Genomic DNA, 143,052 nt, shown 5'->3' with positions numbered 1-143,052 from the left:
TGGGTGGATGGGTGCAGGCCCTGGTCAAAGGTACCACCAACTATCTGCGTCGTGCTCCCTCGCCGCCTGAATCACCCGCTCAGGGCCAGGTGGATTCACCTGTTCAGACCTGAGCAAAACGCACCCTCTCTCCGCCCACCCCCCCTTCATCGGCCAATCCTGCCTCTGTTGCCGAGGCTTGTCCGGCGAACTGACGTTGCTCAAAAGACGACGGAACGTTGAGCACTCCCAAACCCATTGACGTCAGTGCGTGGTATCCACGGAAACGAACTCTGCGACGTCATCTCCTTCTCGCCCTTCCCCTTTAGAAAGCTGTAACAACGCAGACTGCGGCGTCACCCGCCGGGAGGAGGAGGAGGAGGCCCTAGTTGTCATAGCAGCACTAGGAGGTGGGGCTCGGTCGCCAAAGCAGCGAAGAAGGTAGGGCTGGTTGCCATGGTAGCGGGAAAACTGTTTTGTTTTGGGGTGGAGCTGTAATTAAAAAGCGCTCGCTTAGGGCAACGGGGGCATTCGAGGTAGCGAGGGCCCGCGCAGCGGGTTTGTTTTGTCTTCGAAGCTCCCGGGCTGGGCGTTTCGAGTAGACGCCCCAGGAACAACTGGAGGAAAGGTGGAGGGTGTGGGAGTCCGAATGCTCTCTTCATTCTGGGGAAGGTGCGCGAATAATAGTATGTGGCTACACGCATATTCGAAGATCTGGACCTTGGGTTGCATCCAGTGTTACTCCTACTTAGAGTAGACCCATTGAAAAGAATGGGACTTAAGTCAGACTACCAGCGGCTACAACCCACTGTAGCCTCAGCCAAAGAGAGCCCGATGCTATCTGCAATGCGCCCGCCTCTCCCACAGCAAAAAGTCGGGGGAAGGAGGCGGGCCTGTTGTATTTTCCTCCTTCCCTCAAGTGGAGGAACGTGAGGAAACACACACGCGCACAAAAGGGAAACCCAAGTCTGACGCGCCGAGCAACCCTTGAATGAACTCTTTTCTATGGTCTCGTAAACAACCAAGCAATGAAATCTACGTTCTAAAAGTTTCAGAGCTTTCTTTTTCTTCGTGATCGAAGGATAAAGCACCATGATTCAAAATGAGAAAGAGATGTATATAATTTAGTTTGTGATCAAGTGACTGCACGAGCACGGGCTATAACTGACAAACACATTTATAATATAGTTGTTGTTTTTAATTGTTACTTAATAGATTTTTTCCCATGGAAGTGGCCTCCAAACAGTGAGGCTTGTGATTCTTTGTGCATCAACGCTTCCTTTCTGAGACATACATGCGTTCTCACAGTGTTGTTTTGAAATTTGTGGACAGGAAAGGTACATGAGGCAAGATTGTTGGTTGTTTTTATCAATGGCCAAACCCATGAATTGCTTTAAAGATCACGTTTACTCACTACATGGCTTTGGGGCAGACCTAAACTTGTTTGAACTTGGAAATTCCTAGTTAAATTGATGTCTCAGAGCCAAGGTATTATTCTGTAAATTATATTCCCATTCCAAAATAAATTTCAGCAGTTGATCACTGTTTCATAGAAAGGGTTAAAAGTAGCCTTCCCAAAGCTGATGCTCTCCCGATGTGTTTGACTACAATTGCCCTAATCCCCAGCTGACATGACCTGACTGTCCATGTTGGATGTTGTTGTCTAACAAATCTGAAACTCCTGGAAGGCTGTGGTGAAATAATCAGTTTCTGAGCATGCTTCAACTGATAGTCTGCTTAATGCTGATGCAAAACCGGCACATAAACACAATCTTGATTTCCATTCTGAGCAAGAAGAGTTTTGAGCAAAGGAGATCTTGTTGAAATTCCAGGCATAATATGCTTGGAAAATTCATATCCTGAGCCTGTTAATTTTTAATTTCAGTGTCATAAATACTTATTCAATTAAACATTCAATAGAATCAAAACATCACAAAAACAATGTTAAAGTGATCATTTGAAAATGTATTCTACAAAATATTATTTGTTCACTGTATTGCATAGCTGTGATATATACATGGGTATTCTGCCACCTGCCTGTGTGAGTAAAAAACATATGCTCTTTTACCAAAGAGTGAAAGTTGGTCTAGTAAAAAATTATTATCTCACCTCATTTGTATGTTGAATGCTTTGGTTTTCTAATATCCAGTGTTTAATCAAATACTGAAGATAATATTAAAAGTCCTAGTGAGCTTTTCCCTCTGTAACACCACAGTCATTTTGTTAGCCTTAAAGCTCCAACCCTTGGAATCATGATAATCTTGGAACCAGTGATTTATTTTAAATAAATTTCCAGCCCTGGTGTGTGACAAAAGGTTTCAAATAAGATTTTGAAAAAAGCTAATTAAAAACCATTGGCAAATGACATGAATAATATTTCTAAAGTACCCTTTCTTTTTATTTCAGACTTACGATTTTTGAACAGCTGAATCATGTTATTTGAATTGGAGTTGGCAACACTATCCATGTCTGCTAAACATACAGGGAAGTTTCTCTAGTCAGATTAGGGAAGACTCACCTACAGGTAGTTCCCAGGATGACTCCTACAAATTGCTATTGAAAAGATATGAGATCTGTGGCAGTTTTCAATGCTTTGTTGACATGACAAACCTAGGAGTAATCATTGTCTGGTAGGAAAGAAGGGAATGTGTGGGTTTAAAGGTACAGGCGTCCTGGCACTGGCCCAGTTTGGTAATTCTCTGCATCTTAATCCCTTCTTCAACCCTCAGGTGCCAACACAATTACCCAGGTTATGATTGTTGCTGTAAATTTTACTTCACCTCTGCTTGATTTGGCTGGTGAATGATTACAAGGTTCCTACACCACACCTACCTTGCTAATAAGCAGAATTTATAGATGGGGATTCCCTCATCACAAACTGCTAGGCGGGGTGGCAATCCCTTTGGTTTTATCATAGAAAATGAATACGTAACAGAAGAAAATGTTGGTAATCTGTAAAGTGCATGTCCTCAGCATAATGACATGGGCAAATGGGCAGCCATTCTGGAATAGTGATAACTTTCTGTAAAAAGGAGGAAGTGGTTTCTGTCATGTCTAAGAGTGTAATCAGACAAGCATTTTATTGCATGCTCTTTACTGGGCACTCATGGATTTTTGCAGGTCCTACTCATGATGTCGTCTACCTCTCGTGTGTCTCCTGCCCCTTCTAGCCTTCTTCCCTTGACAAAAAAAGACACCGATAAGTCTGATTCATTTTTAGAATTGGAAGCTGCCCCTATCTCCTGTGTGCAGAGAAGCAGCACAATAAAAATGGCCCACTGAATGGGTCACATGGACGTTGTTTACTTTGTTTTTATTCTCCATCATCAGATGGGGAGAAAATCACAGTTCCCTGCCGCTTCTCTGCCCCTGTTCCTGTCCCACATTACTTCCTCTTTCTTCCCAGGGAACAAAGAGGAAGTAAACAAAGACCACGTGACTCATTCAGGAGCCATTTTTATTGCGCTGCTTTTTGTGCACACAGCAAGAAACAGCAGCACATTCCTTTTCCAAAAAAAAAAAAAAAAGTCAGATTAAAAGGGATACATTTTGTGACGGAACAAAGACAAACAGGAGCAGGAGGCAAATGTCGTTGTCTAAAGGACATGTGAAAAACTCTGAGTTGTTTGTAGTGGGCATGGGATAAAATGCTCGTCTGTTGAACCCCTCCTTGAGAAGGAGGAAGTATTGTGCAACAGAAGCGAGGGCGGAGAAGCAACAGTAAGGAACCATGACTCCCCCTCTGTCTGATGGAGCTCTAAGGTGGCAATCCTGAACATACTTACTTGTGAGTAAGCTTGATTTAATTTAATTCTGAGTAAACATTCATAGGATCAGGATGCTCATCATCTGATTAAATACAGCTCTGAACATTTGATGTTGAAATGTCTCTCTCATCCAAAGTCCATTTATTTATTTATTTATTTATTTATTTATTTATTATGACTTTAGTCCACCTGATAACAAGAAATTCTCTGGGCAGATTACTTATTGATCAGCCTGATCTACCAAAATGTCAGATGAATTCAGCCTTTGCATCAGTGAAACTCTTCTGTAACCAAGGATAAATTGTACCCAATTTACAGAGAGCGCCTTCTCCCTTACCAACCTGCCCGGTCACTGAGGTCATCCGAGGGCCTGATCCTGGTGGTTCCACCCAGATCCATCCTCCGATTGGAATCCACCAGGGGAAGAGCCTTCAGCGTGGTGGCACCCCTCCTGTGGAATTCCCTGCCTCTGGAGGTCAGGCAGGCTCTGACCTTGTACTCTTTTCGGCGCCTCCTGAAAACATCTTTATTCCAAGAAGCCTTTCTTTAACATGCAGCCTTGGATTTCTGATTTTTGCTTCTTTTTAAATTTTGTTTTAACTTTTATTCTGTTTTTATTTTCATTTTACCTTGTACACCGCTCCGAAATTTTTCAATGGGGAGCAGTATATAAATATTCTAAATAAATTCTAAATAATAATAAATAAATTGCCTTACTCTGCCCTTCTCCTTCCTCCGCACCCATTCCCAGTGCAAAAGCATCATAAATTGTAAAAAAAAAAAAGGGGGGGGAGGAAAGAAAAAATGTGAATTATATTTCTGTCATCATTGTTGTCCTTATTTCCATGGTATTAAAAGCTTTGCCTGCTGATTTCTGCAAGTTGCTGTTGAAAGTATAGAAGCAGGCCAGACTGATATTATTCCTAGCCATTTGGCTACTCTATGTATTTATGTCCTTTTCTAGACTACAGTTTATTATTAGCTAATACTAATTAGCTGTAGTTTATTATTAGTAATAACAGCCAGATATGAGACTCCAAATTCCGTAAGGAAATCTAGTTTTTATGTTTTCAACTTTTCCCCACTCACCACTGAGGAAAAGCTTCCCATAAAGTGATGATGTGATAATCATTTATCTATGCAACCATCTAGCATGTTGATCTTGTTCATTAGTAGGTCTCAGAATGTGCTGAAAGAGGCAGGGAAAAATGATCTGAATGACGCACATGACATCATTGTATTTCCTTGCATAATACTTAGCCTGTTTCTAGACTTGCTCAATATCTGGCAAAATCCAGACTATACTGGATGTTTTGTTCGTTCATTTGGGGGAACAGCCAATGATGATACGGATATTTTCTTTTTTAGTTGGTTTTTAAGTGATCTTACAATAAGTATGTACCCAATTTGAAATGAGGGAAAGATGGATGAGGTATATCAATAGTGCTGATTAAAATAACAATTACATACTGTCCTCAGATAATCCTTTTTTCTTTTCTTTTTTGAGGGCAGCAGGGAGGGAAAAGGACTACTCTTGATTCCATAGTCCCATATGATTATTTGGTAAATCTCGTCACTGATTTCTGAATGCTAGAACTGAGATTTAACTATAGATTTGAATAGCATGTTAAGATTATTTTTGCGTCATATGTATTTTAGATATGACATCAGGTTTAAGGGCAATTTCCTATCTTTCATACTTACAGGTAGATTTTTTTAGTTGTGTGAATTTGTTCATTTTTGTAAATGATTTCTTTGCTCTCTTGGGTAATTGGTTTTCTAGGTGATGATTATAATGTTACACTCCTGCACCCCAGTCCTGAGAGGTGAACTTACAGGGGCTTCTGCACTTATTCAGACTTCAGCTTCCTTGAAGGGCAATAGAGACTTCTAGTGTTTCTTTTTAAAAAAATTAGTTTATTTACGCTGCTCAGGATGAAGACCTACAACAACACAACTCCAAGGAAACTGTGCTTCCTCTCCCCTGCCCTGCGAGCTTCTTCTGCCAGACAAAAGTCACTCTCCTTTTTGTCTTAGATTCACCCTTCCTTCAGATTCATTTCCTCTTATCCCCTCAGGCATTGTAGAACAAAGGTTACCAATTCAAAATAACCTTTGGGTAAATTGCCCAAAAGACTGCTTTGAGGGAAATCTTCAGTCTCTTTGTACTCAGCAGCAAGGAATGGTAAGGTATCCCTGGCGGTAATATAGACTGATCCCAAACACAGAACAATAATATGGGTCTAGTATGCCATGCAATAGACCACAGACTCTGCACTGCTTTGTGAATTAAAAATACACCTATCCATTCCTTCTTATTTATGCATCTGCACAGATCCTGAAATCAACTGTTCCTGAGAATTTATTTTTTATTTATTTTATTTATTGCATTTGTATACCACCCCATAGCCGAAGCTCTCTGGGCGGTTCACATAAGAAGCATCACAAACTTTGACAGAAATCAATCAGTAATTCTAAGGCCATCTTCAGACAGATCTTTTCTCCCACAATTTACCGCTTCTTCCTGTTCTGGATTCTTCGGCTATTGGGCGGTATAAAAATGTAATAAATAAAATAAATAAACAAATAAATAAATAAATTTTGGGATTTAAACGGCCTTTATAGGGCGTTTTTTCTTTTTCTGCATAACCCTATATGCTGTTTTCACGAGTGGGTGCAGCCTGGGAGGATGTTATTGAACATCCACCCCTCTGGCGTAGTCCCTCCCTCTCTCAGTGTGAAATGGAACACGTCTTCTCTCCTGCGGAGAAGCCTCAAAGGGCTCAAAGTTTTCCAGGCAGTATGTGCAGAGCAGAGCAACCCTCTTCCCATAGTTAAATGCTGACTCTTCGCAAGTTCAGAAGTCTGTGTCTTCAGAAGCCCACCTCCCCACCCTCACGTGCAAACCAGTATTGTCCCTGTAAAAGCAATCAGTAACTTCTCTTGTTTGAATGTGCACTGGGAGAGGGGATTAAATGGAAATGGGTTGCATGTGCTCACATCCTCCTCCCTGTTGCCCAAGTGCTTAGGTATTTCTGAAATATGGAGCAGAGCAGGAGTGGAGGGGTGGGAGGAGACACTCCCAACTGATCTTTGTCAGAACTGGTGTCAACACTGCACTGCTTCACACCCGCCCACTCAAGCAGGGCATAGGGCGATGGGAAGATAACACGGGGAGATGATGGCAGTTTCATCGCATGACTGCCCCAAACTACTGCATTTTCCTCATAGCAAAATAACACATGAAAGGGAGGTGGGACAACAACTGCATGTCAATAGCGTTGTGTAAAGTGCAGGGTGGGGGGGGAACAGTGACCAAACCATGATGAAGGACCATCTGAAGGACCCCTGAGTTTACTCAGTAGTACCATACTATGGTTCTTGCGAGCAATCCCATTCTTGTGAAATAGTTAAAAATTCTGTTTGTTTATTTGTTGTTTCAACCGTCATGGTCATATCAACTTTACATATGCATAGGTAAACACACAAAAACTTTACAATAAAGGAGTAAAATACAAAAAGATACTAAAAGGTTTTCATTAAAAGGTGCCCACAAATAAAAAAGTTAGTTTTAATTCAAAGAATTAAAATAAGACATTAGGAATTTACATTAAAAGGGCCATAGATGTATAAAAGTTAATACTACTTCACCATATTGACCTCTATGAATCTTCTCGATTTTTGGGCAGCTAGTTAAAATTTGTATTCAGGTATTGGACACTTTCCATATATACACATTAATGTCAACTACTGCTGGTTCTTTGCACATTACATTTTTGTGCATGTGGATATATATAGGGTTGCATTTCCCCTGAAAGAGCTGGGGGCTCTTCTTGATCAACTTTGTCACTTGAGACTCAAGTGGCCTCCGTAGCAAACTGTATGTTTTACCAGCATCAGCAGGTTCACCAGCTATGGCTGCTCCTGGACAGGAATACTGCAGTAGTTCATGCTCTGGTCATTGATTGGATTATTGTAATACATTGTACATAGGACTGCCCTTGTAGATGACCTGGAATCCTCTGCTAGCATAGCAGCCAGAATTGTAATCAGTTCAGGCAAGTGGAATCACATTACACCATTTCTCAAGATGCTGAACTGGTTGCCTATTCATTTTTGAACGCAGTTCAAAGGTTACCTTTAAAGCCCTAAATGACTTTGACCAAAATATCTGTAGGAGTGCCTGTCCCTATATAAGCATGGACATGCCTTACGATCATCAGCGGAAGCCCTACTCCAAGTACCATTGGTGTATTATGGGACAACAAGGGGAGAGTCTTCTCTGACATGATGCCCCGATATGTGGAACACTCTCCCGATCATGGTATGGTTGACACCAACATTGTACTCTTTTTGGCACCAGGACAAAATCGATTGGTTGCCCAGGCATTTTAAGTTAACTGATGTGAGTTGTCTATTTTATGTATTTACTGTCTTTGATTGTTGTATGTTTAAATGTTGTTATTGTATTGGTTTTTAATTATATTTTTGTATTCTACCCTGGCATGTATAGATTATTAATTTATTACATTTATATACCACCTTTTTTTCTCCAAGTAACCCAAGGCAGTGTACATAATCCTCCTCCTCTCCTGTGAGGTAGGTTGGGCTGAGAGTCTGTGACTGGCCCAGTCACCTAGTGAGCTTCCATGGCCGAGTGGGGACTAGAACCTGGATCTCCCGGCTCCCAGTCCAACACTCTAGCCACTACACCACACTGGTGTACACCACAGCTGAAGGGAAGCATAAAATATGCTTAATAAATAGCAAATGTTGGACTCAGTCTGATTCTGATTAGTGCATGGCTACACATGTGTAATTTCTCCCATACACTTCCCAACGTGGGAGTGCAGGAAATTAATGGCTTGTGGTGTGGCATGAAGAGTTAGACCAGGAGCGCAGAACAATTTCAGAGGGCGGGGGAAGGATTACCACTCTCCCTGGTGTGGCTAAGTCAGGGCCAGGTTGCCCTGCATCCCTGCTGCTATCTCTGATCTTAGATTGGAGATAGCAGCGGGACATCTGATGACATCATTGAAACAGCCCTGTAGCAACGACGACAGCCCTGTGGGGATGACTTCCAAGGAGATTCCTCTAGGATCTGGGGCTTGGGGCCCCCTGGAGGAATTCCAAGAGCCTGCATGGGCTGGAGGTTCTGCACCCCGAGTTAGACTATGAGCTCCATCCCACGTACCTGCTTCCCTCAAATTATCCCCATAGCGCTAAGCTTTCGTCGTCATTGCTACCGGGCGGCAGCGATCCTTTGCATACCAGGAAGTGAGTTTAAGGGGGGAAATGTAAAAAAATCATTAAAAAAATCAACAGATGACCCAATCCAATTCAAATTTGGTATGCTTAAAGCTCTCCCTAATATCTATTACTGTGCCAATTTTGGTGTCTTTATCTTTAAAGCTTACACAGATGTACGCATTTCTTTAAAATCCTGCTCCTGCGCTCCAGCAGAGACTCAGAAGATACGCTCAAAAAGTAGTGGCTAAATATGGCAAATCTTTTGGGTTTATAGCACAATTAAGGCAGGATGCATGGGAGTACTTCACAATCAAAGCAGATTATAAGGCGGAAAACTTCTGAGTCCTTTGCACGCAATTCGCAATGATTGCACAGTATAATGCTGGTGTGATAAAGCTCTATGCTATGCCAAAAAAATTAACAAAAACCTTGGCTGCACATGTTCAATCTCTTGCTTGATTTATCATGATAACTAGCAGAAGGGCCCCAATCTCTTTGGGATGATGGGCACATTTGGAATTTTGAGAGCATGTAATGGGCACTCCCACAAAATGGTTGCCATGAAATGGCCTTGTCCATTTAGAATGGCTGTCTTGGTAGGTGTGGCCAGTCACAAAACACCTGTTCCCTAGAAGGCAAACTAGTGAGGCTGAAAGAAAAGTAAATTGCCCAAGAATTTAAGTACAAGGTAGAGGTAAGGTCTGAGTTCCAAAACACAAATTCATTTCACAGAAGGCAAACTGATGAGGTTCAGAGACAATGGCTCTTTTTTCTTTTTTGGGGGCCAAATTACAAGGCGAGGTCTGAGCCCCAAATGTCAAATCACATATTTGCCCCCATAAAGCAAAACAAAAGACCCCTTTCACAGAATACAAACTGGCAATGCTCAGAGGAACATACACAGGCAAAAGATCCCCTCGCCCTCAAAAAAACCCAAGCAAAACACACCCAACCCTAGGCAAAACACGTACCGTACAGGCAAAGCACACATCACTAGGGAAAAATTCCATTGCTCCCCACCACCGCACCTAGCTTCCCAGAATGCTCTATACCACCTCTACCTTACCTTTTTCTTTTTCTCTGGGGGGATGGGCACACAAAGCTTTTTTTATTATTTTCTAAGAATGCCCAGAGTCATTCTTGGAGATAAAAATGGCGGGTTGAGCTTTGCAGCCTGCAAATAATTTAAAAAAAATCCCTTAAAAAAACAACCAATAATCAGGAGGGGTAGGAAGCTGGCAGGTACCAAGAGAGGTTTCTGTAGGCACCCCTAGTACTACAGATTAGCATCAAAGTGGGAAATAAATAAATGGGGATTCAAAGAGCTGTTCCTGGATCTGGTGTTGTTCAACATGCAATGAAGAAGATCCACCACAAATATCTGATTAGCAGACAATACAAAACCAGGAAGAATTACAAATGTTTTAGTCATCAGGAGAAGTAAAAATATAAGTGATTTCACTAAACTGGAGAACTGAGCAGATAAGAAAATGAAACCCAGCACTGGCAATTGGAAAAGGTTGAATTTATGAAGGAATCACTCAGGGTACAAATATAAGATAGGGGGTAACTGGCCAGACAGTAGCATTGCTAATGATTTCAGACTGTGTTATTCAACAGGTGGCTTCTGGGACAGAGTCTTCTCTCTCTTCACATCTGTTCCCATCGGTTATTTCTCTCTGTTCCCATCAGTTATTTTTCAAATTGCTTCCAACTCTTCAATCCCTGTCCTAATATTTCTTGCTTATTCGTGTCCCCATGTTTCTTACTTAGTCATCTCTGATTATAATTTTTTAATGGCTACTACATATAATGGAATGTAGCAACAAAGGCTGTATTTGTATGTGAAAGCCACTTTTAAAAAGTATGCTTGCAGCACAGAGCAGTGTTATGTCTGGAACCATTTTTATTTTTCCAGCAGGGCTCACTATGCTGCTACTTAAAAGTAGCGGTCTGGCTTTTTTAACTAGAGAGAAGGTAGGGCTAATTGCCTCTTAAATTATTCTTTGGTCATTCTCTAACTACCAGTTTTTGGAAGAGTATTATCTTAGGAGATACATAAGCAGTTATGAGGGTTTCTTGAGGTGTTTCCAGATGAGCCTTTTTTTGCCCTGCCCCATTCATGAAATTTTACGATGAGGGGTCCACTTGTAACCCTCCCATGTTTTCACAATATTTCTTCCATCTTTTTCCATTCCACAATGTCTTTTCATTAGCAATGCTAGGAGCCATCTGTCTGCATCTCTAGCTCTTCTAAGAACTGGATGTCCTTGTAAAGGCGGGATAAGTTAATAAATTGAAGTCTTACTCCCAAGTAGGAGCTTTCACAAGAACAATTGTCTTTTACTATAGATTGGACCAAGGGAGTGCTATTCCAGTAGCTTCTTAAAAACACACACCATTTAGACAGTATTGAATCATATATACCCTTAAATATCTCATGAGGGAATATAAGTTCTGCCAGGAAAATTACTGGAATTGTAGTTGGGACAACGCTGATGTTTACCAGAGATGAAATCCAAGAAGCCCCTATACTCAGCGAATGATGTGACAGGACCAGAGCTCATAAACACATAGAACATTTTATAGCATATGGTTCATTCATTCCTAATATTAAAGTAACAACATATTATTGCTATTGGTTAATGAAATTACTCTTTCAGCGTGATGTGTCATAGCTATTCTGATGTCATAGGAATCATTTTGGACTTTGTGTGTTTAATGAGGGCTTATAAATGGTGGTCTCAGTTGATGCCACTCAACTATGGAAATCCCTTCCCCCAAAGGCAAAAATGAAAACTTGAGCTTCTTTAGAGTATTTCTATTTGTGCCGCTGTGAAAAATGTATGTGCTGTTTCTATATTTAAAATGTTACTTGGGATTTTACTTTATTTATTTATTGCATTTGTATACTGCCCCATAGCCGAAGCTCTCTGGGTGGTTCATATAAAATAACACTTAAAAACAATATAAAAAAATTAAGAACCACAAAAACATGCAAGATACACATACATTTAAAACCACTATAACTTTAAAAACGATGAGCCCAAAAACAGACCCAGGCTCATTACATATTGCTAAATGCCTGGGAGAAAAGTCTTGACCTGGCGCCGAAAAGATGACAATGTCGGCGCCAGGCAGGCCTCGTCAGAATTGCTGTTTTACAATGCCTGATATTAAATTTGTTGTCGTGCTTTCAGGGCTCAAGCATGGAGAGTAGAGGGAGAGTACACTTTACCAGGGCCCAGATATGGAATGGGATTGTGGTATGTATGTGGGAGAGGGATTGTGTTGCAAGTTCAAACAAAAAATGCTTGGACCCTGCTTGCTTGCTTGTAAAGGGTTAGAGATTGTGCATGTATTCATATGGTCTGATTCAGTAAGGCAGTTCCTATAACACTCTCTGTAGCAGCTCAATACCATGGAGAGGGTTCGGCCTTTCCAGACTGAAAGCTCCATCACACCAGGGGAAACACTATGTCACTTCTCCGCTCATGTTTTCATTCCTCAGTTACTTCCTCTTTCAAAAGAAGTACACAATGAGCACGAGGCCCATTGAGTCCGCTGTTCTACTGGTGCTGCTTCTCCTGCACACAGCAGGAGAGAGCAGCAATTCCGTGTTTAAAAATATATCAGACTTCACGAGGGTTTTTTTTGTTGCGAAAGGAAGGCCAGAAGGGGCGGAAGGCACACGGGAAGCAGATGACATCATGTGAGGGGTCTGAGAAAACTCTGTGAGTGCCCAGTAACGAACATGCAATAAAACGCTCATAGGATGGAGCTCTGAATCCCAAAGCGTCTTCAGACGGGGGAAATCACGTTTCCTTAAAGTTGCTTTCCTCCTGCTTTTCTCCCATGATACTTCCACTTTCTTCACATGGGGGAAAAAAGAGGAAGTAGACAATGACCACGTGGCCCATTCAGTGGGCATTTTTATCACTTTGATTTTTCTGCATACAGCAGGAAATGGCGGCACATTTCACTTCCCACCCAAAAATTGGATTTACCGGGGTCATATTTGTGGCGAAAAGAAGCCCAGAAGGAGCAGGAGGCGGATGGCAGCATCAAAAGGCCCCGTGAAAAACCATGAGTGGGCAGTAACAAGTGTGTGATAAAACACTTGTCTGATGAAACACAGCAAAGGCTCGATCTGAGCAAGAATCAGATGTGTCTTGAATCTCCTGATGGTTAAGCTCTCTTAAGCCTCATTCATGAGCAGAGAAGCCATCAGGGCAGGACTTTGGCACAGAAGCACACAGCAAGGCTGGTTTGCCACATATTGAGGCAAGTGAAGAATATCATCTATCTCATTAGAAGGTAAATACAGAAGAGCCCCTGTAAGACTATTACGTTCAAAATCTAAAATTACTTTACTGTGTCAGAGAGTCATCAAACGAGCATTTTATAGCATGCTTGTTACTGGGCACTCATGGATTTTCGCGGGTCCTTTTCACGATGCCATCTGCCTTCTGCACGCCTCCCATTCCTTCTGGTAATTTTCTTGTTAAAAAAAAAAGACCCTGGAAAATCCATTTTTTTCCCTCCTACAGTGAAATGTGTCGCCATTTCCTACTGTGTGCAGGGAAAACAGTGTGATAAAATCACCCACTGAATGGGCCACGTGGTCTTTGTTTACTTCCTCTTTCTTCAGCATGTGAAGGAAGAGGGAACTGATCGTGCCTACTGTGGGGCAGTAGCACAAGGCAAAGTGAGGGGACGGAAACATGATCCCCTCCCCCGAAGAAGCTTAGAGGCAGTATTTATTTTATTTTATTACATTTATATCCCACCATTTTTCCTCCAAGGAACCCAAGGTGGCGTACATATTCTTCCTCCTCTCCATGTTATCCTCACAACAACAACCCTGTGAGGTAGGTTGGGCTGAGAGTATGTGTCTAGCCCAAAGTCATCCAGTGGGTTTCCATGGCCCAGTGGGGACTAGAACCCGGATCTCCTGACTCCCAGTCCAACACCTTAGCCACTACACCACACCACACCCAGTCTATATATACCAGTTGCTGGGGAACATGGGGGGGGATGTTGCTGTTCCACTGTGTCCTGCTTGTGGGTTTCTGGTCAACAGCTGGTTGGCCACTGTGTGAACATAGTGCTGGATTAGATGGGCCCTTGGTCTGATCCAGCATGGTACTTCTTATGTTTTTATGTCACTGTTCTTAAGATATCTCCCTAGTTTCTATGCTCATATTTTTGAAAAGAAAGGATTTGGTAGTGGTAGTGTACCCCTTAGCCTAACTAGTCGATTGAGACTTTGTGCATTTTTTTGACTCTTAGGGAGTTTTGTCACCAAAAACCAGCTATTATTATTATTTATTACATTTATACGCCGCCCCATAGCTGAAGCTCTCTGGACAGTTTACAAAAGTTAAAAACAAGGTATCGCAAGACCTGGGGATTAAATGATAAATCATGCTCTGTTTAGCTTGGTTTTAGCTTTGGTTTTATTATGTGTGTGTGTGTGTGCTTAGCTTACCTACTCCAAAATGTAGGGATGGATAGTCAGTAAGAAGTAACTATACAAATTGTACCCTTACGTATGGCTGGGACAAAGGATCTATCTGGGTTTTTTTTATTGTTGTAGCTGTTTTTAAAAGAAAGCTTCCCTGCTTTCTATAAAAGAGAGTGGCATCATCCAAGCCATACGCATATAGCACTCCGGTGGCACACACGCACAGCATACTGTTCAGCATCTGTGTGAAAAACTGTGTGGAAATATATGGTCTGATTAGCTGCATTTGAGCCAGAGAGAATACAAGGCTGCTCTAGAGCAATGTGGGTCATGACTATATTCTTTATATAACCCAGAGCCACAGAGAAAAACCAAAATAGCTGCCTCCCTGCTGCTCAGCTAGTCTCCTCCATCAAACGTGGATAAAATTAGAGCAGGCAGTGACGTTCACCTACGTCTACATCGGGACTCCAGGGAGACAGAGAAAGCCACGCTCAGGGCTCTGCCATCAGTAGCAGAAGCTGCCAGAGAATTCAAACAGAATCTGTCACTAGGGCAAGTGTGCATGAACCCAGAAAGTGGGGAAGGGTAAAAGGACAAGTAAATGCTGTGTAGCCATTTATACTGGAGAAACACAGATATCCCGGAGTTGTATAAATTACATATTAAAATAATAGCCGACTATATATTCAGCAGATGAATATTTCCAAACTATCAGTTCAATTAATCTATACTGTATTTTATTATGTTTACTGTTTCATTAAATCTGTCCATTTAAAATATAGTTTTCAAAGCTTTTGTGATCTGATCTAACAACAGCAGTGGCTAGTTTAAATCAGTGTAGTCCCCTGATCATCTGTGCTCCAGAGAGGTGATCTCTAGAACGCACAAAGTCTTGAGGGAAGGGGTAAACCTGCAAATTACTCATGTTGAAAAGAAAATTTTGAATATACTACAAAAGAAAAGGAAAATAAGATAGAAAACGTCCCAGGCTAGATATTCAGATCCTTATTTAGGCACATAAATAGGCTTAAGGCTGATTTTCAGAGATGCTGGCTACAATTCCCATTGCCTTCAGAAGGGCAATGCTCAGTGCTTTAGAAAATCAGGTCAAAGCTTATTTAAGTGCCTATATATGGCTATGTGTCTAACGTCAGACTTGTACTCTGAACATTTCAACATTAGCTTCTTTTCAGTAGCCTAGGAGTCTTAGAATGGACTACAAAACCTATGGCCCAGATCCTAATTAGAGGTGTTATTTCAGAAAAAGATCAGAAGGACTTAGTGCAAAATTGTAGACGTTCAGTGCATTATCTAGAATCCAAATACTGAGAGAGATCAGACAAAGACAACCAACCAACCAATCTTCACACAACCAGTCAGCACATGTTCCTACCACATTCTTAACACTTTGTCCCATATTGGGTGTCTCTTATTTGTTAGTTGTTTTTTCTGCCCATTGAATTCAGTGCTCTTGGCACATTATGTAAGCTGTTTTATGGATGGCTAAGGTTAGTGCAACCAGTTTCTTGCATGGACTGGGCCAGCTGAGGCCTGTGCTGTGTTTAGAACTCAATATTGAATCTGGAAGGGATGGGCCTTCTCAGAGGCATGGGAAAAACTTCCTGACAGTTAGAGCAGTACGACAATGGAACCAGTTACCTAGGGAAGTTGTGGTCTCTCCCACACTAGAGGCCTTCAAGAGGCAGCTGGACAACCAAGGTGGATTCCTGCATTGAGCAGGGGGTTGGACTTGATGGCCTTACAGGCCCCTTCCAACTCTACTATTCTATGATTCTATGGCTGCTACCAAGATGGCATATTTTACTGACAGCTGTGTCACAGCAGTTATGTTGCAGCACTTCCCACTTTGTGTAACCTGTGTGCCAGTTAATAGCTAGTGATAGATCTAATCCTTTTGGTAAAACTATCAAAGCTACTGGCCATTGGCACATGCAGTTAGGCAGAGCAGAGAAATTCATGGGTTTGTACAGGAGCAGGTTGTATGTAAAACAGCTTTATGTGCCTATGACGTTGTTATTTATCAGTAGGTTATATAGTCTTCTATACCAAAATTAATAAATTAAGTGTACCAAACTTAATTTGGTGCATTTACAGGCTATACTATTAATTGGTGTCTAAAGATATTTCTCAAATGGTTAAACTGAATTTAAGTGGATTGCTGGCAGAAATATTTCTGGATTTGGAAAGATGGGTATCACTTAATTTAAGGATTTGGGGCAAGGTTAACATACTTAAAACCACCTCTCATGAAATCCAGAGAACATGCAGGTAGGGGGAGGGTGGTCTGCTGCAGACTCCACAGGTTGGATTCTTGGGAATCTTATCTCATTGAAGTCCACAGTGAATTTCTCTAGCATCCCAGTGGCCGTCACCACATTTTATTGCAATGAGTTGGATGACTCCAGTTTCCAAAATGAAGTATGTCTTTTCTGTTGACTTTCTACATGCTGTTCATAATTTTATAAACCTCTACTTAAGCCAACTTTTTTCTAAATTAAAAACACCAAACTCTTTAGTGGTTTGAGCGACTGGATAATAGGGGAGGACTAAAGTGGGAGAGACATCAGGGGATGAGTGAGTCAACTCAGCATGGACTAATAGTCAACTCAGCACTGATCCAAATCCACATCATTGTTGATTGGATAAACAACAATCGAGTTGATTATTACCCCACCATTGCCTATCATGTTGTCTGAAAGCAGCCAGAGAGGCATCACAAACAGTTCTTTTGGCCAACTGTCTGATCCCTTTGGTCAAATAGATTGTGCAGGTTTTTGAAACAATTTTTTAAACCCTGCAAAATCTGTTTACTCAAAGTAAATTCTATATACCACAAACAGTGACTACTTCTAGGGGTGGGGGGGAACTAACACTGTCTTCAGGCTACGTCAGCCAGCATGTTCAAGAAAATATTATTTCCAACTACTTCCTTTGATTCAAACATTTAGCATCATTTGCTGGTGGGAAAAGTGGCAAGAGCATTATTCATACAGTAGCGCCTAATTTATCAAAGGGTCTTTCCAGGCACTGTAGCTTTCCCGGAGAAAGGGGAGGAAAGAAACCATGCAGCCATCACTAATCCATCCAGACAATGTCACCCGACAAGTTCTTCCGTTGTGGAGGAATTGCCACTTCCCACAATGGACTCAGTGCTTGCCTGAGAAAGTATGACTATCATTTTGCGGTGAGAATGGTAGTCATGTTTGCTTATTTTTTTTAGAAAACATATATCGCACCATGTAGACCCCTCTATACTCAAGGCAATTTATAATATAGAATAAAATACAATTAAAAACACTTTCAAAAACAAGAAAGAAACAAAGAGACTAAAATATTAAAACAGCATAAAAACAGCATACCACTGGTAGATAAAACCCTCAAAGCTTGCCCCTGCTTCATGCTCAAAGTTTGCTGGAATAAAAGCATCTTCATTTATTTCGAGAAGATGAAAGCAGCTATGACCATTATGGCAAGTACATCTGGCCTTTTCCAGCCGTTTTGAATACCCCCACCATTTAAAACCAAAAACAGTGTGAGAGAACTTCCATTTTCTCTCTTCTAGGCATCAGAACTTGGGTGCTTTTCGCATCTGTTGTTTGTCACAAGTCCACTGATGTATCCTACAGCAAAATATTAAGTGCAAATGACAGAAAAATGTTCTTAAACACTTATGTATGCTTCTCAGGGAGCCATAACTCAATGAGGGTTTCAATTCCAGACATATGCATATTGGTGTCTAAGGATGTATGGCTGCTGTATGGGTATTTTGTGTTTGCTATGGGAAAAAACTGGTGTACCTGTAGCAATGGAAAGACCATAGTTCATTTTCATTTCAATAATCGTGCACCATCAAGAAGAACCAAAGCATTCATTAATCCCTAGCATTGTCAGTGAATGATGGGCAGATAGGACATGAACCGTGTACTTCTATAATGTCTACTCAGAAGTAAGTCCCATTGATTTTAATGCACACTTTCCTGGGAGTAAACACCATTGAACTTAATGGGATTTACTTCTCAGTAGTAGAAGAAATTGTCGTGGGGTTTATGTGTATGGGAAGAATGATACATTCTTAGTTGCTAAGGGTTTTGTATAACTGAAGTTTGTTCCGTGTTGGGCATAATTAGGAAAGGAATTATTATTGTAGTTATATCCCACCTTTTTTCCTCCAAGGAATCCAAGCCAGCATACATAATCCTCCTCCCCTCCATTTTTTTTTATCCTCACAACAACCCTGTGAGGTGGGTTGGGCTGAGAGTCTGTGACTGGCCCAAAGTCACCCAGTGGATTTCCATTGCCAAATGGGGACTAGAACCTGAATCTCTTGCACCTTCCCTCCCTAAATGAAAAGAAATAAAACCATTTTATAGTCCCAGAAAGCTCTGCATTTATGGAAGGAGCTTTTTATCCTTTACTCCTTTGCTGCAGCTCTACGATTTCGCTCATTATCTTCCTCTTATGATCTTAAGCTTTGGTCTGATGCACCCACACATTCCCTTGGACACTGTCTGGATCTTGTTCTCACTCGGAATTGCTCTGTGTTGGACTTTTCTACTGCTCACTTTCCGCTGTCAGATCATCACCTAGTTTCTTTCAATATTACTCATAATCCTCCTCCTTCACGTCCCGCTTCTCGCTCTTGTCGTGACTTGCAATCTATCAATTACGAGGCTTTTTCCCAGTCCCTAGCCTCCTCCCTTCCTTCTGTCTGTTCGGCTGTCTCCTTGGACTCAGCTGTCTCCTTCTTTAATTCCTCCTTATCTTCAACTCTTGATAATCTTGCTCCATCTACAACTCGGATAGTTCGCCCTTCTCAATCCCAACCGTGGCTCACCTCTTCCCTCCGCTACCTTCGCTCTTGTTCCCGGGCAGCTGAACGCCTTTGGCGTAAGACCAGGGACCGGGCAGACTTTGTCCATTACAAATTTGTACTTTCCTCTTTCTCTTCTGCCATCTCACTGGCCAAACAGCAGTACTACTCAACGCTGATCCAGTCAAATGCTAGGCATCCTCAGCGGCTCTTTGCGTCCTTCAATTCTCTTCTGAAGCCTAATCCGCCATCTCTCCCCGCCTCTCTGTCTGCTAACAACTTTGCCTCTTTTTTCAATGCTAAAATCCAAACTATCCGCTCTGATCTGGCCAGCTCTGCTCCTCTTCCAGTTCCTGTTCCTCATCTGTCAGCTCCTCCTGCAAATTTCTCTGCGTTTCCTTCGGTCTCTGCGGATGAACTGTCTACAATACTGCGCTCTTCGAAGCCTTCCACTTGTTCTCGTGATCCGATTCCTTCTCGCGTCTTTATTAATCTTATTCCTGCTATCCTCCCTTCCTTGCTACATATTATTAATCTTTCTCTGTCCTCTGGTTCATTTCCTTCTGCTTTTAAACATGCTACAGTCTCTCCCATTCTCAAGAAACCTACTCTTGATAGGCTATCTCTGTCTAACTACCGACCTGTCTCTTTGTTGCCGTTTGTTTCAAAGATCCTGGAGCGTGCGGTCTACTCTCGCTGTCTTGACTTTCTTTCTAGTAACTCTGCTTTGGATCCATTTCAATCTGGATTCCGTCCTCTGCATTCCACCGAAACAGCCCTTACTAAGATCACCAATGATCTCCTTACTGCCAAGTCTAAAGGCCATTATTCCGTTCTTATTCTCCTTGATCTAACTGCAGCCTTTGACACGGTTGATCATGATCTTCTCTTAGATTCCCTTCATGACCTTGGATTTTGTGGCTCTGTCTATAACTGGTTTGCCTCCTATCTAGCGGGTCGCTCTTTCAGCGTGTTGACTAATGGCAGCTCGTCTTCCTCCTTTCCCCTTTCAGTAGGGGTTCCGCAAGGCTCGGTGCTTGGCCCGTTGTTGTTTTCCTTATACATGTTGCCCTTGGGCAAGCTTATTCAATCTCATGGTCTCCAATATCATCTGTACGCCGATGATACACAACTATATCTGTCATCTCCGGAACTTTCTCCTGATGTTCACGATCGTATCTCGGCATGTCTTTCAGATATCTCAGCTTGGCTGCTTCATCGTCGCTTGAAGCTTAACATGGCAAAGACTGAATTGCTTGTTTTTCCTCCTAAACCTTCTCCTCATCTCTCATTCTCTCTTACTGTCAATGATGTTACGCTTACTCCGGTCAAGGAAGCTCGTAGCCTTGGCTTTATCTTCGACTCCTCGCTCTCCTTTATTCCTCATATTGAGGCAGTAGCTAAATCTTGTCGATTTTTCCTGTATAATATTGCCAGGATTCGATCATTTTTGTCTGTCTCTTCTGCCAAGACGCTTGTTCATGCACTGGTTATTTCACGGTTGGACTACTGCAACCTTCTTCTCTCTGGCCTTCCTTCTTCTCACATCAGCCCGTTGGTTTCTGTTCACCACTCTGCCGCAAAGATCATCTTCTTAGCACGCCGCTCCGACCATGTTACTCCGCTTCTGAAATCTCTTCATTGGCTTCCAATTCACTTCAGAATCCAATATAAACTTCTCCTGTTAACCTTCAAAGCTTTTCACGGTCTAGCTCCTTCCTATCTCTCCTCTCTCATCTCACACTATTGCCCCGCTCGTGCTCTTCGCTCCTCTGATGCCATGTTTCTCGCCTGCCCAAGGGCCTCTACTTCCCTTGCTCGGCTTCGTCCATTTTCGTCTGCTGCCCCTTACGCCTGGAACGCTCTTCCAGAACATTTGAGAACTACAAGTTCAACCACAGCTTTTAAAGCTCAACTAAAAACTTTTCTTTTTCCTAAAGCTTTTAAAACTTGATGTTGTGCAGACTTCTACTGTTACTTTCTACTGTTAGTTTTTCCCTACCCTGTGCCTGCTTACCCTTCCCTGTACCTGTTGGCATTCTCTTCCCCTCCTTATTGTTTTACTATGATTTTATTAGATTGTAAGCCTATGCGGCAGAGTCTTGCTATTTACTGTTTTACTCTGTACAGCACCATGTACATTGATGGTGCTATATAAATAAATAAATAAATAATAATAATAATAATAATAATAATAATAATACTTTGCTGATGCAGAGCTGTGTGGGACTATAAAATGGTTTTATTTCTTTTCTTTTTGAGGGGAGGAGTGAAGGTGCAGAAATATGCAACATGAACACTTGCCAAATTGGTTGTTTTATGATGGTTTTAATTTTTGTGAACCGCCCAGAGAGCTTCGGCTATTGGGCGGTATAAAAATGTAATAAATAAATAAATAAATAAATAAATTGGCTTTAAGGAGAGCCTTTTCTTTTTCTTTTCCCTCTGTACCTGAGAATTGTTCCGATTCTTTGAGTTCTGGATCCAGCAATCCAAAATAAAGAGTTCATTAAAGGGATATGCCCATCAGCAAAGTAATGGATAAAACCTCCCTCCATAAATGCACAAAGGTGGATTAATGGAGAATCAGAGAGCTCTGTGTGTGTGTGTCCAGATCTACACGTCGTTGCGAAGGCGCTTCCGTGCGCCGTTTTTAAATACGTACCTAAATGAAGCGCCTCTTTCTTCACTGCCTCATGTGCCTTTTCTTTCATTTCGTTTTGTTGGAGCGGTTCACACTCTCTGTCCCTTCTGTCCCTTCCGTCCCAAGTGGGCGTTTCTTAGAGGCTGGCTTTGGTGGATGCTTGTGACGTTCTCCCTTGCTCCCCCCCCTTTTTTTAAATTCCTCAAATCCCAGAATTCCCTGTTTGAGTTGTTGTGCTCATTGTGGAGAAGATGGAGTCCATGGATAGTGCTAGGTTATGAATGGTTTTTTCTCCCTTTGTCCCGAAGTTGCCGGTACACGTGTGCATGTGAGACGAACGAACGGGGGTTTTGTATAGCAAGGTTTTTTCTCCCTTTGGCCCCAAGTTGCCTGTCCACGTGCGCATGTGAGACGATCGAAGGAGGGTTTTGTATAGCAAGGTTTTTCTCCCTTTGGCCCCAAGTTGCCTGTCCACGTGCGCATGTGAGACGATCGAAGGAGGGTTTTGTATAGCAAGGTTTTTCTCCCTTTGGCCCCAAGTTGCCTGTCCACGTGCGCATGTGAGACGAACGCGGGGGTTTTGTATAGCAAGGTTTTTTCTCCCTTTGGCCCCAAGTTGCCTGTCCACGTGCGCATGTGAGACGAACGCGGGGGTTTTGTATAGCAAGGTTTTTTCTCCCTTTGGCCCCAAGTTGCCTGTCCACGTGCGCATGTGAGACGAACGCGGGGGTTTTGTATAGCAAGGTTTTTTCTCCCTTTGGCCCCAAGTTGCCTGTCCACGTGCGCATGTGAGACGAACGCGGGGGTTTTGTATAGCAAGGTTTTTCTCCCTTTGGCCCGAAGTTGCCTGTCCACGTGCGCATGTGAGACGAACGCGGGGGTTTTCTATAGCAAGGTTTTTTCTCCCTTTGGCCCCAAGTTGCCGGTACACGTGCGCATGTGAGACGAACTGCTATGTGTTTCAATGTAAACATTCCTGTTGGTTTAAACATTGTCTTTCAGTTGCGGAAATGGCTTATGAAGCCCTATGGGGGTAACCTTGCGACCCTAGGACAACCCTATGTTAATAATGAAAACGAGCGTGTAGCTGTGGGAACCGAAGTTAGGGATGCTATTTGCACATACTTGTGGCGCAATAGAGAGTTGTGTCGGTAAAATTAAAGTGTACTATAATTGCAACATTGTTGCTGTATATTCCTTCACTCTCTTCGCGACGTTATGTTTTGTGTTACGTTGTTTCATATTGAATAAAAACCTTTTGTATTGGTATCTGTACTTCCCTTTTCAACCAGTAGCCTCCAAAAAATGAAGTTTTTTTTAAAAAAATAACTTTATTTAAATTAATAATGTACATAAATAAAAAATAGCACTTCATTAAAAAGAGAACATGCATTCATCAGCAGACATAAAAACATCAAAATTAAAGGGTAATCTAAGGAGGGGTGGGGTGGGTTTGTGGGTAGAGGGGAGAAACTTAACATTATTTACATTCCAACATCCAGAAATGAAGTGAGCTTGACCAGACAGCAAAAGCAGTTCTGCTAAGAAAAATTATGTGCAAAAGTGCAGTTTTTGAAAAGGGGGGGGGGATGACGAAATTATCTGTTCTTACTTTAATAAATTATGCCATGAGGCAGGGGGAAGAATACATTAAAAAGCGAACATGCATTCATCAGCAGACATAAAAACATCGGCATTTTCTTCTAAAGAAAAATGTGAATGAGAACGCAGCGCCCCTCTCCTTGAGCGCGGGAAAGGTGAAGAGTAAACCGATCAAGCACATATGCACATCCCTATTAACAACTGAAAAACAATAAAAATGGGAAAGGCAACCGAGGAAAGGACTGAGGAAAATGGAACCCACCCACCTCTCCTCTCCTCGCTCGTGGGAAAGGTGACGAGTAAAGATGGAGGCTGCTTTTCGCGCAGGATTGGTGGGTTGGCTATAGGCTTTAAAGCACAATAGCCGCCGCTCTGTAAACAGCAGATTGACCGAACATGCACATATGCGCTTCCCTCTTAACTACTAAAAAAAAAAAAAAAAAAAAATGGAAAAGGCAACAGAGGAAAGGACTGAGGAAAATGGAACCCTCCCCCCTCCCCGCTCGCGGGAAAGGTGACGAGTAAAGATGGAGGCTGCTTTTCGCGCCAGATTTGTGGGTTGGCTATAGACTTTAAAGCACAATAGACGCCGCTATGTAAAGAGCAGATTAACCCTAACCGAATAAGCACATATGCTCATCCCTATTAAGAGCTAAAAAAAAAATTAAAAATGGAAAAGGCAACAGAGGAAAGGACTGAGGAAAATGGAACCGACCTCACCTGTCCTCACACGCGGGAAAGGTGATGATTAAAGATGGATGCTGCTGTTCGCACCGGAAATGGTATCGGAATTCGAAAGGCAACAAAATAAGTCTGGGCGGAGCGGGGCAGGGAGGAAAGAGCGAATAATTGTTACACGCGTTGGAAGAAGGAATGCCTTAAATTGACTTAAGACGGACTAAATAACAGCGCTCAAAAGCTGGGAAAGTGCAATTTTAAAGTACGCCTGTGTGTCTCGATGAGCTTCGGGGCGCACTCCAGTCGCACGCAAGCGCCTTCACAACAACGTGTAGATCTGGCCTGTGTCTTTATGGGGAGAAGGAATGGTTTGAAAGAGAAAAAAATTAAACATTCCTAAAAAAATCAACCAATGAAGGGATTAGCTTCAAACTTGGCATGCCTAAAGCCCTACTTAAGAGCTTCATCTCTTTATCTTTAAAAACCAGGGAGCTGTAAGCATTTTGGTTAATTCCAATCGGCTACAATGAAGCAGTTATCCGAAAAGGGAATGGAGGCAGCCACACCACGTCCATCACAACATCCATCAAGTACAAGAACCAATGAACTGGAGGGGGAAGGGGAAGGGGTGGGGCGGGGCGCAATGGAATGGGAGAGTGAATAAGCCACAAGATGAAATAGTGCAACAACGCATGCACATGAAAGTGACCGGCGCTTGCTTTACTAATGAAATGGAGGTCAAAATCGTGGGTCCATATCAGGAAAAAAAGTCAGTGTGATGGAGCTCAGAGAAGGCCCTCTCCCATATCCCACCATAATGTATGTCTTCATTGGTAGGACACAGTCTTATACAAGTCTATGGTGTGATCACACTTGGAATATTGGGTACAGTTCTGGTCAAAATACCTAAAAAATTATATTGTAGAGTTGCAGAAATGGGCAACCAAAATTATCAAGAGGAGCAACTCTCCTATGAGGAAAGGTTATGTCTGGGATTGTTTAGCCTAGAAAAATGGTGAGTAAGGAGAGGCATGATAAATTTACAAAACTATGCATGGTGTGGAGAATGTGGATAGGGAGACATTTTTCTCCATCTTTCATAAGATTAGAATCTGGTTTCATCCCATGAAACTGATTTGTGGGAGATTCAGAGTAGATAAAAGGAACTACCTCTTCAGTGCATAGTTAAACTATGGAATTGGCTATTGCATGATGTAGTGATGGCTACCAATTTGGATGGCTTTAAAAGAGGATTAGACACATTCATGGAGGAAAAGGATATGAATGGCCACTGATGGTTTGATTCACCATAGCTCTACGTATGATCTTATATTTCACTAATTCATAGAGATTCTTATTTTTTCCCCACTGGACAGTGGCATGTGGTTTGTTCCTTCAGTAAGATAAAGAGGAACTGGATAATGTGAATTCCTAATTCCTAAAGCTTTCTGCACATAGCTTGTTCACAAATGTGGTCCTACACCCCAAAATAACTCCATATGGCATCTGGTGCTTCCTGTACAAAGAGGAAGCATATGCTTGTACATTCAGAGTGAATAGCACTCTGTCTATGCTAGCATCCAAGGGGATTTCAGTGTTGATAATTCTTCTGGAAATCCCCACAGCCTCAGTGGTCTGACTGGCTTACTCAGAGCAACTTGCAGAAAAATTAGCATCAAAATGTCTGCATAGTACCTGCATCACAGCACAAACTCCAAGAACTTCCCCTGTCTTCTGTAGCACTGATAACTTACTAGGTTTCAAGCCCACCCCCACCCCACCCCCGCCACACTATAGGGTAATGCCCTCTTGCATCTCACCCCCATATATCTGCCACAATCATTAAGGGTGCTCTCAGGGGGCTGTCTTCATAGTTTTTTCCCTGCAGCTTGGTTGTGTTGGGAGGTCCTTTACGGCACATGATGTGATCAGTGTGCTTCCAACCACCCTTCTACTCTGTTCTTTTTAGTTAAAACGGCTCCCAGAATGCTTGATCTGCAGTGTGCCCCCTGTGCCTCCACATTATATCTTGGGTGTGACTGTGACAAAGCTGTGACGTGGGCTGGCCCTTCCTCCATTCACTCCTGTAATGTTCCCATTGAGAGACGTCTATGTGCTTCCTGCATTAATTAACTTTGGAACTTTTATTAATTCACTTCTCTAATATGTTCTTAGTTCTGGAGCTGCACAGCTCCAGAGTTGCAAAGGAACTGTGTTAATTCACTTATGTGATGTGGTGTTAGCTCCGGAGCTGTGCAGCTTCAGAGTTGCAAGGGGACTGTGTTATTTCGCTTCTGTGATGTGGTGTTAGCTCGGTGTTAACACTGTATTTAATCAGAAATCAATTATAATTAAGTATTATAAAGTTATTTATAACACTCTTTCATTTAGGTGCTGTTGTACAATTTTTAAAAAATGCAGGAAAATGGTTTGGGGCCTAATTAAAAGATCAATTTAAAATCAATAAATGGAGTGATAAAATGGTTCCCATTGAAAAGGCTGTAGTGAAAGTTCAGCCATCTGTTCCTTCCCATAACTTGGATTTTCTACAGTATGAGAAAAGATGGAAGAACCAAAAGGAAAACAAAACTGATTCAATGATGACATCATCTGAATGTCCCATAAAAATAAATGAACATATTGTGGTAATTCCACACTAAATTCTTAGTGTGGAAGTACCCACTAAAGTTCAAAAGATTTCCACTGTGATGTCTCTCTCTTCAGCTTTGGACTCATTTGGTAGCCCTCTACTCCCTGTTGATTCCAGCACCACTTTAGAACCTTGTGAAGTGGCACTTTTAGTCTTGTCAGGTACATTTTCAGGATTGAGGTCTCACATCAAATGGTTCCCAAGCATACAGTGTTGATAGAAAGGCAGGATACAAATTTAACTGATGACACAGACAAATAAAAATACAGCTAAAATGACAGGAGATAATCTAGTCTAGGTGATCTACTGTGGTTCCCATGGGTGCTCCAATGGCACCCATAAAGCTCTTCACTCCCTGCACCCTTCAAAAATGTATTTTTAATTTAAAAGAAAATATTGAAAAACGTTAGGATGTCAGCAGACAGGAAGAGAATGAAAAAGTTGTTTTCTGGCTCCATCCAATTTTCTGTCCACACAGACCTCTAGGGAACTGTGGCTTTTACCATCACAGAGCTGCAGTGTAAGGGATTCAGTAGCCAGAGGAATGTTCCTTTCCATACAGTTCTTAAATCTATAGGGTCTCTTTCAGGGACACACTGCCTAAGCCTAGCACTGCTGCACCCACTTTTGTTCACTTGGCACCTAAGTAATGGTCCTTTAAGCTCTGGTTGTTGTGTTCTTGTTCCAGCATGGATAGCCAGATCCTCTCCTGAAGCATGGATGAAGCCGCTTATGTCCAAAATCAGTGTGAATCTTTACAAAGGCATGCATGCTCACTGAAGTTTTCCATCCTCCAATTCTGGCTCCAAGAAGAAATGTCTAGTAAGGATATATTAGGAAAGACTAGACCAGCAGGAACTCCTTAAATTCCTTGCTGGTCTTAACTTCTGCAAATACTTATTGATGGTAAGATACAGGCACCCCATCGGCGAATAAAAAGACAATATATACATGTAAATGTTTCCTAGTCACCTGAGGCCCTTCTTTAGGAAAGCTCCTTGCAGCAAAAGACTGACTAGGCTAGGATCAATTATAGGACAGCATTACCAATAATGCTGGCCATTTTCTTGCATCTTAGGACAAACCATCTTATTGCCTTACGGGTCCCCTTCACAAAATATTGTTGACGATTTTAATCCAGGATGCCAGCTAACAATTTTGTTGTTTATTCGTTCAGTCGTTTCCGACTCTTCGTGACTTCATGGACCAGCCCACGCCAGAGCTTTCTGTCAGCTGCCGCCACCCCTAGCTCCCCCAAGGTCAAGTCTGTCCCCTCCAGAATATCATCCATCCATCTTGCCCTTGGTCGGCCCCTCTTCCTTTTGCCTTCCACTTTCCCTAGCATCAGCCTCTTCTCCAGGGTATCCTGTCTTCTCATTATGTGGCCAAATAACAATAGGCGACAGTTAATTTCTCAGTTCTTTTTCTCCTCTGTGTCCTTAAGGGCATTTTGTAGGTCAAACCAACCCAGCTGGTGAGTCTAGCCCTTCTTAGGGAACTTAAGAATGCAGAAGTACCCCCATCTGCTATAAGTCACACTTATTGTGGTCTGGATGAGGCACCAACCCTGGAGAAGTCTTACTTTAGAAAATATATTAATACTGCTTCACCCCATGTGCCACCGTGTGTGTTTTTTGGTCAGGGACAAGTGCCTTCCTCTTGTGCCAGCAGGAAAGGGAACTTCCTGTGCTCATTCAGTGCTTCCCATTCCTACCTTTTTGCACACTTGTCTCAGCCGAGTATGAATACACTGCTGACTCAGTTTTTTATCAAGCCAACTTCCCCCTTCCCTAAATTCACAGTCTCCTGTAGCACTAGGAAATCTTCTAGAAGCTCTGATTATTATTTTCATCCCATTGTCTAGACAAATTACAAGCTGTGAGTAGGGCCTATTTATAATGCGTCTTTGGATACATTATACAGCTTGAGCATACAGTATGCACAGGGCCCTTCAACACTATCTGTAATTTTAGCATTCTTCAAATACTTAAAAAGTTGTCACACAGAGGAGGGCCAGGATCTCTTCTTGATCATCTCAGAGTGCAGGACACGGAACAACGGGCTCAATTTACAGGAAGCCAGATTCCGACTGGACATCAGGAAAAACTTCCTGACTGTTAGAGCAGTATGACAATGGAACCAGTTACCTAGGGAGGTTGTGGGCTCTACCACACTAGAGGCATTCAAGAGGCAGCTGGACAACCATCTGTCAGGGATGCTTTCGGGTGGATTCCTGCATTGAGCAGTTGGTTGGACTCGATAGCTTTGTAGGCCCCTTCCAACTCTACTATTCTATGATTCTCAGGAGCCCTGATTTGGCTACTTTGTCATAATTCTTCATCTGAGTTCTCTATTAGTATATGATTTATATATAATAAAGTGTTTAGATCTCTCACTAAAATTCTAACCCTGTACACATTTACTTGTAAGTTCCACTGAATTCACCAGGACTTATTTCCAACTAAGCATCGATAAGATTGGGCTGCATATAATGGCCAAGTAATATGTCTAAGGGTGCAATTCTAAATCCATGCTGGCTGGGGAATGCTGATAATTATAGGACTTTTTTCGGTCTAAACATGCATAGGATTGTGCCCTAAATCTCCTTCTCCTTCATACTGGGCAGAATGACCTAGTAAACCCAGGTTGATGAAGCTAGTTCATATAATTGAACTGATAATTGAACTGATTGCTAAGCAATCTAAAATCCATGGAGTTATTCTACAAGTAATTTTATACAGTTTTTCAAAATGTCATACAAGAATTACAAGCAAAGAACAAAATGTTTGATTAAATCAGAACAAGTTAAAAATATAAATACAAATAACATCTCAGAAATAACCGGAGATAGACAAACATCAGAGGTTGAAACAATTCAATTGTCATAAAAACCCTGGCGGAAGAGCATGGTTCTCCTCATCTGCTAAAAAAAAAAGCCCAAGATGCCTCTTGGGGGAAGGGTGGTGCCACTGTCAAGAAGGCCTAATGCCATCAGCCTAACCTAATAGTGGCAGCAGACAGAGCAGGGCCCCTCCAAAGATCTCAAGTGATGGGCAGTTATCATATGGGAGAAATCAGTCCTTTAAATGATGATGATTAAAAACATTTTAACCCCTCTCTTCAGCCAAAAAAGGCTCCCAGAACATTTACAAAGACTATGGAATGATCTCCCCGACGAGGCTTGCCTGGCGCCAACATTGATCTCTTTTCGGCACTAGGTCAAGACTTTTCTCCCAGGCATTTAACAGCATATGCTGAGTTTTTTTTAACTGAGCCCAGAATAATTGTTTTAAATAGATATTGTCTGTTTTTATGCTTTTTATGGTTTTAAATTTTGTATATTTGTTTTTAATGTTTTAATTTCTGTAAACCGCCTAGAGAGCTTCAGCTATGAGGCGGTATATAAATGTAATTAATAATAATGGAATTCCTGAATCCTGCCCTCACGTTTACTCTAAACATAGAAGGGAAAGGTATTGGGAAAAGCAAACTTAGGCACTAGATCTTAGTTACAGAGTTCTTACAGGTTTTCTTCCTGACAAGAAAGAGCAAAGCAAGCTCCCTGCAGCTCTTCCTTCACTGACTAATGTACAGGGCTAGATTGGTCTCTCCCTTGCCATGGTTCTTCCAGGGAGGTGCCTCCCAGGGGCTATTAGTCTCTGCCTGTTGGATGACACCATAATGTGCCATCCTGGAAGCAATAGGCCAAATGAGATTGATAAACTGGTGAAGATCAACAAACTTGATATGCTCTACGAATTGTTAAATTTGGGTTCATAAATCTCCAGTGATCTCTCCCTCCACAGGAAACTGATCCTGCCAATGTTACCTTGAGAGAGGTCATTTCCTATTTCTTCCGGGCAACTCTACATGAGTCAAATCATTTAAATTCTCAAATCAAAATCCTGTCTACTGTAAGCTCCATGTTAACACAAGAATGTATGACAATCATGTTCAGTGAAGACTATGCTACAAAACTTATAGCATTAAACTCACTGTCTGTCAAATGAATGATTAGACCCTCATTGTGCTGAACTGTACACTTCCCATTTAGACCTGATGAGTATCTTACAGATTTCACCACATTGGTTTTGCCAAGAAAGTCAATCTAACCTTGCAGTTGCAGGAAACAGATTAATGGTAGTTTACCACTCTGAACAGAAATTCTTTTTGAAGTTAGCCTTTGGTTGATTTTGGCCAGCATCCTACAAAGCAATGTGCTTATGCAGCTGGAGATGTCTTTGAAGTTCACATGGCTGAACAAGCAAGCTGATTTTAAATTTAACAGCAACTTGCCTGTTTGGCCATGAGGGTAGCCACAATAGAAACTTCAAAGATCTGGCTAAACATACAGCTCTCATCTCTGCATGCACACACAGTTTTGTTGGATTGCCAGATTTCGTGGTTTTTTAAATCATTAGCGCCAAGAGATCACAATGTGCAACAAATAGCCTCTAAAACTAAGATACATGCTAACTGAAAGCATGCATGTACATATACACACACTTTTAAAATAGTGTGGGGACTAGTTCATGTGTAACGTTGCTGTTTGGCTATACAGACAGTAGGGTATAGCAATGATGTTCGGGCTTCATGCCTTGAAAAGGAGTGGATAGACTGTCTGAGTGGGACCTACACTTTAGTTAAAGGTTCTGAGCATGGCAACAGAGTATGCGTAAGCATATGCCATATATATAATCCACACACCCTGGGAGTACATGTATTAGCCCTGGGTCAATACAGGAATTCAATTACATAGATACAAGCTATACATATTAGCATGGTTAGTTTTATTCTTCTGAATTATGGTGTGCCAACTTTAAATATATACTTGCATGCAATGGAGGGCTTCTTGCACAAAATGAGAAAACAGCTACAAAACAAGAATATTGCTACAGTGTGACACATTTCAAATGCAGACAACCAGAATAAGAACCAAGTATTTTATTGAACAGACTCCTCACGGAAAGCCCACCAAGCAAAATATTAATCAACAGCATTGCCTCCTGCCCTGATGCTGTAGAGTTTCCTTTTTATACAATCGACTTCATAGCTGCTGGGGAGGATGGTAAGAGTGTGGCTTGCCTTAATATTAGTTAGGAATTGTAAAATCAATAGATGCTGCTTTCTCTGGGTCACAGGCTGGCAGCACTTCATCACCTCTCCACAGATGTTATTTCAGTGTTAATAGTAGTACAAACGTGTGTGTGTTGGGGAGTTTCTCATGGTACTTGGTATTTTTAGTAAGGTTATGTTTAACAGAAGCACTAAATATCACAAACCTACTGCTAATTTCCAGAGAGGTAGCTGTGAAGTGGCCAGTGTCCTTGAATGCTTGTGCCAGAATAAACTTGTTAGTCTTTAAGGTGCCACAAAACCACTTATGTTGGTAAAGAAACCACTACCATTAGTACTCAAAATGTGCAGAAATACCACTTGAGCCACATGAGTCAGCCAACCATATAATTTTGACTGTAGACTCAAAAAACACTTCAGAATAGTTCCTATAGTCTTCAACAAGACTTTGCTGACATTAGCCCAAAGAAAGACTCCAATATCAGACACACCAATACTTGCATAAAACTTTTATGGTGGCACAGTAAGTATAGTTAGGCTGCAATCATCATGCTACTTGGTATTTTTAGTAAGGTTATGTTTAACAGAAGCACTAAATATCACAAAACTGCTACTAATTTCCAGATGCCCCATTAAACTCAATGGGGTTACTTCTGAGTAGACATGTGTAGAATTGCAGTCATACACCTTCCTAAGTTCAAGGGAACTCATTAGCAGTAAGTATGGCTAGGGTGGCAATCAGAAGTCAGTCTCACTGATATTATAAATGATTTATTGGTAATTGCAGCTTTACTTACATGATTTATTTAGGATTGAGGCCTTGCCATTTGTAAACTGTAAGCATTGTTCCAATCTGGCAAACTGACTCTAAATACATTGGGTTGGATCCAAACAGTCTGAAACCAGTGGGACTGAATCACAACTAACTTATGTCCCATCGATTTCATTAAGTCTGCTCTAAGAATTACTAAACCTGGATCCGACCCATTTCCTTAGAAGGCCCACTGCTTTCAAAACGATTTGCTTTCAAGTGAGTAAGGAGTGCTACTTTAAGAGTACGACTAGAGAATGATCTCTCACCCACCCCACTTTTAGAAAAGTTATCTGGTTATACCTCATTCTACAAATGAAGTAACACGGTCAGACAAGAAGAAAGGGCACATTATCTATACTCAAATGGGCTCTTTTCCTCATTATATGACCTCTTCATATCCCAGAGCCCTGGCTCCAATCTTTGTCTACATCCGTCTTTTCTTTGGGTCTACTCTAAGTAGGACTAACACTGGATAACGTTATTTAAAGCCGACCATTTTGAAACGAGCCACTCGCATGAACGAGGTTGTCGATGATTGACGACGTCTCCCGCTCCGTCGGCATCTAGTGCCGCCAATACGCCTTCCAGCTGAGCGCAATCGGCCGCCGCCGCGCAGAGGCCTCCTCCCGCCTTCCTTCCTTCCTTCCCATCACGCAAACAGCGCCGGCGGGTCACGTGCCTCAAGCCGGGGGGCGGAGGCAGAGAGCCCGGCCTTGTGTCGGTCGGACCTGCCGCCATGCTGCTGCTTTCGCTGCCCGGTGGCCGCTGCCGCCTCAGGCCGGCCTTCCTCCCGCCCCTCCTCCCGCTCCTTCTCCTCGTCCTGCTGCCGGGCCCTGTACGGCCCATCTCTTTCCAGCTGCCAGGCAAGGCCCGCAAATGCCTGCGGGAGGAGATCCACCGCGACACGCTGGTCAGCGGCGAGTACGAGGTCGCCCCGCCGCCGGGCTCGTCCAGCGGCCCGTCCGCCAACCTCAAGGTGCAGACAGACAGGCAACCCTGGGAAAGGGGCTGCGAGCTTGAGTTTCGCGCGGGGGTGTGTGGGGGCGGGGGCACCCTTCTTCTTCCTCTCAGCGACACCGAGCGATTCGCCCTACATATAACGGCTGGGTGGCGGCGGAGTAATAAACCTGATGCTGTTAGCACGCTCCCCGCGTTTCCCCGCCGACGCGGGGCGGGGAGCCGTGGCCGGAGGTGGTGCGTGAGCCTCCTTACCCCATCCGTGTGTTACCGGCCACGCTCTGGCCTTCCCGGCCCTTTCACTTCTTGGGACACGTCAGCCTATCCCGTCTCGCCTGGAAGGCCGAAATACGGAAGGAGGAAATAGGCCCAGCTCTGTGGAGCGAAATGTGGCCCCACAATAGCGCCAGGCCCTCACCAGGGTTGCTTTTCTCTTTGTATGCAACAGGCTGTTCCCTGCTACAGCTCTCTCGCTGAACTTCTCAGCCGCCTATCCACGACTCCTCTTTCAACTCCAGCCAAGTTTTGCCTTCCAGCCCAACAGCCTTTGCTCCTGAGTTCTGTGCAAAACCTAGTACACTGTCCCTTTCCAGCACATATTGTAGGAAGACTATAGGCCTGGAGTGGGCAACTTGTGACCCTCCAGAATTTATTTATTTTTGGCCTACAACTCCCATCATCCCTCACCATTCATTATGTTGGCTAGGTTTGATGGGCGTTCTAGACCAAAAGATCTGGAGGGCCACAGGTTGCTCATCCCTACTTTAGGACAATGCTTAGAATAATAAGTAGCCTATGGGATTGCATCCCAAGCTGCGAGAAGATGAGAGCTCTATTGGCATTGAAGGGAAAATAGGAGAGTGGTTATTGGGATATTAGGTGAAGGAAGAATGGTAGTGATGAGGTGGTGCAGCTGTTTGTAATCTTCAGGTTGCCTGGCAGTGGTGATGCATCCAAGGCAGGACTACGCCCATGCCATGAAAATCAGGGCACTGGGTTTAGCTTTGGCAAGTGCCATTGTATATAAAAGCGGAATACTTGTTACAAAGATCATGCAGCTGCCACTACAAATGGCAGCTCCATTTTGAGTGTTTTCCCAGGTAATATCTAGTTTAGTGTGTCCTGTGCTATATAATCGGCATATTGTGTGTTCTTACACGACCCTGTTTCCCCCAAAATAAGACAGTGTCTTATATTAATTTTTGCTCCCAAAGATGCGCTAGGTCTTATTTTCAGGGGATGTCTTATTTTTCCATGAAGAAGAATACGGTACACATTTATTGTTGAACAAAAAAAAAGTCTTATTTTCGGGGGGATGCCTTATATTACAGCGAGAGGCAAAACTGGAAGTAGGTCTTATTTTGGGGGGATGTCTTACTTTCGGGGAAACAGTACCAGTAGCCAATAATGTGGGACAGAAAACACACAGTGGAATAAGCTGTAATTAGTCATTATGGAGAAGATCCTTCAAGTGGAGCTGTTTTCAGCAGCATCACCATGTTCTTTCTAATGTGTAGATCTGCCCTAAGTGTTTGAAGAAAGGATTGTGCATTCATAAAGTATTGCTTAGAGGTCTTTGGTTACCAGATAGTATGGTAGCAATGTGAAGAAAGAGAAGGCCAATAGTTAGAGTGACGTGTCAGTACTAGGGTATATAACCTGTATGTGCAACAAAGGCAGTATTCCTAACCACCTGTCCTTGGGAGCGAATCACATTGAACCTGTGCCCAAATGCCCCCCCTGCTTTCTATTATGAGACTTATTTTTTAACTTTAAAAGAAAATATTTAAACTGCCCACTTCCAAAGATGTACTTTGGAACTACAGCTGTATGGATTTCAAATATGAACTTTGTAGGGAAATATGTGTGGGGATGTGGGTTGTGACATAGAATGTTCTGTTATAATTATAATCCTGAGTTCAATAGTGTAACTTTTGCAATATAAGTTCAATAATATCCTAAATTGTTGCCATGGCAGTATTTCACCCCCATCCAAATGCTCATTATCCAGGAGTGCTGTAGCATGTTGGTTAATGAAGTCTTAGTTTTGTGTATTAGCCCTTCACTTTCTCTAGAAGGCCAGAGTAGGGCAAAGAAATGTCATACACTAGGAATCAGTGTTTGGGTCTTGACTTCAGCAGTTGACTGAGTAGCCCCAAGCAAATACACTGGCTGCTTATCCGGAATAAAAATGTCAACAGCAACTACTCATATAAGTGCCTTAACTGTTAGGGCTAGGTGTTCCAGTTATTAGTGATCACATACTAGTTTTCTTTCCAGAAGGACATAATGCTTTGTGAGTGCTCTTGCTCAGAAGAGCATTGTCTCAGAGAGGCAACCCATCAGGACTGAAGTGATTCTTTGTCACTGTGCCATTTTTGTTGCGTTCATGATACTTCATCGTTGTGTTGTGTATCCTCTAATTGTGACATCTCAGCACTAACAGTTATGCTTTCTGTTCTTGAGGAATGTATCCAATATGCCAGTTGGCTGCAAGGAGGAGGTTCTTTCCTGGCTGTCATCCCACTAGATCCTTGTCGTGTGGGTGCTTATTGTTCAGGCAGGCAATGTGGAGAAGAAAGCTGTGCTTGTGAAGGACGATGATGTTACTGTGCGTAATGCCAGAGCATTGTGGAACATCTTTCAGGCTGGTTGCTCCCCCATAATTGTGTAGGCTGACTTTTAAGCAGTTTGCTCTACGTGTACCTAGTTTGATGGGCATTGTGCCTGCCTCTATGTAGGCAACTGTCATCTGATGCCAGAGGAAAAGAAAAGTAGAGCTAGCCCAATATGCACCAGCTAATGCTGGAAAGGAACTAGTTTGTATGTAACTGGGTTTGAATGACATGATAACCGACAGTGGGGTAAATAGTCAAAGGTGGGGACTTTTTTACACCATGGTTGGTTATTCAGCTGAAATAACCAATGCAAATAACAAATGCTGTGCAGAGTTGATTATTTGAACAACATTGGTTGTCGGGTCGTGTACTGTTGACTATTTCGTCACACGTAGTTGGTTATTTTTGGCGACTACAGAGTGCCCTGGCAAGAGTGACCAAAGCAGTGGCTGCTGCTCTAGTCCAGCCAGCAGAACTCGCAATGGCTGATGGGATACGAGCAGGAGGACTGAGGTGGGTAGAGATGGCAGGGGATGTGTTAATCAAACACACCGTTGACTTATAGTCAACTCGACGCTGGCCTTAATCCACACCATAGTTTATTATAATCATGTCATGTGGGGAGTACCCCCCCCCAATAATCAACCATGGAGTTGATTATTAACCCACCATTGACTATTGTGTTGTCTGAATGCAGCCTGTGTGTGTATTAGCTCCTTTTCCATGGAAGAGCCATATTTGACGATCCCCTAACATCTTGTTCCCCTAACATCCCCTAACATTTCTAAGTGAAACTTTAGGTGACTTCTAACATGCTTTCAGAGTTCTTTAAAGCTTATTTTGTGTTTTTTATTTTAGCAATGGGGAAAACGTGCAAATGATGTGCTTCATTTAGTAATTAAGTTCAATTGTACAATTATTGTCTGGTCAGTGTCACCCGTAGCTTGCTCTGCTCAGAATTACTGATAATGTATGTTCAGTGAATAAATGAGATCTCCCATCACTGTCTACCCCTGTGCTCTCCTTTGAGCAACTGTGTTCTGTTGCAGTGAATGCTTTTATGGGAATGTTATTAGTTTTAACATGTCAGAAGAGGCTAATGAGGCAGATTTTTTTTGACAACTCTAATTTATCAGAATTTTTTTCACTAGAATTTTAATCTCTTCAACTGTGATGGGACTGAAGAAAAAGTATTCTAGGAAGATGTTAATCCTCTGACTCCTCCTACCCCCCCCCCCATATTGTAGCATAGGATTTGGTTGTTAACCTGTTTGCCTTTTGTATTCTTCATTTTTCTTACAGATACTTGACTCTGCTGGGCATATTCTCTACTCCAAGGAAGATGCTACAAAGGGCAAATTTGCTTTCACCACAGAGGACTATGACATGTTTGAGGCCTGCTTTGAGAGCAAGCTCCCCGTGGGTGAGTATGAAAGACCCTCTTCTTCTCTCTCCCTTCTCTCTTTGTCGAGTGCATTGAAAAGGTTAACATTTGGATGAGAGACAGGATGAATCTGCTTTGCCAAGTGTTTTGAGATCTTTTAGACGGAAAGAAAACATTTAATCACTGATGAAGGCCATTTGCTGCAATCCTTCCCAGAACTACTTGCATTTGAGGAATGGTGAAATCAGAATTGTCTACACTGAGAAGTTATAATCCAGGATGGGGCTCAAGAAGAACAGGATAAGAAAAATAGACTTTGGCTGTGACAGTAATCTCATGAGTCTCTACAAGAAAGAAGCCCCTTTCTGTCTTCCACATCAGATGGAGATGTGGATTCTTCCTGGAATTTTATTTTGAGGTGGCCCAAAGTTCCTAAAACCTTGCTTGCACACAGCAAAATTGACAGGATGTGGGCACAACAAACTGTTTCCTCCTATTTCCAGCCAACAAACACAGGGAGAAGACAGGGACACTAATTTTGCAAATTATTTCAATTTCTTCCTGAAGTAGAAATGACGTTTCTGTGCCCTTTTCATATGCCACATGCAGATGGGATCCCACCATCTTCACATTGATCATTTTGTACAAGAGGCGTGGAAAGATTCTGTTCATTTTGTTTGCTTTATTTTTAAAAAAATCTTTCTATAACTGTTTATATTAACAAATATCCAAAGCAGCTTATAAAATGAAATAATACAAAATCAGCAGCAATAAAACAAGATTAAAAAACCCAACCAATTCAAAATAAATATGCTGCCCAATCAGCCGGTATCATGATCACAAAATGCTTATTGAAATAATTTTTCAGCGTGTGAAGAAAGAGAACGGCAATAGTTAAAGGGACGTGTCAGTACTAGGGTATGTAACCTGCTACATGCAAGACACACAGTAATCCTAACCACCCGTCCTTGGGAGTAATTCACATTGAACCTGTGCCCAAATGCCCCCTTGATTTCTCTTATGAGATTTATTTTTAACTTTAAAAGAAAACATTTAAACTGCCCACTTCCAAAGATATACTTTGGAACTACAGCCAAACATATAGACGTGACACGTGGTTGCAGTGGCCAAGATTCTGTCATGAGAGGAAGAAGGGGAAATGTGCAAGATGTTGGTTGTGTACCCAGGCTGTGGGGACAGTTGCCTAACAAGTTTTAGAGTTGAATTTCCTTTGGGAGTGACGCACTTGCCCTTCTTTTTGGCGAACATCTGGGGTTGACATTCAGGGCAAATAGTCCATAGTCCTCCAGGCTTATCCTTTGCTACTGCTTCCGGTCACAACTGGGCAGCATTCAACTTGCAGAAGTCTTGCTAAGGCTTGAGGAAACCACCTGCTTCTCACTGTCGCAGCTGGATCTACTACGTTGTATGTCTCCTGTACTTATATAGGACAGTCACAGTAAGTGCTCCACCAAATGGTCCTCAAGGCAGCTAACAGCAAATGCAATAAATTATAATAAATACAATAAAACAGCGTTGAAATACAAAATAACAAACATAAAATCAAAGCAGGTAAAATATCAATAAAACCCATCAAAACAACCAGTTAAAACTAATTACAATATATTTCAAGTTAGCTTATGTGCCAAAGACTTGTTTCAATAAAAAATGTAATTGCCTGCTGGCAAGAAGATTATCAAAGACGGGGCTATGCTACAACTAATATGCTGGGAGTGAAATCTACTGCTGCTTTTATAAGGAAAGTAACTTTCTTGGCTGAAATCATACGTTTTGTGAGGACAGAAGGAAATAGGACTGGGATTTTGTCAGAATGCTTGTTTAACTCTGTTTGGCTTTTGAAGGGTGCCACTGAATTACCTATGCCCCCAAGATAAGTAATTAAAAGCTTCACATTTGTCTCAAACACCTGCAGTTCCTATATCAGCACAATGCCTTGTGGTTAAGCCTTTATAAATTCGAGTCTCCTTAAACAAATCTTAATAATCCTTTGTACCATCTATATGATTGGTAGTTTTTTTACATACTGCCAGTGCCATTGTTGAGCATGCTGTGTCAGTGAAAGCTGCAGGGTTATATCTGCCTTGGGATGGCAGAGCCAGGACAATAGACACTCTGGGCCGTTGGACCAGGTTGAGTCTGAGCATCTGGGATTTCTCAAGCACTTAGCCACAAAAATGAGGAAGAGGAAGTGAAAGGCACAACTTTTTGCGCAGAGACCCTAGCAGAGGGAAGAACTGGCTTGCAAAACGTAGGGAGGTCCCCTCAGTGAGCTCTATATTGGTTTTGCAGGGCTCTTTTCCTTGCGTCACTCACTTTGCTCCTGGGGTTGCAAAGTCGTGTCTATGCAATTCTTGATTGCAGTGTTCGTGCTGCTTGTACTACGTGCTGAAGATTGGGAGGAATGGATAGTATGTGCCAGACGTTTGTGTGGGATCAAATTTTGCTTACTTGTCTAAAGTGCAATATTGTGTCCTTCTGACCAGAATATCTTTTAAAGTTCCATTGTGTGGAAATTAATTTCCTAATATTATGTTTAATAATGGGCATATGTTCAAAGCCAAATCTGGAGCATTCCTATTCTTTTTCTTGCTTTTATCTGACTATAACTTGCCTTAAGTTGCAAAGATCCCATTTTGTTGAAAAGATCCTTCCTACTGAACATACTATATAAGGAGTGGTTGTTTTAAAGCCAAGTAACACTGAGCAGTGAGTTTTTATGAGTGGGAGTCAGGCAAACCTCACAATCTGACGGTTGGAGCTCTAACTGCCTGGCAGGCATAGAGAAAACTCCTTCAGGAGTTGGTTCCCCTCACTCAGCCTTTCCTGAGGGAAAGCCCAAATGAGGGGAGAAGCTATGATACAGCTCTTTGAAAGCTACGAGTGTGCCTTTCAGAAGGGGTGTCTTTCCTAATGGAAAGGCCAAGGGTAGGGGAGTGCATGTTGTTGGGTGCTGCTTTGCAAATGAGCACATAGCATCTTTGGTCAGCAGCACCCAATGCTCCCACCTCATTCAGTCTTTCTGGGGGTTGGGGGAGGCCAGATAGGGTGGGAGCATGTGCTGTTGGGCAATGCTTCTTAAAGACACCCCTTACGCCTTCAGACTTCCCCTCACTTGGCCTTTCCCGAGGCTCATCTGGATGAAGCACACACTCTTCCTAAAGTTGCAAGGAGAACCTTCAGGCACCTAATGCTTCTGCCCCACCTCATCTCTCCCGAAGGGGAGGGAAGATGGGTTGCTGGGTGCAACTGCCTGAAGGCATTCAGTGCACCTTTGGGAAGCAGCACCCAACACTTCTCTCCCCTCATAAGAACACAAGAAGAGCCATGCTGGATCAGTCCAAGGGTCCATCTAGTCCAGCACTCTCTGAAACCAGCTGTCGACCAGGGACCCACAAGCAGGACATGGTGCAACCGCACCCTCCCACCCATGTTCCCCAGCATCTGGTGCACACAGGCTTACTGCCTCTAATACTGGAGGTAGTACATAGCCATCAGGACTAGTATCCATTGATAGGCTTCTCCTCCAGGAATTTATCCAACCCCCCCTTTTAAAGCCATCTAAATTGGTGCCCCCCCACCTTTTCTGCTCTAAAGCAGGAAGCCCAACAGGGGGAAGGAGAGCTGCTCACAGAGGGCAGTGTGTGCTCACCATGGCAAGTGAATTTGTTGATTCTACTGGATTCTTGGTCCTGCTGGGATGAAGGAGGAATAATTTAGGAGTTCATGCTGCATGATATGCAGGTAGCCCCATTGCAGTGTATGCAGTGATCCCATTTTGAGTTTTATATGGTTCAGCAATTTCTGACTGGTTATGGGCAGGTTTTGTGGCAAAAATATTGTGCAAGCTATTTTCATATAAACCCCACATTTGATTTTTAAGGTAGATTTTTTTGCAATGATAGTAAAGAACTTGTTGAGGCAAGAATCAGGATATATTAGTGCATAAAGTGCTTTATCTTTTTAAAGGAGAAAGAAACATTTGTGTGTTTATAATGTGATCTTGCCTGTCAAACATATTTTGTTTGTTTATGCATACTTTTTATTGCAAACACCATAGGCATACCACATAGAAACGTAGCTTTTAGTGTTGAAAGGGACACTTTGAAATGTTTCTAATCAATACTGTGTAGACTTCCATGGCCTCTCTACGTTTTGAAATCCATTGGAGTACTTCTGTTATTTCCTTTATTTTTATTGGTATGGTGCTTATCCATCATGTGTTCAAAGCAGTTCTTTATTTATTCTGAAAGTTCTGTTTTGCTTGCAGTGAACTTGGCCTAGTATTACCCAGATGCTATTCTTCCTATCTGTTTCCAGGGGCTAGTCCTTAAGGACCCAATGTTTCTGCAGTTTACTCATCTGCAATGCATTCCTAGGCTTATAAGTTGTAATAACTTCATTGGGTTTACTCCCAAATGAATATTCATGAGAACATTATTAAAAATATGAAATTAATATTTGTTTATATATATTATATGTATACTGGTTATAATCTTCCTAAGCAGGTTACATGCTAACATGTTTAATATTTAAAACATTTAAAATGGTGGTGTTTAATATAACTATTAAAGTATTCAGTGAACAAAAATAAATTCACCATTAAAAACCTCCAATGTAAAACACTAAAATGCAGCAGCAGCATTGTATGAGTTATAAGCCAGGGAAAACTTGTGTAAACAGGTACATTTTCAGGAGGCATTTAAAACTCACCACATTTTCTGCCCATTGAACTTCACAGGGGAGGGAGTTCCAGAGGGTGGCTGCCACTGCTGAGAAGGCTTGCTTCCTAGATGTCACACAGTGACATCCCATTGATAGTGAAATTACTAGCAAAGCTTCCTCTGAGGATCTTAAAGGTCAGCAGGTTTCATATTGGGGAAGGCTGTCTGCTAGGTACCCTGATCCCCAGTTTTTTAGGATATGTCTAAATTAATTATGTAACTGTAATGTCCATTCCTATACTGGGAATTAATTTCCATAGAAATAGGCAGCAATGACAGTCTGGGGGTGGGGGCTGCTTTGCCCCTCTACTGTCATGAAAACTACATAAGGCATCTTGGAAGTTGTTAGTAGCAGCACCAATGGACAATGCTGTCATTTCCATCCAGTGAAGAAAGGCCTTTCTCTGCCCTACCCCCACATTGCATTTCATATACTGTGCTGTGCTGCCACCTACCTGTGAAATGCACACTGTAATAAAGCTTTTCTGGTTTGAAGAGGAAGAATGAAACATAAGCGTATGAAGGACTGCACATTCCCTTGCCAGGAAGCAATTGGCTTCCTGGCAAGGGAATGTGCAGCTGCCTGCATGGAGTTGGCTGATAGAATCATAGAACAGCAGAGTTCGAAGGGGCCTACAAGGCCATCGAGTCCAACCCCCTGCTCAATGCAGGAATCCACCCTAAAGCATCCCTGACAGATGGTTGTCCAGCTGCCTCTTGAATGCCTCTAGTGTGGGAGAGCCCACAACCTCCCTAGGTAACTGATTCCATTGTCTAACAGTCAGGAAGTTTTTCCTGATGTCCAGCTGGAATCTGGCTTCCTTTAACTGGAGCCCGTTATTCCGTATCCTGCACTCTGGGAGGATCGAGAAGAGATCCTGGCCCTCCTTTGTGTGACAACCTTTTAAGTATTTGAAGAGTGCTATCTTCTCTTCTCCAGGCTAAACATGCCCAATTCTTTCAGTCTCTCTTCATAGGGATTTGTTTCCAGACCCCTGATCATCCTGGTTGCCCTCCTCTGAACATGCTCCAGCTTGTCTGCGTCCTTCTTGAATTGTGGAGCCCAGAACTGGACGCAATACTCTAGATGAGGCCTAACCAGGGCTGAATAGAGAGGAACTAGTACCTCACGTGATTTGGAAGCTATACTTCTATTAATGCAGCCCAAAATAGCATTTGTCTTTCTTGCAGCCATATCGCACTATTGGCTCATATTCAGCATGCGATCTACAACAATTCCAAGATCCTTCTCATTTGTAGTATTGCTGAGCCAAATATCCCCCATCTTGTAACTGTGCATTTGGTTTCTATTTCCTAAATGTAGAACTTGGCATTTATCCCTATTAAATTTCATCCTGTTGTTTTCAGCCCAGCACTCCAGCCTATCAAGATCACTTTGAAGTTTGTTTCTGTCTTCCAGGGTATTGGCTATCCCACCCAATTTGGTGACCTCTGCAAATTTGATCAGCGTTCCCTGCACCTCCTCATCCAAATCATTAATAAAAATGTTGAAGAGCACTGGGCCCAGGACTGAGCCCTGCGGTACCCCACTCGTTGCCTCTCCCCAGTTTGAGAAGATTCCATTGATAAGTACTCTTTGAGTCCGATTCTGTAGCCAACTGTGAATCCACCTAATAGTTGTTCCATCTAGCCCACTTTTAGCTAGTTTGTTAATCAGAATGTCATGTGGTACTTTGTCCAAAGCTTTGCTGAAGTCAAGATATATGACGTCCACAGCATTCCCACAGTCCACAAGGGAGGTTACCATATCAAAAAATGAGATCAAATTAGTCTGACAGGACTTGTTCTTGACAAATCCATGTTGGCTTCTAGTGATCACCGCATTGATTTCAAGGTGTTTACAGATTGACTTCTTTATAATGTGCTCCAGAATTTTCCCAGGGATGGATGTCAGACTGACTGGTCTGTGGTTCCCAGGTTCCTCCTTTTTGCCCTTTTTGAAGACAGGGACAACGTTAGCCCTCCTCCAGTCATAGCACCTCACCCGTCTTCCATGATTTTGCAAAGATAATAGACAAAGGTTCTGAGAGTTCTTCCGCTAGCTCCTTCATTACTCTAGGATGCAGTTCATTGGGCCCTGGAGATTTGAACTCATTCAAGGAAATTCTTTGACCATTTGTTTATCAATCTCAAACTGTAATTCTGCCCCCTCAACTTCTGCTTCACTTTTTCCAGGGGGGTCATAGATCCGTTTTTGGGAAAAGACTGAGGCAAAGTAGGAATTGAGCACTTCAGCCTTTTCTTTATCATCTGTTATCAATTTGCCATCCTCATTAAGCAATTGAACCACCATTTCTTTCCTCTGTCTTTTACTACTCACGTATCTGAAGAAAGCCTTTTTATTGCTTTTAGCATCCCTCGCTAATCTCAGCTCATTCTGAGCTTTAGCCTTCCTGACACCATTTCGGCATTTCTGCGCCACCTGTCTGTACTCTTCTTTTGTAGCCTGGCCTTCCTTCCACTTCCTATGTATCCTTTTTTGTTTTCAGGTCATCTCTAAGCTTTTTGTGGAGCCACATTGGTTTCCTCTGTTGTCTTCTATCTTTTCTCCTTGTTGGAATTGTTTGTAACTGTGCCTTTAAAATTTCCTTTTTTAAATACTCCCACCCATCCTGCACTCCTTTTCTCATTAGGCTCATTTGCCATGGGACCTTACTTATCATAGTTCTGAGTTTATTAAAATCAGCTTTTCTAAAATTCAGAGTACGTGTATGGCTACACTCAACTTTTGTCTCCTTCATAATCAAGAATTCAAGTATGACATGGTCACTTTCCCCCAGAGTTCCCGTAACTGCCACTTTATCCACTAAGCCATCCCTATTGGTCAATATCAAGTCAAGGATTGCCAATCCTCTAGGATCCAGAAATTGTTGCTGCTGCATGTCCACTCCCTAAGGCAGAGCAGCAATGCCATCTCCTTTCTTTGGCAAAGATGATATATCTCATGAGATAGATGTGCATGCAGTAGGTAGGAGTTGGTTTGGGGTATGTGTGGAGAGGTTGATTGGTTAGCTAACTAGTCACACACACACACACACACACACACACACACACACACAATTTTTTGTTTTAAGGTTGGGGAAATCTCCTCATCCTACCATGCAAAGCAAGTTTTATACATGTATTCCAAAATTGAGTAATTTTTTTATCTTTTAAAGCAGAAAAGCAGTCTTGCATATTTTTGCTATTCATTTCTATAGTGGGCAGCATTACCTTTGGTGCTAAACTTGGACACTAGAACAACTGAGGCTCTGATAGGCTGGATCCCCTATCATAGACTTTATTGTGTCCTGATTTTGTTTTAAGGTATTTTTTTAATTAAACAATGCTGTGTCTGACATAGCATGGCCTAGTTGTTACTGTGCCATAATACTTCCATTCTGCATACCTACCACTCTCATGCCCTTAACAGTAACAAGTGTAAAAACAGCTGATCTGGGATTGGAGGATTAAGAAAGAAAGAAAGAAAATTTCTTTGAAGTTACTTCAAAGTAGAAATACTAAGAAGCAGTTATCCCTTTCCACCCCTAAAAAGTCAGACCAAAAAAACTCTACCCCAAACTGAAACATCTATGGTTCTTGGGGTTTTTTTTCTGCCTAAGCTGACATATTTATGCACACATATTTGGAAAAGGTAGTAAGTCCAAATGTTTTCAGTAGGTTTTACTCCCAGTTAAATAGGGATGGGAGTAAGCCCCATTAACCTCACGGAGACTTACTTCTGAGTGAACATGTAGACCAGGAGTGGGCAACTTGTGTCCCTCCAGATATTTTGGCCTACAAATCCATCACCCCTCATCATCATAGCCATTGGTGTGGATGATGGGAATTCTAGGCCAAAAAATCCAAAGGACCAAAAGTTGCCCACCCCTGCAGTAGAGGCTCTGATTATCATTTCTATTTTGAAGGGCTGTTTACACCAGAACTTCCAGCTGGAGGTGGATCGTCCCATTTTTCTACATCCTCTTTAATTCGGTCCACCTTGCCAGGCCCAAAACCTACTGATACCAATATGTCTAGGAACAGGGAGCCTGAGAATAAATTGCATATTTCCATCTGTTTCCTTTTAAGAGAATAGTTGCAATTCCTTGAAATACCAGAAAGAAAGGAATGACCAGAAGGTCATACCAAATGACACAGCATCAGGGCAGGTAAAAGAAGCTGCATTAATGAATCTAAATAGAATTTATCTATTTAGTAGGCAACCTTGTGCCCTCCAGATGGTTTGGTTTTCAACTCCCATCTGCCCCAGCCATCATGGCCAGTGGTCAAGGATTATGGGAACTGTAGTCCAGAACATCTGGAGGACACTAGGTTGATTACTTCTGGATTAGAGATAGGCCTGTAGTACTAAACCTGAACAGACAAGTCACTGTCACTTGCAGGATGAGATGTGAAACAATACAAACATGAACAATGGCATTTGTACTGTTTGTACCACAAAGCAGAATTCTTCAAGTTAAAACTGAATGACTGAGCTGGTGTGTTCACACTTCGGTTGCAAAATGTTCACTTGAAACTGAACTGAGCTTATGCTATGGGCTTATATATAGTTTTACAAGCAAAACTCACACTGAAGGTGAGTTTCAAAGGGGAGACTCTTGATCAGCAGAAATAAAGGAGAAGGAAGGGAAGAAGAAAGAGCATCACAGTGATTCAAGTGTCATTCTTAATTCTCCAGTCCCCAAATATTTCTGTAGTTGGCTAAGTGTTCTTTAACCTTGGAACAGTCTATTCTTTTATGGTTCATTCTTTTCTCTATTCAATCCAATGCACCACTTTGGGTTTCTACTTGCTTTTTGTTTGGATATAATTTGCCTTTTAGCTCCCTCCAGTTTGACACTAAATGATTTGTATGTTTCCTTATTGCTATGGGGTGGACTGAAGACCAGGAAATCCGAGTGCCGTGTGTTCTGCACGCTCCACATGCTTAGTTGCAGCTTGTTCTCATTACTTCTGGGAGTTCTTCTAGCCAATCCGATCTGCAGATTTTCCTGTGATTTTAGGCATAGTTGCACTGCTTCTTTAGCTGTTCAAAGGTTTGCATGGCAGGAGAGCTGCAAATCCCTCCCTAGTTGGAGGAGGGGGGTGGCTGGGAATTTCCTGGCAGCCCGAGCACTGCACACAATGAATCCTTTCATTGCACTTCCAGGAACAGGGCGGATGCCAGACCAGCTCGTGACCTTGAATATGAAGCACGGAGTGGAAGCAAAGAACTACGAGGAGGTACATCCCTGCTTTTGCTGCCTGTGCCTCTGATTCTCTTCCTACCAATCATGTGATATTCTATATGGCATAGACTAGAGCTCTCATTTAGTGGAGTTTTTAAAAGTTACTAATCCCAGTGGGGAGTGGGGAATCTGATGCTTGGCAATGTCATTTTTAACCATGAATTTAGATTTATTTAGAACACAGTTGTTCATTTCATCACTACCCATATGTCTAGGAAACTATGGATAAATGTGTTCAATGACACTGCTGAAAAATATGTAATCTTTAAAACAAAGACTTAAAACTTACAAGCAGATTCCATGAAGCATCTGTTTCACTAGCTTAAAGCTATGTAAAATGATAACATTAAAGGCACAATCCTATACACATTTAGACAGAAAATAGTCCTACAACTCCCAGCATTCCCAATATGGGGTTCCGCAGAGAGACATGCCTAGAATTGCACTGTAAATTAACATGGGACTAAATTACCTGCTTTATATGGTTATCAGTTGGGTTATAAGAAGTGCTCTTTTAGTCACTGCATAGACATGTTGAAATGTGTTCATGAGGTATATTATTATTATTATTATTATTATTATTATTATTATTATTATTATTATTTACATTATCATTTACATTATTTACACCCCATAGCCGAAGCTCTCTGGGCAGTTTATATAGGATAAAAACACTTAAAAACAATATACAAAAATTTAAAACCACAAAAACATACAAAAACAAACCCAGGCTAATTACATATTGCTAAATGCCTGGGAGAAGAGAAAAGTCTTGACCTGATGCTGAAAAGATAACAGTGTTGGCACTAGGTGAGCCTCGTCAGGGAGACTGTTTCACAATTAGGGGCCCCACCACAGAAAAGGCCCTCTCTCTTGTTGCCGTCCTCCGAGCTTCCCTCGAAGTGGGCACCCGGAGGAGGACCTTGGATGTTGAGCGCAGTGTATGGGTAGGTTCATGTCGGGAGAGACGTTCCATCAGGTATTGTGGTCCCAAGCTGTGTAAGGCTTTATAAGTTAAAACCAGCACCTTGAATCGGTCTCAGAAACATACAGGCAGCCAATGCAAGCAGGCCAGAGTGGGTCTTATATGATCGAACCTTCTGGTTCCTGTTATCGCTCTGGCCATTGCATTTTGCACGAGCTGCAGCTTCCGAACCATCTTCAAAGGCAGCCCCACTTAGAGTGCATTGCAGTAATCTAACTTGGAGGTTACCAGGACATAGATAACTAAAGCCAGGTTATCCCACACTTCGTGCCACCGAGGCCCCCTGAGCCTCAAGTGATAGATATGGTTTTAGGAGAACCCCCAAACTTCAGGGGTGTTAAACCCCATCCAGAACAGGTTTAACACCCTCCATCCAGTCAGCAGAACCACCCACTAACAGCATCTCAGTCTTGTCTGGATTGAGCTTCAGTTTATTAGCCCTCATCCAGTCCATTGTCGCGGCCAGGCACCAGTTCAGCACATCCACAGCCTCACCTGATGAAGATGAAAAGGAGAAATAGAGCTGCCTGTCATCAGCACACTCCAAAACTACGGATGATCACACTCAGCGGTGTCATGTAGATGTGGAGGACAAGATTGACCCCTGTGGAACCCCATACTGGAGAATCCACGGAGCCAAGCAATGTCTCCCAAGCACCACCTTCTGGAGTACCAAGTAGGAGCAGAACCACTGCAGTGCAGTACCTCCCACTCCCAACTCGGACAGTCGTCCCAGAAGGATACCATGGTTGATGGTATTGAAAGCCGCTGAGAGATCAAGGAGAATCAACAGAGTCACACTCCCCCTGTCTTTCTCCCAACATAGGTCATCATACAGGGCGACCAAGGCTGTTTCCGTACCAAAACCAGGCCTGAAACCCGACTGAAGTGGATCCAGATAATCAGTCTCATCCAAGAGTGCCTGGAGCTGGCTCGCAACCACCTGCTCAAGGACCTTGCCCAGGAATGGAACATTTGCTACTGGCCTATAGTTACTAAGATTGTCAGGGTCCAGAGAAGATTTCTTCAGGAGTGGTCTCGCTGCCGCCTCTTTCAGGTGGCCCGGGACCACTCCCTCTCGCAAAGAGGCATTAATCACTTCCCTGGCCCAGCCAGTTGTTCCAACCCTGCTAGCTTTTATTAGCCAAGAGGGGCTAGGATCCAATGCGAAGGAGGTTGCACAAACCTGTCCAAGCACCTTGTCAACATCCTCAAGCTCCACCAACTGAAACTCATCTAGGAAAACTCAACCAGTAAAAAGATGTGGGAGTGTTGAACATATTAGAGTGTCACCTTATGAAGAATCAGGTCAATCTAAAATGAGAATTCAGCCCTGAATAAGCTGCAGTCTATTTCTCACCCTTTCTTCTTCTGCCTCTTGGTATTTTCAGCATCTAACTTCTCAGTGACCCAGAAACATTTCTTTATATTCTGCCCATTTTGTTCTAGTGGATATATTTTTTGTTTATGGAGCTTTCTTATTTTTCCTTATAATTATTTTAAGAAACATCTCAATTTTATGTTTAGGGGAAAATAATTTTATGTTTAATGGTATCCAATATACAAAAAATGACTGCATTTGGACAGTCATACGTGGATTTAATAAGCGGGTATATGCATAAGACTTTTGCCCATGCACACAGCATCTTCCTTTATTTCTTTATGGTGTGCCTGAATGTGGAATGCCAGTTAATCAGAGTTTCCAAACCAGTAAATGTTGGTTACCAGCTGCACAACAAATCAGGATTTTAAGCCAGCTTCAAACCATGATTTAAGATTCTGGCTTATTACAAAGGCTGCAACCAAGATTTCCTGTTTCAGTTGAGATGGGAAACAATGGTTAATTGGAGACTTCCACATTCCATACAAGCATGCCATGAAGGGAGGGTAAAGGGGGCTGCATGCAAGGGGAAAAGGCTTTTTCCTATCTAAGTCAATTAAGCCTGGATATGTTTGTCCAAACCCTGCCAGTGTAAGATATGCTTTGGATATAGAAGTGACAAACACTTTGCATGAAGTTCACTGTATTGACGTTATAACTATGTCTTTGCAAGTTTGATCTTTTCCAGCAGATCAAGTCAGCCTCTTCCTGTTGGCATGCACATGAAGCTGCCTTATACTTTGCCCGAGCTCTTGGAGAGTCATGAATGCCAGGCAAAATGGATCTGTGGTCTGACAAACGTCTTTCCCAGCCCTGATGAAATTCTTTAACTAGCGATACCAGGCCTTGAACCTCAGACCTTGTGCACACAAGTGGTGATGCACAGCTCATTTGAAGAGCTTTGCATTTAGAGGGTCTTGGGAACAATCCCTGGCATCTCCAGTTAAAAGGCTCTCTTGTGAAACACCTTGGCCTGAGTTCCTGGAGAGGGCGAGCTGGTTTAGTGTTCTGGCTTTGGTATAAGACAGCTTCATGTTGTTGATAAGGTATGGATGAAAGTAACACATGTGTTCTAACACCCCCCTTTCATTCTACATTTTGACAATCATAAGTTCTCTTCCTTGATTTCAGGCTCCTTCCCTGGAACAGCTATAGAAGGATCATGGAAAGTGGCTTTCAAAGTTGCTTCATTTATGACATTTTTCCTACACAGACATTATTATCTCAGTGTAGGAAGAATTTCATTATCTGGTATAAAACAAACTGCAAGTTCATTTTGCTGTGACTACTTGGATTGGGCAGCCACAGTGGCTTCAGAAACAGTGTGGTCATAGAAAATAAACTTGCTACATTTCATATATGGAGGTGTACTTGTGTTTTCTTACACAGTAGATGTCTCTTATACAGTAGATGTCTCTTGTACAGAAAAGGCATGTACGAAGTAGATCTAGATATTGATCACACACTGGAGAGTGGTCACGCCCTCATGGAATGCGAAGATCTGTTACTGCAAGTTCTTGCCTTATTCAGTATCACCTATTGTTAGCACTGGAATGGCTTTTCTCTTTTTGTAGTAGGATTGCTCATTTAGGATAGTTATCTTCATCAGTGTCATCTGTATTTTGTCCCAGCTTAAAGCTCCAGGCTGGCCTACTGCCAGTTATTACTGATTGCTTTCTCATACTTGGTGCTAAAACCTCCATTGTACAAAATCATATGCTGTACAAATAGTTAAATATTGCTGATGCAAATCAGCTCCATGATGTATTTGCAAGGTGTTAGAGTACACTATAGAATCAGTTGGAAGTGATCTTTGAGGTCATCTAGTCCAGCCCTCTGCAGGTTGGTGCCATGTGAAGGCTTTAAAAGAATTCTTCCTATTTGCCCAATGTTGGTAATAGCTTAAGGGACAGTTATGAGCTCGGAGTCTGTAAAGGAGAGAGAGAGAGAGAGAGATCCATGCTCAGTCTCCAGTAGCTTAAGTTTAAAAGAGAGAATCAAGCTCCCATCAGCATAGCCAGCATAGGCTATGGTGAAGGATTCTGGGAGTTGCAGTCCAACAACATCTGGAGGTCTGCATGATCCCCAACCACGGCGTAGAGGTTTTCTTCCATCTCATTTGTCATCTGTGATGATTCTTATAGACCATTTGGGCTACTAGAAATCAGTATGGAAATCCATGCAATCCCTATGTGTAGATTGCACATTTCAGGAATGCTGATTTGAATAAATGGTCACTCACAAGAACTTTCACCTCGAAGTTCCCTAAGAAAGAAGGGGTGGTGGCAAGAGACCATTGGAGTCTGGTAGACACGTGTCACAAGGTATAAAAGCAAGACAGAACTAGTAGCTGACCTCATGAATGGATGTAATCAAATATTTCCAGGCTACTCAGGCTTTGTGCAAACTGTCCCCAAATTCTCAAAAAGTTTCTCCTGCTAAATATCACATTGGCCCTTTCTTTTCTGCATCTCATTTTAAAAATCTGGGCTACAAATTATATGGTTCTCTTGAAAGTTGTTGCTACAGTTTCTGGTCATGTGGCTTTCTAGGCAGGCCTGCCCAGAGGTGGGGCAAAGGGAGCAATTTGCCCTGGACCCTGGCAAAGGGGGTGGGGGGAGCAACAAGCATTTTGTATGTCTGTGTGACCACCACCCTCCCCAAAATTGCATTCCTCTGGGCGGCCCTGTTTCTAAGCCTAGTTTGTATCCTTTTAGAACTCAAATGTAAGGGCTTTAACTGAAAGGACAGATTAATCTTGTGCTGTTGCTACATCACAAAAAGCTGCTGTAATGTTTGTGATCACCGTGGTTTGGTTCCCCCTTGTGGCCTTGCAATGAACAGTCATTGTAGTAGATCTGTGTATTTCTTTGATCTATTACGTTAAGGCTGCAATCTTACACACACTTACTTGTGAGTAAGTCCGACGGAACTGAGTAGGGGTTTCTTCTGAAGAGAGATAGGTAGGATTAGGCAGTCAGAGTACAATCCTATTCATGTTTATCTGGAAGTAAGTCCTATGGTGTTCAATGGGGCTTACTCCCTAGTAAGTGTTTAAGATTGCAGTTTAAGTCACTTTGCAGTTTGAACTTGGAGATCTCAAACCCATGACTGAATTATTATACTGCTTTTTTGACCATGCAGTTCCTCCCATATGGCTTTTCTGGCTCACAGTTATTTCTATGTGACAGTCTAGTAAGCTTAAAGTTAATTTGCTTTTTATTATATTAAACATTATTTAAGTGTTAATTAAAAAGTGACTAGTGCCCACTCTTCTGTCCTCAAACCTGTGAAATAAACATAGTGTGCCCACTGCTATGGTTCAGAAGTTGGGAAAATCAGTGTTCACCCCACCAGGCAGGAAAATAATGCAGTCATGGCAACCTGGAGTAAAATTATTTTGTTATAATTAACAAAGGAGGGAAGTACCTATACCTTGCTTTCTCCTTAAATGGTATTAGCACATGCAATACATGGAAATGAAGCAGGAAATCATAGCTTCCCCTGTCTATGAATCATCCCATTGCCTTTATTCCCATTGGCTAGACACCGGAGGGGTGTGGTCAGGTTTATTGAACAATTGGGTAGAGTACTTCCTGTACTGGGACTAGGGTGTAATGTGGGAAATATAAACAATAGAGTTACAGTGCAGTCCTATACATATTTGCACTCCGATCGCTGCTTCTCTCTCCACATCCTTCAGAAATTGCTTGCTCCCTGCTCCTTCCTTAGCCAATCCATAACCTCTAGGAACTTCTACGATAGCTGTTGCTACTCCTACCATGCTGGCTGCCTCTTTGAAGTCAAAAATAGTTTGCCAGTGGGTGGGCAGAGCAGGGGACTGGGGAAGCTATAACATAGCCCAAGGCCTCCCCATCCTCCTTCCCTCCCGTTCCTACACATCTTGGCTAGATGGGTGAAAAAGCCCATCTAGCCTAAATGCAGAGCAGGAAGAGCGCAGAGGTGAAAATCATCTTCACTGTTCTTCTTACTCTGCATAGGATGCCCATAAGCTTCCAAGTTTAGAGGCTCAACAGGCATCACCATAGAATTGCTAGCATGCTTTTATCCAGATTGCAAACATATACAAGATTGCTCTCTTTGTTAATTGTATAAGTTTTAGTTGATTGATTACGGGCATTCACATGAGAAAAATATAGTTCTAACAAAAACAATAACTTTTACATGTTTTTGATGATGCACACATCACATATGTGTAATAGCAGGCATCATCTTATAAGAGACATGGTTCATTCTCTCCCTCACTGGATAGAACACCTCTTTTTAAGATGGTGCTTGCCACCTGCAATTTTGATAAATACTTGTGTTAAAAATCACTTGCATTCTAAAAAAAAAATCTGCCTGATTAATCAAGGGTACCTTTTAAATCAACTTAATCTAATTGATTGAACAATTAATACTGAGATCCTAGTTTTAAATGAAACCATCCTTGGCTTGAATCAAACAAGTGTCTATAGGCTTGCCAGGGTATTGAGCAATTTTCAGCACCAATTGGTCCCACTGTATCCTTACCACAGTGAGGTCCAGTCCATAGGCTGCTGCCCTCTTGTGTTCAGCCAGAGCTGCATGCTACACTATGTGGGGAAAGGGAGGTATTCTTAGGGCAACTTGTTGCTTGGCATTGGAAGTACTTCAGAGCATTAGAACTACTGTCTGTGTAGGATATCAGGGATGCAGAAATATTACTGAAACAACACATGTGTACTCTTTGGAACAGAGTTATGATAGAATACAGCCTTTATATTCTCCCTATTTCTGGCGCTTGGTCCCATTTCTTCTTTTTTTACAGTGAGATCCCAGCCAAATGGGGATCATGTCAAAGTAGCCAATCAAGACTGCTGAGTGGGGGGTCGGGGAGGAAATGTTGTCCCAGTAGCCTTGGCATTGGACTGACACATTCAGATTGAGTGGAAATGATTGGCTCCATTTACAATCAATTGATATCATGCAGCTACTGCTATATCTGAGTGTGTGGTCAACAACTTCAATGTCAATAATTTTTAAGAATATGTAGTCAAGAGGAGGGGCCATAATTCAGCAGTGAAGCACAAGCTTTGCAAACAGACAATCTCAGCTTCAGTCTCTGACGTTTTCAGTTAAAAGGAACTAAAGAAGCAGAACATCTCAAGACCAGTCAGAGTGGGCAGCACTGATTCAGATAGACAAAGTCTGACATCATATGAAGCAGCTTCATATGTTCAAAGATTAACTAAGCTAGCTGTATTTTTTGATCAGCACTCTCAAGTAATGCTAGCATAGCTTTGTTTTAAAACCCCACTAGCCCTAAACATTAACCTGAAATGAATTTGGAACTCAGGTAGAGGTACAAAGGTTTGTAATATGTCTACGCAAACAAAGATGTGCAGTAATTCTATATATTGTGGGGCTTAACATGCTCATTACCTAGAACCAGGGGTAGGCAAACTTCAGTCCTGTGGAATCTACTTTTATTTTTTATTAGAAACTTGAGATGCAACAACTGGAGCATGGGACAAAAGACATACACTTAAAATTAAATAATTCTGAGCCCAAGAATTTGTTTTCAAGGGCCAGAACTGAGTGGAGGTCAGTCCTTCCACATAAAAAAATACTCCTGACTAGTTCCCCACCCAGCTTTCTTCATTTCTATATAATTTAGTGTGTGTCAGAGAATCACTTCGTTATTAAACAATTGTGAGTCAGAAATCTTTGCTGATCTATTGCATATCATCCAGAGATCTACCAGTAGATCCCAATCTACCTTCTAATCAACTCTAGAACTGTTTTCAAGCTGTGTAATTAAAAGAAACATCTTAATGGAAATAAGGATTTGGGTTAGATACAACACTGGTTATTTTCTAGTAGAATAGATTTCCTTTTCCTCCTCCAGCTCCCTGTGTGCCTCTTTGGAAAGTTGAGGGACCCTCTGGAGCAGATTTGGGGCACACAGGGGGACTTTATGGAGGAAGGGAGGATGGGGAAGTCCCATTGTATAAGCAGAAGTTCTGTTGTGTGAGCAGACTTTCCTTTGCCCAGTGTTGGAATGAACCCTTGAATTGCCTCCTTAAGGCAGGAATGCTGTATGTTGAATGGGAACTCAAACTTAAATGGGAGTGATTGGTGTTGTCTAGCTCAGTAATTTGCATTCTCTTCCTTTGTCAGCTTGCTAAGGTGGAGAAGCTGAAGCCACTGGAGCTGGAACTGCGACGCCTGGAGGATCTTTCAGAATCTATTGTCAATGACTTTGCCTACATGAAGAAACGGGAGGAGGAGATGCGGGATACCAATGGTAAGTATTTGTGTGCCCGAGTCAGGGAGTAATATCATTGACCTCTCTCACACTAAGTCATATGGTATGGGAGTATGCTGTCACAATGCTTACTTGAAGTCTAGTCTGTAGTCTAGATAAGGATCTCTGAGACCTTGCAAGTGGGACAATCCACCTGTTTATAGTTGTATCAACTTCTGAACTTACTGTCATGATAATTGAACATTTTGCCACCATAACTATTTTGTTATAACATGGTCTAATGCTGCTGCCAATAAGCCCTCTTTCCACCAGCTTACTACAGATGAGTCCATTCCTTCTCTCTCTGCTCCCAGTTCGATTCTATCGTTTTTTTCTTTTTCACCCCTAATGAGGGCTGTTTGTATCCAGCCTTAAGAATTGTTCTTTGTTTCAGATAAAATGGGTACAATAATTGGGTACAATAATTAATAGCTTTCATTCAAGGCAGAGGTGTTCCATCTCTAAACACTGAAGCCTTTTACAGACACTGCTTGCATTTTCAAACACACTTCAGTAGCCATGAGGACTAGGATCATTAATTGTGCTTTTTGTTGAGTGAAAGCTAAGTATTTGGGGTTTCAGATGAAAGAATTATGTTACTTTTGCACGCATCTCTATTTTCTATGTGCATCTCCCATCTTTTTTGGTGCTCATTTTTATGTCAGCATTTCAAGTGAAGAGATACTAAACCAGAGGTTCCAAAATTTGAGGTGGTGGCCAGATTGCCTCCCCCTCACCAGGCCCTTCACTGGACAAATGATGTCAGTGGGTGTGGCCACACCCACTGACTTCACCAACCCATCCATTTTGTCTTTCCCCATGTTGAGAGGAATGCTGTGCCTTTCAGCACTCCTCCAAGCATCAGCCAAATCCTCAGCCTTTGCACAGTGTGTGTCGCCCTCATGAGGGTGCTGTGTGAAAGGACTCCAGCAGCCCTGGGAAGAGGGGCTGCTACTCCCAGTACCAGTCACTCATCACCCTTATCCCTCACTGTTAGATTGGAGATAACAGTGGGGATTCTTCCTGGGTGGCAGGCTGGTTTGGGCCTGATGGAGGGAGGTTTCTCATTCCTGTAGTAGATTGTGGGATTGCAGTAATCAAGGGCTAGGGACTTCTTAGCATTCCTTCTGAGTAACAAGCTTTTGTATTTTTGTTTCAGAGTCTACCAACATTCGGGTACTATACTTCAGCATTTTCTCAATGTTTTGCCTCATTGGACTGGCTACCTGGCAGGTCTTCTATCTGCGTCGTTTCTTCAAGGCCAAGAAGTTGATTGAGTAGCAGGAGGGACAGTTTCCCTTTCTTTAAAACCCCAGCGGAACAACACCATGACCCAGCTATGGCCGTTTAGAGGCACCTCGGAGTTGACCTGCCAAATGGAGCATCTTCTGGAATTGGCCCCAAAGGGGAAGGAGGGAAATGCTGGCACAGAAAACAATGAGGAAGCTTCTGAACTATTATTGGATAGATTTGGGAGGGGCGGAAGTTGTGATATTTGGGGACTCTTGAACAGGGATGAAATAAAACTGTCTCAGACAGCTGCTGTTGGCTTTTGCGCTGTCTCTTTCTCTCCTTCACAGCTGCAATTTGGTGACCTTTTCCTGATGTCACCAATGATCCTCTAAACCACTTGTGAATACACAGAGATTGTTTATACTTAAAGCGCTCCATTTTGTTACCACACAGAGTTTTGAGAGAGAATGGCTCAGATGTTCTTGGAGCCAAATCTCCCAGAAGCAGAACTCTCCCCACAATTATCAATAGCTACATTTCAAGAGTGGGGAAGAAACTACCAGTGGTAATGGTTTGTTAAAATATTTGATACTTTTGTTAGGAGCAGGAAGAACATAAGGGAAATGGGCTGTATTGCTTAGATTACAGAAGAAAAAGGTTGGTATATAGACTTCTCAGGAGGCTTTTGTTCTCATTCTTTTGCATTCTCTGACGTAACATCTTCTCTTGTTCTAAAATCCTATAGTTCTGGAAAGCCACTTGAATACTGTGAAAGGACATTTGTTTAATTGTAAGAAATACCTGTCACATGCATACTTGAAATGCACGCTCAGGTTAATTCCATTGGGGTGGGTGGGAATCTGCCTCTGTTATCTGCCAAAGCTATAATAAAATTGCTATTTGGACAGTATCAGACCTGTACTGTAACAAACTTTCAATCAAGTTACAGCCATATGCTTGTAGTCCTGCATCCATACACATTAGTATTTGGATACGTAATGGCAGGGAAATGAGCACGTGTGGGGGAAAGTAGGTGAGCTGTAGTTTGTTTCTAACTTTAAAAACATTTATATCTTTCCTGGGCTCTATAAGTTTCAGGACTTATATCAATGGTAAAAAAATAAATTCGACATGGTGGTTCTGAATCACAACAGCTGCTCAGTTCCATTTTCATAAAACAGGAACCTGCTCCTAAAATGTTCTGCAGTTTCTCGCTCCCATACATTTGCATTAAAAAAGGTGGTGTATAGGAAAGACTTCATCTGTTATTCTTTAATTGTCAGCACCATGACACTGCTGAAGAGGCCGCTGTTGGGCTTATTGGCCGGGTTAGGGGGGTATTACTAGGTCAACTAATTAACTGATAAATATTTGCCATTTTGTTTCCAGTTTGGCCTCAGGAATCCAAAGATGCTGATTTTATTCCCAAGCTCTGGTACAATTGAAAGAGCATAAAAAAGAACATTTACCTAATGACAAAACCAGAAATATTTATTTGTTGTTTGACTTCAGTCTTATACAAAAACATGTTGCAAAAATAGAGAGAGGGATACTCACAAGAAAAACTTCAAATGTGGAGGGCTACACTGGAACATCAGAACATTTTTTGTCCTCTTCTAGTTCTTTTCTTCTCCCAAAAACTGTACTGCGAGTTTTGCCTGCAAGTGTTCAACATTGCTTTTAAATTGAGATTCCTGGACTTTCCACAGTTACAAACTAAAATAGAAATGATGATGGAAGGTTGTGCTTCAGGGAATGTAGTGGCTATTTTAGATTACTCTTATTTATATTCCAGTAACAAATTTGCTAAATTTAAAGGAAAATAAGCAAATTTGGGGAAGTGTGTTCTCTTGTTTGCTCTTTTGAGTTCATCACTTATTTGCCAATCAGAAATTACCTTTTTAGGTAGTTGAAGTGATGACTTGATACCCATGAGAATTATGCCTTAGTGGCATTTGCTGTAGTATGTCCTGACTTTGCTCCTAACTCTTGTGGTATAATTGACGCTAAGTAGCACAGGTGGAAACCTGTACAGATGTATCTGTAAAAACTGGTTGGGGATTTGTCACTTTTCAATAAAACCTATTTTGGAAGGGGGGATTTTCTTTAAATCAGTGTCTCTGTAAATCTCTTGAATTCTTATACCTTAATTTACTTCAACCAATCAATATGTTTATTGCTCAATCCACAGATCATTGCAACACATATAAACTTGACATTTTGCTATACTATACGATAAAAATTACATGTGGTTAAAAATTACAGAGCTATCAAAAGCGTAACATGCATTACTAAAAGGATAGTAAGATAGGAGCACAGCGGACACACAGAAACCTTTAATTGCTTCTCAATGACATTTCATTTATATCTCTGAATCTTTATAACAACACACACCGATAGTATCTAAAAACTTTGCTCTACATCTATTAGCTTTCACTGCAAATAGTGCAACCCTTTGTAGCTTAATTTACTTAATTACTGTATTTCTTCGATTGTGAGACGCCATCGATTGTAAGACGCACATTAATTTCAGTACCACCAACAGGGAAAAAACCCTAAGACACACCCACAATTCTAAGATGGACCCCATTTTTAGAGATGTTTATATGAGGGGAAAAAGTGCGTCTTCGAATTGAAGAAATACAGTAGCTGTTTCCTTACAGTTTCTGTGACTTGAGTAGACTATCGTTTCTACACTGTTTTTCACTGTACAAAATGTGCCACAAGCCTTACCTCACTTATCCTTCCTACCAAGAGAGGTTTATGATTAAATAGGAACTTGAACCTGGGAAACCTGCAACTAAACCCCGAATACCACACTGGCCCCAAATAATAGACAGACAGAAGCCTGGTTCTTCAGTTGAGTAGTCTCCAAGTTATAGAACCAAGCTTGGCAACTGCTTTGACAACATATCGGTTAAATAAAATTCAGGGTGCTGGAAGATACTCTCCTAGAGGATTGTGTAAAAGTGAAGAAACTTTCGCTGTTAAAGCTAATCTTGAATTGTTCAATGCTGGAGAGGGATTGCCTGGAAGAGTTCTATATAAGTCACTGAGTTTCCTCAAGGAAAAGTGAGCAATTGTGAACAATTACTTTTCCTAATTCATCAGTTAATAAAATTAGAGGTTGGTTTTAAAGTGGAATCTAAGAATTCAACTTTTTAAATAAAAAGTTATTAAAGGTTTCTATTTAAAAAGTTGCTAAATCCACTGCAATTTCTCAAAGAGTAACATAAAAGTAGATAAGACTATTATCAATCAGTTTATACTTGCTGCTTCCCTCATCCTTGCATACAATGCTTTTCTTGCTGTGTTCAACCAATAATGAACCTCCCTGTTTGTAAAGGAACTATCCCATTTGTCGACATGCATGCCCACATTTCAAAGTAATGCCTCAGTTGAAGGATGGAGTAAAGCACTTTGGCCTCTCCCCACATTTTTACAGCCAACACTAAACATCCGCTACACAGTGTTCAGCCCTTGCTTCATGGCTGTGAGCGTATTTGTATGGTTCTTGGCCTAAGGAAAAGCGGTGGAAATGCTTTGTCCAGTGCAGTGGTAAACACACCGTACCAAGGCATGCATTGAATTCTGAGATGGGACAGTTGGCACAGAATGCCAAGATCATTTCACATGGCAAAGTGCAGAATGCTTGGGTGTGGATTTGGAGAAAAAGTAGGAGGCAGATTTGACACAGAGGCGGCAATTCAGTCATTTGTGAAATAATAGTAAATTAGCAGGCCTTGCCAAACTAGTTTGTAGATGTAGATGCACTTGGCTGCTGTCTGGCAAAAAATAAATGGATAACGTTAATAGGGAGAAGTGCATCATTCATGAAATGGTTCCATTTTTTCAATTAACTATTCATGCATTGTGTGAGTAAGAATGGAGGTGGAGCTACTCTACTTGCATCAACATAGCTACCACAGTGACATCCTAGCCTCCAAGCTTACGGGGGTTTTGGTTGGGCATACTCATCCCTCTAAAAGCAAACCATCTTCCACAGCAAATCTAACAAATTATGCACACACTTTCTCATATGGAGACTTGTTACTGTTGTGAACAAGTTATATTTGAAGGAACTCAACCCTTTTGCTGAGATTTGAATGGGTAAGCACATACTTTGCTACATTCCAAGATGCACATGTGTTGACACATAGACCTGGAATGGCTATGGTTAATTCTCTCCCCTTAAGAGCACTCATTCCCAATCAAAATTGATGCATCTGAAATGAAATATTTAAATACTTGAGAGTTTATAAACTGGTAATAAAGTGCGGCCAATAAAGAATATCCTTTTGTTTGTATCTGATTAGTCTCATTGCACAAAGAACTTGTAGTGAGGCTACAACTAGCCTGCTTTAGATATACCTTTTTTAGATCATGGGTGAGCAGAACCCCTGATCTAGAAACTACCTACTAGTAGATAGAGAGTAATTTGTAGTACATAAACAAGGCTTTCTGATTCAACTGTTTTAACTGCAGCAAATATGACTGCAAGTAAACAAAAATTCTCTGTAGCCTCTAGCCTTGAACTAATATCTCTCTCAGCCTTAGTGTTCATCATCTATAAAATAGTATTTATTGGTTGCCTACAGCAAGGTATTTTTGCACCTTTGCTGGTCAGTTTTAGAGTCTTCCGCTAGTAGTAACTTAGATATATTATTTATTTAATTTATTACATTTATATACCACCCCATAGCCGAAGCTCTCTGGGCAGTTTACAAAAGTTAAAAACATTAAAAACATATACAAAAAATTTAAACCATCAAAAGCATAAAAACAATATTGATTTAAAACAACTATTCTGGGGTCAATTAAAAATTCAGCATATGTTAACTGCCTGAGAGAAAAGGTTTTTTTACTTCTGTATTCAGGATCGTGGGGGAGATCCAGTAAGTAATTGACCCACCACCAAACCATTTTGCAACAATCTCTATCCCTAAGCACTATTTTGCACTTGAATCCAGTTAATAGTCCTTGGGGTTCTAGCAAGACAAAAAATTCAAAGTAGGTAGCTCTGAGAAGACCTGGGTCAAAAATTGAGAACTAAACAAGGTGAGAGTATATTCTGCAAAATTTGTTATAATGGTCTTCATTACTACAGTTAGCACTAATTTTTTCAAAGGCACAGGTTTGTTGGATAGGCATGTCCTTTTTGTAGTAAATGGATTTAGTACATTGGAAAATATTCCAGACAAAGCACAATGTAACTGGTCAATTATAAATTGAATATATTGTATTCTTGCTATAGTATATTTACTTTTTAAAATTATAATCATGGGAATTGCCAAACGAGGCTGACCCAAGAGTTTGCTGCGTGTGGCAGAGGACAAGATGACACCCACCGCATTCAGGTACAGAAGCTGACCAGATTGGTAGCTAAGCTTTCAACACTGGTGATGGGATAGCATCCTCCACTACACTTGAGGGTAGCAGGCTAGCTTAGGGGGCACAGAGCAGGCCTTTCGACACACACGTTTCCCCATCACTCACATCTGCTGCCTGAGGCAGCTGCCTCACTCTGCCTAATGCTAGGGCTGGCCCTGATGCCAAAACTAGTTTAAATGTTGCTGCTAAAACTGTTACTGCTCATTTATCCTTGGCCTGGAAGCAAGGATACAGTGTATGGTTGGCCACTTAGAAGTAAGTACAGGGGTTACACCTGTCTGGGTCACTGATCTGAAGAGGCCTGATCTGGTCCTTAGTGGATCCTCTGCTGTTGCCAGTGCCTGATAATCTGCTTTGTCCTCCAATCAAGAGAAAGTCTAGGCAAGAGTTGTGATGAGCTGCCACAGGGCCCTAGTCTGCCTCCCTCCCTCCCTCCACTGGTTGTGCTGTAGGATACAGAACGGTGCATGTGTTTACTTTATGCAACAGCCACTGCAGTGCTGCTCAGCTCAATCAGTGCTCACTTGGAAAGCAAAGAAATCCTTACTGCTTCCTTGATGGATGTTCAGCTTAGGGGCTCTAGGAGAACTGGAGGAGGTGGAGGGAGGGAGCATCCATAATACTCCAAATTCACTCTCTCAAACAATCCCTGCACAATCACTACAGACCACCCCCTCAATCCTAAAATCCAATCTCATTCCCATCCTATCTCAACTCATCTTGTGCCTGTTTGCCTCCCACAGGCACAGCACCCAGTTTATATACTTCCAAAATGTCGGATAATAGTGACTTGCCTTGGGGGCAGAATGAGTGTTGCAGCCAATGCAACAAGTCAGATTGGGAAAGACATTGCAAATGTGAAGGGTTTTTAAAGATGAAAATCTATCAGCATGATATATGTTTCACTGAAAGTTAGTCCCATTGGGCACAGTAGGGCTTATTTCCAGGCAAATACATATTGGATTACAACCAGAGCATATGGCGTAACTTGTTTCATACATTACGTGTCAGCAGGGGTTTATAGAGGTAGAAATGAAATGGTTTAATAGTAATAATAATAAATCTATTTGTTACCCACCTCTCCCTCTGGATCAAGGCGGGGTACAACACAAATGCAAAACACCATAAAATACACATAATTAACTAAAACATATATAACTAATACATTATTAAAAAGCAGCACATTATTAAAAGGCATCTTAAAATTCAACTGGGTAGGTCTGCTGGAAGATATCTGTCTTTATGCTTTCTTAAATTCCAGAAGACTCTAAAGTTGACGAATCTCTCCCAGCAGGCCATTCCACCAACTGTTTATATTGATCTTTTTTGTTTTATTATTTTAGGATACAATCGTATGCATGTTTAGACAGAAAAAAGTCCTATAACTCCCAGCACAGGATTGCACATTTAAATGCTTTTTTATCATAGAATCATAGAGCTGGAATGAGTTTTTTTTATATCTTTTACCTTACTTGGTAACAAATATTGATATTTTTTAAATCTCTTAAATAAGCAAACCGGAAATAATGATGGGGACTAGCAAGGGCAAACCTTGAGAAAATAGAATGGCATTCTCTGGGACTGGAATGACAACCCTTGGAAGTAGAATGACATTCTCTGGGCCAGAAATGCTGGTCCATGGGAATGAAAGAGCAGACCCAGAGAGGTTAGAAGGCTGGCCTAAGGGTCCGTTATTCAAGCCCCAGGCCTGTCATCCATTCCCAACCTCTGAAGGACTAATTTTGCTACTCACCACCATTTCGCCTTGTCATTGTAGTCAATACGATTTGTTTATTTAAGAGAATTCTAAGCTGCCTTTGAAAATACCAATACTTTCCCAAAGCAATTTCAACAAAATAAGAAAATCCTTTCAGGATTTCCTGTTCTGGCTGGAAAAGGAACACACAAATCCACATTACAACAATGGTCCCTCAGGGTTTGGTCAATCGCTCTTATGGAAGAGCTGACCCAAGTGAAAACAACAACTAAGAACGCCAGTATAAACAAAACTTCTATACAACTTGACATCAATTATAACTTAAATAATTAGGCACCAGGAAACATTAAAACCACCTCAGACTCATGGTCAATTATGGAAAAATTTGTCAGGAAAATAGGATTTGAAGAGAGTTGGATAAATGAATCAAGGTGAGGCAATCCCTGTATTGTAATATATATATATATACTCTGTATTGTAATATATATATATATATATATATATATATATATATATATATATATACTATATTGATGACAGATAGTGGTCAATGTATTTCCAAGTTGTCTTATTGTTTTATTATTATTATTATTTATTTATATAGCACCATCAATGTACATGGTGCTGTACAGAGTAAAACAATAAAATAGCAAAACCCTGCATTGATTTCAAGGGGGCCCAGATGTCCATTGGCATCCGCAGCTGTGCCTGTTTACCCTACCCAGTGCCTGTTTGCATTCTCTTCCCCTCCTTATCGCTTTACTATGATTTTAATAGAATGTAAGCCTATGCGGTAAGGTCTTGCTATTTACTGTTTTACTCTGTACAGCACCATGTACATAGATGGTGCTATATAAATAAATAATAATAAAATAGATCCCATTGCTATCAATGAGCATTCTTGTCATTCGTTTTAGTACGTCCTGGCAATGTTGGGTTCTTGCCAATAGTTTGCGGACGGACCGTTCGCGTTTCGCAGCAAGAAAGCCTCCTTATATCGCATAGAGTTTCGTCTCCACAGACCCACCACTTTCCCTATAAACATCCCCCGCCCCAGACGTACACACACACAATAACCCCTCCGAGCACCCTGTTTTCTTCTTTGCACGGCTCTGTGGCGAGCCGCTGCCACTCCACCCCCGTCTGTGCGAGTGCCCGCGCGGCAGCGAGAACGCGGCGGGGCTGAAGTGGTTCCGGGTCAGTGGAAGAACTAGCCAACATGGAGTGTTTGGGGGCTGAGGGGCCTCGGCGAGGCCGGTGAAGGGGGCAGTCCGGGGGACCCTGTCTGGGTTGAGGCACGGAGAGGGGCGCGCGCGTGCGCACAGCCCCGCTGAATCTGTGGCGGCGTCGGCGGCGTCTGAGACAACAGCAGGAAGTTTGCCCACCATCACCGTTGAGGGGGGCCTGAACTCCCCCTTATCCCTGCAAGGCTCCCCCTCAGCGTCCCCTTCCTCAGCCTTAGGCAGGCGGCGGCGGCCGAGCAGCAGCCATGTCGTTGGACCAGTATGAGAGGCACTGCGACTCCATCAACTCCGACTTCGGCAATGAGTCCTCCAGCAGGAGCGGTCCCCGGCCTGGCCCTGCCGCGGTCTTGGGCGGCGAGCAAGAGGAGTTGCATTATGCCCCCATCCGTATTCTGGGCCGGGGAGCCTTCGGAGAGGCCACTCTGTACCGCCGGACTGAGGTAAATCGGAGCCCTCGTGCCCGCTTTCCATTGCATTTATCAAGGTCTCTGCTGAGACCCCCTTAGTTCTCCCCCCCCCGGAATCCCAGCTCTTGTAACTTAGGAAGAGGGAGCGTATTAGATGTCTCAGGGGTGCCAAAAGGAATTTCTGGGCCTGGTGCACTTTATAGGGATTTGGAGCCTCCACCCCACCTGCAATCTGTTTTCTTGTTTATGCTGGTTGAGGCACACACTCATACACGCACACCCCTCCCCCAAGGTAGGCCACCATGATCTCACGTTTTTGAAAGTGAGGTATTTGAAGATGAAAGCTGGTGATTCCCCAGCAATTTTTACTTGCTAAGGCGGAAATCAGGTTTTAATTCTCCAGCAGTTCTCTGTCTTGCAAAGGAATTGTAATTCCATGCTTTGCTGGACTGTTGTGAGACGTGGGAGGGAAAGCATGAGCACTTTGGGCAGTAACATCTAACTGTCATTTGAGGTTCTCTGCAGGTTGGGGAGTTTCTTCCAAAATTGCGGGGGGGGGGGTAGGTTTCCCTTAAAAAATAAACACAACCACTCCAAATTTTATAGTTCCTTTGGCATGTTTCCCACATTTTCCTTGACCCCTCCATGGCTCCATCATTCTTCCTTGGGCCCCCAGACCAAACCTTTGTGTCTTCTCTCTACCCCATTTGGAGGATAAGTACATAATCTTATGCTTGTTTAGACAGAAAAAAATCCTACAGCTCCCAGCATTTCCCAGCTGGCCTTGCTCATCTTGCCATGTCTTCCTCACCCTCTAAATCCTTGCTTCATATTCCCTAGTCTCCTTTCTCTCGCTGCCCTCCCCCCACCCTACATGACATTATCTAAACTTTTCCTCCCCTGCATTTAAATGTGCTTAACGCCTAAAAGAAGATGTGCTGGGGCTCAAGCCCTCCAGCTCGGCTCTGGAAACCCCTTGCCTTAATCCAAAATATGTTAGGGGTCTAGTTGTGATTGCTTAATGAAGAGGGGAGAGCACCCTGTGTATGCCCAAAGATGTTGGCTGAGTTTGGATGTCATGCTAATCAACCGTGGGTGGGTGGGGTGGTAATAGGAACTGAATGGAAACAACCTTTGATTAGCGTGTCGTCCGAACTCAGCCACTATCTGCTTGCCATGCCTTCATGCAGCAATAAGAGCCCTGTTTAGACTTGGCTCAGGTTTAGCCTTACTATTTACTAGGATTGCAAACACTTTCTTCTGGCAGAGCTCCTGTGCCTCATAGCAACTGTATGATAGGAAGAAATCCAGCAGTTTAACTCTTTCCCAGGTGTGGAGAAAATGCTTTCCCCAAGTGTAGAGAAAAAGCTGCAATGGGAAAAGCTTTCTTGCTGACTCAATAACCTTGTACTGTAGGCCAGGCTGAGAGATACTCAGTGGTAGAAAGTTACTTAAGGAGCTTCATGGCTGAGTAGGGATTTGAACCTGGGTCCCCCAGTCCTAGTCCAACACTATAAATGTTACGTTACACTGGGAGCTGATATTATAGCTGGCTGCTTGGAAGGAGCTTTGTATTTATTCATGACAATGATGTTAAACCAGGGCCGAAAGTTTCTGCTTTTAGAGAATCTAGGAGATTTTGCTAAACTTCATTTGAACATGTTATAGCTCACTCTGATCGTAATTACTTCTTTAATTAAACACACCACTTGCAATTGTGTGAATGACTTTTTAACTGAAAATAACTGTTGTTGGGTGTAGGGAAAATCTGGATCTGGTTGGTGGTGAGCTTGGGGGTAATACTTTACTCCTGTGCTGTGGTTCTCACTAAATTTGTCCCTGAAGCTGCTGTTTGGTAGAGGAGGAAAATTTTTATTGGGCCAGATCTACACCAAGCAGGATATAACACTTTGAAAGTGGTTTGAAAACGGTGTATGGTGTGTGTCATGGGCCCCAAAGCAATGTGTAGAGACTGCCTTGGTGTCGAATGATTAATATCCGGCTCTAATTGGTATTTTGAAAACTACAGATTTTGTTTGAAAATGAAATATTGCACAATGATGTAGGGATATGGTTTCCATTTCCACAGCTTCCTTTACAAGGCAAAAAAGGAATGATAGAATGGGAAAGGGGAGAGAAAGAAGGCAGCTGTAGCACTGCATCATATTTCTGCAAGAATTTGCAGACATATCGCTTACAGTTCATAGAGGCTGATAACAAAGGCTACTCATAGGCAAATAAAACAAGCACAACACTCAAGGAAATATAAAACTATAGAATGACCTTGAATCTTACTACAAGGATGAAGTATTGATGCTAAATGTCCTCTAGCTTTTTCCTATAAAAACTCTGAATGGATTATCTGGCAGCTCCCATGAGCTAATCAATTCCTGTTATGAATATAGACTGTGTTTGGGTGGAGATGTGTATGGAATAAAAACACAATTCTTCCTCTGAAAAGATTATGACATTTGATAATTATTCAAAAGGAAAAGAGTGTCAATTGTAGATACTGGCAACGGAAATAGGGAACCTCCATTTGAATTCCATAGAGAATTGTTGGATGAATCAGAAAGTGCATAAATATTATTTTTTTACTTCTAAGAAATGAACATCCAACTTTAAAGGACATTTAACTAACTAAATTTCTTGTATTCCAGGATGACTCACTTGTAGTGTGGAAGGAAGTAGATCTTACCAGACTGTCAGAAAAAGAACGCCGTGATGCTTTGAATGAGATTGTTATCCTTGCTCTGTTGCAGCATGACAACATTATTGCCTATTACAATCATTTCATGGACAACACAACACTGTTGATTGAATTGGAATACTGTAATGGTGAGAACTCTTATCTAGTAAACAGCAAGCATCTCTCCCATCTTGGGTTCTGTGGTAAAAGATGAAATACAGAGAGGCTGTTTCTTGTTTATAGACACCCGGCTCTAGTGGCAGATCTAGAAACACAAACCAGACTCATCTTGGAGGATTGCCACTTGTGTGCCACAGATATATAATCTAAAACATACTTGGTAAGAAGCAGCAGCTTAGGAACAGAACTAACTAATTTGCTGAGTAAATAAAACAGAAACTTTAATAGTACACTGAAAAATAAGCAGTCTTTCTTTGCCTAAGGTTGTACATTAATTGTTGGTCAGCGCTATGACTAAATTGTCAATGCCATGTGGTACATTTGCATCTTACTGCTGTATCTTATGAACACAAAAGAGTGGCAGATCTCAAAGATAACATAGAAAATAAAGTCATAGAATATGGGGCATATCTGATGTTCTTGACATTTTCCTGATAGTCTTTTTTTCCTTGTGATTCATGCTTGTTTGCATTCAGGTGATATTTTTAGTTGATTGCAGAACCGTCTAGTCTGACTTTCTAGCAAAATGTACAAACCACATTCAATTCCATGACAAAATTCTTATTGGTTTGCATTTGAACTGCACCTACATGTAGAAGACCATGGGTAATATCAACTAAACACTAGTCTTGTCATCCTAGTAAAAATAAATCTGAAAGGTAGAATGTTAATTTTTAGGCTTATGTAAGTGATGTGTGTTTTGAAGAAGAGCTCTTGCAGATGTTGGCAGATACATGTTTTTTATTGAACCTTGGGATCAGTGCATTACAGTAAGCATGAAACAAGAAAGAGGAGGACCCTCAGTATGAAACAACAAATAAATCAAGGGATCCACAAGTGATGTATACTACAAAAGGCAAAATTATACATTCAGATTTAAACATTTACTGTAAATGTGTGGTATATGTATACCCAACAAAACAGGCATTAGCAGAAAAAGGGAAGCGTTTTGGATGCATAAACTGAAATCTAGATTTCTGGAGGGTTTAAATGATAATTTAGATTTGTCTGCTTTTTAAAAAACAAATTCTTTACATTCTTTTCCAGTCATGATATGAATAGGGTGTCCCTCAAATCAATTGGACTGTTCCTAACTTGCATGAACAGTTAAGGTTTCGACTGAAAATAGTTACTGTCTCTAACCCTTATAAAAACATTACTGCAGCTGATCTTGTTTTTACTATATAAAGCCATTTGGTGGTGTTCTCTTTTGAACAAGCCACAGATATTTTGCTCTGATTCTAAATAGCTTTTGGCAAATGGTCATTGAATACCTCATTTCTTCAAATTTTCAGGTAACACGTACTGGTAAAAGTAAATTTAATAATGCTTGCTTTAGAATTTTGTTGCAAGGTATTATTATTTTTTTGCCTTTCCATCTTGTTTCTTTAGATAGGTCGTGTTAACTGAGACGAACACAGTTTGGCTGCATATCAAAACATATACAAAAAAAATTAGTTTTATTTTCCTGATGAAGTACAAAAACAATACCATATTCTGGAGTTTTCGTTAAAATTTGCTATTGTTTACCATTGTTTGTTGTAAGAGACATCTAGAATTGTATTCATTTTGGTCACTGTTACACACTTTTGCATTCTTCAGTAGGAATTTGTATATTGTTAATAGAGACTCTGTATTTGTAGTTTTGTTATGTTTGTGTTAAATGTAGTTTAAATACAGCCTACTAATGTTTATTATTGTCACAGAGAGATTTTTGAACTTAAATTGTGTATGGTTGTCATTACACCTTACTACATTCTTAAGCAATTGGTCCAATGTTAATGAGAGACTTTGTGTATTTACTTGTACAAGCTCTGTTGGGTGTACATATACCACACATTTACAGTAAAAAATTTATCTTTTTAATTCTGAATGTATACTATTGACTTTTCTAATATTCATCACCTGTGTGTCCATTTATTTGTTTTGTTGGTGCATGACAGTAAGCAACAGAAAAGAATATGAGAAAAGAGGGACTGTCTTTTTCGATAGAAAAGATTTTAGGAAAACAGAAAAGTTGTGGAGCGTTTCTAGTAAATGCTGTTAAAATATTTATAATCAACAACTAAACCTTTCTTTTTATTTCAGGGGGAAACCTCTATGATAAGATCCTGCGGCAGAAAGACAAGTTGTTTGAGGAAGAGGTAACTTGAAAAGTTTGAGAAGCAATGAGACAAAGTCTAGCTTTGTTTTATGTGCCTAATTAACCTAGGATCCGTTTCATACTTTTTGCCATTGTAGTAAGGACATAACATCATTTGTGCCAGCTAGGAGGAAATAGGAAACCTTTTCTTTGAGGTTCCAATTGTGAATGGAACACTTTGATCTGTAGTCATTAATCATTCTGATTGCTTACAGTGTATCAAAGAACTTGTGATTACCTTGCGCTCAGACCTACAAAAAGTATTTTATTTATTTATTTATTTATTACATTTTTATACTGCCCAATAGCCGAACTATCTGGGCGGTTCACAAAAATTAAAACCATGAAAAGCACAACAAAACAACTAACAGTCTAAAAACACAAATACAAAATACAAAATAAAGAGCACAACCAGGAAAAAAACACACAGCAGAAATTGATATAGATTAATATACGGGATTAAAACAGCAAAGTTTTAATTTAAGTTAAATTAGGTGTTAAAATACTGAGAAAATAAAAAGGTCTTCAGCTGGCGACAGAAGGAATACAGTGTAGGCGCCAGGCGAACCTCTCTGGGGAGCTCATTCCACAGCCGGGGTGCCACATGAACATCTGTATCATGCTTCAAAAAGCAAGCTGTGAAATGAGTGGAAAAGCATTGTTCTGGATCAAGACAGGTTGGTGGAGCTCTGCTATGCCCGCTGCACTGACATGCCCCTTTCCGAAAATTACCATTTCTGCGGATTACCAGTTCCTATCTGAAACAATAAATTCCCAATGCGAAAGTATGGATCCCATTGGTAGTTGGGAAGCATTGGATACTCAGTGGGTTGTATCCAACTGTGTCTGTCTGCCAGTGTAACAGTCATCACTGGTGGAACAGACTCCCCCTTCCAAATCTGCTCGGGGGATGGGTGCAGTGTGAGAGAAGAGGGGAAAATCTCATTGCAAATGGTTGTCTACTTGTGCAACAATGGATGACACCCAATATTTTTAATAATTTATTCCAATTATAGAATGCAGACTTTTTGTTTATAGAATCCGGGATTTTTTAAAGCATAGAATTCTAGATCCTTTTCTTTTAGCATTAATTTCCAAAATTGAATTCTGTTTAGAGACAAGGTGTGTTTGGCTTGTACATGAATTCTCTTTCTTTGCAGATGGTGGTGTGGTACTTATTTCAGATTGCATCAGCAGTGAGCTGTATTCACAGGGAAGGAATCCTTCACAGGTAGGTGTTCAATGTGCTAGGGCTAATTGATGACTTAATGCCTGAAGGTGAAATACTACTTCTGCTTTGTTAGGTGCTTTTAAAGGTCTTTGTAACTGATTCTTCTTGAGTCTTTTATTTTGCTTTGTTTTATTGTATTTGGTGTTTTTATTCTTATTAATTGCCTTGAGCATTTCTTGTGGAAAGGCAGGGTAAAAAACACTGATAATAGTAGAAGTGTAGATTAAATGGATACAAAATAGTTTGCTTTGCATTTTTCTGAGCACGAAAATTAGAGTTTCTAATATAAATTACATACTGCCCTAGTGGCTGTCAGACTGGATCACTGCATTATGTGCCTCTACCTGGGGTTTTCTTTTGTCCACATCTGGAAATAAATACAGAACATAGGGCAAATGCCTATCACATCAGATATGTGCTTTGTGGACTGCACTGTCCTTTCATCCCAAAGTCAGTAAAACCCAGCAGCTGATTTTGTCTTGGCCCTAAAATAATGCATCTTACATTAGAAAGCTGTATATATTCAGAATGAAGCCTCATTGAGTTTAATGGCATTTACTTCCAGGAAAGTGAGTATAGGATTGTAGGGTGCTTCCAGACAAGGCTTTTATTGTGCCATCATCCTGCTTCATTCACAGAATTTTATGGTGAGTCCAGATAACATATTCTTTTGCTTTAAGCTCTCCTATGTTTCCCACCACTTCTATCTTTTTTCTTAATGTGGAAGATCCATTAAATCGGAAAAGATGGAATATCTGCAAAGTGCCATCTGATTACCAGCACTATGACCGTGCTGTCTGGAAGCACCATAGCTTCAGTATAGCTCACTGTGTTTTTTCAGTGCTTGTACTGAAATAACCCTAGAACAAAGTTTTTAAGCACATATGATTTGGAATTTTTTCTTTGGTTTTAATATCTTTGCATTATATGTTATATGGGGGGAGAATAGGTTAGCCTGTTTCTAAAAACTGAAAAATAAAATTATTATCAGTGAAGACAATGTTAGTGATATAAAATTACATGTATAAAAGTGAACATGAGGTTTTATATCCTCATGTGGCATAACACAGTTTAATTGATAGATATTGCAATAAAAATCTGAGACTCTAGGCATAGAGAGGAATAAGATACTTGCTTTCAGAGTAAAGGAGGAATGTCAGCATATTAAGTCTTGTGCCTGGTGACTTGAAGAACTACATCAAACAATTCTTTCTTCTCTAGAGATATAAAGACACTGAATATCTTCCTCACCAAAGCAAATCTTATAAAACTGGGTGACTATGGTTTGGCAAAAAAGCTGAACTCTGAGTATTCCATGGCTGAAACTGTAAGTGTCTGCAGATTTAATATTTTGATAGAATAAATTCTTCATTAATCTGTTTGGTATTTTATGTGTGTGTGTGTGTGTGTATTTTGTTAGGAGCTTGAGATCAGTTATTGTTTGCTTGCTTCCTACTCCCCTTCTGAATTACTTAACTCTCATTGGAAATATAAAATATTCTACTACTTTGGAATCTGCTTTTAGGATATTAATTTAATTCTAAAACTTTCAGTTCAGTAGATATTTTTTTCTTGGCAGATATACCTAGATTCCAAAATTTTAACTGCTGATTTGTATTAAACTACCTTTTGAGATAATTTCTAAACATTCCTACATTTTAATATTTCTAAACAATGTTAAAGGAGTTCTTCCTTCAAATTATTATTATTATTATTAGTAGTAGTAGTAGTTACTATTTATTTCATTTCTATACTGCCCCATAGCCAAAGCCCTAATTGTTAATAGCATCTGCAATTTCTTCAGTCTTGAAGCCGTTGTTCCTGAGACTATTATTTGTTTGATTTAAGCTGCAATCTTGTGCATATTTACTTGGGCATAAATATGCACAAGTAAACATGCACTCGATGGGGTTTATTTGTGAGTAAACATGCAAAGGATTGTGCTGTTTTTTTTAAATTTATAGTCTACCTCAGTGGTTGAGTTGCACTGGGTCACTTTTGGTTTCTTTAAGCTGTTTTGTAATATTGTGTAATATCTCCTTTCCTAATTATTATTACATACAGTTTTATAATTGAGCAAAATTATTCAGCAAGGATCTAAAATATTGTGTGATCTCCATTACTGAGATGTATAATGTATAACATCCATCCTCTAGAAACTAACTTTGAATCAAAAACAGAAACCTTGGGCTTGGTGCCATTCCACATACTACCGAATGCATTACTGATGAAGAGCTGTGGCCAGTCCTGGTTTCCCAATGAATATGCCTATGTAATACACCTATGTAATACACATGTTAGTCGTTAGATGTACTTTTAAAATAGCTTACCTATGCAACTTGAATAAATGAAATGTGTGAAGTACTGTTTATTTATTTATTTTTATTTATTTAAGGATTTTTATGCCTCCATTCAGCCAAAAAAGGCTCTGGCGGCTTACAGAAGTATTTCTTGACAGTCCCTGCCCACAGGCTTACGATCTAAAAGACATGACACAAAAGGAAAGGGGACTGGGAGGGAGGAGGAGGGGGGGGAAGGAAAGCAAATTCAGGCACTACAATCTTAGTTGTAAAGTTCAGCAGTTACAGATGACAGCAGGAGGGAGGGGGCTCTCAGCTGGAGCTGGAGCCAGGCACAGTGGAGAGGTGCCTGGCTGCTGCTACCTCCCTCACTGGTTGCGGACTTACACAATCAAGTCTTACAATTAGTGCTACTTCATTTAGAGTAAGAGTGCCAGACGACTTGTGGTCCTCTGTATGTTTTTTGCCTACAACTCACATCATCCTTCATCATTGGCTGTGCTAGCTAGGGCTGATAGGAGTTGTAGGATTGATGGGAGTTGTAAGCCAAAACATCTGGATAACCACTAGTTGTCTACCCCTGATTTGTAGTATGGTTCATGCAGTTTCATTATCTCTGGGCTGTCTCTATGTGGGGAAAGCCCCGGGGTGCTTCTGCGGTGGCGCTTATACAATGCAGCAACCACTGCGGATCCATCCGGGAGCTTTCCCCCAAAGCTCCAAAGTAAAAAAGTTCAGGACTTACCCCAACTTTTTTCTCCAGAGTGAGGCAAGGACAGCGCATCTGCCATCTATCGCTGTTCCAAAGTCATGGCAGAGGTGTGGCTGGGCAGATGGCAATCCCTGATTGGTCGCTGTCTGCCCAGGCAGGGGAGAGGGAGCAGGCCAGCGAGCAGAATGGCTGCTGGAACGCCCCTGCGCTTCCTCCAGCATGGAGAGAAGTAAAGTTCTCTGTTCCTTTGGTGGTGAAAGCCCCACGGGGTAAGGGGGGGAAACCAGGGAAGGACGGGTGGTGGTGGCGGTGCAGGAGATGGCACCCCCTCCTTCAATGGATGTAAACCCCACGCTCGCTCCTTGGTGTGAGGAAAGCCCCACAGGAGCGAAACTGAGGGGTTTTGGGGGCTCACCACAATGCATTGTGAAGCAAAATATATTTCCAAGACTTGATTTGAAAGAAATAACTAAAACTGACTATAGATTGCACGCCCAACATTTGGAGGGTTCCAAGATTGGAGCCTGTCGTCTTTCCAAAGCCCTGTTGGCAAGAGCCAGGAAGGGCAGGAGCTTTTATATTGTATTTTATATTATGGTTTTATACTGTTGTTTTATACTTTGAATGGTTTTAATTTTTGTGAACCCCCCTGAGAGCTCCGGCTATTGGGCGGTATAGAAATGTATATATCTGATATCAAGGAGCTGACAAAATATCTTGAACATTCTTACTGTGTTGTGTAGTTGGTAGGAACCCCATACTACATGTCTCCAGAGCTCTGCCAGGGAGTAAAATACAACTTCAAATCTGATATCTGGGCAGTTGGCTGTGTTGCCTTTGAGCTCCTCACACTGAAGAGAACTTTTGATGCAACAGTAAGTTAAACACTATTCCTTCATCTTCCATTTTTTTCTTAAGTGTGTGTTTGCGTGGGGTGAGAGGAGAAAGAGAGAAACCCATATTTTAAGAGTGTATATGGCAGTCAGAGTTCTAAATCAATTGGATATCTCCTGCCAGTGCCTTTGGTCTTTTTCTGAAGTCTCTTTCTGATGTCCTGGGCTTATCTAAAATGTTAGTAACGTTTGAATCAAAGTGGAAGGGTGAACAACATAGATCCACAGGATAAGGACATCTTCTCAAGCAGGTTCTCCAGCTCTATTCAAATTATTTCATATTTACTTTCTAGAATCCCTTGAACCTCTGTGTGAAGATCGTGCAAGGGAACCGGACAATGGAGGTTGATTCCAGTGTTTATTCTCCAGATCTCATCCAGGTGGTACACTCTTGCCTTGATCAGGTTGGTGAGATACAGTTTCCTTTCAGCTTCGTTGCCTTTGTCACACAGCTTCGAAGCAAGTTGGGGAAAAGCTGCCCAAGAACTGCAGCAACTTGGAAGTTGCTAAAGCCCTCTGTGTTTGGAGTGCCATTAACTCTGAACTTCCTGCTAAATGTATAACTTTTTATCCACAGTTAGGAAAGGACTTTATTAGGTGCAACAAAAATGCCACAAAAGTGTGCAAGAGTGTTCAAGTTCTTCTAGAGCTGAAAGCTTGCACACTCTTTTGTAGCATTGTAGTCAGTGGTCTTTTGTGGCATTGTGATCAGTTCTAATAAAGTTATTTCCCAATTGGATTTTGGATATCTTATCATGGCCTAGCGCAGCTATATATGTTTTTTTTAAATAACTGTTTGATTCTCTGGGCGCTTCCAGAAGAGGCTTTTATCACACCATTTCGCTATCTCATTCACAACGTTTACAGGGGTTTCAGATCACAGGAGTGTTTGAGTCTTCCATTATGTTTTCCTATTGCTTCTTCCATCTCTTCTCATACAGCAGAAAATCCATTCAGAGAAAAAAAAACAGAATAGTGGCTTGATTCTTTTAATTGGTATTGCTAGGAAGCACCCACTAGGTTTGGGGAAATGGGGGGAAGACCATAAAATGGATCTGGCCTAAGACTTTTAATTGTTGAAAAATGATCCCTTTCCTTAGGGAGTGACCTGTCACTCACCTCTTTCAGGATCCTGAGAAGAGGCCTACTGCTGATGAGCTGCTTGAGAGTCCCCTTATCAGCAAGTGCAGGAGGTAAACAGTCATACATACTTTGTACAGCCTTCATATTGGTGCTTCCCATATTCTGTCGCTTAGATTGGCCATTGGCTGATGAAGTATACCTTGAAATAGACTACTCCTTCTCATGATAAGATGATGTTCATATATACCTTTTAAAATTAAAAAATTAAGGTAGTGCCCTCCAAAAACATTGAAAAGTACATAACACAAGGCTTTGAAATGTAAAATGTGTATATTCCGGTTTTCCCTTCCCTGAGTTTTGGCTGTCTGATTCCAGGCTTCTACTTCTTCAAACTAGTCAAATACATTGGGTTGGATCTAGTGAAGCAGCATAAGAAGGGGCTAATGGAACATAACTTTCCCCCTTTTCCTCACCTCAGCTGCCCCCTGAGAAGCATATTCCAAGGGTTTGGGGAACCTGCAGAATTATGTGGTATGTGATTTAGGGGGCTGAGGGGATCCCTGAAAACTGGGCAGAAGCACTCCTGGATAGATAGTTTGCTGGTTTAATACCTCTTTCACCATTAGCCTTATTTTGTGAATCTGCACAAAACAGTAGTCAACTCACTTCAGAGTTTGTGGGATCTACTTTATTTTTTTACTAGAACTGGAGCCAGGGTCCAAAATAGTAGCTTAGGCAAGCAAAACCACATTAAGAATTAAAAAGCAAGATGTCTTTGAGCATATGCTCAGCCCAGAAGTTTGTGATCAGTACCAGAACAAGTCCTTTCACACAAAATCACCCAACTCCTTGTTTCCCCTCAAGCATTATTTTTTTGCAACCTAATTTAGGGGAAAGGTTTTTAGTTGTTGCTATCATTAAACAGTTGGGAGTCAAAAAACATTGCCAATGTAATGCAAATCGCTCAGAGGCCTACCCGTGGATCCTGATCTACCTTTTGCCCACCCATGCTTCAGAAAATGAACATTCTCACATAATCACAGGTGATGCGAGAATGAAAATGGGGCACACACTAAGGATACTTAAAACCTCAACAACCAAAGCATTGGGCAGAGCAGTCTTAACATCCAGATCCATCTTGCTCGAGGGAATTAAGATTAGGTGGAGCTGATATGTAGTGGGTGGGGAGCGAGCTGTGTGACTGCACATGTAGCTGTGGAGAACTTCATGCATGGAAAACTACCACTGCAGTTAGTTGGCATAAATCCCTGAATTGGGATCTTTTTGGCTCAACCGGGCAGAAAATGACACCCCCTCACTGCCAGGGAAAATGGGGCTCCAATCCACACACCTTCTGCCTTGGTGAGTTTTTTATATGTATGTATCTATATCTCCTATCTTTCATTTCAGTGGAAAAAGTCAACAGGTGAAATAAATCTAAAACATATAGTCTTGGCACACTGAGGAAATACGCTGTGGGAGGGGCCGTAGCTCAGTATGATAGAGCACATGTTTTGCATGCAGAAGGTCCCAGCTTCGATCCTTGACTTCTCACGGTAGGGCAAGGAAAGAATCCTGCCTAAAACTCTGGAGTGCCGCTGCCAATCAGTGTCGACAGTAGTGGGCTAGATGGACCAGTGGTCTGACTGTACAAGGCAGCTTCCTATGTCCCTAAGTATTCCACAATGTGGATACCATGGTCTGTAGAATCGCTTGAAATCTGAATGCAGTTAAAAGACTTGCTTTAGGTTAGGGCCATACTCTTCTAGAGATCTAGCCCTGTTCTGTGGTTTGTCATTATGTCTTGCCTTATGGCCTCCAGTGATCTTTATCTGTCCACGTTCCCTTACTATCTCTTATTTGTTTACATCTCTCTGGAGAGATTCAGTACTGCACTCAAACTCAAGCATAGAAATAGACTATTGGCTACATCCAACGTCACGCGAGTGGATGTCCGCTAATGCAACAAGACTTCCCTCCTTCCTTTCCACCCCCTATACCCCACCATAGAGTCCCTAAATCTGCTTTGGACAGTCCTCCAGCTGTCCAGATTTTGAGGGGTGCACTGGCAGCTGCAGGGGTGTTAATTCTGCGGACAGATGGACACCTTTGGATACAGTGAAGTTTTTAGTAATAGGCTGATGCTGTTCTTATTGCATATTCTTTATCCTGGCAGGGAAATGGAGGAGAAAGTTGTGCTGCTTAACGGGCCAAACAAACGACCAAGGTAATGGAATGAGTTTTGAAGAGTGGAATTGAAGAAAATACGTCCCTAGGCACAGTCACCCTTCACTACTCAGTGGTGGATAACAGTGAAGCAGCATTGCTTTTAAGACATTTTCAGTGCAAAATACGACAGAGAAAACTGATCGGGGTGGGCAACAAAAATTAAAATTAAATAAAAAATAAAAAATGGCATCTGGAGTGTCTACAGAGGACCTACTAGGGCAAACGTAGCTTGTTTGCAAGTGAACTTTGACCCTTTTGGTGCTTTGTAGTAGTTCTGGAGCACTAAAAGGGACAACGTTGCTTCTCTGGGTATCTTTCTTTTTTTACAATTTTGGGGAGTAGCACAGGCCACATGTTACCCACACCTGCTCTATGATAATGATATTTCAGAGAACTAGCTTCCACTCTCGTCAACTTTGCCTTCTATTGATTCCACACAAACTTTATTTACAAATTGTGCTATATTGTCGGATTCTTCTTTTCTTCTTTGAGATGAGATTCACTTGCTGGAAGAGGATCCTTAATAGTGGAAAGACAAACATTTGCATGTATAGTTATAAAATGTTAATGTTATGAACAAAGTTGCTAAAGTATTTGTGCACTGTCTCATTCACAAACATGAAGTTTGCTCATGTCACATGGAATTTCAAAAGCCTTGCATGTGCCATCAGATTGGATTTTTATTTGCTTTATTTACTCATCTGTTCCCAAGCTTTATGTTTTAAAACTTCTGATGCTATTTATGTGGCCTTTGAACAACATAAGCATTTAAACAAACACACAAAACAAACAAAAAGCGTTGGGGTGGACAGAACCCATTAAGGCTTATGTGAAGTGTTTCTGCCTAGAATCTGGAAAAGTAATTCTCTTCCAGCCTGTCCTTTATTTAGGGGCTTGGAAAAGCAATTCATGCTAAACAGTGTCTCCGTACTGATCTTTTGTGTTTTATAGAACAAGCACCATGAATGAGGCTCCCATTGCAGTGGTGACATCACGCACTAGTGAAGTATATGTATGGGGAGGTGGGAAGTCCACTCCTCAGAAGCTGGATGTCATTAAAAGTGGCTGCAGTGCACGACAAGTCTGTGCAGGAAACACCCACTTTGCAGTGGTGACAGTTGAGAAGGAGCTGTATACTTGGGTGGTAAGTAAGTGTATGGAAATAATTTGGAGGTTTGGAAGGGAGTGGTAGAATGAACTACTGTATTCAAATTACTTCCCCAGTCATTAATCTCTGGCCTCTGCCATCAGTTAGGGACCATGGGCCTCTAGGAATTCACACCCTCTATCTCCCAGGAAGGCCATCATAGTAAGAGAAAGACCATCCTGGCCCCATCTATTGGCCAAAGAAGGATTAGCTTCAGGGAGTTCGCTTATCTCATGCCCTGCAAGGAAGAACAGACTCTGGCTCCATCCATTGGCCAAAGACCTCTTGGGTGTAGGGTCTAGAGCACAACAACTTGAACCCTCAAAGATCCACTGTGAGCAATTTGCTAGACATTTTGCAAAGTTGCTCGTGTTCATGCTGACAGAAGCCATTGTTTTGACAGAGTCTGGGATAGATGGGGCTAGGGCACCATCTAGTCATGTGATAGATACTATTCAGCTTATGCACACTGAGGATGTGGACATACTGCTTGGAGGACTGAGGCCTCTTTAGATTGCTCTTTAGATCATTGTCCATCCTGGCTTATAAAATTAGCCAGAGTTGGGCTGGGTATCTGGGCCTCAGAGGAGGTTAATGCCTCCTTGATGGATGGTGGGATTCCTATAGCTTCAAAAGAAGTAATGGTGAGGCTCTTGTGGAAGAAACCAAATCTAGGTCCTATGGTTTTAGATAGCTACCATCCTCTGTCAATTTTGCTATTTTTGTACAAGGTGCTAGAGTGTGTAGTGACCTCACAATTCCAAGTAGTGTTGGATGATACTGATTACTTAGATCCATTCCAATTAGGTTTCAGCCTTGGTTAATGATTTGGATGGGGGAATTGCAACCTGTTGGTTCTTATGGACCTATCAGCGCCTTTTGATACCATTGATGATGGTATCCTTCTGAATCATTTATCTGGGTTGGGGTTGGGAGACACAGTTTTAAAGTGGTTCCTGTCTTTCTGGGGGAGCAGACTCAGAAGATGGTGCTAGGGGATTTTTGTTCCTCCCCATGGCCATTAGCCTGTAGGGTGCCACAAGATTCCATCCTGTCCCCCATGGTTTTTAACATTCTGCAAGAAACCGCTGGAAGATCATCAGGAGGTTTCGGCTGAAGTGTCATGATACTCAGCTCTACCTCTTGTTTCCATCTACACATCCCAGGGAGGCTCTTGAACTCATGAACCAGTGTGTGGAGACTGTTTGCAGTGGATGAGGGTAAACAAGATGAAATATAATCCAGACAAGATGGAGGTACGGTGGGTTGGGAAACCAACTACTCTGGATGGAGGTTTGCAACTGGTCTTAGATAGGGTTGTATTTCCCCTAAAAGCTGAAGTGCAGAGTCTAGGAGTCTTCCGGGACGCTGTGCTAACTGGGGAAGCCCAGGTGGCTGTGGTGCCTAGGATTATGATTTATGAGCATAGGTTGGTATGCCAGCTGTGGCCTTATCTGGGAAGGATGGGCCTTGTCTCAGTTATTAGTGATATCCAGGCTGGACTACTGTAATATGTGGTACATGGGGATGCCTTTGAAGATGATCAAGAAATTTCAGCTGGTGCAGAATGCAGCTGCCTGAGTGTTAGTGGGGGCAAGGCAATCTGATCATATAATACCTAAACTGTGTTAGGTACATTGGTTGCTAGTGTGTTTCCAAGCTCAATTTAAAGTGTTGGCTTTGACTTTTAAAGCCTTAAACAATTTGGGACCAAATTACTTGAAGGACCCCCTTCACCCATATCAGCCTGCCTGCATTTTAAGTTCAGCAAGAGCGGCCCTTCTCATTTGTCCACTTGTGAGGGCAGTTAGGTGGGTGACTACATGAGAGAGAGACTTTTCCACAGTGGCCCCACACCTCTGGAATAAGTTGCCTTTGGGGGTCTGCCAGGATCCATCGTTGCAGGCTTTATAAATGACCTTGAAAACCTACTACCTTACTCTGACCTTCCCCTGAGTGTGTGTTTTTGGAATGGGTTGTAGCTGTAGTTGTATGTAATAGGTTTTATTTCTTTATACTGGTATGTGTTGTTTTTAGGATGTTTGCAACTGTTGCTGTTTTTACTGTTTTATTGCCATATAGATTTTTTATTATGTGAGTTTTATTGTTGTATGCCACCTTGGGAGGTTTCCTGCCTGGAAAGGTGATCAAGAAATATTTTAAACAAATAAATAAATTGGCCAGAGGGACTAAGGACTTCTGATTTGTGTGGGTTTAGGGCTTGTGTATGTATGCATACATGTATTATAGGGCACTTCCAGACAAGGGTTTTACGTCGTAACCACCCTGCCTCATTTATGGAATTTTACAGGAGGCTGGGTGACATCGTCCATTTGTAGCTCATGTTTTCCCACCACTTCTTCTGTCTTTTTGCTTACCATGGGAAATCTGTTAAGGAAAAAAATGGAATTGCTATGCGATGCCTTTGGATTATTAGCACTAGGACCCTTCTATCTGAAAGTACCCCTTATGTATTGTAAGCCATCTTGAGACTTATTCAATCAAAAGGTAGGGTACAAATCTTCTAAAGAAATAATCTGATAAAACTGGGAAATGGAGCTAGAGAGGTAAGAATATAAGAGCCCAGTGTATCATATGGAAGGCTTATCTAGTCCAACATTTTGTTCCCACAGTGGCCAACCCGAAGCCTATGGGAAGCCCACAGGACACAAGTGCAATGGCTCCCTCCCAGTTATGTTCCCCAGCAACTGGTATTCAGAGGCAGTATGCCTCTGATACTGGAGATGATATATAGCCATCATGACTAGTAGCCATTGATGGCCTTATCCTCTAAGAACACTAGCTCTGTTGTGTGCATGGAAAGAAGGATGAAGGCAGTGTAGAATGAACCTTACCTAAGTCATATTTAATATATTTAATGTTAACGAAGAATTTTTAGGTACATTTTGAAATCGTATTACATCCCTGTTGATGGCACAGTTCTGTTGATGAGCAGAGATGTAGCATGCCTGTCCTTGTTGTTTTTTTGCAACCTATTGGCATATAAGGGATGATAACACTTGTTACCTGCAATCTGAGAATTCAGCCTTTTCTTGCTTAAGGCCAGGATCCAAAGCACTATGCATGCACAGGGTTTGTTCAGCTCCCTCCATATGGCAGTTGAGAGACATTTGCAGCAACCCTCCACAGGATGCATGAGGCTACTGCTGAAAGAAAAATCAGCCACTCTCCCCTATGTGTGTGCATGTGGAGATGGCATGTGGCTCCTAGTCAAAGTATATATTGTTTCTTTCTTGGTTCCTTTGCATCAGAGTTATGAGCAATACTCCTTGGAGCTATGGTTATGCCTTTCTTTACTGTGGTTTGGTGTTTTACAGAACATGCAGGGGGGCACCAAATTGCATGGCCAACTGGGCCATGGAGACAGAGCCTCATATCGGCAACCTAAGCATGTGGAAAAACTGCAGGGCAAAGCCATTCGCCAAGTGTCTTGTGGAGATGACTTCACTGTCTGCATCACAGGTAAAAGACAGATTAAATGTACCAAAATTTTGCTGTGGAAGAACTGAAACATTGACTGGGTTCAGACAACACAATAACCAACGGCAGTTTAAATAGATGACAGTTGGTTATTTAATCCACCATGGCTTATTGTGTTGTATGGTGGGAGATCTTTAATCAGTGGTTGGTTATTTGGCTGAAATAACCAACACTGTGCAGAGTTGGCTATTTGAACCACCATTGGTTATCGTCACAATGAGGTGCAATGGGTTAAATAACCCACAGTGCTTTATTTAACCCATTGTGGATTTCTGTTGGGAATTTTTAAATTCACAATGGTTTATTTGCCCAAAATAGCCCAATCTGATAACAGTAAGGGTTATTTAACCCATTGTGTGTTATTGTGTCGTCCATCGATCACTGTGGGTTATTTTGTTTGTCTACAGAGTCAGGTATAGTAGCTTCTTTTTGAAATAGTCCATGATGCCTTGCCTGGGGAGAGGAAACTGCTGCAGTACTGTGAATGCTGTCCTTCTGGCAGGAGGACTGCAGCTAAGACAGTGCGTGGGAGGATGAGTCAAATTATGCACAGTAGCTTAATAAGTTACAAATGGTAGCTTATTAGCTGGTTTATGTGGTGATAAATCATGAACTATTTAAAAAAGAAGCTACTGTGTGTGGTTTATTAATCCATCATGGATTAAAGTGACATCGAAATGCAGCCAGTATATCGACTGAATGATAAAATATCCTTTGCTAGCAAAAGAGACTGAAATGTTCAGGAAAAGGTAAAATACAGGTAACCTGCAGGGAAGACAAGCCTGCAACTGCTGTTATTCAACTTTGGAATTAGTGTGGTTTCCCAAGAGCAACATCTATGTATTTTTGTTTCATGTTATTTAAAACATTTACATTCTGTTCATCATATTAAATTTCAGAGTGGTGTATAACATAAAGTCAATACAATAACATACAAAAACAAAAATAAGCAATAAATGTTTGAGTCAGAATAAATTGAGGATAGCAACCTCTATATCTATACACAATATATTTATGGGGGATACTATAGATATGGAACACAAAACCCTAGCTTGCAATTAACCTGTCTTGATCTAAATAATTATATTACATTAGTCTAATTTCCCTATGTGAAAGATGGAGATGACCTTGAGTAGTAGGCAGCCTTTGGGCTCTTTAAAAACATACAGCAAGTAAATTAACCCTATCAAATTCATGTGTTCCATCCTTTCATGCAGATGAGGGCCAAGCCTTTGCCTTTGGCTCAGACTACTATGGCTGTATAGGTGTTGACAAGGCATTTGGCTCTGAGGTGCTGGAGCCCCGACAGCTGAACATCTTCCTCAACAATCCAGTAGAACAAGTTTCCTGTGGAGATAACCATGTGGCAGTGCTGACTCGAAACCGAGAGGTCTACACATGGGGCTGTGGAGAATATGGTATGTGACTTCCTATCTGCAGCCTTTAATCTTGTGGGTGAGGGTGGGGGGAGGAAGAAGGGGAAGTAGTATTACCCACAATACAGACTTTAGAAGAAATATATATACACCCAACTTCTTAGGTTGTAGGAAAATAACAACAATGGAGTTCCATAGAAGAGGCAATTGGGAGGCACAATTTTGGCAACTGCTGGGGACAGACAGGATTAACTTTCCTTGGAACAACTACTATGATAGACTTCAGAGTCAATTGGTATCCATCATTCTTGAAAGATGGATGGTCAGACCTGTATGTAGCTTTCAGGAATGAATCAGTTCTGTTAGTTCAAAATTGGAGAGTCTGCTTTGAATTCTGTAATTCTGTAATTATCTGTAATTCTGCCCCTTCTGTGTTAGAAAAAAGGCCCTTGGCTATTTCTAATTGTTGTCTCTTTCCAAATGCAGGCCGCTTAGGTTTGGATTCAGAAGAGGATCACTCAATCCCACAGAAGGTAAAATGGACTAGCCCATGGTCATATTTCATGGGCTCCAGGCGTGTTCACTATATCTTTCTTCTGGAGTTTGTCCATGTTTAAGACATCTTTTCTGAAGTTATAACAATATGTTGAGACCACCAATTTGATACTATTCAGTTAATTAATAGGGATAAGCTGGTAGAATAAAGTAATTCTAAATTCAGCTCATTACAGTGTGACCTTATTATGTTTTGTTCAGAAATAGAGTAGATGAGCCACTTCTTTAGGTAGTCCAGATTTTCTTGTATTTTAAGATTGACTTGGGATTTCATCTCTAGTTAGGCTTTTAGGAAACTGTATTATACAGGATCAGACTATCTGTCCATCTAGCCCAGAGTTCTCTACTCTGACTAATAGCAGATCTCCATGATCTCAGGCCGCAGACTTTCAGATCACCTGGTGCCTGATCCTTTTTACCTGGAAATGCAAAGGATTGAATGTGCAACTTTCTCCCTCTATAGCATCTGCTTTACCACTGAATAAAGCCCCCTCCCCATAAAAGTAATAGTGGGAGTAGGGGGGCTTCAGCCCTTTCCTCAACTGCTATTTCTCTACTCCATATCCCAGGTGATGCCAGGGATTGAACCAGGGACCTTCTCCATGCTCTATCACTTAACATATGTATGGTACTCTTATTAACTGGTATTCAGTTCCCATGATGTTTCATGTTTCTCTTTTATAGGTGGAAATTCAGAAGGCCTCCAATATTGTCTCAGTCCAGTGTGGTGGTGATGGCACCTTTCTGCTCACACAGACAGGCAAAGTATTGGCTTGTGGTCTGAATGAATTCAACAAGCTGGGCTTGAACCAATGCACTTCAGGGATAATTAATCATGATGTGAGTAGTAGTTTGGGGGGAAAGGTAGTAGTAGTTTGGGGGAAGGGGGGAATTATGTTCTGGAAATGACAAGGAAGTTATTGTGGAAGTTGTATCTATTTATAAATATGAATTAATTACTAAACATGAATTAATAAAATAATATTTACTGAGTGCAAAATTGGAACTCCAGAGAGAAAAGAAAAAACTGATATGATTTGCCATTTTTGGCAGTAGGTTCACTTCAGTTTTGTGTGGTGCATGTTGTATATATTTGAGGGGCCTATACAAGAAAAAAAAGAGTCTGTCCATTCAGAAATTGACTGCCTTAAAAGGACTGACACTTATGGCACTACGGCTTACTCATGCCCTGCATGGATGGATATTGACCCTAGTGTTTGACAACTCTAATGCCATTATCCTGAATGAACAAACTGTTTACTCTCTTCCCTTAGGCTTATCAAGAAATTCCATACACCACTTCCTTCACTCTGGCCAAAAAACTTTCCTTCTACAAGATTCGCACCATTGCCCCAGGAAAGACACACACAGCTGCCATAGACGGTGAGATCCAATCACACTACATTTACCCCTGCAATACAATTCCTTTTCCAAATAAGGGTACTAATTATTCCAGGTGACCACACCCAACAGACTAGTTCTTAATGCTATAATTGGGAGGAGAAGCCTGAAAGTTGACTCAGATGTTCAGAGCAGTGGGGTATATAAAGGAGTTTAAGTAATTATAATTGGTACTACTATGGTTTCCATTTCCTAGAGTGGACAGGAGTGTTGTAAGCAGTGTCAATTACTGATTGGTCAGCCTTGGATCCCAGCATAAATTACTTAAGGATGTTCAGGGAAGGAAAGTTTTCATCCTATCACCCACCAACAGCCATTCCATCAGATTGTAGAGTAGAGGAAGAGAAGGGAAACAGGACCATTATTTTGCCTCTGCTGAGAGACCAGCTATCTTTTTCTCTTCACGACTGTCTCTTAACCAGCAGCTATTCCATTAAGCTACCTGAAATGTTTCCATCCAAATTGGTGGTTGTGATAAGAACTGTAACTTTAAGAACTGGTGCCTGAGCTTGCTTATTTCTCTTTCTTGCCCATCCCATTTTCTTTGTATGTCATCCTTTTAGACTGTAATAATAATAATAACAACAACAACAACAACAACAACAACAACAACCCATCTTACCCCTGGTATTTGTAATTTGAAACTGCCCTAGAACAAGTTGGTTATGGAACCAACCACAGGAGAGAGGACCCTGGACTTAATCCAAAGTGGTGCCACCTAGGAGTGTTGTCAAACCAATTTGAAACAGTGACCACAGTGCTATCAGATTTAATATATATATTTAGATGGAAAATTACCAAGGAAGTCCAACAGGGTCTTGTTTGGTTTCAAAAGAGGAAACTTCTCTGAAATGAGGGAATTGGTAAAAGGGAAGTTGAAAGAAGATTAATCTCTTCAAAATGCTTGGAAATTACTCAAAACTACAATAATAGTTCAGCTAGGATGTATACCACAGCTTAAGAAAGATAGCACCGAGTCCAAGAGCTCATGAGTATTATTAATGAACAGTGTCAAGGAAGCTTTTAAAGAAAAGAGAAGGCTTCCTTCAGAAAATGAAAGCATTGCCCAAATGAGGAAAACAAAAATGGTCTTGCACAAAGGAAATGCAAGCAGACAAGAGCATTACTGACAACATCAGGGCTGACAATAAATAATTCTTTAAATATATCAGAAGCAGGAAACAAGCTAGGGAGACAGTTGGACTGTTAGTTGACAATGGAGTTAAAGGAATACCAAAGGAGGGTAAGAAGAATGCAGAGAAGCAAAATTAATTCTTTTCATCTATCTTCACTGAAAAAGATATAGGACAAATACCTGTGCCTGAAGTGATGTTTTCAAGAAGAGAATCTGAAGAACTGAGGCAAATAGTGCTGACAGAAGATGAAGTTCTTGACCATATTGACAAATTGAAAGCTAATAAATTACCAGGCCCAGATGGTATCCATTTTAAAGTTTTTAAAGAACTCAAATATGAAATTGCTGAACTTCTAACAAAAATAAGTAACATGTTCCTAAGATCAGCCTCTGTGCCGGAGGACTGGAGAATGGCCAATGAAACACCATTTTCTGCCTAATTTGGAGTGATTTCCCCCCTTCCCACCAGCAAATAGCCCCCTGTGCACCATCTCTCATAGTTCAGGAGAATCTTGAACTCCAATTATGAGGTGATGTTTAAATAATGTCCCACAGTCTAGCAAATTGTCCAGCAGGGTTTAGCAACTTCCTACCATGATAATCCCCAATGCTTTTTTTTAATTATTATTTCAGAGCGGGGTCGTTTGCTTACCTTTGGCTCAAACAAGTGTGGCCAACTGGGTGTTGGAGACTATAAGAAGCGTCTGGGTATTAATCTGCTCGGAGGACCTCTTGGGGGGAAGCAGGTCATCAGAGTTTCTTGTGGCGATGAGTTCACTATAGCTGCTACTGATGGTGAGTGTTGGCACTCGTAGGTAGGTCATGAATTTCTATAAGCCAGTTCTGCTGGGTACCAAAGATGGTTACTTGCCATCTTAAAGGAGGGAAGCACGAAAGGTGAGATACTTCCATATTGTCATTAGAGAAGAGGAACTTTGCTATGCTAGCATCATATGTGATAAAGCCATGCAAAATTTCCCACAGAAATATCATATGTTGTTCCTCTGGTTTGGTTATTAGGCATTCAAAATGGAACCCTTTGAGTGGAAATAAATGCAACTTTATGCGAGTCCTTGGAGGGTGGTATAGTGTGTCTGACTTTAGGCTTAAAAACCCTTTTTCTTCCCCAGATAACCATATATTTGCCTGGGGGAATGGCGGGAACGGCCGTTTAGCAATGACCCCAACCGAGAGAGCTCATAGTTCTGATATTTGTACGTCATGGCCTCGGCCCATTTTTGGTTCCCTGCACTATGTTCCAGACTTATCTTGCCGTGGTTGGCATACCATCATAATTGTTGGTGAGTATAAAACAGTTGTCTTCACTAACTATACATAACATGTAAAATGTAACTAGAGTTCACAGGGAAGTGTGGGTCATAATCTTTCTGACAAAATGTGTCAGCATGTATCTGCTTTCCCATGTTTCTGAAACACATAGCTATGGAAATGTACCCTTTTCTCTCTCTCCAGAAAAGGTTATAAATTCGAAAACCATCCTCCGTTCCAGTAGCAGTGGCCTATCTATTGGGACTGGTAAGTAATCAGACAGATTCATAATAGATAATTTCGTATTTGGTTGCATATATTGAAAAGTTTGAGCAGGATATGTTGCAATAACAGGGTATAGCTCAAGGGGTATAGTACAGTCCTTGTATGCAAAACGTCCCAAATTCACTCCATGGCATATCCAGGTTGGACCAGGATAGGCTCCTCTCTGAAATTCTGAAGATCTGTATTGACAGTCAGTATTGAACTAGGTCTATCGATTGTCTGACTTGGTCTAAGACTTTGTTCATATTGCAAAAACTACCCTTGTTCTAGCTTTTTCATTAATTTAATATTTGTTCTGATAGATTATTCTAACTTTATGGCTAGTACTTGTAAGAGGCAGCTTTCGGGAGGAGGTGACTGTTTATTGGGGTGTGGAAGAGTGGGTTAGGAAGTATGAACCTGTGATAAAGATGCGCACATTGGGACTCTGCAGGGTGCTTGCTAAGGTGAACTACTAAAATGGAAGCACTGTCTAGTCAGTGCCTTCTCAACTGATGTTCTTAAAGTTCTGCCTTCATAGTTCACTGTGGGATTATCTTCTCTTTACATCATATCATTCTGAGGCCTGGCAACATCTGCATTCCCAGGATTGGAAACTCTCCTAAGTAAGCAAGAGAAATGTGGAAGGTTTTTAATATTCTACTATTTTTGCTAGTGGCCCAGAGCTCTACAACTGAAGGAGGAGAAGAGGAGGAAAGTGAGCACGATTCTGAGACTCCCGATCCCAGCAGAGGCTTCCGGGGAACCATGGAAGCAGACCGTGGAATAGAGGATCGGATCAGCACAACAGAAGCAGTTGCAGATAGCAGTGTTGCTAGCAGCTCCTGCCCCAGCTGGCTGCGCAAGGTAATTTCTTTCATCCAGGGCTGAGAGGCCAAAGGAAAAATAAACAGTCTGTCCCCCAACAATGAGCTTGCAATTGTAGCTGAGAGGCTTCTTCCCAAATATTTTCCCTCTTTCAAGATCAATTCTTTACCATAGTTTTCTAATGTAGTAGTTGGGATTGGTCTTCAGGTGGGGCTTTTTTAGATAACAAGCATTCCAACTTAAAAACAAACCAACATAGTTTTGAAGGATGATCCATTTGGAATCCCAACATGGGCTCAGCCAAGGCAGAATCTGTTGCTGCTGCTTTAACATCTAATATGTTCTTAGTCTATTTTCTAGACATTAGAGTCAACTTACTACTGGAATCCTTTCAGTCAGTGAGTAAATCAACAGAGATGAGAAGTCCAGAGTCAATGGTTGTATTGAGTCATTACAGTGGAAACTATTTTAAGGACTTCTTTTGATGCGATGATTTTATTTTTATATTATTATTTTTTAAAGTATACTGTCCTAAAAATTGATGTTGAAGGGTGGTATAGAAATTTCTTAAATTTCCCATTCTAATTAGCTCCCAATAAAAAAGTGAATTGAAGCAAATTAATGACCCAGTTCACATGATGAAAACAATCCACCATAGCTTAAATAAGCCTCAGTGGCTTGTTGTGAACAATGGCACATGCTGGGCGCAATTTGCATAATCACTGTTTATCGTGTTGTTTGAACCCAAGTGACATGGCTTGTAGATTATCTGAATATTGTTTAACTCTCCAACAAGCCATGCTGCCTGGTTTGAACAACACAATAAGCCACAGCTGGGCGGTGATTATGCAAATCATGCCCAACACACACTGTAACTCACAACAAGCCACCATGGCTTATTTAAGCCCGTGTGGCTTGCTTTGATTGTGCAAACTGGCCCAATGCTTCCATGTATTCTAGATAACTTTCTGTGGAGACTACATTATTGTTACCCTCTGACTGTTCTTTCATAATACTAACAAGCAATTAGATTCTGTTAAACTGTTAAAACAATTGCTGCCCTTATACCTCACTACATTTAGAAAAGTGTCAGCAGCACTAAAAAAACCCACATTTTTTTTTTAACAGGAAGCTATCAGTATCCCTTATTCATATTTATCTACCTCTCTATCTCTCTGTGTGACTAGGAACTGGAGAATGCAGAGTTCATCCCCATGCCTGAAACCCCCTCTCTTGTGAGTCTGAGCTCTTCAGAATTGGACAAAGAAACTCTTCCCTACAACGAGCTGAAGGGACTCCACATGGCTTCGCCCACACCTGTTGATATTAACAAGTCCAAGACAGGGGCCTGGGTAATGTAAACTTCTGTTAAAAAGGGGGGGGGGGACTGGAGGTAGAAATAGGATCCATAATGATTGACTTATGGAATGTACATCTTGGAGGAGAGTATAATAAAGTATGTAAATAAAGTTACTAAACTCAGAAGATTTACAGCATTTGAGAAGGAATCTAATTAAACTGGCCTACAACAGATTGTATGAGAAAGGAAAGAGGAGAGGTGTTTTTTTAACGGTGATTAAAAATTGGTAAAAAATTAATCCCAAAAGTTATTAATCTGGTACAGGGAAAGATTGCTAAGAATTATCCAAGGCCAGTGCTGTTCAAGGGCATGTTGGTCTATTCAATCCTCCCCAAGAAACACCTTTTGTAAGAAACCTTTTTGCTCACTGCTCATTTCAAGAAATCAGATTAGGATTGGAAAGAGACAAGAAACAAATAAACCAAGCACTTCAAGAAATATGAGCAGCTATGAAATGGATGAAGCCTTTAGCTTTGTCATGTGCAAAGAAGGATGTTTTTCAGGTTTGTGACTTGAGATTTGGCATATGAGCTAATATTTCAGTGCAACGGATATCCAAAAATACTTCTTCCATTATTTAGTAACATTCATCTCTGGGTTCTCAGGAGCTCTGCTTTCACCTTCAAGCTATTGCTTCCTACCATGACTTGGGCATGCTTGGTTTTGAAGATTTCACACATTATGAGTAGGCATGTACATATTCCTAAATCTCCTGTCTTCTGTAGAAGCACCTCTTGGATTCAGCAGAGCCCTGTTGTGGGGAGAAAACATCTGTGGTACCAACTACATGTAAATGCAGTTTGCTGCAGGCTGAAGTGGAGCATCTGAGTGGTTTAATCTCCAAGTGCTTGGCTGCCCAGGAGAAGCTGCAGCAAGAAACCACCCGTCTCAGTGCCCAGGTCCAGATTCTCTCCAGGAGGACAGAAGGAACACCTCAGGTAAGGTTTCCACTGGAGGAAGCTGGCAGTTTACATGCCTGAGCAATTTGGACTATTTTGTAGCTCCTTGAAACTGGTAGTGAGTTCTATATTCAGAGAATTTTGAATATAGCAGCCATTGGATAAGATTGGTTGTGAATTGATTGAGATTCAGAGGCTGTCTTGTATTGCAATAATTTAGTAACGTCAGACAATCTTGCCAGTGGCAGCCTGAACTGCAAGTAGATGGAGGCCTCCTTATATCACTTCATGTTCATTTTAATTCCCCATCTTGGAGAACCCTGGAGGCTGGTAATCAGGATAATTATAAAAACACATTTGTTTTTCCTTTCAGCTCCCTATCCAATATCTAGAGCTTAACTTGAGCTCAGTAAGCTAATGGTAGAGGCAGTCTGGTCCCATAAATAAGTTCCAGATAAGTTTCTGGGAAACAGAATATTTTTTAGTAATATTTTCTTGGCTGTCTGAGCCAGATAGCCCCTGCACTTCACCACTTAATTCTTTGTACAGGTATTGAATAACAGGGAATATAGCACAATTGTGGTTAAATTGGACATTGTAATTGTCACCTGTAGCTTTATCAGTTGAAAGATTTGTTTGTTTTTCTGGACAGCTGACGGCTCATTCCAAAGCCACACAAACAACGAAGGAAGAGGTGGAAGCAGATCCAAAGCCTGAATTGGATTCTGACTCCTGGTGTCTCCTGGGAACTGACTCATGCCGCTTCAGCCTGTAGTCTTTTGAGTCCTCTGGAATCCATCCAATTTCACAGCACATTAACTGAATGCAGAGAGCAGCTTTGCTGGCTTCAGGTCCTTTGTGAACAAGGAGGTCAGGGTCTCTATAGCATCCATGTATGCAAGAGGGGAAGCACCTCCTTAAGCTATGAACCTGGGAGGGAATTTAGAGAGACAGAGCCCCATGTTCAAGCCAGGCTCTGTTCAGACATCACGTCAGCAACAAGCCCTCTCTGTATGCATTATGTCAGCCTGCCTTGAGGCCAGGTAGCCACACCACAGGAATGGCTCCAATAGCAGCATGTGCTTCATTTCTTTCCCAACTTCGCAAGCAGTAGTCACCTCATCTTCAGGTATTTGAAAGAGAAAAAGTGATTGAAGGGGAAAAACAAATAACCATCAACATTCAAATTGAAATGCTCTAAGTTACTTTTAGCCCAAAGTCAAAGGGGCAGGACCCCCAGTCTGTGGGGAAGTTGCTTGCGGGAGGGGAAGCCTAGAAAACATTTTGTTCTGAAAGTGTGTGAAACTTCCCCAGAAGAAATTATGTCTTTCACTTAGGTGCATTCTAGACATATTTCCTACGGCCTGTACAAAAAGTGTTTATAACTTTAACTTGAAGGATATTTGGAAGAGGATCTCTTTTCTTAGCATTCCCACTAAGCACTGTTCGGATGCAAAAGAATTGGCTGAATTTTCCAGCCATCCAAGGAGTCTCTAGTTCTACAGTTCACAACAGCTATATTTTTAAGCCAGACAAGGAGTGTGTGGATTTGAAATTAGACCCACAGCTATTGCTCAATCTGTTCAGCTTGGTTTGAATACCAAGTAAGCTATTGAAAGCCTTTTTTTGTGTGCTTCTCCCCCAAATCAGTATTTTTGTTTCCTGTCCGATACTTGATAAAACTGGAGCTGTGTCATTTTTAACAGAATGCATCCATCTAATCAAATTACTGGCAGTAGCTTGAGATCATTTCTTGTATTATCAATATTAAGCTCTATATGAAGGAACTTTGAAGATAGGATTTTCCACTTCTGGAAATGAAATATTTTTGCTAAATGGTTTACCTAACTGACTTATACCTTTGGCATAAATGTGACTTCTGGGAGCCACACTGCATTCCTTCCCACCATGGAGTGGGATTCCCACTGTTCCTTATTTTAACAACATTATAGCCAAACCTAACTTTCTAGAACAGTTGCCATATCTGCTTAGTGACCCTTTATTTTTGATTTGGTAGTCCTAGATTGTAATCTCAATCTCCCATATACATGTCTCTTAATATCCCCTTATAAATTCTTACAGCTATATACAGCTGATAAAAAAAAATTCTGGCTGGAGATGGGTGCCAGAGCATTCTGCTCGAATAGTGCATTTTTAAGGAATTACCTGATTTGTCTCTTAAATAAAGAGATGTTAGTGTGCCTTTCCTTACAGTTAGTGGTGAAAGGAGAAGAAAGAGCCTGAATATAAGAAATACCAAATGTTCAGTAGATTATGTTATTTGGTTGATTTCCTATCTTCTAAAATTATTGGAGCAGTGGTTGTTTTCATGAGAGAATGCTGTTGCAACTGCAGAGACTGTCCTATTATAAGGTAGGAACAGATAGTGTCCAGCAAGGAATTTCTGAGCTGATGGGAGTCACTCTCCTGCAGTGCACTGTCTTTATTTCTCCGTGCTCCACATTTGGCAAGGTTCCCCTTGAATCTAGTGGAGTACTGTATTACCATACTGAGTGAAGGTGACTTGTGCTCCACAGCAATATATGTGCCTTAAAAGGATTCACGTTGTCCCAACTGTGCCTGTTACAGACCACAATATATGCACCAGCCCTGCTATGCAACTAAAGAAAATTTAAACAAGGACTTGCCCTGGGTTAGGGGTGAAGGGCAAGTAGGCCAGGGTGCCTTTGATCAGTTTCAGATCCATTTCGCTTTCCCCTTTTCAGCAGTGCTAGCTCTGTATATGTACGTCTCTTACTAGCATTGCTGTTGATTTGTTATAGTGGAACACGGCATATGCTTGCACCGACACTCTAGCTGAAAACTAGTTTGTCATTATCTATCTTTGAAAGATTCAGTGGTGGAATGGTTTGAAGTTTTCTGTTTAAATAAATGTTGACACTCATTTGCTTCTGTGTCCTGATTCTTTGTAATAGAAGTGAGATAATGTATGCTTACCTGTAACTCAAGGACAGAAGTGTCATAGCAGTATCACCATTAGTCTTCAGATCTTGCTCAAGTGGAATAGACCTCATTTCCTTTGAGGCTACTTTGTTCTTTGTTCTACACTTGATTAAAGATTCTAGGATGGAAGGGGGGGGCTTTGTTTTCAGTAACAGGGTTTGCCTGTTTGTGCTGTCTCTTTTGGAATCCTCCCAATAATGGTATTGTTTGACTGTCTTTTTAGACATTCTGTTGCAAGGTATAAAAACTCTTAATAAGACAACCTAACCATTCAAAGGCACAACTTAACCCCTGTACAGTTTAGTACAGTTAAATACCATCAGTGCTGTTTTTAGCCAGTAATTTTCAGCACTGTATTACCAATAACCAGTGCATTAAGATAGGAGTAACATACATTGGTGAGAACGGCTATAATTACTATTTTTACCTAGTATACCATCTGAAATTATCTCCAACTTTGTTAATATTAAAAACTGTCTAGCTTTTTTCTACTTCTGTTTTCTTCTTACTGAGAAACCTGTATATTTTGCCTAAGGCTGGAAATAGTTTTGAGTAACACCTGGATGTTATATTTTCAAAACTGGGGGATCAACCACTATTTGTACCTTCTTCTGGACAGTCCCAGGTGTAACCTAGAATCATCACACCACCTGGTAGAACTTAATATGAATGTTTACCACCCCTTCCTCCCCCATTTCATCTTAACACCGACTATGGCAACTCTTGGCTCCAACATTAACTCAACCTTTTCCCCCTTCAATCCCCCCCCCCCTGCTTTTTGTAACATTTTGCCTGATGAAAAGATTTTGAAAGCTTGCACATTTTTTGCGCCTGGATCTGGCCTAATAAAGATATAACCTAATATGGATTTTGGAATCTTTCTAATGGCCAACATTGCTCCCTTTTCTTTGTTCTTGCTATACTTAACTTGCCATTGAGGGGTGGACATATATCTCTGTGACTTGAACAAAGAATAGTGATTGGGTTCTCTGTTTTCATAGAGTACTGATTCCTGAAAAAAGCAAGGAAACCCTTTCTGTGGTGCTTGGTGTAATAAGGCGATAGCACCTTCTCATCCCTGGTTTTTGGATGTGCATGCTTGGTATAAAAGAAACAGGTTTGTTAGATATTTGCTATTGGGAATGTGCTCTCCCAGCATCTGCTGAGGTATAAAGTGTTTCCTCCAAGCTGGTCATCCTTGAGGACAATGGTGTGTTTATTTAGAAACAACATGCAAAAATAAACAAGGAGTAGGCAAGCACCATGTGTGCAAAGGTAAAAACTGGACTAGCCTCAACCTTTTTGGGGTTTTGTTAGTAACAGAAAATTTGAAGTGCGTTGGAACAGTTGTTTTATAAACCCAATAAAGTGGCTTCTTCAGAGGAGAAACTATCTTAAACTCTATGCCTTATATTTCCCCAAAATTAAACACTTCAGTACTCTTGCCTACTTGTTTCAGTGCCAGTGATCTGCAGTTTTGCCCCTACCATCTTCAATGCAGTATCAATATTTTGCGCTATTGAATCAACATCTGTGTTTTGACAGTTTAGTCTCAGAGAAAATCTGTGGCAATTCTTATGAACCACACAACCTGTTAAAACATTACATTGTATAAAATGAGAGTCATACTGGGGAGGAAGTTGTAACATAGAGGCAATACATTCCTTCATGCTTTACATTCCCAGTTGCAATAAATTACACTTTTCGAATGTCATCCAAATTACCATCTTCCACATATTTTATTACAGACTATTCGTTACTGGGAGATGGTGTGTATACAGTGCCAGCCATTCTGCTGCTCCCCTTGTTTGCTGAACACTTTCTGTGGCTGATTTCTCTCAATCCCAAACCCAACAGCATAGGCATGGTTAATCCACATGCCCACCTCTTCAAGAACCATCTCAGTTCCCTTTCCCTAAGATTTGGTTACATATAGGAATCAAGAGCCATTCCAGATGATGCTAAGATAGGAATCGAGCCATTCCAGGCAAGAAACTGAACGATAGAAGCTCCTCTAAAGCAGAAGTGAAGGGTAGCATGTAATATATCCAAGTAGGTACCACTCTTTCCCAGCTGTTATGCTAATAATATTCAGATGCACAGAACAAGAATGCTCTTTGCTATAGTGGCCAGAAAAGGATTGGGCATTTGGATAGTTTAAGGCCTTCATTCCAGTTACAAGAGCAGAAACGTTTCTATCCCTGGTACATAAGAACAAAAAAGCCTTCAAAAAGCTGCATGGATTGAGCCAAGATTGTTGGGAGCTTGATCTTTACTTCTGCTATTTTTCAGTAGGACCTCTTTGCAGAACACTAATCCAAAGTCCTAAGTGGCACACAGAATTCCTGCTGTTTCTGCCAATTGTGCAAGGAAAGAACTGGAACCAGTTCGCATCAGCAACACAGAGGTGAAATGCACTACCTTAGAGCTAACTCTTATTCTCTTAGGAGGCACTGACCTTAGTATACAATACAAGGGCTTTAATAATATGTTTATAGCTTGTAGGCATCTCCCTGATTTTACACGTTTGTATTAAAAAGAGAAATGAAGCAGCAGCACTGGGAACATTGCCTGCTATCTGTGCTGTTAAACTTAGGGAAATGGCAGTGAGCCTCTATGACTACACCAGTTGCAGATCTCACCTTGGTCCACTACTAGCAACGTCTCTTTTGCTGTGGTGGTGGGGGTCTGTTCTTAATGTTCTTGCACTTGGGAATGTGTCTCTCAGCCACCTTAGGTGCAAACTGGCGGGTGCAATATGGACACAATTTGTAGTCTGGATTTTCCATGGCAGGTGCTGGGGGAAGATCTGAGGCCTTCCCCCCTTTGGAGATTACTCGCTGCACCTCACGAGCCCTGCGCAATGTCTTGATGAAAGATTCGTGCTTCTGCCTCCAGTTGCTTTGCTTAGGTATATCTCTGCTTTGCTTGGAAGCCTCAGAGTTTTGGATGGATGTTTTTTTCTGTGGTGCCAAGGGGAAATGGGAGAAATCATTAGTACAATCCAGTCAGCTCATAATGTGATATTTCCTGCCACTATTTTTGCTATTATTAGGATATTTCTAATACAGTAAATTCTGAGCCCATTTAAGGCAGTTAGACAAATGGAACAACACAGTGTACGTAGGGACATAGGAAGCTGCCTTTTATACTGAATCAGAACACTGGTCCATCCAGCCCAGTATTTTCAAAACTGACTGGCAGTGGCTTGCCAAGGTTTCATGCAGGAATTTTTCCAGCCCTCCCTGAAGATGCCGGGAGTTGAACTAGGGACCTTCTGAATGCAAAGCATGTGCTCTTATCAGCTGGGTATTTACTGCTTTTAAGCCATGTCATGTTCTAGATCTGCAATGGAACTGTGAACATCACTGCACTTGCTACCTAACCCAATGGCACCAATCTAATCATCTGATCATTTTAACTGGAAAGCAGATTAAACCCACTTGCACTTGGAAAAATCTAACAGGGAAATGGATGGTGAAACTGGACAGATATTCTGATATAAGAGGACTTTTAACTCCATTAGACTCTGTTACACCTCATGACTACATTTACCCACATCATTGGTGTTGATGTGCGCCACTGACAACAACCAAACATTATCTACCAGGCTATCTTGATGACATGAGATATCTTCAACCTTTGCACCAGGCAAGCAATTGGTCATGTGGTCTATATACCTGTCAAACCCAGCTGTCTATGTTTCTAATTATTGAATTGGCCACTACCACCCCCACCCCATGGAATTATATTGACACAAGCAGGAATTCGTTCATTCTCCAAAGAATAGCTCCCTTCTAAGGGATAATTTCTTACTCCCTCAGGGTAATGCCCTCCTCCCTGAAACCTTCCTTCATTATCTGTGACTGCAGAGCAGCTGTCACTCTGGAAGTGGCATGTGGCTATCACATCCCCAAAGGTCTCATCTATCAACCTCTTTCCCTCTCTCAGCTTCTCTGGTTCAACAATATTGGCTTCAAGGAAAAGAACTTGTTCCCTGAGGACCAGGAGATCCTTGCATCAAGATGTATTAAGAATTCCACATGCTTTTAGAGGAAGCCCTAGAGAACAGGATTGAAATTAATTTCAACCGGACAAGGTAGATGAGGTTCTTTCTTTGCCCAATGGGCAAGAGGGTATAATGAAGCTCATGCTGCTGCTGCTACACTGTTAAACTTAAGCAGGACTCATGCTGGTCAGTGTTTGGATCATGGACTGTCTAGCAGCCCCATACAAATCAAAGGAAGAGGAGGATATGCATTACCTGGGAGTAAGCAGATATAGAAGGAAGTACATGTATTACCTGGGAGATATCTGAGCCTTTCATGAGATGATACGTCTCTAATTCAGTGCCCTTTGCTCTAGCCTTGCTTGAATCAAACACTTTTCTCTTGGAGCCATGGTTCTTGCTGCAAATGCTTATGTGCTTCTCCAACCTGGAGCAGTAAAGCCTCCGTCCACAGGAACTGCACTCTCCCCAATTTTCTACGCTGCTTGGAGCTTCCATAATTAGTGGGTCTGCTGTCACACAGGCAATGTGTTGTGAAGGGGTTGCTGCAGGACGAGCTTGGACATGCATGGAAGTCAGTTCTGGGCTGCAAGTGGCTGAATTCTGAGGTCCATTTTCTCGAATTTTACTGTTGCTAGCCACCAACCTTTGTTTTTTTAGCCTTTCCATATGGAGCACCTCGGGAAGCATAGCAGTCCCCACTGATGCCATGGGGCTCTCCGGAACATGTACCTTTTGACCATTGCATGGGTGGGTTGTAGATCTGGAAGTATTGCTCTGACAAAAACCTGGTGCTTTCCTCTCAGGCAGCCACAGTCCTCCTCGCTCCCTTCTTGCTTCAGCCTCTGCCTGCTGCCTTTCCCACTGGATTCTCCGGAGCTCTTCTTCTGTTCTCCTCAGCTTCTCCCTGAGGAGGGCTTCCTTGCGCTGGATCTCTTCCTCCAAAGTCCGTCCAGCAGCCTCAAGTTTTTGAATGTAGCCTGGCTCTGCCCTTCGTGAATGAGAAGCTGCTCTCTTGGATTGCTCTATGGGAAAAGGAGATGGCACTCCAATGGGTTGAGCCTTGATTGCATGTGATCTTCCATTTTTCTCTGAGTTAGTGCCACTGGAAGTAGTCTCTCTAGCTGTTGGGCTCCCAACCTGCCAAGAACTGGGTAGGGGTGCATTCCCAGCTTTATGGTGAAAGACTGGTTTAAGCGGGTATGCCCTGTCCACACCTTCTCTCCGTTTGGTTCTCCAGTGGGATGGAAGAGTGCTGGCTTGACCCTTGAAATACCAGTTGTGAGGGCCAGCAAAATAGAAGCCTGCCTTCTCCAATATCAGCTGACTACTTTCTGCAGGCTGAGAACAGGAAGAGCTTCGCCCTTTTTGGATATGAAGTTCTGCCAGCTTCTTATCTTTGCTGCACAGGAGTTGCTGTTGGAAATTAGTGCTCAGGTGCTCTAACTTGGACTGCTCTTTAAGAGCCTCAGGACGACACCTCTCCTGACTTGTTGCAGGAAGACTGGGATTGGACGCCATTGGATCCATATGTGAACACACAGCAAGCTGCAATTGCGCCATTCAGCATTTCCAGTAAAACCTAGGAGAATGCAACAAGTTACATGCCGGCTCTCATTCTATAATCCTGTCCCCCACTATAAAAGGGGAAAGGAGAAGCAGGAACAAACCAGCCCTAGGGACCTTTATAGAGGTATGTGTAGGGCCTTGTTTTCCAAAAATGATTGACAAAACAGAACTGTTTTTGCAAATTGCTTCACATTGCATCAACAATATCCAAGATTCTTAGAACTGTACAAACGTATATATGACATATAATCTTAGGGACTAATGGAAGGAGCAAGCAATAGTTGGCATTGTAACAGATTCTCCAGTTATTTTCTTTCCCCCTTCAAAGATTATTGTAGAGGAAGGAGGGAGGAAATCACGGTATCTTCACTGAAGGTCTCCTGCACAGATTTTTACAGACAGAAACAACAACATGAACTGGTACAATTTACCACCCCATCACACATTCAAGGTTAGTGGAGGCAAACCTGTTCCATCCTGTCTGCTAGGTTCACATATCACCCTGAACTGCAGGCCTTCTCTAGTATTGTCTCTGTTGCCCAATTCTTTAATGAGGCTGTTAACAAAAAAATCTCTTTGTGTGTGTGTGTGTGTGTGTGTGTGTATATATATATATATATATATATATATATATATATATATTTCCTGAGATGCATTGCTTTGGGGCAGCCTTTGTCCTTTCCCAACCTGGTACCCCCCAGATGTGTTGGACTACAATTCACATCATCCCCAGCCTTCTGTAATTCATCACATCTGAAGGGCACAAGGTTGGGAAAGAGCTGCTTTAGAATAATAGAAACTATTAACATCCACACCGCAGGACAACGTTTTAACTAAATGCAGTCTTCCACTAAAAGATACAAGAGCTCCAGAAAAAAATATGCCAGCAGGAAGAAATGTACAATGGCATAGCAATATCCTGAAGTCAACAGAGCACCAATGGTGCAACAGAGGATAAGATTTCAACTAACTAATTCTGCAGCCAATCATGGCATGCTCAAGGAGCACATAAGACCCAGGCAAGGAATTCAGATCTCAAACATCAAGGTATGTTGTGGCAGGATTGCTATGGATCCTATGGAAGTGTTTTGTCAGTTTGACTATGTTGGGTTTTTGTTTCTGCGGTTGTAGTGTTGCCTCTGCTACTGCTTGAGCATGTGCTCACAACTAGATTAGGCTGAGATAGTAGCTATGCAGCATATTAGAATGATAAGATTGCTCTGACAGAATGTGTATCTAGTATAAATCAGCAAAATACAAGCTTCTCTGTATTGTATTGATTTCTATAGCACTCTTTACAAAAATGTGATATACAAAACTGAAAATAAAATAAAATACATTACAACTTATTATTATTAATTACATTTATATACAGTCCCATAGCTGAAGCTCTCTAGGCAGTTTACAAAGATTAAAACACTGAATATTTAAAAACTAATATCCAAAATTTTAAACCACACAACAATACATTGAAAAGCTTTTTAAAACAATCAAAACCAATTTGGCATCAATAAAGTAGTCATATTAGTGCCAGACAAATTCTATATATGGGGCATCACAATCGAGAGTACCCTCTCTCTAGTTGCTACCTGCCTCATCTCACCTGAAAGAGAGCCTCTGAATATGTCCCTCAAAAAACAGGGTGGTTGTTCCTTCAGGTCCATGGGTCCCAAGTCATTTATCCATTAAAGGTAAGCACCAGCACCTTGAAATGCACTCAGAAACAAATTAATGGACAGTGTGAAGTTCTTTAAACAGGTGTGACCACCCTTCACAGTTATCAACCTAGTATTCTGAACCAACTGCAGTTTCCAACCAGTCTTTAAAGGCAGCCCCACGTGCAACATATTACAGTAGTCAATCCTAAATGTTATCAGGGCATAGGTAACTGCAGTCAAACTATTTCTGTCCATGGGTTACCAGAAGAGGTGCATCAACCTAAGCTCATGAAAACCCCTTGACTACCAGGGGGTGGAGACTAATAATAATGGCTGAAGATCACTATCCTGCTCTATGTATATAGTATCTAGCTGACTATTAGTCAAATCTGGAATACTTAACTAGTATGACAACTGCCATGACAATTCTCATGCAAAATGAAACTAATTAAATATAGGACATAACTATAGGACAGTATTTTCAGTGAAACCACTAACCCTAAATGCAATCAGCAGAATGTATGACAATGGCAATGTGGCTTGGCACTAACCTTAAGAGAACTGCAGCAGATGTTTAGCCTACAGTGGAACATTTATCAGATCTCAACAAGAGATGATCCACAGATGTGAGCTAGGGCCACAGATTTCAGAAAACAAGCCAGGTTCCTGTCAAAACATACACTTTTTAACAATGACAGTTATTCAATACATTCATAACTCCTCCCACCCCCAAGTCAAACAAATCAATATAGTAACAACAACTAACTGGCAAATCTTATGGAAGAGTGGAATCATTGTTCAAATGCAAATTAAGGAAAGAAGCAATTGATTGGGCCTCAGCTTCTAGATACACATGTTCTGTAGTTGGTGTAACCTGATTGCTTCAGAATCCGTGTACATTTTCCTCATATTACTTTGCATTCAACTGTCCGTGAAGAGCCTGAAGAAGGCTGACCCTTATTTAAGATTTACTTCTCATAACCGAGTGATGTCTCTAAAAATCACTCCTAAATTAACTATACCTGTAGATGCATTTACTATTATGTTCCATTCCCAGGGGCAACAGTAATGGAGATGGCATCCCTTTGGAAGTAGAAGGCTGCCAGTGGAAGCTAGCAGTAGGCTAGGCTTAGAGTTAAAGTAGTAACATGTTAAACTCCCCTTGGGAGGCTAAGGGGAGACATGATAGAGGTATACAAAATTATGCATGGTGTATAAGGGGCATCCCATGAAGCTGATTAGTGGGAGATTCAGGACAGATAAAAGGAAGTATTTCTTCACATAGTTAAACTATGGAATTCATTGCCACAAGATGTAGTGATGGCCATCAATCAGATGGCTTTAAAAGGGAGTTGGATAAATTCCTGGAGAAGGCTGGCTAGCCATGATGGCTAGCCATGATGGCTATGTGCTACCTCTATTATTATTATTATTATTATTTATTTATATAGCACCATCGATGTACATGGTGCTGTACAGATAACACAGTAAATAGCAAGACCCTGCCGCATAGGCTTATTAGAGGCAGCAAGCCTATATACATCAGTTGCTGGGCAACATGGGATGGAGGGTGTTGTTGCACCCGTGTGGGTCTTGTGAGTTCCTAGTCGACAGCTGTTTGGCCACTGTATGAACAGAGTGCTGGACTAGATGGACCCTTGGTCTTATCCAGCATGGCTCTTCTGTTAATGCTCGCCTCAGACAACTGCCCGTTCAGTTCTCTACAACGCAACGGGCACAGCGGTCTTCCACCTAGAAACGTGATGAAGCCGAGTGAATACGGCTCGGTCGCCATGGCAACTTGGACTCAGACTCCCCCACCCCCTTCCCTCGTCCCATACGGCCAGCCAGGCCAGGCTCACCTGCCTCTTCTTACGAGAGCCTCCAGTCTCCCGTATAGCTGTTTACCACAGTTACCTAGCAACGAGCTTGCGGATGCTCCATCTGATTCCGGTCTTGGGGTTTCCGGTCAGTTTCGAGGGTCTTAATAACCTAACAAACTATACCATACAGAGAGACCTTCTTTTTCTACCTCCCTGTGTGTGCCTCGATGCGTATGTATAATGGGTGGTTGTTTTTAATTCAATTGGTTATTCTGTGCCTGCGGCTCCAGACTATTTCCCCGCCCCCAGCCCCGACTATTGGTCATTTTAGCCAATCGAAGGCTGTGTCAAGTAACCTGGCTCGACTGACAGCTCCACTTCCGCTCTACGTGCTGGGGCCTTTCTAGTCACCTGGGTGGAGGGCAGCTCCATGATAAGCCGGTTCGGAGCCGTTAGTGGCGGTTGGTGCGCCGCAAACGCACTGGCCGCAGGGTGGCTTGCGTCGAGGCGGACCCTCTCCCACGCGGCGAGGCTGGTGGGAGCTTTGAGCTGTTAGAGAGAATTTGCAGCGACCCCCGACCCTTCAGGTCCCCCCAGACGCCCTCATCTTCTACATTCATGAAGATGCAAAATAAGGGCGGGAACCTGTCGGAGCGCCCCTGTGTCCCCGCCGTGCGCTTTGCCTTCCCACCTCTCTCTTGCCTGCCCTTATGGGGCAAGACACCGGATTGAGGGAAGGGCGAGCGGGGCAGGGAGGCGGGGCTCTCTCCCTGCTTGACTTCCACTGGGTTGAGCTGCCGCTGCCGCCGCCGCCACCGCCACCACCCTTTACACCCACATGGTGCAATTGTTGGAGGCCGCTGGGGGGACCCCCCTCTCCCTGCATAAGAAGGGGGGGATATGGGGTTGCCACCTGCATCTCCTTTCTTGTCTAATTGCCTTTCTGTTTTTGGTCCAGGCACCGCCGACCATGGCTGAGGGAGATGGCCTCGTTTCAGTGGATTATGAGGTCTTTGGGAAAGTCCAGGGAGTGTTTTTCCGCAAACACACACAGGTGCGTGTGTCCTTCCTGTAGGGCAAAGTAAGGGCTAGGCTGGCAGCAGTTTGACTACTTTATTTCCCCTTCTCTAGTCATTTGGCCTCAGAAGTGGTGAGTGCTCAACTTTGAGGGCCTCGGGCTGTAATCCTGTATTTGCTTATGTGGCGTAAGCCCCCCTTGAAATCAGTGGAATTTATTTCTAAGTGGACATGTATTTGAGGTGCTGCTGGATTCTGTTCTTAGAGTCAGCCATCCTGCTTTATTGCATGTTGTCAGTGACAAAGAACATGTTTCTAAATAGACTCAGTTTGCATTTCCAGAGGGTTAAACAGCTGACATCTCACTCTTTTAGGGTATTGGTTCCTGCAGAAGTATATTCTGTGGTTTTCTTCTCATTCAGATTAATTACATTGCCTTGGGGGGTGTTTGCATCTGCATTTCTCTTTTTGTTTAGGCTCAAGGAAAGCTGTTAGGTGTGGTTGGCTGGGTCAAGAACACTGACTATGGCAGTGTGCAAGGACAGATCCAAGGTCCTACTGTTAAAGTGCGACAACTTCAAGAATGGCTTAAGAAGACAGGAAGTCCCAGATCTCAGATTGATAAAGCTGAATTCCACAATGAGAAGAAGATTGCTCATTTAGAGCATAGTGACTTCTGCATTGTCAAATAACAAGGCCCAGGTGGAAAAAGCACAAGACTTATAGAATCATAACCTTATCTAGAAGAAAGTCTTCCCTTTAATGTACTTTTTCTATTGCTTGCATGCAATTTGTTGATTTTAAGTGTTATTTATTTGTTTATATTGTTTTTACATTGAATGTTCTCATCTATCGGCTGGTTTACTGACTGATTGCTGATTTATTAGCTGCTGTTAATAAAGAAATTCCTTAGGTATATTATGCCCAAAAGTGTATGCAAAAATCGCATTATCATAATGTAAGGTTTGAATTGAATTAGCAATGTTGTATTTTTTTCTTCAGTTATGTTTTTTGTTAGTTTGTTTTTAGTTACCACACCATATAAAATGTGTTTTCTTGTAGATGTTTTTTTAACTGTTTGGTTTTCTTAGAATGGGTTCAGTCTATAATCTGTATAAGAAAGCTAATTCGTACTACTATTCTGTCATGCTCCAGTCAGCTTGACCAAGAAACAAACCAAGCTGAGGCTATCCAGAGGAAGAGACAGAGTAGTGCTGGATCTAGACAATATTCTGTTCCTACAGTGGTCAACTACTTTAACTATGGGAAGCCTACAAGCAGAACATGAGCACAATAATATACTCTCATTCATATTCCTCAGCAACTAGTATTTATTTATTATTTATTTATTACATTTATATCCTGCCTTTTTCCTCCAAGGAACCCAAGGCGGCATACCTAATCCTCCTTTTCTCCACTTTATCCTCACAACAACAACCCTGTGAGGTAGGTTGGGCTGAGAGTACGTGACTGGCCCAAAGTCACCCAGTGGGTTTTCATGGCTGAGTGGGGACTAGAACCCAGATCTCCCAACTCTCAGTCCAACACCTTAGCCACTACATCACGCTAGAGATGGTATATCGCTGATATATAGCCATTGTGTCTAGTAGCCATTCATAGTTTTATCTGCCATGAAAATGACAGGATCAGCTATAATTTCTCAGTAGTTGGAGTCACTGAGAATAGGGAGCAGGTTTAACCCTCACTAGTATTATCCTTCAGGTGCCAAATCATGCTCGGCCTGTAGTAGATTATTGCTGCTCCAGTGCATCAATCATTTCTTGCTGTGATACAAAGCCAGTGTGCCCATGCTTGAGTGTAGAATGCCCTATAACATCATTGTGGAAAAGTTGAGGGCCCTGGTTAGGCCTCATCTTGAGTATTGCGTCCAGTTCTGGGCACCACACTTCAAGAAGAAAGCAGACAAGCTGGAGCGTGTTCAGAGGCGGGCAACCAGGATGATCAGGGATCTGGAAACAAAGCCCTATGAAGAGAGACTGAAAGAACTGGACATATTTAGTCTGGAGAAGAGAAGATTGAGGGGAGACATAATAGCACTCTTCAAATACTTAAAAGGTTGTCACACAGAGGAGGGCCAGGATCTCTTCTCAATCATCCCAGAGTGCAGCACTAGGAATAATGAGCTCAAGTTTGTTGTTGTTTATTCGTTCAGTCGTTTCCGACTCTTCGTGACTTCATGGACCAGCCCACGCCAGAGCTTTCTGTCGGCTGTCGCCACCCCTAGCTCCCCCAAGGTCAAGTCTGTCACTTCCAGAATATCATCCAACTATCTTGCCCTTGGTCAGCCCCTCTTCCTTTTGCTTTCCACTTTCCCTAGCATCAGCCTCTTCTCCGGAACCAGTTACCTGGGGAAGTAGTGGGCTCTCCCACACTAGAGGCATTCAAGAGGCAGCTGGACAACCATCTGTCAGGGATGCTTTAGGGTGGATTCCTGTATTGAGCGGGTTGTTGGACTCGATGGCCGTATAGGCCCTTTCCAACTCTACTATGAGTAGCAAACCTTTGTTAGAAAAGTCTAGTTGTGTTATTCTTTGCAGTACCAAGTAATATGGTACTTGGGAAGAAACTTCACTGACTTAAATAGTATTTTTTCAGAGTAATTTCCCTTACGTTCTTACTTGGTTAGTTGCAGTATGCTTTATTTTTTATGAATGGTGTAGGTCACCAATACAACCCTCATTAGTTACTTCCCATTCTACCATAATATGTATTTAGCCAATTCTATCTCAAATTCTGCTCCATTAAAATAAAGGCATTTAAATGGCAGAGCCTATCTATTTTACATAAAATGGTTTACCAATGCTTTGTTCATTTGCAATCTGTACTGCATTGTTAATCCTCAGATGTGGCTAGCAACATTAAAAAGGTTCTAACCTGTGGGGCATATGCACACTGCAAACCTGTTTTAAGCTGACTATTCAAGCCCTGATTTGGGTGCTAGCTGATGTATTCAGTACAAATAACTCCTTGATTAAAGAGCAGTGGAGGAAGCAAATGTTTTCTGGTAATTACCTTAGTGGTGGTATCTACACTTGTGGCATGTGTTAATCACAGAATCTATTCCAAGTGGGGTCAGATGCCATTCCACTTCTTTTCAGGTCGACTTATAACTCACTTTTCAGACATGTAATTGAGTCTGGTCTAACCATCTTACTTCTTTGGATGCTGCATAGAATAATAAAGCCAGCAGGAGCATCTAGAATCATAGAATAGTAGAGTTGGAAGGGGCCTATAAGACCATCTAGTCCAACATCTGTAATGTGAATGCTACATTAGAAACCAAACTGTTTTAATTTGCAGCACAACAGAAAACAACAAAAACAGTTCACAGTAACAGCAATTTACACTCATATCTTAGATACACATGTTAGTATAAGCAGTCCATATGTCTGAATAAGTATCCAAATGAGATTGATCACTATAGGATATACACCCAAATGTACAGAAAGTGGTTAAATTCTCAGACTGTTGGATAATAGCTAGTGGGTGTTTATCCTTCCAAGCTTCTTGTATAACTGTAGTCATAAGGGCTCTCAGGCTCCACTGTTGCTGTCCACTTGTTCATCTCCAATGCAACGGGAATATAATTTAAAAGCATAATGGACACCCACAAATGCCAGATTTTCCTTAAAATTAATACAAACTATAAATTCTGACCAAAAAGAAGCCACCACAGAACATGCCCATACCAGTGAGGCATTTTCCACATTACATTGCCAACATCTAGCAGAGCTAGCTAATTTCTTAACTCTGTATTGTCCAATATACCCCAAAATATCATTTTTTGTTGAATCGATGTCAATCTTTAATCCAGAGAAAGAGTACATATTGAAGCTAAAGCAGCTTTGCATTGAACAGGATATATTCTAATTATTTATTCCATTCAATCCTAACATTCTGAACATCCAGTTTTCTGCATTCCAATAAACATTTATAAAGAGCTACTATAGGTTGATTAAAATTAAATATATATGAGAGGCAGGGAAACAAAAAGTTCAAGCTGGATATTTTTATCTACCCTAATTGTAAACAAATGTATTTATGCTATTTGTTTCCTTGCTCAAATATTTCTTTTGCTATAATCCTACTTTGGGGAAATGCCTGAGTATTGCTGTACATCTTTTTGAGTATGTGGCAGCATAAAGACTCCAGCAGAAGATTGCCGTAGGTAAAAGAAAAAGGAAGCTGCTCCAAATAAGGAATAGAAGTGTGTGAGACAGAGGATTTCGTTAATACTACAAGTCCCAGAGTTCATTGCAATATAAGTACGGTGGGCACTGCAGTCCCTAGAGTTACACCTCTGTGGTGATAGAACAGGCCATCTTTCTTCCTCGGCGCTACCGTGAAGTACTCAGGTGACTGATACGGTAGTTAATAGCACTAGCTGAGGGGGCGGGAGATGCTGGTCAGTTTGGATACCGTTGAGGTGAATTCTCCCGCTCTCTGTTTGGGGAAGGCAGAGCAAGGACGGAGAGCGCGGAAGAGAAACGGGGGCTGCTGTGACTACGCCTGGGATGAAAGGAAGGAGGAGACAGAGACCGTCCTTGCCTGTGCTGCAGAAGCAGTTGTTAGGAAAACTGGGCTTTTGACGGCATCCCTGGGCAGGTCAACTTCCTCCTGTTTTGTTATGGTGAAGGCTGCGCTACGGGCCTTTCTCTTCCCCTGTTGTCAACATCCGCTTCGAAGCCAAATAGGTCTCTCTCCAGACCTATTTGCTTTGAGAGGCAGAGGGATGGGGATTCCCCCATCTTCCCTTACCATCTAGAATCGCTTCATACTCTAGGGAGGAAGGGGTCCCAGGTGTATTTTCTTTTCGTAATTTATATAAAACCTTGTTTCTTTTATGTATGACCAACCCTTTCTTCAAAGTCACCCAGTGGACATGGGGGCGGGGGGGGGGGAAGGACAGTTACCCTATTTTATCCTCTCAATTATCCTGTGTGGTAGGTTTGGCTGACAGTGAGTGACTTGGCCTGATGTGACCCAATAGGTGTCAACACAGAGTTATAAGCATGAGCTCAGATTGGCCTAGTTCAGCCTGTGCTTAAACTATTACACCTCATTTGCTTTGTATGTAGTCTGTGGCCATAGCTAGACCTAAGGTTTATCCCTGGATTGTCCAGGAGTCAAACCTGTTCATCTAGGTGACACACAGGGGATCCAGTGCTCAGGCAGGGGTGAACCCTGGATGATCCCAGGATAAACCTTAGGTCTAGCTGTGGCCTAAGTTCTCAGCAAAGGGGATGGTTTTGATCAGCTAAAGCAGGAGTTATATCTCCAGATGTTTAAGACTTCAACTTTCAGAAGTCCCTGCCAGCATGGCCAGTAGTCAGTAATGCTGGGTTTTGAAGTCCAAAACATCTGGGGATCTACTTTCTGAGCTAAGGAACTGAGTTTGGCTATTTGATCTGTACTTTTCTTTTCGACTTGTTAAAAATGTTATGCGTGGCCCTATGGTTTGAAGTGCAGGCAATCTAGCTAACTGCATTCAACTAGAGTCAAAACAAAAGAAAAATGTATATGTGTGCACATCCACACACATGCACAAAAGGTAATATAACTAGACTGAATGAAAAGTATAGAGTAGTAATAAGCAGAAAGTATGTTGGCAATATAATATAGGTTGTATACAGCATATACCATCCATGTGCTAACTTCATGTTTGCTATGGAGATTCTGTATTGGTGTCCTACAATTGTACCAGTGTTAGGTTGAGGAGAACATCCTGAATACATCTGAGGTGCTTCTAGATGGAGGACTCTTAGTGCTAACACTCAAAAGCCATTGTGCAGCTATTTCTGTATTTTTTTCTTAACTGGTTTGGGTTTTTTTTTCTTTTAAGGAAAAAAAATACAGAACTAATGGTGGAAAACATAGGAGGGCTACAAATTGAAGACATCATTGTCTGAATCTTCCATAACATTTTGTGAGGCCATGTAATTGTACAATGAAAGCTTCATCTGGTAGCCCCCCAGCATGTGTGTGTGTGCCTATGTTCAGTTTTAGGCTAGTATTGACACCTCTAAATTGATTACTTTTGGCAACCCAGATGCTTTAATTTATCAACAACCAGTTATTTGTCACAGTCTACGTTTGGCATCAGTAGCACTGGATTTTGTGTGTATGTGAATGTTCATAAGCCTTAGATAAAAATACAGAACTGATTATTCTGCAGTTGTTGTGCTTTTCTAAAATTGGAACAGGGTTTTGTTGACTAAGAAAACAGAAATGGCCACGGGAAAACACTAGGGAAAATGTTAAGGATATGAGAACTCTGGCCTAAAACCCCTATGAACTTAAATTAAGCTTAGAATTTTTTTCTGTTTGTTTTCAAACAGGAAATTCAGAGAAAGAGAAAGTGGCAATGCATATCCAGTCTTGTGAGTTTTTCATCCTCCTGCTCTTGCGATGATCAAATGCTTGGCTGAAGAAGTACAAGGCAGTTTACGTTCTGGAGTGGCTATCAACTCACTGAGCCAGTGTGCTGAAGAGCTAGTCCTTAACAGCATAGATGCTAATGCAACATGTGTAGCTATTAGAGTGGATTTGGAAACTTTTAAGGTCCAGGTGGTGGATAATGGCTGTGGGATGGAAAGAGAAGAGCTCAACAAAGTGGGGAATAAGTACTTTACCAGTAAATGCTGCACACTGGAAGACCTAGAAAATTTAAAGTTTTATGGTTTCCGTGGAGAGGCTTTGGCAAGCATTGCCAACATGGCCAGCATACTGGAAATATCATCCAAGACAAATAAGATAGCAAAAACCTTCTTGAAACTATTTCACAATGGAAAAGGACTGGAAGTCTCTGAAACAGAATTGAATAGACCAAGTGTTGGAACAACAGTGACAGTGTACAACTTATTCCACCAGTTACCTGTGAGGAGAAAGTGCATGGATTCTATACTGGAATTTGAAAGAGTGAGGCATAAAGTAGAGGCTCTTTCGCTTATTCATCCCTCTGTTTCCTTTTCTTTAAGGAATGATGCTTCCTGTTCAATGGTACTTCAGCTATCCAAGACAAAAGATGTGTGTTCCCGGTTTGCTCAGATTTATGGTCTAGGTAAATCACAGAAATTACGAGAAATAAATTATATGTCTGGAAGATTTGAAATAAGTGGTTTTATCAGTTCTGAAGGGCATTACAATAAGAACATTCAATTTTTATATGTGAATAATAGACTAGTATTAAGAACAAGATTGCATAAACTCATTGATTTTTTACTAAGAAAACAAAGTGTTATATGTAAGACAAAAAGCGGAGCATTGACTTCAAGTCTCGCTCGTCATCGCTCAGGCCCAGAGCTCTATGGAGTCTTTATTATCAATGTGAAGTGTCAACATGATGAATATGACGTGTGTTTGGAACCTGCAAAAACTCTAATAGAGTTTCGCAGCTGGGATGCTGTCTTAACTTGCATTGAGGAAGGAGTAAAAGCATTTTTAAAGCGAGAACATCTATTTATTGAGCTGTGTGGTGAAGACATTAAAGAATTTAATGAAAGCAATGGCTTTTGTTTGGGTGACACCACTGTTTTACAGCCTTCTCTCCCCGGGGAGAAGGGTATAGAGGAGAGTTTTAAGAGTGCTTGTGATAATATTGTGGATTCTTATGAAATGTTTAATCTACAATCAAAGTCTGTCAGAAGGAAAATAACTCTTGCAAAGAAGGGATCCAATGACATAGGACCTATTAACAATGTCAAAGGAATAGATGTTCACCCAGATTTAACTGGTTCTGAACCTGTTCATGAACTGCGACATAATGAAATGGAGCCACACAAAAATGGCACTGCTTCTGATTTTCCAAAATTGAGTAATTTGCATGAAGAGTCAAAAATGTCTGTTAATCTACAGATTCAAGTCTTGAGTTCCAAGTGTCCAGAAGAACTTGTTGGGCAGGATAGGTCAGTTGTTTTAGAAATAGACAGGCACGCTGGTACATCACTTTGTAATGATATAGGTGCAAGTAGTTGTCAAGATAGAATGCTTCAGGAAAAAAGTCCTGATACTGCCACTATAGGAAACATTGAAACTATGGGAAATGCTAATAGGTTTAAATGTCAACTTCCTTTAGGGTGTGGTTTGATGGAAAAATCTAAGGCAATGAAAGAGGGAAGAGAACCTTACATAGGGTCACAAACCACTCAAGAAGTGGTAATGGAACATGAACCATTGAAGTTGTGTTCCACTGGCCTCATAACACACTTGATGCAAAATGAGCCACCACATAAAAGAACAGAAATGAAGAATTCACTAAACAGACAACCTAAACTGGGTCCAGTAAGTGCCAAGAACTTATTTGAAGAAAAACAGGGGGGTTCAGAGCAGACTTCAAATATTCAAGAATGTTTGAGGATAACCAACAGAAGAATATGCACAGCAAATACAAATGAATGCACGCAGAAGGGAAATTTGCCAGGTCAAAAGAATGACGTAACTTCAGTTCTTACAGATGGTAGAGTGGACTTTGTGACATCACATATCAAAGATTTTTTTCCTGTTGCTCCTTCAGGTTCTGTTCATCTAGACAATGCAATCAAGAATAGGCAGATGACTGAACTTCCACTTAGGTCTGCAACTTGTGACATAACTAAATTAAGCTTGCAACCAAAGCTGGGATCATTGGATAGATTCAAGAGACATTATGGTAGCATAAAGAATACAACACCAATAACTGATGTGGAAAAGAGGAATGAGGTTGAAGTGCCAGTCTATGTCAGGTCTCTTACTGATGAGAATACGGATCTTCAAAACTCTAGTATTTGTGAAGTTTCAACTAAGAAGCATATTGTTTCTAATAATAGTGGCTGTGATTGCCTTCTTCCTTTAGAAAAGTCTCAACACTTCACAGAAGAAAGTCTATTAAGCAAAAACATTTTTCAAGTAAGTCCTCTGACGCTGACAGATTACTCTCAAATCAGAAGGAAATCTCTTTCTGGTACTAAATTCACGGGAACACTTGCCTCTAAAGTGTCTAGAATGAAGGAAAGCTTTAAAAAAGTTTTAAATACAGAATCTACAGAGCAGCCTTTAGAACAACCCCAAGCATGCTCAAGCCAAAAAGATGAAATCAGATGGGATTTCTCACCCCAAAACGAGTCTTTGCAAAGTGCTTGCCACATAACTCAACTTTCCCCAAGAGAAGTAGGGACAGAGAATCACTGTTTTGCCTCTGTCTCTGATAAGCGAGGTAATTCCATGGTAATCCCTAGCACAAGAGTAGGGGATCTGGAAGATACTGCCAACCATTGTTTCATTGACACTGATGGAGAGTATATAGCCTCTCAAAACAGAAGTTTAGTTTTGTTGAATAAAGATGTGGATTCTGAAGGCCTTTGTGAAGATACAGCCATTATGGATGGATCTACAAGGCAAGCCATAAAAGGCTATGAATTCCACAGTGTGAACTTGTCCAGGAACATGGAAGATGCCACAGATGATTCAAGTATAATTCAAACTGAGGAATCACAATCTCATTCTCCTAAGTGGTTTCACCACTTTGATGCATCATTGGGAAGGATGGTATACATCAACAAAATGACTGGACTGAGCACATACAGTGCTCCTCCCGGTGAGGAACCTCAAGCTGTATGTACTAAAGATATAAGCACTCTGTCTGTAAATGTCATGGAGAATGGTAAGTACACAGTGTGTAACTTTGAGTTTCATCAATCATATAGGATTGTTGTGAGGATGAATCAGAGTTAAATCTTTCATCCATAAAAATTTAGTGTTCATAGAAATGGTCTCCACAATTCATATGCAGGTAGAAAATGTAAATAAATCTGCAGAGTTCAAGTGAATTTGGGTATCCAACAAGCTTGTTAAAGTCATTTTCTAGTACTTTTGAATAGCCTTCTCTTGTTTCAAGAATTCTTTAAAACAGTCATCTTGGAACGATGTGACATCCCAGATTATTAGCATGGCTCCAGAAGACATCCAAAATATCTTCAAAGTTGGAAATATAGCTAATGGATGTTCTGTTTACAGAAGATATGTTTAGATGAAGCCACATGGAGGAAACATAGTAACTTTCAGTTATCAGGACTTTTTGGAGTAATTGCATTCTGGCTTGAATGATGAGGAGCTATTGTAATCAGAAGGCCTTATTGTACTTTCCAATATTAAACTTCTGCTGCTAGGAGGAAAGTGTCTCTGGCTCATCTCCTCTGGCTTCTCTCCCTTCCTGGAACGTTGTTGCTCCCCTTCAGGTGTTTTTAGCTCCGGCTATTGGCCGGTATAGAAATGTAATAAATAAATAAATAAATTTTGCTCCACCCCACTCCAAAGGGGCTCCCCCACAGTTTAAAAACTACTGTTCTACTGTATCTATATAGTTAATGTGCAAGTCTCTTTGCTGATAACTCTTTGGTACTTTTATGTAACATTGCCTTTATCTTTATTTCTCCATTTTAAGGTACTGAACAAGTTGTAACTCTGTTCTGTTATGTTACGGTACTAAGTGCTCTTTTAATCCAGACTCCTTTTTGTAAAAACATCTACAGTAGTAATTCTTTTGTTGAGTATTTAGGATTTCAATGCAGATGTCATCCATTTAGAAGTGAGTTTATTGTGCCCTTCCTTCCAAGACCTCAGAAAGAGAGGAGTTTGGCAAGCCAGGATTTTAGAGGTAGGCCCAGTTTGCCAGGACACAGAGTACTATGTTAAATAATAACAAACCAAAGAATTCTGCCAGCTGTCCAACAGGAACTTGGAGTGATTCAAGGTCTCTTAACAATGGGACTTGTATGAATCACTTGATGTGTGGAATCGGAAATAATTCTTTTAGGGTAAAAATTAATTACAGTGTGACAGTGTCATTTCAACTATGAAGTGCCCATTTTTGTGTAAACAACATGGTTTGTAGAGGAATTACTTAATCCCCCTTCTGGTTATCCCTGTTCAATGGCAACAGATTTAATTTTTTAGATCTTTATCAACCGAGGAAGGTTGAATCATTGTTCTGGTATGTGTTTTTCTAATGGGAATAGAATGGGCAGCTAACTTCAAGCCCTCTTTAACATTTTGAGGCACACTAGAGAAAGATCCAGAGTTTGTTTTAACAACCCATCTCCAAAACCACAGAGCTGCTTAAGTACAGACTTGGGAAAGAGATGGGGAATCTAATTAAACAGTTCCTTGTTTCCTTCTGTACAAGTACTGCAATAAATATGATCATGCTGCATTTCGTTAAGTTTGTTTTAATGGAGAGGAAACATGTCAAATATGAAACAGCCCCTCATAGTTTCAAGACTGTAGGTGTGTTCTCTTCTAGATACTCAAGGAGACTCTCTCCAGTCCTTGTTTTCAGAGTGGGATAATCCTGTGTTTGCTCACTGTCCACAGGTGGGTGGCATTACATAGCCAATATTTGTTGGGAATTGTTTCAGTTTTATGTTACCTTGTGATTTTTCAACGGAGATAGGAACAAATTTTTTTTTAGAAACTTATTGTATTGTATATATATTCAGAGACCTGCCCCCAGTGGCTCTTTTTACTGATTGACTCTACAAATCCTTTTTCTGTTGTATTCTGCAATTTAGAAGTTGGTGGTGGTTTTGCTCATACTTTCCCAAAAGTTTATCCTGTTTAATTTGGAAACTAGAATGCTTTTATAGGCCCCACTTACATTATCAAAACAACAATCGTGACTGAGGATAGAACACTGTCCCTAAAATGGTTTGTAGGGCAGTTTTCAATTCTCACTGGAAATTGCATAGTATGATAATTACATAGCCATGGGATTATTTCATAGGACTAAGTGGACTCTTTACTGATAAGGAAACAACAATGTCACCCATTGTAGTTACTGTCCATATAAATTCCTTTACTCATGTGGGGCCGGGCTATTTTTATTGTAAACATATAACATATTTATTTGCATTTGAGTCCAAGTGAGTTCCAAGGATCCTATATCCAAGTAAATGCAAGAAAGTTCCAGTGTTTCTAAGTATAATATATGCCCATTAAGATGTACATGCATATTTGGCCATGTAGTCAAGCCAAAATAGCAAACATTGTGCTGTTGTCTTTTTAAAAACAACCATGGGGATAAAACCTTAGTACATCAGGAATAGCTTCCTTCACTCAAAACAGTTTAGCTTTCTCTGAGTGATGTGCATGAACATAAGAAGAATTATAGAATCATAGAATAGTAGAGTTGGAAGGGGCCTATAAGGCCATCGAGTCCAACCCCCTGCTCAATGCAGGAATCTACCTTAAAGCATCCCTGACAGATGGCTGTCCAGCTGCTTCTTGAAGGCCTCTAGTGTGGGAGAGCCCACAACCTCCCTAGGTCATTGGTTCCATTGTTGTACTGCTCTTACAGTCAGGAAGTTTTTCCTGATGTCCAGCTGGAATCTGGCTTCCTGTAACTTGAGCCTGTTATTCCGTGTCCTGCACTCTGGGATGATCGAGAAGAGATCCTGGCCCTCCTCTGTGTGACAACCTTTCAAGTATTTGAAGAGTGCTATCATGTTGGATCAGACAAAGGTCCATCTAGTCCAGCATTCTGTTCACACAGTGGCCAACCAGCTTCTGACACGAAACCCACAAGCAGGGCATGAGTGCAACAGCACCCTCCTGCCCATATTCCTTAACTGGGGTACATAGGCATATTGCCTCTGATATTGGAGGTAGCACATAGCCATCAAGATTAGCAGCCATTGACAGCAGCCTTATCCTAAATGCTATCAGCATGCATGTATGCAGGGTGGCAGCATCTTACAATTTAGTAGACTATAGTTTTACTAGTTCTTTCTATATTGATATTAGAGTGGGTCATCAGTTTTTTTCTTGAATAGTAGTGAGACAGATTCAAATGTTCCTCTTGCGCATGTGGATGCTGCACTACTGATGTAACAACTGTATTCAGCTTCCCACACCGAGGTTGGCCAGATTGCATGGGAAATATGCATGCAATTGATATTTGAATTGGCCTTTAAGCTCTATTCTGAACATATTTTATTTCAAAATTATCAACATGCTTTTGTGATCTGACATGTCTTATTCCGGAGGGTAGCCTAAGAATTCTTTTGTGATTATTTGTTTTATAGGTTGCTGTTGATGTGAGCAGTAGGCAAGCTGATAGTCTTGCTGTGAAAATCCATAACATTGTGTATCCTTACCAGTTCACCAAGAAGATGATTGATTCAATGCAGGTAAACTTGCTGGCATTCACATAAATGGTAGTATTGCAGCTATCACTTGAAAAAGAACATCTATTTCTGTTGGGCTGAATAGTTAATAGCTTTTGTTAGTGGATAATGTTTTCTTGAGGGATGTAAACAAGTTTGTTGGGTCATCTCGTGAAATCTTAAGTATTTTTGTGGAATGATTAAACAGTTAATACAGAATTATGTGGATTTTAAAAAATAAAATGTCATCATCTGAATGTGTTTCAGGTCCTTAATCAAGTGGATAATAAATTTATTGCTTGTTTAATCAACACTAGGGCAGATGAGAATGAAGAGACAGGTAAAAATACTATTTCCTCTTACATATAGGGGTTTTAACATTTTGCAAAACCTGGCTAGAATACCATAACTATTGCGATGTTGATGGTCCATCTAACCTAGTATTCTTCTTGTTTCTCAGCCAGTTTAGGCCATGCCAATTGTGAGCATATGCTAACATGCACAATATTTAATTGTGATGTGCTTCTGCAGATGTATTTTATTTTGCATTTGCAAGTAATATGCCAAAAGCCAAATCTTGTGTGTGATGGCACATGCATATAAACCGCTCACCATAGTTTGAAGCTGCTGGGAGGGAAATAAACAATGTTGCCAGACACTGAAAGGATTATGTGAATAGGCTGGCAGAAAAAAATAGGAGTACTTAACTCATCAGTACCTAGAATCAGTAATGGGCTGGATGAAGGCCAGTAAATTGAAGCTGAATCCTGGCAAGAGGGAAGCCCTGTGGGTGAGTAGTTCCCAAGTCTGGGAGATAGACTCATTGCCTGTTTTGGATAGGGTTGTACTCCCCTTGAAAGATCAGGTTCATAGTCTTGAGGTACTCCTAGATCCATCACTGTTGCTGGAGGCCCAAGTGGCCGTAGTGGCTCAGAGTGCCTTTTACCAGCTTCGGATGGCTTGTCAGCTATATCCCCTCCTGGACAGGGATAGCTTCGCCATGGTGGTACAGGCATTAGTAACCTCAAGACTAGATTACTGCAATGCACTCTACGTGGAGCTGCTCTTAAGGCTGCTCCAAAAGCTGGAGCTAGTGAAGAATGCAGCAGTTTGGCCCTTTTTAGGATGTAACTCCTTTGCTGAGGGAATTGTACTGGCTGCTTGTTCACAACCAGGCCAGGTTTAAGACAAACTGAAGCTGAATCCAGACAAGATGGAGGTGCTTGCTTTCAAAGGCCCTAATCTGGGTTTGGAGGTGTGTCAACCAGTTCTGGATGGGGTTATACCCCCCCCAAAAGACTGCGTTCACAGGTTGGGGGTGCTTCTGGATCCATCGCTCCAAATGATAGCTCAGATATATGCAATGGCCAGGAGTGCCAACTATCAGCTTCAGCTGATATGCCAGCTGCACCCCTTCCTAGAGTTGGAAGACCTAAAGATGGTAGTGCACACACTGGTAACTGAGGCTCAACTTCTGCAATGTGCTTTACATAGGGCTACCTTTGTGCCTAGTCTGGAAACTTCAACTAGTTCAAAATATGGCAGTCAGATTGGTCACTGGTATATCTAGGGGTGACCATATTACACCAACTCTAAAATCACTTCACTGGCTGCCAATTAGTTTCCAGGCAAAATATGAAATGTTGCTTATTACCTTTGAAGCCCTACATGGTTTGGGTCCAGGTTACCTGTGGGATTGCCTTCTCCCATACAATCTGCCCCGCACACTTAGTTTCCTCTGGGAAGAATTTACTACAGTCAGCCAAAACTAAGCTCACAACTGTTACCCAGAGGACCTTCTCTTCTGCCACTCGCAGACTGTGGAATGGCCTGCCGGGAGAGATTCGTCAACTTAACAGTCTTTTCGAATTCAAGAAGGCTATAAAGACTGATCTCTTCAAGTAGGCCTACCCAGTTGAATTTTGAGATATTTGACTGTTATTTTAATATTGTATTAGTTTTATATGTTTTAATAAGTTTTATGTATTTTATGGTATTTGTATTTAATGTTGTTCCCCACCTCGATTCAGAGGGATAGGCGGGTAAGAAATATTATTATTATTATTATTATTATTATTATTATTATTATTATTATTATTATTATTATTATTATTCTAGTACTAGTGTACAAAGCCCTAAACAACTTGGGACCAGGATACCTGAGAGAGCACCTTATAAACTGAGCTCATCAGATGGCATGCCTGTAGTGGTTTCACATGGACCTATGGTCCAATTGGAGTTCACCAGGAGAAGAGCCTTTAGTGTGGTGGCACCCTTCTTATGGAATTCCCTGCCATTGGAGGTCAGGCAGGTGCCAACATTGTGTTGCTTCCAGCGTCTCCTAAAAACTTTTCCAGGAAGCATTCCTTAAATGCCTAGCCACAGTCTTTATTGGTATTTTGTTTTTAATTAATTTAAATATAGTGTTTTGTTTTATTTTTAACTTTGTGCTATTGTAGCTTTTATGTTCACTACTCCAGAATCTGTACAGGTATGGAGCAGTATACAAATGTTGTAAATAAATAAATAAAACTGAGTTAAGATATTTAAACTTTAGAAATGTGACACAGACATTTCAAAATTAATTAAATAAAATTATATTAATACAAAATTATTAAAACCAAACATAATGCTACCCTACATATGAACATATGTGAAATATGAAGCTACTTTATATTGAGTGAGAACATTTATCCATCTAACTCAGAATTGTCTGCTCGGACTGGCAGTGGCTCTGCAGGGACTCAGTCCGAGGACTTTCCCAGACCTACCTGGAAATGCTAGGGTCCGCACCTGGAACCTTCTGCATGCAAAGTATATGCTCTACAACTGAGCTAGAGCCCCTCTGGTATTTAGAGGTATTGATGCTGTGTGTGGTAATTGGGACAACTCTGCACAAAATGCATTTGATGGAACGGCATCAAGTCAAATTATGAGAATCATTGCTCAGTTGATAATGTCGGCTCTTGTGTTTCAACCCTGAGTAGGTTTGTCCCCTAAAATCAAATGACTTGCCTGTAGGCCAGGTGTAACAGTTTGTCTTCCGCTGTTCAGTTGAAGAGGGGCATTGTAATGTAGTGGTTGATGTATTGGACTGGGAGACCTTGGGTTCAACTCTTCACTCAGTAAAAAAACTCTCTGAGTAGCCTCAGCCAAATTGCTACCTCTCATTCTAGCCTCCTTCACAAGGCAAAGATAAAATATATATCAAAATTGTAGCATATGCTAAGATTATGATAAGATGATCATCTCCTTTTATTACAGTTTTAGATGGAAACCTTCTTGTGTTGGTGGATCAGCATGCAGCCCATGAGCGTGTCCGCCTTGAGCAACTTATCACAGGTAGAGAGCCAGGTGGTCAAAGAAAGTGGATTTATTGCTGGTAAATTACTCTGGGAGATATACAAATTGTATCAAATTTTTGTGAGGTTTAGGTAAATTTAATAGTAGAGAATGAAAATATGGCATTGGTTTGATTATATGATTGCTCAATGAGGACTAGCATCCTTAGTAATAGCACAGACTATGTGGGTTTCTTCTGGATTTCTTTTCATCTCATATTTAGAATGTGAATTGTTTACACTGTCTCTAGCAAAGGATGTGGCTTTTTCAAGCCTTAGGAGATTCTGGCCACAACTCTGTAAAACACAGCAGTAGTCCATTGTGCCTATAACAGTTCATTGACCTTCTCATCAACATGAGCTATGAATTTCTTACAAGAGTCCAAGAGAAACTTTTCTGGTTGTAGCCTGGCAGCGAAAATTGCTCAAGAATGTGAAAAGCTCTCTACAGCTGTGAGAAGGGTTTGTTGAAGGGTTTAAATGGAATCCCTATACTTGTAACAGTTTGCTGTGTTATTTCATGGCATGGTCATTTGTTATTAGAAAATGTTATAATAGTTGTTGCCTGTTAGGATGGCTGTGGTTGATACTGGCTGGGAATCCTAATGTGTCATTAACAAGCCTGGTGCCATATACAAAATATTTCTGGCTTAATATTTTTGTCTCTCATCAGCTGCTAGAGAAAAGAATGACACTTCTATCTGATTCCAAACCCTAGAGCTGTAGGGCCAGACAGTAAGGAAAGTTGCTGTATGTAAATTAAAGATCAATGCATTTGTTGTTCTGCCATTAGATTCCTATGAAAGGCAGCCTGAAGCATTGGTCAAGAAAAAACTATTGGCCTCCACTGTGTGTCCCCCATTGGAGATTGAGATAACAGAGGATCAGAGGAGACTCTTATGGTTGGTACCCAACTGTCAAATATATTGGCTTTGTCTTCAGAGAACAAGGATGCTTCCAGACGAGGCTTTTATTGTACAATCACCCTGCTTTATTAATGAAATGTTACACCATCCATATGGAAGTACCCCAAGCACCTATTCTCTGAGTCGTTCCTATTCTATAGTGGGCAAATTATGCTGGTCAAGTTACATGAGTTGCAGCATGAAAAAGAGAGACTAGGTGTAATCCTATCTGCATTTATCAATAGGACTTACTTCTGAGTAGATGTGCATAAGATTGCATTGCCAGGCTGCAATTCAATATCAACTTTCTTGGAAGTAAACCCCATTGAACAAAATGGGAGTTATTTCTGAATAGTCATGTATTGGGTTGCACTGTAAGAGGGCAAGAGCAATAATATTTGCCAAGGAACTGGATATGTTAGCCTGCAGAAAATAAGATGTCTGGGGGAAAAGGGTCAGATTTCTTATGTTTTAAAACAGGGGTACATCCCAGCACTGCCCTTACACTCTGAAAAAAAGTTATTTTTTTTTAATTGAAACAGATAGTGTCTGGAGCACTACAGAGCATTCACAAAATCAAATCAATCTTGTTGGAAGCTAGATTTGACTCTTTTAGGGCTCCATAGTGCTTTGGCTGCCATTTTTTTGGTTGTTGAATTGACCAGTGAGCAATACTTTTTAATACAGGGATGGGAAACCTCTGGCCCATAGGCCAGATATGTCCTGCTGGTGTTACCCATACAGCCCCCAAGCTTCTTCCCCAAGATCTGTCCCCTGTCCCAGCAGGGAAAAATCTCTTCTTTCTGATGAGCATGTAATTGGAGATAAGAGCTTTCCCTTGCTGTGCATTGAGAAAGGAAGCATCTATTGCTATGCAGCAGGGGAAAGCTCTTACCTCTAGTCAGCTGCTGATCAGAGATAAGTGATTTCCCCTGCAGTGGAGAGGGGGTTGGGCCTGGAGAGGAAGTTAATGAGTGATTCTGTCCTTTACTGTACCCCATTTATTTTTGAGAAAGTAATTGCAGCTAGGGAATTTGAACTCAGGGGAAAAGGGGAATGTTTGAGACTGATCCTCTATTTCAGAGTTTTCTGCTTAAATTTTAACTTCCAGGTGCTGCCACAAAAGCCTGGAGGACTTAGGCCTTGAATTATTATTTCCAAAGGACAATCCCTCTCAGATTCTTGTTGGGAAAGTGCCATTGTGTTTTGTGGAGAGAGAGGCCAATGAATTGCGTCGTGGAAGGCAGACAGTGACTAAGAGCATTGTGGAGGTGAGATGTGGATGCATTATGTCTGCCCTAAATGTTGAATAGCAAGTAGCTTGGAGGACATGTCTGCATTAGAATTGCATTTGCTCCCTGACCAGCATTTCACCATCAAACCAGAAGTCAGAGAAATCCTGTAAAGAGAAGATAACACACAGTGTGGAAAAACTCTGTGTGTACCGCATGCTTTTCATCTTATTTACTTTAAAGAAAGGTTAGGGACTGGCACAGGCCTAGCCCAGGACCTGCGTGACCTGTGGAGATCAGATGCCCTCATTTAGCATACCTGATCCCTTAAAAAAAGCCCTGCACAGATGCACATTCAGTCATTTTAACCTCAGGATTGCTTCTTGAACTAGAAATTGAATTAACGTGAATTTTATAAAGTTCTCACTAAGAAGCACTTTCTAGAACTGCATTGGGAGTTTTATTTGTTAAGAGAGGTATGCCTGCTATACTAAGCTTAATATTTTGAGAAATGTCAGTTGATACTTGTTTTATTATTTCTAAATATCTAGCAAAGAAGTGGACAACCACCTGTCTAACTTAGTTTGTATGTATCTTGGCACATTTGCCATCTTGTTTAACCTGGAAAAAGGGTGCATTCAATTTTAACATTGGTCATAATTGTGGTTTTATGTAAAATGCATGGAGACTACACTTGTAAGTTAATCAAATATAATTATGTAGGTAGCTATTTTCCCAAACCAAGAAACTGTGGAAGCAGCAGAAACTACATGTGATGCTTGCTTATAGGCTGTAAGGTGAGAATGCAACCTCAGTTGACTGACTTTTAAGTTTGTAGTGGTTTATATTTGCATTTAGCCATAGGCCGTCACAATTAAGTTGCCATAAAACAGAACAAAAGAAAAGTGTTAAGCAAGTCACGTATTCACAAAGCAGCTACATAATTTATTTGCAGCCATAGTGAATATGGCGACTATGTAACTAACAAAAGGCTCATCTTAACACAAAAGTTACACTGTAATAACCTAAGGTAACATACTGAGGCATTAGGAGATGATACATATTAAATTAATTTCTCCTTTGTTTCTACATGCAAAGGACAACACAGCATGTAATGTGTGAGGTCCTCAATTTGGCTACAATCATAAACACAAAATCATTTGGAACATAGTACACTCTGATAAATCCACTCCAAATAGACAGAGGTTTCAGTAAAAGCTGTTGATCTTAACAAATCAGGGTGAGAAACAGGAATCATTCATAACTCCCCTATCTTTGCCTGCATCCTGATTAAAGACTCAGGCCGTAGCTAGACCTAAGGTTTATCCCAGGATTGTCCTGGGGTCAAACCTGTTCAACTAAGTGCCACGCAGGGCAACCAGTGCTCAGGCAGGGACGAACCCGGGATGATCCTGGGATAAACCTTAGGTCTAGCTACGGCCTCAGTTCCTCATAAGAATGTAAGAAGAGCCATACTGGATCAGACCAAGGTTCCATCTAAGTCCAGCATTCGGTTCACACAGTGGCCATCCAAATGTCAGCCAGGAACCCACAAGCAGGACACAAGTGCAACAGCACCCTTCTGCCCATGTTCCCCAGCAACTGGTGCACACAGGCTTACTGCACCTCAGGACAGTGTAACACCTATGAGAAAGCAAAGTCTCCATAGACTGGCTACATTTCCTTGCCAGCTCTTGGCAATGCTGTGCCTATCATCCAAACCTCAATTGTTCAATCCAGTACCGTTTGGCAAGATGGGCATCGTACATTCCTTTCAAGCTTAGCCAGTATCTAAAACATACTGGCGGCAATGGATGGCAATCTTAATTCTGTCCTAAGAAGGGGGGCTGGCATGTCAGGAGGAAGTTCAAGAATGTTTCTCATGAACATATTTTGGAGAATCTCCAAAAATTACTTTGGCTCCTTCACCCCATATTTCAGCCCTACGCAACATGTGGGTTATGAGTTTAGCTGTAAAAACGTTAAGAACAGATTTAAATAATTGGCCACAACTAGAATAGAGGAACATTTGCAGAGGTAATGGTTTTACTACTTGTCAGTTTAATGGCAGCTAAATAACTTTTTAAAAACATACACACACATAAGGTTTGTATCAAAATTCAGCTCTAGATATTTAAAATAGCCAACCTGTTCCACAAAATCCAACCTGTCCAGGGCCCATTTGAAGTTCTGATGCCTTCTCCCAAACTCCATGATTTTAGATTTAGAATAATTAATTAGTTTTTCCTCTCTACATATAGACCCCAAACTAGCCAACATTCTCCTAAGACTTATTCTATTAATATTCTATTAATATTAAATGGTTCTGTCAGGGCTCAATACAAACCAAACCTTGCTTGCATCATGACGCAGGAACTGGATAAATAAATAGTTGTAGCCAATTTGTGTCATAACCAATCCCTATCCAGGAAATCAAAAGCAGATGCAAAATCTTTAAAGGCTGTAAACACCCATCTATTTGGATCTTTGGTGTACTTTGAAATAATAAGATTTAAGCCTGACAAATTGTACTCTTGCCTTTCCTAAAGCTAGAAGGCTATTCATGTATAATGGAATTATCATTTTCCAAGCTTGTAACTTTTGCAATAGATCCGAAGTATGTACCTTGAAAGCCACATCAAGCAGACTAATAAGCCTATAATCCTTTGGTCTGAAGAATCTCCTCTTAAAAAAGAAATAGGGACTATTGTTTTCCACCCAAAGGAAAGGTTCCAGATGTATGTATAGAAGTAAACCACTGGCTAAAATTGGAGCCCACTAATCAACATCCAAAATGAAAACGTCCAGGGGGATCATATCCTCTCTAGTTGTTTTGCTCCTCCGGAGAGAAGAAATCAAACAATTTCTGTTCAGGTAAGTCATACAAGGAGTTCAAAATCTTAGATGGCTGAACATCCAAATCCCCACTGAAGATATCACTAAAATGAAAAATCCATATTCTTGGAGTAATTGAGAGTGCATAAGTCAGATTCCTACCAGAATCCTCTTTACTTAATAGGATCCAAAATTTACATTCACTCCCCCCAAGAATGGATTGCCCAAGTTCCTCCATTTTTTCTATTTGGAAAGGTTCTATTTTTCTTTCTAAGCAAATTCTTACATTCCCTCCAAAACTGTGTTAAAGTGAGAGTGGCTTCATACATTTGCCTATTTCTATGTTCTCATGCAAGCTTATCTCTCCCCCCCCCCCCCCAGGTTTATAATCCTGGTCAAACCAGGTTTGCGCAGTTACTGTAGGTAGTCAAAAAAGGTCTCGAGATATTTAACCTATCCTAATGAATATTCAACATTCCCTGCTTATTCTCCAAGGCTTGGGATCTAATCTTTTCAAGTCTATCATCACCTAATAAGATCTTAATATCTGAAGCAATTTGACTGACTTGTATCTTTTCCCACTTTTTAGGAGTTCATTCGAGAACAAGTTGAGGTATGACATTTTGTGTTGTGTGTGTTAAGAGCTATGATTTGCAGATGATTCACATGTTACCCCTCTGCATGTTTTAGAAACTAGAGATTTGAGCCGAGTCCTCATCAGCGGATAGAACAGGCAGAGGAGAATGGAGAGGACTTCAGAACTGTCCAGTACATTGCTTACTCTGGCCACCGGTAGTCCATGGGAACACAAGAAAGTACCTTATATTAAGTCAGACTGTTAATCCATCTAGCCCAGTATTGTCAACTCTGACTGGCAGTGGCTTTCCAGGGTTTTAGGCAGGATTCTTTCCCAGACCCCCTACCTGGAGATGCTGAGGACTAAACCTGGGGCCTTCTTCATGCAAAGCATGTGCTCTAGCACTGAGGTACGGCCCCTCCCCTCATTCAAGATGCTAAAAGATCAGAGCCTCAGAAAGAGGGAAGCTCCCAAAATGACTGAAGAACAATTCCTAGAAGGGAGTAAAGATATATCAGTCAGTCAATAAAACCTTATGCATTTTGAGCAACTACTGGCATTTCATGGTGTTTGTATGACTGTGTATATAATCTGTTGTTTCAAGACTACAGAGTCAAAATCATGCTATGCTCCACATGGCTTGTTGTTTTCTTGTGTAGGATTCTAAAACAGGTAGAAAGGGATTTAAATCTGCATGTTCCCTCATTAGAAGGGTAAGATGAGTGTTGGTCTATAAGAGCTAATTCACATCTTATCCTTCTAATGTGAATAACAAGTGAGAGCTCCCCCAGCATTTACTGAGGGAGAAATCCAGAGAAATGCATCAAATGCAGCTGACTGCTAGTGCTGTGGATGACTCCAGTTCAGTTGTTCTAATACTATAGTTCCTCACTTTCTCTAACTGCTGTGACTTTTCATTCTTAACCTTCTTTAGAAAGTCAAATATTATCCTTCTGCTTTCAGCTGTTGCAGACAACAGGAGGGGCACAAGGAACGTTGCCATTAACAATTCTGAAGGTGCTGGCTTCTCAGGCTTGCCATGGTAAGGAAAGTATTTCTTTGTGAAACTTCATTATTTCACAGCAAACTTTCTAGCACTTCGAGGCGACAGGAGTAATTTCATTAAAAGCAGAGCAGCAGGGATCCATCATACCTCTTGTTGGAAAGCATGGGATATAATTCACTGCTTTTTAAAAAATGCTTTGGGTATGTGGCTCTTGGAATACTTTCTGAAGATAATCACTACCTTTACATCTGCTTGTGAGTGCCCAAATGTATCTGGTCAACCATTACTTGAAAGACAATGCTGGATTAGATTGGCCTGACTGATCTAGCAAGGCAGTTATTACGTTCTGCAATTAAGGAGCACCGCTGATTCCGTGTTGGGTGGAGGAAGGGAGTTGAGCACTTCAGCATTCGCTTGAAACCAAGTGATACAAGTGGCAGAAAGTGGTTCTATAAGTTGTCTTTTTGTTGGACCATGAGTAGACTTCCTAGATCTTCCAAGAAACTAAGGGCTCATCTACACCAAGCAGGATATTCCTCTATGAAAGCAGTATATAAAAGGCAGGATCTACACTACTACTTTATAGCGGTATTGAAGTGCACTGACAACTGTTGGGGCCCATTGAGACACATACCATATACCGCTTTCATACCATTTTCATAGTGTTATATAAGCTTGGTGTAGATGTGTCGTGGACCCCAACAGTTGTCAGTGCACTTCAGTAACGCTATAAAGCAGTAGTGTAGATCCTGCAGTGCGCTTCAGTACCGCTATAAAGCAGTAGTGTAGATCCTGCAGTGCGCTTCAGTACCGCTATAAAGCAGTAGTGTGGCTCCTGCCTGTTATATACCTCTCATACTGCTTTCATAGCGGAATACTCTGCTTGGCGTAGATGAGCCCTAAGAGTGCTTCCAGACTGAGGGTTCCTAGCCCTGCAAATTAGAAGACACTGTGCTGCTCTTCCATCTTTGTCTCCTTAACAGATTTGCTGTGATGGGGGTGGGGTGGGGGGGTGGACAGAAGAAGGTGTGGGAAAACAAGTCGAAAACGGCAACATCTGGACAACACCCCCCCCCCCAAGTTCCATGAATGAGGCAGGACAATAGCACCACAAAAGCCTCATTCGGAAGTGCCCAATGGTTGCTTTCAAAAAGACAAATTACACAGCTAGCACCTCTTTTCCTGCCCTTCTTGAGAAGTTTCTTCCCACAGCCAAAGAACAAATATAGCCTTTTGGTTTACCTCCACTTAGATAAATGTAACATCTTACGTTTAGGTACAAAAAATAAAGTAGTATAGGATGGGGGAGACCTGGTTTGGTAGCAATACATGTGAAAAGGACCTAGGTGTCTTACTGGGTTACAAGCTGAATATGAGCCAGCAGAGTGATGCAGCACCCAAGAAAGCTAATACAATCTTAAAACTGCCTTAACAGAAACAGTGTTCAGATCATGGGAAATAATAGCTCAATTCTATTCTGCGTTGGACAGCCCTCATTTGAAGTACCATATCTAGTTTTTCTTTCTCACTGGCTCCGTCTCTCTGTCTCTCTCTCTGTAGGCATTTGGCCTTTCAAATTGCTATTTTTAATCTCCCTGGCATGTGAGTTTATTTTTTAAAGGTAATTTTTTAACTTGCAGTTCTATCTCCATTACGTGTTATTTGAACATTTCATTTTCAGATGTACAAGAAGTTGTGTGCTGTTGGTTGCCCTAGTAAAACAGAGATGAACACAATGATTTCTGTTATTGAGGTCTCTCCTTTTATGCAACTTCAATGCCAGGAAGAAACTGCTCCTATTGTAGAGTTACAACTTCCACACTTTTCTCTTTTCAGGTGCTATTAAGTTCAATGACAGCTTGACTTTGGAGGAGAGTTGCCATCTTATGGAGTCTTTGTCCTGTTGTCAGTTACCCTTCCAATGTGCTCACGGGAGACCCTCCATGTTGCCTCTTGCAGATGTCGATCACTTGCAGCAAGAAAGTCAGGTATGCTGTACAGCAGATAATACTCCACAGGATATGTTGACTGAGTGTGTCTGTTCTACACAGATTTCATATTAACTGACAACAGGACCTAGGTAGAACACCCTACTTCAGTTCTCTTCTAGTTCAAAGGCAACATGCTCCACATGTTGCCCGGGGCTTAATGTTAACGAAGGGGTTTTGCTGTTCTTTTCAACTGCATCCCGAAATGGTCTCATGTACTGAGGGACCGTCTTATCTTATTTTTCACAGTATAGAAATAAGTTAATTGTGCAGAAGACTCAAAATGACACTCATGAGAGTAGTATGGTCCAAACTATTGGGAGTTGGACCTGGGAATAATTAATTAAAATGTTAACTCAGCAATGGACCAGTGAGTCCATTGCTGAGTTAACCTTTATTTAAAAAGCTAGATTAAATTGCTAATACCCATGTTGTCGCCTGATAACATCTGCTTCACTAGTGGAAGAAATAGCAAACTGAGTATTCTAGGGAAGCTCATCATATATATATATATATATAATTCAAAGTCGGGAGTTGATTGCTTTCCTGTTGACTAATTCTCATGAAACACACTTCATTGGAAAACTCTTGACTTGCTGTTTCCACAAATAACAATGGTTTTCATTATAATTTAAACTCAGGATTTTATTTATGTCCATAAAGTTGGCTTTTTGGTGTGTGTGTTTTTTTAAGAATTAGGCTATCTTCCATAACAATGTACTATAAAGTTTATTAAAATATATAAAAATGTCAAGTATAATTAAACAAACACAATTAATTGCAAATTGGAGCAAAATGAAATATGAACACAAAAAAGTCTCTGTATACCTTTACAAACACAGGTACAGGCTGAAGTACAATGATATGCCAGTAACATACAGCGTGTAAACAAAACATGAAGGGATTAAGAGACACCTACAGTTAAAATTAACCCACTCAAAGTTTGGTTAACACCAAGAACATTGTATTTGAGGATGTTTTCTAAAGATAAGAGATGTAACACTTTGAATGATTTTATTTTCCTCTGCGAACTGTGTTTGAGGGGAACCAACTGCTTGTTATTTTTAATATATACATCCATCTTTCTTCCAAAAGGACACAAGTAGGGCCTCAACGAATTTGTCATAGATGAAAGGAATTATGCTTAAGAGTGTTTGAATATTCATCCTCAATTTTATTATGGTCACCAACCAGACTTTACACATACAAAAGAGTAGGGCAAAATTACATACAAATTTGAGAAATATGCAGCAAAATCAATACTGGAGAGAGACCTTATTCTTATAGCATTCAAAAAGAATTTTGCAAAAGCCTCAATTGTGTCTCTGTGGCCCTGAAGCAACAAAGAAGTGCATTAATTTCTAATCTGGTGTCAAGCAACAATTTCTCTCTAATCTCTATATAAAAAGAGCAACAGAGTAGAACGTATATTGCACTTCAGTTGTTAAACTGCCACAGTTTGCCATGAATAAAATGGGACTATAGTGAAATAACATGCAGTTGTTTTGAATGCAAAACCAGCCAAAAAACATAAAGCAATTGGAAAAATAATGAGCATCCCTGGAGCACTTGCTATTCCTTCTACTAGTGAAGCAGATGTAGTTCAGACAGCAATGTGGGTTTTATCCTTTATTAAAAGAGTCACACAGTTTGTAATATTCCAACACAGGTAATTTGAATAGAGAGCAAATAAAGTATTTTAAAAAATCACATTTGGGGTCTCACTGAGAATCAGGTCAATTGTTGTAGATTAGTTAACTAGCATGCATTCCAATTCCTATGTAAACTTTAGGCTTTTTCAAAATAATATTTTTCTTTTGTGAGTGCTTTCTGAGTAATTTCTGTGAACAAAAGCATGATAAATTGGATTTGTAAGGATGGACTTTTGAACAGGACCAGACAAGAATCTTTGTGAGTACTCTGGATGAGGAAAGCATGAGCCTTTCAATTCCCTTGTCATTTTTCGCATTCTGATTGTCAACTCCTCCTATAACGGACCTGTGTAAAAGCATTAGGCACATAGATGGTGCTGAGTCAAGAATTAGCAGTAAGTGCTAGCTAACAAGAAGGAGGATACCAGTATTTATGCTTTGTTGGGACAGCCCTACGTTTGTCACTTGAGAAGACACGCACTTTCCGTAACATATGACAAACAGTTTTGATTTATTGTGCCCAAAAAGCAAATTAATAAATTTGAGGATGCCTTAATTTGAATGTCAGTTTATACAGGACATTTATAGTCAAGTGGACTAGATTATTTTCTTAATGTATTTATTGCCATGTTATTAATTATCTCTTTTTCTCTAGCCTAAACCTAATCTGGCTAAACTACGGAGAATGGCTAAAGCCTGGCAACTCTTTGGGAAAGAAAAGGAACCCTGCGGTGAAAGTGTGAGGCCTATTTCAGAAACTCAGTGAATGCTGCTGCCAAGCACTTCCAGCTGTTCCTACTCTGGAACACAAATCGCTCTGAAAGCACAGCCAGAGAGACGAGCCATCACCTGTAATACTTCAAAGTATCTTTCATAGGAGCCAAAAACATAATGCCTGTCCTAGGGAATGCTGAATGATTTACCTTACAATAGAACTGTGTAAAGTGGTTTGGAAAGGCTGTCCCTATTTTTTTAAAAATACACCTTTACTTCATATTACTAATAGAAACTGGACTAAGCCGTAGCTACAGGTAAAGTGACTTCACATCAGTGCAGTACTTGTCAAATTATTGGAGTGCCTGTCCTAGCATTTTTATATTAGTTCTTTAGCACCAGCTACATTTAAAAGCTGGTTTCTATTAGGGAAATTTCAATGCAAGCTGGAGCTTCCAATTGCATTACTATAAAAACCCCAAAGACATTCCATCTGAATGCTTATTGTAGTATTTTGGTGCCATCTTGCACCATGAGTTACCTTAATTTGCTTGAATGCATAAAGTATCCTCAAACCATGCTTGAAACAAAAAAAGAAGCAGGGCCCTCTCTCACGATATTAGTAAAGAAACTATTGTGCCTGAGCCACTAACTTCTAGGTTTCACCACCACAACCACTCCCTGCTTCAAGGAGCAAAGTAGAAGAATAAGAGCTAAATTCATTATAGGTGAATTTGTCTTAACGGACTACAAGCAATTATTTCCTGTTCAGATCATCACTAAATTATAGTAGGATGTTACAGTGCTGCCTAGCTAGAACATCCTCAGGAAATAATTATGCTGTATCTTTCAATAAAGTTGACAGAACATACCTAGGACCAGAGGAGAAGATCAAAGAAAATCTCTTTTAAAGATAGTAATTTAATTTTCTGCAGTTTAATGTTTGATTCAGCTGCACTTTCGTCAGGTGAAACAAATTACACATCCGTTTTGTGGTATAAATAATGTCCATAGCTCAAAGTTCACGATCATCTGGGTGGTAGAGTTCACTCATGAGACGATAGATGTAAGAAGGAGCATTGCCTCCAATGTTAGAAATGAAGAGAGTGATAAGTTCTGGAGGAACATAGTCAAAGACTGGGCAGTAAACATTGACTTTGGACAGAATCTCCCCTGAAAGAAAAATATTCACGTGACTGAGAAATGAACAACCGAAGAGTACAAAGCAATTTAGGCTTACAAATAGTGGATTGAATCTAGAGTAAGTTATTGAACTTAAGTCCCGTTGAAATAAATATGAAAAGTTAGGCATGATTAAATGAAGACTCATTGATATCAGTGGGAACAACTTCAACTGGTTTAGGGTGCTTCCAGATGGAGGGCTCCTAGAGCTACCAGTCAGAAGGCATTGTGCAGCAATTCCATATTTTTTCCCTTAATGGATTTGCTACATACACAAAAGATGGAAGAAACAGTGGGAAAACATGGGAGGTTCATGTTTGGACCCCCCAAAAATTCTGTGAATAAGGCAGAGTGATCGTGCTATAAAATGCTTATCTGGAAGTGTCTCCAGAGTGCAATCCTAACCCCTAACCCCCAGATTCACTGGCTACAAGAGGTTAGGATGGTGTGGAGGTTCCCTCCACTGGTGGAGAGGAGTTGCACAAGCAGCAGGACACAACCACCCTGGAAGTCCCATTTGTGCTATTTATATTATTTATTATTTATTTCATTTCTATACCACCTGATAGCAAAAGCTCTCTGGGTAGTTTACAGCAATTCATTAAGTAATAAAGCACAATATAAAAATACAGCATAAAAATTAACATCTATGAAATTTAAAAGAATTTAGACAGCTAAGAACATTTTCAGTAAAATACTAGACCTTTTTAGATGAATGGCATAAACGCCCCATTAAATGTCTGGGAGTAGAGGGCAGTCTTAACGTGGTGCTGGAAAGATGACAGTCTTGGCACTAGGTGGGCCTAAGTGGGAAGTTCATTCCACAGTCAGGAAGCCACAGAGAAGGCTCCCTTGTCGCCTTCCTCAGAGGAGGCACTTGGAGGGGGAGTCCCCACCCCCAGATGTTGATCATAGTGTCTGGATATGTTCAGGTCAGGAGAGGCGTTCCGTCAGGTATTGTGGTCCCAAGCCGTGTAAGGCTTTATGGGTTAGAATCAGCACTTTGAATTGGGATCAGAAGCATACAGGCAGCCAATGCAAGTGAGCGAACTGGTCTACAGGGACAAGGGTGACTTTGGATCCACCCCATTCTCCCATGAGGTAAGCTGGTGCAAGTAGTTTCCCTCCCATTGCTTTCAATGGGAGGGAAGGAAAATTAGAACTGCCATGTGAAACACCCATGAAAAATCCCACTCTAGCTTCCTGTGTTCAAGCAGGGCTCTGGTTGCTGCAGTGGCTATATACTGGATCTCCCCTTCGGGCCATGTTAGATTGCTCTTGCCTGCCTGAATCCAGCCCAGGGCATGGAGTGCAAGCATCACAGAGTGTGCGCTATTATTTAAACTTGGAATGTAGAACAGTTATGCAGTGCAATCGTAAGCATGTATACTAAAAACAACAACAACAACACCCCACATTGAGATCATCACTTAGGATTTCATCTTTTAAACATTACATGTACTATAACAGAAATCTCAGCCAAAGTTATATTAGCAGAGTATGACAAGCTCCCTTAAATTTGGAGGGCTGGTTCTTAATTTTTTAAAAATAGTTATCAGGTATTTAAACAAAGAGAGAAAAGAAGCCAAGATGATAAATAATTAACAGGATTTTACCTTCTGTGAAAGGCAACACTTCCTGTGGAGAGACAAACTTGTGGAATGAGTCATCCTCATTAAGGAACTGCAGGAGAGAACAGCAAAGGCATTATCGCTATCATTCTATGCAATAGACGGGGTATATGTGCTTTCATTCATACATTTTCAAACCTAATGTGTGTGAGTGTGTTTTTGAACCAATTAAGCTCACTCTCCAGCTTCTCAATTCTGTGTCTGATATTACTTTCTGTGAGTGTATATTGCATAGAATATGGTCTATACCATATACCTTGTTATATTTCAGTAGAGAAAGTGTTTGAATGGCAGTAGGTACCTCAGGGTATTAATGCAGTTACTTTGGAGCCTTCTTTATAAGATTGACTGGAATTTTGCAACTTGCTTGGACTAGCAGGGCTCCATTAGTCTATACACTTTGACTTATCCTTTTGCTGCAACACTCTCTCTGAGCATTTTTGTTCCTCCTGATCACACAGATATCCTTTAAATGTTACTGCTCCTACCTGTGGTGTGAGCTTGAACATAGGTGCACAGACGATGAGAGGGGTGGAGTGGTGTTTGGCTGCTAGTGCCAAGGTGTGAGTCCCACTGACAGCTATCAGTGCCCCATTGGCCAAGATAGTCTTTGTTCCGATGATAACCTGCAAAATAGAAATCTGTATTAAGAAACAGAGCATCATAATGAATTGGGATATGGAAAAGAGTTCGTTTCTAAACTTGTGATCATGTGATATCATATTGATGAGTATTCCTAACCTGCTGTAACAAGTGACTAAGAAAACCAGTTTTGATTGTCACAAGAGAGTTGATCCTTAGCCATATGGGGTTTGATCAGGATTTATGATAGATCAACAGTGCTGACGGAAATGGACTTTGCCACTCCTTCTTTCCCATGGCAGTCCCTCCACCCCTCTGAAAGCGCTCCACAGAATGTCAAGAGACCCTGCTGAATGGGGTGAGCTGGAGACCCCCAACGACTGGCCAGAGGGACCATCTGTTAGTGGAGCCCTTCCTCTTGTGGCAGAAAAATCCTGGATCCAACTCATGGACTAAAACAATTTCTCTTTCCCCCATGTGGATCCTCATTCACGATATAGATATCCACCACCTTGGTCTCCTATTTCCACCTCCCCCAAAAGTGTAACTAAATAGAAATTGTCTGTTAGGCCACTCAGGTGCTGGAAATGTTGCCTCCAACATGATGCATTCTATAATAGGAAAACAAGAAGAGTAACTTTATACTTCTCCAGAAACTGGACTTCTGGGAACTCACACTTTGCTCCTCTCTCCAGTATATGGTTCAGGTAAGCATAATAAATCTGAGGAGTAAGACAGTAATGAGTGGAGGGCATGAGTAAAGAGCAAGCTTGGGTGAACAAATCACCAGCCTGCTGCTGTATAAAATACCACACAAATAAAGACTAACTTTTATTTGTGTGGTTCTCCTATGGTACCAGCAGCCCCAAGAGGAGAGGTCCACATAGCAGCAGAAGCAAACCCAGCAGCTCCATCATGCCTACCTTATTGACTCGAGACATGACAGCAAAAATGGCTGCATCACTCATGACAGTGGTTTCTATATTCTCTTTAGACAAACGGAGAGCCATTTCATGACCCTGTGAAAAGAGGGAGAAATAAAGATTTTCATAGGAAGGGCCAGGCAAGCAAAGTTCATAAGCTAGACTTTTAGGAGCATCATAAATACATGGTTCATATCATCAAGTTCATATATCATACAAATAGTCCCACTAAATTCAGTATTATTTCTATTAACAGCAGCTAGATAGATGCCTTGACAATATCCAGCTCTCCTTAATCCCAGGATCTGGTATCAGAAGTCTGAAAAATGTCTGAAACATATCTATCATGGTTTGTTACTCATATCCCTGAAGTAGCCACTTCATACTTTTTAAAAAGGATTAATGCTAGTTGCCATTGCAAAGACTTGTGGCAATGACTTCCATATGTTGGTTATGCACTGTGTGAAGAAATGCTTTCTAAACACTGCTATCATTTTCTATTAATGCCCAGTAATACTATTTTGAGAGACCAGTATTTCTAATATTTTAGAATATACACTCTTCATACCACTCATGATTTTATAAGCTTCATGTTACTCCCTAGTAACCTTTCCCCCAAATGTCTGTCTTCATAATGAAATTATAAGTTGCCCTGTCTGCCAGAGCCAAATATTTAACACAGCAAAACACTGAAAATACACTGGAGATATTCACTTATTCACTTGGACCAGCATCCTCTTATTAGGAAAAGTAAGAAGTGTGTCTTAACATATTTCCTGTTTATAAAGCCTATGCATTATCTCATAGTGAAGAAACAAATATCTTAGATTTATAATAAAATTAGTGTTCCACAGTAAGCACTGAACATTGAACAAGTGCAGCACAGAGATCAGTCTTTTACCTGGCAAAAGGGTGCGCATTCAGCCACAATGACATGGAATTTTCTTTTACGTGCTGCCTCCTTCAGGAAGGCCTCCACTGTGTGTGAATACCCAATGGTCATGATCACTTCATTGGAGTGAATATGCTCCAGTGCTTGCATGGCAATGTTTTCAGTAGTGCCCTCTGCAAGGAAAAGACATCCAGCCATGAGAGGACAGACAGGTCCAACACCTCTTTTCACTGAATACTAACTAGAAAATAGCACACCTAGGGTAACGATATGAAAAGGACGACAGGGGTCCTATATCTTTAACAGTTGCATAGAAAGGGGAATTTTTCAGCAGGTGTCATTTGTATGCATGCAGCACCTGGTGAAATTCCCTCTTCATCACAATATTTAAAGCTGCAGGAGCTATACTAGAATGGTCAGATACAAAAGAGGGCAGGGCCCCTGCAGCTTTAACTTGTTTGTTCTGGCAGGCTTTTGGCAAATAATCTGGACCACCATCTATGCCTAGGACTTTTAAAATTGTCATGTATTTTGAATGTTTTAATATGGGAATGTATTTAATATATTTTTTAACTTTTGTATATTTCTATTTATAGATCTTAATTGTATATGTTTTAATTTTGTAACACCGCTTTGAGGCCCAGCATTGGGCAAAAGGCAGGATGATGATGATGATGATGATGATGATGATAATAATAGCAGTAATAATAGTAATAATAATGTTCTGCTTCTTTTCTGATTTTCCTGCTAATAGGAGACTCACTATTGGAACCTTCCCTCTCATTTTACTAGCAATTGTCTAGTTTCTGCAGTTATTTCTGTTATTATGCTGGCCTCTCTTACCTAGTTCAATCAAGAGCTCACTAATAGCTTCAATTATATTGGCCCTGAGTGGAGCATAGTAGGTGTTGAAATCCTCATTGAGACCTCCTGAGGTCAAGAGTTTGTGCAGTGACTCTTGCTGGTCACTCTCCTCACTGCGCCCTCGGAGCCTGTGGAACAGACAGACACTTTCAATCCAGGAAAAACAAAAAGAAAATACACTGCTGATAGAAGACTAGGATACATGCTTGATTGGGCAGTATGGTTTCCCACTGAAGAAAGACTGATAACATTTTATATTTTATTTATTTAATGTACTTGTGAATCGGCCCTCCACTCAATGAGTCTCTAAACAATTTATGGTAAAACAATAAAAATACAACAATTTGAAACAGACAAAACCAATAAAACAAAAGCAAAAATACACACATTGCAATAAAACAGGAGAACCTTCTAAAAGCAAAGAATGGCAGAACAGTATATTTTTTACCAGCTGTCTAAAGGCCAATAATGAGGGTGCCAACTTAATCTCCCTGGGAAAGGATTTCCACAACCAGGGTGTTGCTGCACAGAAGGCCCTATCTCAGGCCCCTACCTACCTCACCTCTAGGGTAAGACACCCAACAAGGCCTCAGATGGTAAACGTAAGTTTACCATGGGTAATAGTTAACATGTTCATTATTTTTCATTTATTTATTTCATTTTTATACCGCCCAATAGCCGAAGCTCTCTGGACGATTCACAAAAATTAAAATCATGAAGAGCATAAAAACCAACAATCTAAAAACACAAATACAAAATACAATATAATATAAAATACAACATCTGGTAGTTCATATATGAGGAGGTGAACTTTCAGATATCTGGATCCAAGCCATCATCTGGGTACATGTTTGTCCTCTTAAAAATCAGATTTCATAGGGTAACGTTGTTCACACTTTCTAGTAAGAGTGTTTGGCAAAAAATAAAACAACACTTGCAGTGCAGGTTTAACACGAGGAAAGGGTCTATACAGTAGCAATGCATATGTGTCGCATGAATGTTTGAGACTACAAAGATAACTTGATAGCACCTTCCTATAAAGGTGTCTGGGTGGCTGTATATTACTTTTCAACACTAAGTTGTAGGTAAGGTAATTAAGGGGTGAAATGAGTTGGCTGAGTTCTGACCACAAACATTCACAATTAATATACTGAAAATATCCTCAGAGGGTGCCAAAACAGGGAGATATATGTCAAACTGAAGCAACTTCACCTGCCGTACTCCTCACGAATTATCTTCAGCACTCGTTTCACCATGTTACCCACAGTGGTCTCAGATGGCTGGGCTGCAGTCATTCTTTGACATTCCTTACAAATCAGTTTCATTAGATCTCCTGAAATGAGAGAAAGTTCTGGTTACTCTCTTTCAGAGTTCATTCCTGCCCACAGTGCAATGGATCTATTTCCCCAATAGTATATATTCCAAGGATATTTCAGCTTCTCCAAAGGCCCACGTGGGCTATTTGATATGTCACACTGCCACCTCATCTTTCACATGGGATTGTGGAGGGAAAGGTGTGTTTGTGGGGAAACAGAAAGAGGGAGATTATATATAACCAGGCCTTTTCCTTTGCTGATTTAAAACAATCTATCCAGATCAGGATGATACATCTAGAAAGAAGCTCCTACATGTCACAAGTGAAGAAAAGGTAAGGGCAGGATCACCTGACGAAATGGAGAACAGGCCTTCTATTCGTTTTATGATTTGCATTTAATAATTCTGGCAGATGCACCTCGTCATGTAGTAATGGGGGGAAACCCAGCAACTTCCATCATTAGCTCTTCTACACAGTCCTTAAAGAATGCAAGAGTCACAACTGGTCATTCTAGGTGGAAAGACCCGTTTATGCTTAGGCTTAGCAGATTCGTATATGCTCATGATTGCAGTTGCTTTTGGAGATATATGAAAGTAATCACGAGGTTTTTATTTATTCATTTTCGGGAGAAAACCCAATCTTTCTTTTCTCTTACGAGGTAGAGCGAAGAGAGCACGATTGGGAATAAAGCCTTTAAACATGACTACAGCCTGTACGTGCGACGAGGGCTCGATGACTTAACTCCCTCCTCCTCGTTCTCACCCGCATTGTCCCAGCGCCCGTTTGCTACGATCCTCCGCAGCAGCCCCACCGTCTGCCGGGCAGCTTCCTCCGAGCGCGGCCGCTTTCCGCCCCGTTTCAGGAGCGCCACGAAGTCTTCAATCTGCCCGGACAGCTCGGACTCCCTCTTTGTTGTAGCAACCGACATCGCAGCAGCTTAGGATGAAGGATGGAAGGGGCACAGGAACGGAAAGGAAAGAGACGCTGTAGCTAGCCGGACCTCCGCAGAGAAAGGACGCTCTTCCGGGTAGATCCGCTGCCATTGGACGTGCGACCAAGTTGCGCCCGCCTATTTAGAAAACGTACGTCCAATCACCAATTGTATATTAAGCACGATGCGTTTCTGTGGGGGCAAAGAATCCCCATTAAGCGCGATCTCTCTTTAAATCGGGGGCGGGGAAACTGTGACTCTCCAGATATATTGTTGGACTTCAATACCCATTAGCCCCAGCCAGCATGCTCAATGGCCAGGAATTAAGGCTGTTGTAGCCCAAGCACAGGTCCCCCAGTCCTGTGTTAAGACTTATGCCAAGCACTATATAACAACTCTTACTCGTTTCATAGTGCAAGAAACCGAAGGCCCTTTAGTCCACCTACCACTGGTTGCAACGTTCCAAATGCCACTGTTTTCTTGCCAGAGGCCAAGGGAAGCTGCACCCGTTTTATTTCTGCCTATCTCGCAGCTGTAAAAGAAGGGATGGTCCTTTCGACCGTACGAAGTTGAAGGGATGTTGGCAGTTGCAACATGTCAGGTGCTTGTGCTGCAGATGGTAGAAAAGCTGCACCTGCTAAAAAAAAATAACAAACCTCACACACAACTATTAAAACATAGGTATTTTCCATTGTCTCTAATTTGCCTAGGGCAGCAAAGAAAAAAGGA

The 143,052-nt window shown here is 41.3% G+C and overlaps 6 protein-coding genes and 1 long non-coding RNA gene across 14 annotated transcripts; 5 read left to right on the top strand and 2 right to left on the bottom strand.

The window, feature by feature from the left end:
- The first annotated feature begins 361 nt into the window (after positions 1 to 361).
- Positions 362 to 4,298, top strand: LOC134393810 (uncharacterized). Its single transcript, XR_010025103.1, has 3 exons — positions 362 to 420; positions 2,386 to 2,503; positions 4,065 to 4,298. It is a non-coding gene; the product is annotated as an uncharacterized LOC134393810 (long non-coding RNA).
- Positions 4,299 to 33,454: 29,156 nt separating this feature from the next.
- TMED10 (transmembrane p24 trafficking protein 10) lies at positions 33,455 to 59,713 on the top strand. Its single transcript, XM_063117874.1, has 5 exons — positions 33,455 to 33,737; positions 37,639 to 37,759; positions 47,636 to 47,709; positions 56,243 to 56,369; positions 57,529 to 59,713. Exons 1-5 carry the CDS (start codon positions 33,498 to 33,500, stop codon positions 57,648 to 57,650), a joined length of 684 nt encoding a protein of 227 aa, XP_062973944.1. The 5' UTR covers positions 33,455 to 33,497; the 3' UTR covers positions 57,651 to 59,713.
- A 6,218-nt stretch (positions 59,714 to 65,931) lies between these two features.
- Positions 65,932 to 96,461, top strand: NEK9 (NIMA related kinase 9). 2 transcript variants are annotated; one of them, XM_063117881.1, is made up of 22 exons: positions 65,932 to 66,394; positions 69,022 to 69,199; positions 71,319 to 71,374; positions 72,534 to 72,604; positions 73,826 to 73,931; positions 76,360 to 76,491; positions 76,803 to 76,913; positions 77,638 to 77,702; positions 79,769 to 79,819; positions 80,773 to 80,965; positions 84,307 to 84,451; positions 85,687 to 85,887; positions 86,332 to 86,378; positions 87,085 to 87,240; positions 87,675 to 87,783; positions 89,570 to 89,731; positions 90,067 to 90,237; positions 90,410 to 90,472; positions 91,146 to 91,336; positions 92,485 to 92,649; positions 93,383 to 93,595; positions 94,209 to 96,461. In XM_063117881.1, exons 1-22 carry the CDS (start codon positions 66,200 to 66,202, stop codon positions 94,329 to 94,331), a joined length of 2,904 nt encoding a protein of 967 aa, XP_062973951.1. In that variant the 5' UTR covers positions 65,932 to 66,199; the 3' UTR covers positions 94,332 to 96,461. The 2 variants fall into 2 exon arrangements, with proteins under 2 accessions (XP_062973951.1, XP_062973952.1); XM_063117882.1 differs by having other exon boundaries at positions 65,933 to 66,394; positions 93,386 to 93,595.
- A 1,318-nt stretch (positions 96,462 to 97,779) lies between these two features.
- On the bottom strand, positions 97,780 to 105,667 carry ZC2HC1C (zinc finger C2HC-type containing 1C). 2 transcript variants are annotated; one of them, XM_063118909.1, is made up of 3 exons: positions 105,619 to 105,667; positions 100,824 to 102,111; positions 97,780 to 99,483 (listed from the first exon to the last, which is right to left on the bottom strand). In XM_063118909.1, the coding sequence occupies exons 2-3, from the start codon at positions 102,090 to 102,092 to the stop codon at positions 99,175 to 99,177; spliced, it is 1,578 nt and encodes a 525-aa protein (XP_062974979.1). In that variant the 5' UTR covers positions 102,093 to 102,111; positions 105,619 to 105,667; the 3' UTR covers positions 97,780 to 99,174. The 2 variants fall into 2 exon arrangements, with proteins under 2 accessions (XP_062974979.1, XP_062974978.1); XM_063118908.1 differs by lacking the exon at positions 105,619 to 105,667 and adding an exon at positions 103,702 to 103,771.
- A 338-nt stretch (positions 105,668 to 106,005) lies between these two features.
- On the top strand, positions 106,006 to 107,889 carry ACYP1 (acylphosphatase 1). Of its 3 annotated transcripts, none has more exons than XM_063118907.1 (3): positions 106,006 to 106,114; positions 106,538 to 106,633; positions 107,073 to 107,889. In XM_063118907.1, the coding sequence occupies exons 1-3, from the start codon at positions 106,010 to 106,012 to the stop codon at positions 107,286 to 107,288; spliced, it is 417 nt and encodes a 138-aa protein (XP_062974977.1). In that variant the 5' UTR covers positions 106,006 to 106,009; the 3' UTR covers positions 107,289 to 107,889. The 3 variants fall into 3 exon arrangements, 2 of the variants coding, with proteins under 2 accessions (XP_062974977.1, XP_062974976.1); XR_010025102.1 differs by lacking the exon at positions 106,006 to 106,114 and having other exon boundaries at positions 106,407 to 106,633; positions 107,073 to 107,528; positions 107,599 to 107,889; XM_063118906.1 differs by lacking the exon at positions 106,006 to 106,114 and having other exon boundaries at positions 106,407 to 106,633.
- A 3,011-nt stretch (positions 107,890 to 110,900) lies between these two features.
- On the top strand, positions 110,901 to 134,298 carry MLH3 (mutL homolog 3). 4 transcript variants are annotated; one of them, XM_063117879.1, is made up of 14 exons: positions 110,999 to 111,222; positions 112,956 to 112,997; positions 113,595 to 116,254; positions 117,149 to 117,247; positions 117,893 to 117,963; positions 119,673 to 119,777; positions 120,021 to 120,093; positions 123,018 to 123,095; positions 123,888 to 123,996; positions 125,111 to 125,270; positions 128,656 to 128,679; positions 129,607 to 129,685; positions 131,486 to 131,637; positions 133,945 to 134,298. In XM_063117879.1, the coding sequence occupies exons 1-14, from the start codon at positions 111,017 to 111,019 to the stop codon at positions 134,053 to 134,055; spliced, it is 3,969 nt and encodes a 1,322-aa protein (XP_062973949.1). In that variant the 5' UTR covers positions 110,999 to 111,016; the 3' UTR covers positions 134,056 to 134,298. The 4 variants fall into 4 exon arrangements, with proteins under 4 accessions (XP_062973946.1, XP_062973950.1, XP_062973948.1 ...); XM_063117876.1 differs by lacking the exon at positions 110,999 to 111,222 and adding an exon at positions 110,901 to 110,972 and having other exon boundaries at positions 112,956 to 116,254; XM_063117880.1 differs by lacking the exons at positions 110,999 to 111,222; positions 117,149 to 117,247 and adding an exon at positions 110,901 to 110,972 and having other exon boundaries at positions 112,956 to 113,677.
- Positions 134,299 to 134,920: 622 nt separating this feature from the next.
- On the bottom strand, positions 134,921 to 142,376 carry EIF2B2 (eukaryotic translation initiation factor 2B subunit beta). Its single transcript, XM_063117883.1, has 8 exons — positions 142,155 to 142,376; positions 141,290 to 141,410; positions 140,057 to 140,205; positions 139,223 to 139,386; positions 138,322 to 138,417; positions 137,305 to 137,442; positions 136,802 to 136,868; positions 134,921 to 135,176 (listed from the first exon to the last, which is right to left on the bottom strand). The coding sequence occupies exons 1-8, from the start codon at positions 142,318 to 142,320 to the stop codon at positions 135,019 to 135,021; spliced, it is 1,059 nt and encodes a 352-aa protein (XP_062973953.1). The 5' UTR covers positions 142,321 to 142,376; the 3' UTR covers positions 134,921 to 135,018.
- Positions 142,377 to 143,052: the final 676 nt, after the last annotated feature.

This window comes from Elgaria multicarinata, chromosome 2 (assembly GCF_023053635.1).
Source record: "Elgaria multicarinata webbii isolate HBS135686 ecotype San Diego chromosome 2, rElgMul1.1.pri, whole genome shotgun sequence".
NCBI lineage: Eukaryota > Metazoa > Chordata > Lepidosauria > Squamata > Anguidae > Elgaria > Elgaria multicarinata.
Note: the sequence above shows the minus strand (reverse complement) of the source record. Positions and strands in the feature narration are given on the sequence as shown.

Excerpts from the sequence above, each read along its gene's own strand:
- TMED10 (XM_063117874.1), top strand. The coding sequence starts at position 33,498 with ATGCTGCTGCTTTCGCTGCCCGGTGGCCGCTGCCGCCTCAGGCCGGCC. Across the intron at positions 33,738-37,638 it reads GCCCGTCCGCCAACCTCAAG|ATACTTGACTCTGCTGGGCA; the intron begins GTGCAGACAGAC and ends TTTTTCTTACAG. Across the intron at positions 37,760-47,635 it reads TGAGAGCAAGCTCCCCGTGG|GAACAGGGCGGATGCCAGAC; the intron begins GTGAGTATGAAA and ends TTGCACTTCCAG.
- NEK9 (XM_063117881.1), top strand. The coding sequence starts at position 66,200 with ATGTCGTTGGACCAGTATGAGAGGCACTGCGACTCCATCAACTCCGAC. Across the intron at positions 76,914-77,637 it reads TACACTCTTGCCTTGATCAG|GATCCTGAGAAGAGGCCTAC; the intron begins GTTGGTGAGATA and ends CACCTCTTTCAG. Across the intron at positions 80,966-84,306 it reads AGGAGCTGTATACTTGGGTG|AACATGCAGGGGGGCACCAA; the intron begins GTAAGTAAGTGT and ends GGTGTTTTACAG.
- ZC2HC1C (XM_063118909.1), bottom strand. The coding sequence starts at position 102,092 with ATGGCGCAATTGCAGCTTGCTGTGTGTTCACATATGGATCCAATGGCG. Across the intron at positions 99,484-100,823 it reads AAGGCTCAGATATCTCCCAG|AAAAAAACATCCATCCAAAA; the intron begins GTAATACATGTA and ends TTGGCACCACAG.
- ACYP1 (XM_063118906.1), top strand. The coding sequence starts at position 106,418 with ATGGTGCAATTGTTGGAGGCCGCTGGGGGGACCCCCCTCTCCCTGCAT. Across the intron at positions 106,634-107,072 it reads TTTTCCGCAAACACACACAG|GCTCAAGGAAAGCTGTTAGG; the intron begins GTGCGTGTGTCC and ends CTTTTTGTTTAG.
- MLH3 (XM_063117876.1), top strand. The coding sequence starts at position 113,026 with ATGATCAAATGCTTGGCTGAAGAAGTACAAGGCAGTTTACGTTCTGGA. Across the intron at positions 117,964-119,672 it reads TGTTTGCTCACTGTCCACAG|GTTGCTGTTGATGTGAGCAG; the intron begins GTGGGTGGCATT and ends TTTGTTTTATAG. Across the intron at positions 131,638-133,944 it reads ACTTGCAGCAAGAAAGTCAG|CCTAAACCTAATCTGGCTAA; the intron begins GTATGCTGTACA and ends CTTTTTCTCTAG.
- EIF2B2 (XM_063117883.1), bottom strand. The coding sequence starts at position 142,320 with ATGTCGGTTGCTACAACAAAGAGGGAGTCCGAGCTGTCCGGGCAGATT. Across the intron at positions 139,387-140,056 it reads TGAGCTCTTGATTGAACTAG|AGGGCACTACTGAAAACATT; the intron begins GTAAGAGAGGCC and ends TTTTCCTTGCAG. Across the intron at positions 138,418-139,222 it reads AATGCGCACCCTTTTGCCAG|GGTCATGAAATGGCTCTCCG; the intron begins GTAAAAGACTGA and ends CTCTTTTCACAG.